This window comes from Cyprinus carpio, chromosome B10 (genome assembly GCF_018340385.1).
Source record: "Cyprinus carpio isolate SPL01 chromosome B10, ASM1834038v1, whole genome shotgun sequence".
In the NCBI taxonomy this organism is placed as follows: Eukaryota; Metazoa; Chordata; class Actinopteri; order Cypriniformes; family Cyprinidae; genus Cyprinus; species Cyprinus carpio.
This window is the reverse complement of record NC_056606.1, coordinates 2166265-2306535: the sequence shown is the minus strand read 5'-3', so window position 1 is coordinate 2306535 and position 140271 is coordinate 2166265. Positions and strand designations below refer to the sequence as shown.

The 140271-nt window shown below is 38.8% G+C and overlaps 1 protein-coding gene and 2 long non-coding RNA genes across 3 annotated transcripts in view; 2 read left to right on the top strand and 1 right to left on the bottom strand.

The window, feature by feature from the left end:
* Positions 1 to 19599: 19599 nt before the first annotated feature.
* On the bottom strand, positions 19600 to 71026 carry LOC109079132. Its single transcript, XM_042732084.1, has 10 exons — positions 70905 to 71026; positions 48169 to 48395; positions 37304 to 37375; positions 37028 to 37185; positions 36685 to 36939; positions 25658 to 25831; positions 23399 to 23435; positions 21851 to 22291; positions 20532 to 21209; positions 19600 to 20356 (listed from the first exon to the last, which is right to left on the bottom strand). Exons 2-10 carry the CDS (start codon positions 48233 to 48235, stop codon positions 20262 to 20264), a joined length of 1977 nt encoding a protein of 658 aa, XP_042588018.1. The 5' UTR covers positions 48236 to 48395; positions 70905 to 71026; the 3' UTR covers positions 19600 to 20261.
* A 65384-nt stretch (positions 71027 to 136410) lies between these two features.
* LOC109081663 lies at positions 136411 to 138890 on the top strand. Its single transcript, XR_002016266.2, has 3 exons — positions 136411 to 138022; positions 138126 to 138245; positions 138747 to 138890. It is a non-coding gene; the product is annotated as an uncharacterized LOC109081663 (long non-coding RNA).
* A 33-nt stretch (positions 138891 to 138923) lies between these two features.
* The window catches only part of LOC122138643, a 1996-nt gene continuing 648 nt past the window's right edge, over positions 138924 to 140271 (top strand). The window contains exons 1-2 of the long non-coding RNA XR_006155709.1: positions 138924 to 138970; positions 139066 to 139207. This is a non-coding gene — a long non-coding RNA (uncharacterized LOC122138643). The remainder of the gene's footprint in view (positions 138971 to 139065; positions 139208 to 140271) is intronic.

Here is a 140271-nt window from a genome sequence, read left to right as displayed (position 1 = left end):
TTGGAAGCCCGCGCTGCGGTTTCTTCCCCCTCTGAGGCAGAGCTTGCTGCTGCATGCTTTTCTCACTGCTCTCGCCGGGCACGCTCCGAGGAGTGTGTCCGTGCGTATGATCTCGCGGTTGCGGTCCTGCTGCTGCTGAGGCACGGCGGCGACCGAGATCACGGGAATCGCACATTATCTGGCGAACGGGTTGGAGACGGCTCGTCCTATCTCCACCCGTGTTCACTAGATCTAGAGCTCGTTCTCGAGGCTTGAAAGCCCGCACTGCGGTTTCTTCCCGCTCTGATGCGGAGCTCGCTGCAGCATTCATCTTTTTCGGAGGAGATTGATGTTGTTTGTGTGACTGAGTGCCAAAAAAACAAAAAACAAAAAAAACAAGAGGAGCGCGCTGCCGAGGCAACATGTATATTTCTTGGGTTCGTTTGATGTGAATCTTTCTACACCAGACCGTGTTTACTCGTCTGGTTATTGACTACATTTAATTCTGAGGAATAAATTGAAATATTTATCTGACTATGACAGTTAGATGTACAGGGGCTCCTGGGTTGTAATTTCTCAAGTGAGAACACGTGTTTACCTCTCTTCCTCTGAGTAGGTTGAGGCGGTCAGGGGCTGCTGGGCGGAGCAGTCCCAACCCTACCGTGTTCCAGCCCCTCGCGCCGGGAGTGTCACTTCTTGTACTCCGCTGACGCTTGAGTCAGAGTGGCGCTCTCAGGCTGAAGGCTTCTAGTGGAAAGAGGTTCTGCAGACCGTCATTTTCACTGGAGAGCCTTCGTCATAACGTCCTGACGCATAAGGCTTAGGACTTTTTGAGGGCCAGCTCCCTCTGGGGAAGACGGTGCCCGTCTCTCCTCAGGAGATCAATCTGCCAACCCTGCTGGTGTTCCAGGGCGCAGCGATCTCCGGCGAGCGCTTCTCTCAGTTACCGCCCGGAAACGTAGCGGTGCTAAGAGGCTCGCGATCTCTACGGAGGTCCCTAGAGCAGCTAGTACGGTCGTCCCCTGCCGGTCCGCCGCATCAGGGCACCGAGCTAACTGCTCTGATGACACCAGAGATCAGTCTCGAGAGGCTGATTCCCTTAGTAGACTATTTGGCAGCATGAAAACTACTGCCAAATGTGTCTCAGTGGGTCCTGCACACTGTAGTGAGAGGCCACAGAATCCAGTTCGGTTCTCTTCCCCCTCAATTCAATGGGGACCTTTCCACCCTGGTGGGCCCCGGGCAGGCTCTGGTAATGGAACAGAAGTAGACACTCTCCGAGGACGGAGGCCATTGAGGTGGTCCCTCCTCCCGTTGCAGAGTCCGGGTCCTACAGCCGGTACTTCACTGTTCCGAGGAAGGATGAGGTGTTGCGTCCTATTTAAGAGCTGCATTTTTTTAACCGCTCATTCAGGGGACTGAAGTTCAGCACGCTTGCACAGACCAAGTCCGAGGACTGGTGTGTCACGATCTATCATAAGATGCACTTATCTCCATCTGTGGAGTGGTCGCCATGTGACATGGCATATAAACTGCCTGGAGATGCTGGCCGTGCTTCAAGTTCCCGGACCTGTGAGATCACCATGTGTTGGTGCGCACCGACAACACAGCGGTGGTCTCTTACATCAACCACCAAGGAGGTCTGCGCTCACGCCGTTTGTACAAACTAGCGTACCAGATCCTTGTGTGGTCCCAGGATGAACTCCTCTTGCTGGTAGCAGTCCACAGTCGTGGGCATATCTAATATGGGAACAGACATCCTGTTGAGGCAGGGGCCGAGGCCCGGGGAATGGTGGCTTCACACCGAGGTGATGAAGCACAGTTGGAGAGGTTGCCCAGACTCGGGTGGATCTGTTTGCGACTCGAGAGACATTGCACTGTCCCCTCTGGCTTCCTCTGACTCATCCAGCTCCACTGGGGCTGGACGTCATGGTACAGATGTGGCCGAGGCTTTATCTGTACGTTTTTCCCCCGATTGCTCTGCTCCCGGGAGTTCTGGAGAGAGTCCGCTGGGACGTAGTCCGGCTGCTGTTAGTAGCCCCGTTCTGGCCAGACCGGGTATGGTTCTTGGGCCTGATTTCTCTTTTTGACGGCACTCCATAGGAGGTTCCCGTCAGGAGAGATCTCTTCTCGCAGGCGGAGGGTGCGCCCCCGCATGGAGCTTAGAGGCTGGAGGTGTGTTCTCTGAGAAGGCACAACTCTTAGCTTCCGGTCTCTCAACCGAGGTCCAGAGCTCCAATCCAGAGCTCCCTCAATGAGGAAACTGTATGTCTTGAAGTGGAAGCTTTTCACTTCTTGGTGTGGAGACCGCCAGCTCGACCCAGTTAACTGCCCGGTTGGTACAGTGCTGGAGTTCCTTCAGACCCTTCTCTCCGCAGGGTTGACCCACTCCACCCTGAAGTTCTACGTGGCGGCCATTGCGGCCTACCGCGCCCCTCGGTGGCCAGTCTCTGGTTACATGTTTCCTCTGCGGTGCGCTGAGGCTAAGGCCTCCGGCCAGAAGAAGCTTATGCTAAGCAGTGGATCAGGATGCTATCCTAAAGCCTCGAGTCCTCTGATCTCCCCTCTCTTGGGGGTCAAGACTCACTCCTCTAAAGTTTGGCCATTGGACGGGTTGTCCCCGATTACTGTCAGGGTCCTGACTCCTTCTTTTGCTTTAGCTGTGCAGTTTCCCACACTATGCAGAGATTTGTAAGTCTGGCGGCGTGGGCATTCTCGTTCCCCAAAGCGTCTCCGACGCAGCTCGAGTTCCTGAAGAGGAACGTCTCAACAAACGTAACCTGAGACGTTTTTTAGTAATTGGGAGACGCTGCATCGCAGTGCCACACTTCCGGCATCTCTGCCAGCGCTTGCTTCATCCACTTGAGGCTAATGCCAGCTTCGCCGCACTTGCTTTTAAGCTTCCTGGTCTCTGACGTCACCCACCTATGACGTCTCGCCCATCCATTGGACTGATTACACACGTGATTCAGAGTGGTTCACACTGAGGGCGTTTCCCAAAGGGAATTGGTTTGAGAAAAATATTTTGATAAGGAACCATGGTTACAAGCGTAACCTGAGACGTTTTTTAGTAATTGGTTTGAGAAAAATATTTTGATTGTTTCTCAGTTATTTAACTCAGAAGGTCTTCTTTTAAGTTACGATGAATTCTTATGTAAATTTAATTTTCCAGTAACTCCCAAAGAATTCTCCATTGTCATGGACGCTATTCCCAAAGGAGCTTTTATGCAAGGGAATCTGTTAGATCATCCAGCACTTTATTTATTTCAAGATGGCTTTTTCATTTTGTCATGTTTGTCTCATTGTCAAAACACAGATAGTTTGGATTTTATCCATAATATTGTTTTTCCCAAAAGGTTTATCATAAAATCTCTCAGTAGTTACAACAGAATTGTGGAAATTAAGCCACTTGACACCCTAGAGGGCAATCAAAGAAACACTGTTATGCCATGGTGGACCTTTAAATGCCTTTGGTGGAATTTTCTCCATTTAAGCACTTTTCAGAAATATCTACTGCATGTTGGTGTCTTTGCTCTCGCTAACAAAGTGGATCCACATCCATAATATATACCCCAAAAGCATCATTAAAATGGTAGTTTACAACAGAATTAGAATTCAAAGCCACTTGACACCCTAGAGGGCAATCAAAGAAACACTGTTATGCCATGGTGGACCTTTAAAAGCCTTTGGTGGAATTTGGAAATTTGCACTTTTTTAAAATAGCTACTGCATGTTGGTGTCTTTGCTCTCTCTTACAAAGTGGATCCACATCCATAATAATTTCGCCTAAAAAAAAAAAAAAAAAGACAACAGTAGTTACAACAGAATTAGAATTCAAGCCACTTGACACCCTAGAGGGCAATCAAAGAAACACTATCATGCCTTGGTGGACCTTAAAATGCCTTTGATTGAATTTGTCCAATGAAAATAGCTAGTGCATGTTGGTGTCATTGCTCTCGCTTACAAAGTGGATCCACATCCATAATATTTACCCCCAAAAGCATCATAAAATGTCAGTAGTTACAAGAGACTTAGAATTCAAGCAACTTGACACCCTAGAGGGCAATCAAAGAAACACTGTTATGACATGGTGGACCTTAAAATGCCTTTGGTTCAATTTGTCCATTTAAAATAGCTACTGCATGTTGGTGTCTTTGCTCTCTCTTACAAACTTAATCCAAGAAACAGCATTGTGCCATGGAGGACCTTAAAATGCCTTTGATTGGATTTGTCCAATTAAAATAGCTACTCCATGGTGGTGTCTTTGCTCTCTCTTACAAACTGGATCCACATACATAATATTTCCCCCTAAAAAATAAAAAAAACGGCAGTAGTTACAACAGAATTAGAAATCAAGCCACTTGACACCCTAAAGGGCACTCAATGAAACACTATTATGCCTTGGTTGAACTTTAAAAGCCTTTGGTGGAATTCATCAATTTAAGCTCATTTCAGAATATCTACTGCATGTTGGTGTATCTGCTGTCGTTTACAAAGTGGATCCACATCCATAATCTTTAGAAATAAAAAACATTACAAAATGGCAGTAGTTACAAAAAACTTAGAATTCAAGCCACTTGACACGCTAGAGGGCAATCAAAGAAAAACCGTTGTGCCATGGTGGACCTTAAAATGCCTTTAGTTGAATTTGTCTAAATTAAAATAGCTACTGCATGTTGGTGTCATTGCTCTCGCATACAAACTTAATCCACATCCATAATATTTCCCCATAACAACATCACAAAACGCCAGTAGTTACAGCAGATTTAGAATTCATGCCACTTGACAACCTAGAGGGCACTCAAAGAAACACTATTATACCATGGAGGACCTTAAAATGCCTTTGATTGAATTTGTCCATTTAAAATAGCTACTGCATGTTGGTGTCATTGCTCTCGCTTACAAAGTGGATCCACATCCATAATATTAACCCCAAAAAGCATCATAAAAATGTCAGTAGTTACAACAGAATTAGAATTTAAGCAACTTGACACCCTAGAGGGCAATCAATGAAACACGGTCATGCATGGTGGACCTTTAAATGCCTTTGGTGGAATTTATCAATTTAAGCACTTTTCAGAATTAGCTACTGCATGTTGGTGTCTTTGCTCTCTCTTACAAAACCTGGATCCACATCCATAATATTTACCCCCACAAACAATCATAAAATGTCAGTAGTTACAACAGAATTAGAATTTAAAGCCACTTGACACCCTAGAGGGCAATCAAAGAAACACTGTTATGCCATGGTGGACCTTTAAAAGGCTTTGGTGGAATTGATAAATTTAAGCACTTTTCAGAATATCTACTGCATGATGGTGTCTTTGCTCTCGCTGACAAAGTGGATCCACATCCATAATATTTACCCCCAAAAACATCATAAAATATCAGTAGTTTCAACAGACTTAGAATTCAAGCCACTTGACACCCTAGAGGGCATTCAAAGAAACACTGTTACGCCATGGTGGACCTTTAAAAGCCTTTGGTGGAATTTATCAATTTAAGCACTTTTCAGAATAGCTACTGCATGTTAGTGTATCTGCTGTCATTTACAAAGTGGATCCACGTCCATAATCTTTAGCCCTAAAAACATTACAGAATGGCAGTAGTTACAAAAAACTTAGAATTCTAGCCACTTGACACGCTAGAGGGCAATCAATGAAACACTGTTATGCCATGGTGGACCTTAAAATGCCTGTAGTTGAATTTGTCCATTTAAAATAGCTACTGCATGTTGGTGTCTTTGCTCTCTCTTACAAACTGAATCCACATCCATAACATTTCCCTGTAACAACATCACAAAACGCCAGTAGTTACAGCAGACTTAGAATTCATGCCACTTGACAACCTAGAGGGCACTCAAAGAAACACTATTATACCATGGTGGACCTTTAAATGCCTTTGATTGAATTTGTCCATTTAAAATAGCTACTGCATGTTGGTGTCTTTGCTCTCTCTTACAAACTTAATCCACATCCATAATATTTACCCCCAAAAGAATCATAAAATGTCAGTAGTTACAACAGAATTAGAATTTAAGCCACTTGACACCCTAGAGGGCAATCAATGAAACACGGTCATGGATGGTAGACCTTTAAATGCCTCTGCTGGAATTTATCAATTTAAGCACTTTTCAGAATATCTACTCCATGTTGGTGTCTTTGCTCTCTCTTACAAACTGGATTCACATACATAATATTTCCCCCTAAAAAAGAAAAAAAACGACAGTAGTTACAACAGAATTAGAATTTAAGCCACTTGACACCCTAGAGGGCACTCAATGAAACACTATTATGCCATGGTGGACCTTTAAAAGCCTTTGGTTCAATTTGTCAATTTAAGCAATTTTTAAAATAGCTACTGCATGTTGGTGTCTTGGCTCTCGCTTAAAAAGTGGATCCACATCCATAATATTTACCCCCATAAACATCATAAAATGTCAGTAGTTTCAACAGAATTTGAATTCAAGCCACTTGACACGCTAGAGGGCAATCAAAGAAACACTGTTATGCCATGGTGGACCTTAAAATGCCTTTGGTTCAATTTGTCCATTTAAAATAGCTAGTGCATGTTGGTGTCTTTGAATCCACATCCATATCCACTCCATAATATTTATCCAAAAACATCCATAAGTATTTACCCCCAAAAACATCATTGTGCCAGTAGTTGCACAACAGAATTAGAATGGACCTTAAAACCCTAGAATGCCTTAAAATGCCATGATTGGAATTTGTCCAATTTTCAAATTATCGACTCCATGTTGGTGTCTTTGCTCTCTCTTACAAACTGGATCCACATACATAATATTTCCCCCTAAAAAAATAAAAAAAACGGCAGTAGTTACAACAGAATTAGAAATCAAGCCACTTGACACCCTAAAGGGCACTCAATGAAACACTATTATGCCTTGGTGGACCTTTAAAAGCCTTTGGTGAAATTTATCAATTTAAGCACATTTCAGAATAGCTACTGCATGTTAGTGTATCTGCTGTCGTTTACAAAGTGGATCCACATCCATAATCTTTAGCCCTAAAAACATTACAAAATGGCAGTAGTTACAAAAAACTTAGAATTCAAGCCACTTGACACTCTAGAGGGCAATCAAAGAAACACTGTTATGCCATGGTGGACCTTAAAATGTTTTTAGTTGAATTTGTCCATTTATAGCTACTGTATGTTGGTGTCTTTGCTCTCTCTTACAAACTTAATCCACATCCATAATATTTCCCCATAACAACATCACAAAACGCCAGTAGTTACATCAGATTTAGAATTCATGCCACTTGACAACCTAGAGGGAACTCAAAGAAACACTATTATGCCATGGTGGACCTTAAAATGCCTTTGGTTCAATTTGTCCATTTAAAATAGCTAGTGCATGTTGGTGTCATTGCTCTCGCTTACAAAGTGGATCCACATCCATAATATTAACCCCCAAAAGCATCATAAAATGTCAGTAGTTACAACAGAATTAGAATTTAAGCCACTTGACACCCTAGAGGGCAATCAAAGAAACACTGTTATGCCATGGTGGACCTTAAAATGCCTTTGGTGGAATTGATCAATTTAAGAACTTTTCAGAATAGCTACTGCATGTTGGTGTCTTTGCTCTCTCTTACAAACTGGATCCACATACATAATATTTTACCCCCAAAAGCATCATAAAAAAACGTCAGTAGTTACAAACAGAATTAGAATTTAAGCCACTTGACACCCTAGAGGGCAATCAAAGAAACACTGTTATGCCATGGTGGACCTTTAAAAGCCTTTGGTGGAATTGATGAATTTAAGCACTTTTCAGAATAGCTACTGCATGTTGGTGTCTTTGCTCTCGCTGACAAAGTGGAACCACATCCACATCAAAATACCCCAAAAGCATCATAAAATGTCAGTAGTTACAACAGAATTAGAATTTAAGCCACTTGACACCCTAGAGGGCAATCAAAGAAATACTGTTATGGACCTTTAAAAGCCTTTGGTGGAATTGATCAATTTAAGCACTTTTCAGAATAGCTACTGAATGTTGGTTTCTTTGCTCTCGATGACAAAGTGGATCCACATGTATAATCTTTAGCCCTAAAAACATTACAAAATGGCAGTAGTTACAAAAAACTTAGAATTCAAGCCACTTGACACCCTAGAGGGCAATCAAAGAAACACTGTTATGCCATGGTGGACCTTTAAAAAGCCTTTGGTGGAATTTGTTTTAAGCCATTTAAAATAGCTACTGCATGTTTGTGTCTTTGCTCTCTCTTACAAACTGGATCCACATACATAATATTTTTTCCCCAAAACATCACAAAAACGCCAGTAGTTACAGCAGACTTAGAATTCATGCCACTTGACACCATAGAGGGCACTCAAAGAAACACTATTATGCCATGGAGGACATTTAAATGCCTTTGATTGAATTTGTCCATTTAAAATAGCTACTGCATGTTGGTGTCTTTGCTCTCGCTTACAAACTGGATCCACATCCATAATATTTACCCCAAAAAGCATCATAAAATGTCAGTAGTTACAAGAGAATTAGAATTTAAGCCACTTGACACCCTAGAGGCCAATCAAAGAAACACTGTTATGCCATGGTGGACTTTTAAATGCCTTTGGTGGAATTTATCAATTTAAAATATCAGAATATCTAGTGCATGTTGGTGTCTTTGCTCTCTCTTACAAACTGGCTCCACATAACAACATCACAAACCCTAAAAAAAAGAAAAAAAACGACAGTAGTTACAACAGAATTAGGAATGAAGCCACTTGACACCCTAGAGGGCACTCAAAGAAACACTATTATGCCATGGTGGACCTAAAAATGCCTTTGATTGAATTTGTCTATTTAAAATAGCTACTGCATGTTGGTGTCTTTGCTCTCGCTTACAAAGTGGATCCACATCCATAATATTTACCCCCAAAAACATCATAAAATGTCAGTAGTTTCAACAGACTTAGAATTCAAGCAACTTGACAACCTAGAGGGCAATCAAAGAAACACTGCTATGCCATGGTGGACCTTAAAATGCCTTTGGTTCAATTTGTCCATTTAAAATAAATACTGCATGTTGGTGTCTTTGCTCTCGCTTACAAACTTAATCCAAGAAACACCATTGTGCCATGGAGGACCTTAAAATGCCTTTGATTGGATTTGTCCAATTAAAATAGCTACTGCATATTGGTGTCTTTGCTCTCTCTTACAAACTGGATGCACATATATAATATTTCCCCCTAAAAAATAAAAAAAACGGCAGTAGTTACAACAGAATTAGAAATCAAGCCACTTGACACCCTAAAGGGCACTCAATGAAACACTATTATGCCTTGGTTGACCTTTAAAAGCCTTTGGTGGAATTTATCAATTTAAGCACATTTCAGAATAGCTACTGCATGTTGGTGTATCTGCTGTCGTTTACAAATTGGATCCACATCCATAATCTTTAGCCCTTAAAACATTACAAAATGGCAGTAGTTACAAAAAACTTAGAATTCAAGCCACTTGACACGCTAGAGGGCAATCAAAGAAAAACCGTTGTGCCATGGTGGACCTTAAAATGCCTTTAGTTGAATTTGTCCATTTAAAATAGCTACTGCATGTTGGTGTCTTTGGTCTCTCTTACAAACTTAATCCACATCCATAATATTTCCCCATAACATCATCACAAAACGCCAGTAGTTACAGCAGATTTAGAATTCATGCCACTTGACAACCTAGAGGGCACTCAAAGAAACACTATTATACCATGGAGGACCTTAAAATGCCTTTGATTGAATTTGTCCAATTAAAATAGCTAGTGCATGTTGGTGTCATTGCTCTCGCTTACAAAGTGGGTCCATATCCATAATATTTACCCCCAAAAGCATCATAAAATGTCAGTAGTTACAAGAGAATTAGAATTCAAGCAACTTGACACCCTAGAGGGCCATCAATGAAACACGGTCATGCATGGTAGACCTTTAAATGCCTTTGGTGGAATTTATCAATTTAAGCACTTTTCAGATTATCTACTCCATGTTGGTGTCTTTGCTCTCTCTTACAAACTGGATCCACATCCATAATATTTACCCCCACAAGAATCATAAAATGTCAGTAGTTACAACAGAATTAGAATTTAAGCCACTTGACACCCTAGAGGGCAATCAAAGAAACACTGTTATGCCATGGTGGACCTTTAAAAGCCTTTGGTGGAATTGATCAATTTAAGCACTTTTCAGAATAGCTACTGCATGTTGGTGTCATTGCTCTCGCTTACAAAGTGGATCCACATCCATAATATTTACCCCCAAAAGCATCATAAAATGTCAGTAGTTACAACAGAATTAGAATTTAAGCCACTTGACACCCTAGAGGGCAATCAAAGAAATACTGTTATGCCATGGTGGACCTTTAAAAGCCTTTGGTGGAATTTATCAATTTAAGCACTTTTCAGAATAGCTACTGCATGTTAGTGTATCTGCTGTCGTTTACAAAGTGGATCCACATCCATAATCTTTAGCCCTAAAAACATTACAAAATGGCAGTAGTTACAAAAAAACTTAGAATTCAAGCAACTTGACACTCTAGAGGGCAATCAATGAAACACTGTTATGCCATGGTGGACTTTAAAATGCCTTTAGTTGAATTTGTCCATTTAAAATAGCTACTGCATGTTGGTGTCTTTGCTCTCTCTTACAAACTTTATCCACATCCATAATATTTTTTCCATAACAACATCACAAAACGCCAGTAGTTACAGCAGACTTAGAATTCATGCCACTTGAATACCTAGAGGGCACTCAAAGAAACACTATTATACCATGGTGGACCTTAAAATGCCTTTAGTTGAATTTGTCCATTTAAAATAGCTACTGCATGTTGGTGTCATTTCTCTCGCTTACAAAGTGAATCCACATCCATAATATTTACCCCCAAAAGCATCATAAAATGTCAGTAGTTACAACAGAATTAGAATTTAAGCCACTTGACACCCTAGAGGGCCATCAATGAAACACGGTCATGCATGGTAGACCTTTAAATGCCTTTGGTGGAATTTATCAATTTAAGCACTTTTCAGATTATCTACTCCATGGTGGTGTCTTTGCTCTCTTACAAACTGGATCCACATACATAATATTTCCCCCTAAAAAGAATCATCAAAACAATCAAAGTAGTTACAACAGAATTAGAATTCAAGCCACTTGACACCCTAGAGGGCAATCAAAGAAACACTGTTATGCCTTGGTGGACCTTTAAAAGCCTTTGGTGGAATTTATCAATTTAAGCACATTTCAGAATAGCTACTGCATGTTGGTGTCTTTGCTCTCGCTGACAAAGTGGATCCACATCCAAAATCTTTAGCCCTAAAAACATTACAGTGATTACAACAGAATTAGAATTCAAGCCACTTGACACCCTAGAGGGCAATCAATGAAACACGGTCATGCATGGTGGACCTTTAAATGCCTTTGGTGGAATTTATCAATTTAAAATAGCTACTGCATGTTGGTGTCTCTGCATGTTGGTGTCATTGCTCTCGCATACAAACTTAATCCACATCCATAATATTTCCACATAACAACATCACAAAACGCCAGTAGTTACAAGCAGCCTTAGAATTCAAGCCACTTGACACCCTAGAGGGCACTCAAGAAACACACTTTAGCCCATGGTGGACCTTTAAATGCCTTTGATTGAATTTGTCCATTTAAAATAGCTACTGCATGTTGGTGTCTTTGCTCTCTCTTACAAACTGAATCCACATCCATAACATTTACCCCCAAAAGCATCACTGACTGAGAATTCTTTCCACAGAATTAGAATTTAAGCCACTTGACACCCTAGAGGGCAATCAGAGAAACACTATCATGCCTTGGTGGACCTTTAAAATGCTTTGGTGGAATTTATCAATTTAAGCACTTTTCAGAATAAAATAGCTACTGCATGTTGGTGTCTTTGCTCTCGCTAATAAAGTGGATCCACATCCATAACATTTAACCATTAAAACATCATAAAATATCAGTAGTTACAACCGAATTAGAAGAAAATCTTACGCAATGGTGGACTTTTAAATGCCTTTAACACTATTATGCCATGGTGGACCTTTAAAATGCCTTTGGTGGAATTTGTCAATTTAAGCACTTTTCAAAATAGCTACTGCATGTTGGTGTCTTTGCTCTCTCTTACAAAGTGGATCCATATCCATAATATTTCCCCCCAAAAAACATCAAAAAACGCCAGTAGTTACAGCAGATTTAGAATTCATGCCACTTGACACCCTAGAGGGCAATCAAAGAAACACTGTTATGCCATGGTGGACCTTTAAAAGCCTTTGGTGGAATTTCTCCATTTAAAACTTTTCAGAATAGCTACTGCATGTTGGTGTCTTTGCTCTCGCTTACAAAGTGGATCCACATCCATAATATTAACCCCAAAAAGCATCATAAAATGTCAGTAGTTACAACAGAATTAGAATTTAAGCCACTTGACACCCTAGAGGGCAATCAAAAAAAACTGTTATGCCATGGTGGACCTTTAAAAGCCTTTGGTGGAATTTTATCAATTTAAGATAGAATAGCTACTGCATGTTGGTGTCTTTTGCTCTCGTTAGAAAGTGGATCCACATCCATAATATTTACCCCCAAAAGCATCATAAAATGTCAGTATTTACAACAGAATTAGAAATCAAGCCACTTGACACCCTAAACGGCACTCAATGAAACACTATTATGCCTTGGTTGACCTTTAAAAGCCTTTGGTGGAATTTATCAATTTAAAATAGCTACTCCATGTTGGTGTCTTTGCTCTCGCTAATAAAGTGGATCCACATCCATAATATTAACCCACAAAGAAAACAAAAAAACACCAGTAGTTACAACAGAATTAGAATTTAAGCCACTTGACACCCTAGAGGGCAATCAAAGAAACACTGTTATGCCATGGTGGACCTTAAAATGCCTTTGGCTGAATTTCTCCATTTAAAATAGCTACTGTATGTTGGTGTCATTGCTCTCGCTTACAAAGTGGATCCACATCCATAATATTTACCCCCAAAAGCATCATAAAATGTCAGTAGTTACAAGAAATTAGAATTCACCATTGACACCTAGAGGAGGAAACCTTAAATGCCATGGTGCCTTTGAATTTTGGAATTTGTCCAATTAAAATAGCTAGTGCATGTTGGTGTCTTTGCTCTCTCTTACAAACTGGATCCACATATATAATATTTCCCCCTAAAAAAGAATTAAAAAAAAACGGCAGTAGTTACAACAGAATTAGAATTCAAGCCACTTGACACCCTAGAGGGCACTCAATGAAACACTATTATGCCTTGGTTGACCTTTAAAAGCCTTTGGTGGAATTTATCAATTTAAGCACATTTCAGAATATCTACTGCATGTTGGTGTATCTGCTGTCGTTTACAAAGTGGATCCACATCCATAATCTTTAGGCCTAAAAACATTACAAAATGGCAGTAGTTACAAAAAACTTAGAATTCAAGCCACTTGACACGCTAGAGGGCAATCAAAGAAACACTGTTATGCCATGGTGGACCTTAAAATGCCTTTAGTTGAATTTGTCCAATTAAAATAGCTACTGCATGTTGGTGTCTTTGCTCTCTCTTACAAACTGAATCCACATCCATAACATTTACCCGTAACAACATCACAAAACGCCAGTAGTTACAGCAGACTTCGAATTCCTGCCACTTCACACCCTAGAGGGCACTCAAAGAAACACCATTATGCCATGGAGGACCTTAAAATGCCTTTGATTGAACTTGTCCAATTAAAATAGCTATACTGCATGTTGGTGTCTTTGCTCTCGCTTACAAAGTGGATCCACATCCATAATATTTACCCCGCAAAAACATCATAAAATGTCAGTAGTTACAACAGAATCAGAATTTAAGCCACTTGACACCCTAGAGAGCAATCAAAGAAACACTGTTATGCCACGGTGGTCCTTAAAATGCCTTTGGTGGAATTTATCAATTTAAGCACTTTTCAGAATATCTACTTCATGTTGTTGTCTTTGCTCTCTCTTACAAACTTAATCCACATCCATAATATTTACCCCCACAAAAAAAAACATTACAAAATGAAGAAAAACTGTTATGCATGGTGGACCCCAAAAAACACCCTAGAGGGTACTCAAAGAAAAACTGTTATGCATGGTGGACCTTTAAATGCCTTTAGTGGAATTTATCAATTTAAGCACATTTCAGAATAGCTACTGCACATTGGTGACTTTGCCCTCGCTGACAAAATGGATCCACATCCATAATCTTTAGCCCCAAAAAACATCATAAAATATCAGTAGTTTCAACAAACTTAGAATTCAAGCCACTTAACACCCTAGAGGGCACTCAAAGAAAAACTGTTATGCATGGTGGACCTTTAAATGCCTTTAGTGGAATTTATCAATTTAAGCACATTTCAGAATAGCTACTGCACATTGGTGTCTTTGCTGTCGTTTATAAAGTGGATCCACATCCATAATCTTTAGCCCTAAAAACATCACAAAAAAAAACAGTAGTAGTTACAACAGAATTAGAATTCAAGCCACTTGACACGCTAGAGGGCAATCAAAGAAACACTGTTATGCCATGGTGGACCTTAAAATGCCTTTAGTTGAATTTGTCCATTTAAAATAGCTACTGCATGTTGGTGTCTTTGCTCTCGCTTACAAAGTGGATCCATATTTACCCCCAAAAGCATCATAAAATGTCAGTAAACAGTAGTAGTTACAACAGAAATTAGAATTTAAGCCACTTGACACCCTAGAGGGCAATCAAAAAAAACTGTTATGCCATGGTGGACCTTTAAAAGCCTTTGGATTGAATTTGCACATTTAAAATAGCTACTGCATGTTGGTGTCTTTGCTCTCTCTCTTACAAACTGGATCCACATCCATAATATTTACCCCTGAAACACCATCATAAAATGTCAGTAGTTACAACAGAATTAGAAATCAAGCCACTTGACACCCTAAAGGGCACTCAATGAAACAATATTATGCCTGGTGGACCTTTAAATGCCTTTGGTGGAATTTGTCACTTTTCAAAGTAGCTACTGCATGTTGGTGTCTTTGCTCTCGCTTATAAAGTGGATCCACATTCATAATATTTACCCCTAAAAAACATCAAAAAAACAGAAACACTTACAACAGAATTAGAATTCAAGCCACTTGACACCCTAGAGGGCAATCAATGAAACACGGTTATGCCATGGTGGACCTTTAAAAGCCTTTCGTGGAATTGGTCAATTTAAACATTTCAGAATATCTACTGCATGTTTGTGTCTTTGCTCTCACTTTACAAAGTGGATCCACATCCATAATATTTAACCCCAAAAGCATCATAAAATGACAGTAGTTACAACAGAATTAGAATTTAAGCCACTTGACACCCTAGAGGGCAATCAAAGAAACACTGTTATGCCATGGTGGACCTTAAAATTTCTTTGGCTGAATTTCTCCATTTAAAATAGCTACTGTATGTTGGTGTCATTGCTCTCGCTTACAAAGTGGATCCACATCCATAATATATACCCCAAAAGCATCATAAAATGTCAGTAGTTACAACAGAATTAGAATTTAAGCCACTATACACCACAGAGGGCAATCAAAGAAACACTATCATGCCATGGTGGACCTTTAAAATGCCTTGGTGGAATGAATTTGTCACTTTTCAAATAGCTACTGCATGTTGGTCTCTTGCTCTCGCTTACAAACTGTGGGTCCACATCCATAATATTTACCCCCAAAAGCATCATAAAATGTCAGTAGTTACAAGAGAATTAGAATTCAAGCAACTTGACACCCTAGAGGGCAATCAAAGAAACACTGTTATGCCATGGTGGATCTTAAAATGCCTTTGGTTGAATTTGTCCATTTAAAATAGCTACTGCATGTTGGTGTCTTTGCTCTCGCTTACAAAGTGGATCCACATCCATAATATTTACCCCAAAAAAATATCAATCAACGTCAGTAGTTACAACAGAATTAGAATTTAAGCCACTTGACACCCTAGAGGGCAATCAAAGAAACACTGTTATGCCATGGTGGACCTTTAAAAGCCTTTGGTGGAATTGATCAATTTAAGCACTTTTCAGAAGAGCTACTGCATGTTGGTGACTTTGCCCTCGCTGACAAAATGGATCCACATCCATAATCTTTAGCCCTAAAAACATTACAGTAGTTACAACAGAATTAGAATTCAAGCCACTTGACACCCTAGAGGGCAATCAAAGAAACACTATCATGCCTTGGTGGACCTTAAAATGCCTTTGGTTGTATTTATCAATGTCCATTTTCAAATAGCTACTGCATGTTGGTGTCTTTGCTCTCGCTTACAAAGTGGATCCACATCCATTTTTTTTTTAGCAGCCAGACTGTTCCTCAAGTTTTTTTTTTTATTTTACTGTTTGCTTTGCAATGAGAGGAATAAGACATAATTCACCCCAAGAAGATGCGCTGAGGGTTACCTCAGGATTTGGGTTTTGGATTTCCTCAGAAAAAAGACTGAAGCGCTTTATCCAGCAGAGATCATAAACATGAGTAAGTCTTTTTTTTTATTATTATTTATATACTTGTATTAGTTTTCGCATAACGTGTACACATTTTACTAGTTAGACTTTTTACACACTATAATTCCTGACTAAATGTATAATCAAATTATGAAGTTTCATTTACATCATCTAAATGTTATACTGTACTACTAGTATCAGTGACATCACAATAAATTCAATAAATCATTTAATCAATTAGATAACACAAAAAAACATAAAAAATATACACTTTGGAAATGCTAGTTATGTGATGTTCATTTATATATTTCAACATTACACAATACCAGTCAATACCAGTTTGCTAAAGCAGTAATTTATTTTTAATTTGAAGCAATAGTTTTTTTTTAAGTATTTTTTACTATTTAAAATAACTGATTTCTATTTGAATATATTTTACAATTTAATTTATTCCTGTGATCAAAGCTAAATTTTCAGCATCATTACTCCAGTCTTACTCCAAGTGTAACAATATACACTATACCATTTAAAAGCTTGGAGTCAGTATTTATAGAAATTAAAACTTTTATTAAGCACACACATGATGATAAATGAAAACAATTAGTACGATAAATGTTTCAATGCTGTTCTTTCAATTTATCAAAAAAAAAAAAAAACCTGAAAAAATATTCTCAGCTCTTTTCAGCATTAATAATAATAATAATAATAATAATAATAACTTTTTTTCTTTTTAGTAGAAAATCAGAAAATTAGAAGGATTTCTGAAGGATCGTGTGACTGGAGTAATGATGCTAAAAATTCAGCTTTGAAAGTCAGCTTTGATTGTTCCTAATAAAATGTTTAACTGCACTCGAAAGTGAATCTCAAATTATTTTGTGGGTTAATTAAACATATTCAAAATAAACTACAAACATAATAAAATATATAAAATATATCCATTTATTTTGTCCTCACATTCTTTCTTGTAACTCTTCCCTGTCGGTCACATACCTGACTGAAAGGCTCATATGCAGCTCATTATGTGGGTCTTTGTCTTCTCAGGTGTGAAAAAATCACAATGATATTCATGATAGTTGACGCCTACTCGCATATGACTTTTACAAACAAAAAGTGTCTTAGAAAATTTAAATCAATCTATTGTTTTCTGTGAGTGAGTAAACAAGATGATTTTCACATCATGAAGCAAAAATTCTAGGCTACAAGCTCCAGGTTTGACAGTCTTGTGAACAAATGTTCTCTAGGTGTTTTATGACCGTATTTCAGTGACTTCAAAATTTTAGTTTTTCACTAACCACGCATAAAAATTGTTTTCTCAAAAATACAATCATGTATACATGCTATTTATATATTATTGTAGCCCAGTTTGTACTGAATACAATGTTTCAGACTTTAGCCATGAATATATTTATAAGCAACTGAAAAAAGCACAAAAGTCAAGGCATGTCAAAATTTTTCCAGGCCCCCAAAACCCCCTAGACCTCAAGAGGGTTAAAGATTTCTCTATGTTTCTGTCTTCCAGTGTAACATTCCAATCGAACGGAGAGGGTGGACTCTTATTCTTCTGGAGAACTTTGGAGTTTTCTCTGAAAGACATTTGACATTTCCTCCAGCCCATAATTACATTGCACTTCCTTCTGACCAATTTTGAAATGAACCCAAGATACATGTATATTATGTGGCAGAAACCCTACAAGAGGCCCTTCCAGCAGATAACAGGCTACACTGTAAAACATTTCAAGCCGTTTATCTACTAATTATTATTTAGTAAACAAGTTCCACAGAAATTATACGTTTAGTCAATTTTTGTCTCCAAAGGTGTTTCCTGGAATTGTTATTTTTTTTAGTTGGTTCAACCTTTATTGAAATAGTTTTTAGTCCATTCACCTAAAATTATTGAATTGGTCAAACATTTAGAAAAAATTATTTGGTCATCCTATGAAATTGCTGTGGAACTAGTATAGTAATTTTATATTGAGTTTAAGAAAACCTGTTGTTAATAAACCTGTTATTACCTGTTGTCTATCAATCACTAAACACACACATTACAACACATAATAGCATTTAATTAATAACAATCTGCTTTTATAACATTTGTCATACAGACTAAACATGCAGGCTTAAAGGGATAGTTCACCCAAAAATTAAATTTTGCTGTTAATTGACTCACCCTCAAGCCATCCAAGATGTAGACAAAAAGGACTGGACTGCTGCTGAGTGGTCCAAAGTTATGTTCTCTGATGAAAGACAATTTTGCATTTCCTTTGGAAATCAGGGTCCCAGAGTCTGGAGGAAGAGATGAGAGGCACACAGTCCACGTTGTTTGAGGTCCAGTGTAAAGTTTCCACAGTCAGTGATGGTTTGGGGTGCCATGTCATCTGCTGGTGTTGGTCCACTGTGTTTTCTGAGGTCCAAGGTCAACGCAGCCGTATACCAGGAAGTTTTAGAGCACTTCATGCTTCCTGCTGCTGACCAACTTTATGGAGATGCAGATTTCATTTCCAACAGGGGCTTGGGCACCTGCACACAGTGCCAAAGCTACCAGTACCTGGTTTAAGGACCATGGTATCCCTGTTCTTAATTGGCCAGCAAACTCGCCTGACCTTAACCCCATAGAAAATCTATGGGGTATTGTGAAGCGGAAGATGCGATATGCCAGACCCAACAATGCAGAAGAGCTGAAGGCCATTATCAGAGCAACCTGGGCTCTCATAACACCTGAGCAGTGCCACAGACTGATCGACTCCATGCCATGCCGCATTGCTGCAGTAATTCAGGCAAAAGGAGCCCCAACTAAGTGTTGAGTGCTGTACATGCTCATACTTTTCATGTTCATACTTTTCAGTTGACCAAGATTTCTAAAAATCCTTTCTTTGTATTGGTCTTAAGTAATATTCTAATTTTCTGAGATACTGAATTTGGGATTTTCCTTAGTTGTCAGTTATAATCATCAAAATTAAAAGAAATAAACATTTGAAATATATCAGTCTCTGTGTAATGAATGAATATAATACGCAAGTTTCACTTTTCGAATGGAATTAGTGAAATAAATCAACTTTTTGATGATATTCTCATTATATGACCAGCACCTGTATCTACCGATTATCCAGTGACTATAAAAAATAATTTAACCTTAAAACTTTTTATTTAATTATCTTCCATTGACAGCTTTGTTTTGTAGATGACTGTTAATAACGGGTTTAATGTCACACGTTTGAGGTCTTGCTGTCCAGAGCAGAAATGACAAAAACAGTTTGGGCCGTCTTAAAATGTATATTTTACTTGCCTTGTTTGGATTTGTACATCATCTTCATGACACCAGTAAAATTAATCAAACAAAAATCTTGACAAAAATCGTTTAAATGAAAACTTTCAGGCAGGTCACATGTACACTACAGCATATAACACACTCTTGGGCTTAAGATTTCTGACCAATTAAGCCTGATTTTGCACCCCTGGCTTACTTTATTCTTTTAATAAAAAAAAAAAAAAAAAAGGAATATAGAAGAAAAGTGTCTAAACAAAGTTAACAGTTCAAAATTAGAAATTCTTTAAACATTTTCTTGAACTAAAAAAGTCTGAATATCTCAATGCCCCTTTACACTGAATTTAAGAGAAAAAACATCTGACAAGTGTACACAGGCAGTTTTCCCTAAGATAAAAGCAGCTAAAATTACACTGGAATTTTTTTTTTTTGAAAAAGGCATAATGAAATGTTCACACAAATGTCCTTTTTCGAGATTACACAGAATAGATAATTAAGACCACTCTGTAAAATCAATGCTTTACTTCCTCCTGGTGCATCTGACAGGAGCTGCCTCTGTGGGGACATCTACTTTCTCTACTTTTTTCACACTCCTTCCTTTTCGAGTGGTGGTTCCTGTGTGAACACAAAACGTTACCATTACACTCAACAGGTGAATAGTACAGCACAGCATGAACAGAAATGCAAAACAGAAAATCTAATCATAGTCCCAAGTTGCACAATCAGGTTAATTGAATACCCACTTCTTACTAAATCCCAATGTGCAGGACAGCATTTACATTATGCTTACCTGAAACAGATGCTTGAGCCTTAGTAGGTGCTGGATCTGGTTCTTGGGCTGTCATTTTCTGTCCTCTTGCAACTCTATTATAAGTTTTCTTGAGAGTAGGCTCAGCCTTTTTTGGTTCAGCTTCAGATGTTTTCTCTTTGGTGGAAACCTCTGCTACAACTTCAGAGCTGCTGGCTACTCTGCCTCTTCTCTTTGGCAAAGGTTCCTTATTTATGGACTCATCTGCTACCTCAATCACCACATTACTTTTCCTTTTAAGGTGAGTTGACGTCTTGCAGGCAGAGGGAGCCACTGCCTTTCCTCTTCTCAATAGCTTGACATTTTCATTAGCTGCAAGCAGTTCAGAATCTGCTTGTGCTATCGTATTTTCTTTCTTTGATCCAGGAGCTTTTGCTGTTCTCCTGGTATGTTTAACAGGCTTAACAGGCTTTTCTGATGAAGCCACATTCTCTGTAACCTCAGACTTTGCCTTGGTAACTGCATTACGTGCATGGCTAGACACGACAGCGACTGATGGTGCAGGGTCTGCAACAGCATGGACCTCAACTACAACGGTCATTTTTGACTGCTTTGTGTTCCTATTCCCCCTCACAGATTTTACCATTGTTTCGGTGTGTTCTTCAGTTACAGGTAAATGTGGGCTAGTATCTACAGCGGGTTGGTCAAAAACCTCTTCAGCTATTTGTGGCTTCTGATGTTCCGCCTTTCTTCCTCTGCCAGACTTGACCACATCTGTTTGATCAACATCTGCCTCTGACACAGCTTTGGAAACAACAGTGACTTCATAATCATTTAATGGTTGGTCCTTGACAATTTCTTTTTTACCTTTCCTTCTTCGCCCTGACTGTGCCTCAGGTGTCAGTAGCTTATCAATCACTACAACAGCATGAGTGCTTATAATTTCGCTGTTCAAAGCAGGGTCTGGCTCAGTACCTAGTGATGTTTGCAACTTGACATCCTCTGGTGCAACAGCATTTTCCTTTTTTTTCCCAGGTTTCACAACAGGGGCTTGGACCTGTTCTTCATTCATCATCATCACAACACTGATCAACAACATCATTATCAACAACAGTCACAACAACAGCATCATCATCAACCATCTTGTTTAGCTTTCCTTCCTTTCCTGGTTTTGGTAACGCCAGGCAGGCCGTCTGGCTTCACAGTATTCATCGACTCTGCAAGTACTTGGGAAGCCTCAACATTCTTTGCCTTTTTTTCCACAAAACTGTGCTTGGGAACTCTACCACGGGCTGATTTTCTGACTGGACTGGCAGCCAGTTCAGGAAGTTCCCTAGTAGGGCTAGCAGGAATTGGACTACTCAGATTTTCCTCTTCAATTAATGACAACACAGCAGGTGCTTTGGCCATTTCATTTTTGGATGTCTGTGCTGCTCTTCTTTGACTGCCACAAATTTTGTTGGCAGGTGGAGACTTAATTAGCTCCTCTTGCTCAGCAGTGGATGAAGTTGTGGTAGCTTCAACTGTTGTGTTGGCATTATCAGATACGAATACAGTTTCTTCAGTCGGCTCCTGGGTTCTCTCATCTGCCCCAGAAGAAAATACTTCAATAGCTTCAACTGAAACTGACTCTTCATTCTGGTGAGGGTGTCTTCCCTGGGGAATTACAGTCTCAGTCTCTTGATCACCCTGATTAGATTCAACTGCTTTAGCTGTACACTGGAGAGCCACAGATTTGACAACTTCAGTCTCCATGGTTTCAACTGGACAGACATTTCTTTCGTCACATTCCTCAACCAAACCTGCCAAGTCAAGAAAGTATGCAAGTAAACTTACAAGTTAACTGTGATGAACACCTAATTTCCCAAATTTGTATGACTAAGAACAACAAAATAGTCGAGAACAAATGTGAATTACATTAATTTATAAGGCTGTCCTCGACTAAGGATTTTTCCGTTCGGCTAGCAGTCATTCATTTTAAACATTAGTCGACTAAATGCATGTTCATTAATAAACCATTATTATGAGCCTTTATTTGCCTTCATCCTAATAAGTGCCCAAGCACACGCATTGCCAAAGCTTGCCACAGTGCATCGGCAAAAGTAATGATTATGAATGTCTCAGTGAAAAAAGGAGACTGCATTAAAATTTTAATATTTTGATCAACTAGTGTTTTCTTTGTTCACAGTTTAAGAGATAAAGTCAGCGACACTCATCTACGCAATAGTGATGTGCCTGTATGCATGTTTCATACGTAATACATAACCTGAGATTATATGTTTTAAATTTGAATTGGTTCCCTTGAAAGTAGATAATTCGCTTTCTATAGATATTTTTTTTATCTGTAAGGTAAAGATATACGCAGTGTTTCGCTCTCAAGTTTACAGACAGAGACGGCAGAGAGCGCACTGTTTGCTTTCATTATGTCACAAAATATTAATTTGAATCATCATGATATAAATAGTTATATGTTCTCCGTCAAATGAGAAAACATTAACTGGAACTGTGCTTCAAAGATGAACAAAAGGTTTATGGGTTTGGAAAAAAAAATAAGAGGGAATAATTAATCACCTTTATTTATATAGCGCTTTTAACAATACGGATTGTGTAAAAGCACTGAACAGTATCAAATAGTAGAATAGAGTGTCAGTAATGTATAATGGCAAGATTAAACTCTCAATTTAATCTAAATTTTCAGCTTAAGGCATTTCATTACTGAATGCAAAGACACCATTGTCTAGGTCAGCTCAGTTTAAATAGGATCTGTGTAATCAAACCAAGACAATCACTAGAAATTAAGTTAATTAGTGACAGAATTATCATTTTTGGGTAAATTAAACCTTTGAATCTACATAACGTCCCAAAATGTATTAATGAGAACAAAAGTGCATTATCCAGTTTTAACTCACCTTCATTTGACTTCAGTGAAGAACCAGACTCTACCATCTAAACATCAAATATAAAAAGATCAGTTATTTATATTAAAAAAGTTACTTATAATTAATTAATTAAAATCATATGATCATAATTTAATCACACATCAATTTGGGCAAAATTAACCCCAAAAGATCATTTTAAATCATTATTGTGTAAAACATCAAACAGACATTACAACAAAGTAGTTTCAGAAAGAATTATTTTATTTGATTCAACATAGAATATATTAGCCTACACAACTTGAATAAAATAGTACTTTCGGGATTTAGTAAAGACACGCAATGACAAATTAGCACTGAAAGGAGCTATTCATGCACCTGACCTTACTGAATATGCATCTGTCGGAGTTTCTCTTTCAGATGAAAAATTTATGTGATAAGAGTATTCAAATGCGTTTACACTCATCAAATTACTGGTATGTTTTAAACTATTTTGCACTTGAAGTGGGTGTAATTATTGTTGCAGGGATGAGGTGCGGCATAGAACAGAGAGCCTATGGTAGAAGGGAGAAGATTTTTTCCACAAGTATTAATTTATTTGGAATGCCAGAAAAACATGTTATCCGTACATATTGTTTGCCAAGCAATGTTATTTTGTGCTTCAGTTAATAAAAGATGACTTGGAACCCTCAACTAGGAGTCACGCAATATGAGGGGCCTTTATTTATAAAAGACGCATACGCAAAGATTTGATCATAGAGTGTGTGTATGCAAAACTCCACGGCAATGTTCATATTTATAAAAAACGGTCTTTGACATGGAAAAGAGCTTAGTACCACGTCAGGGTCTGAGCAGACATATGCACATACCCAGAACATTATTTTTTAAGGTTAGGTTTTGGTTAGCCAGGAAAGCTTTCTTTACAGAAATAGAACGTTAGTTTCTGGTTTGTAGAACGTTATTATAACGTTAGAATAACACAGAATGTGTGTGTGTGTGTGTTAGGGCTTACATAGACTAGTCGAGTAGTCAAGTGATCGACTACTTCAACCACTAGTCGGTGCTGTCAGAAACAATCGATTACTCGAGCATGCATTAACCATAATGCATGCACAGAGTTTGCAAGTATTACGTGATTTTTAGGACAACAATATTGTAGCTGTTACTTTCTATGACTTTATCTATGTTGCATGTAAAATTAAAATATGTAATGTAATAATTAGGGGAGTGCACCCCGCGCGAATACCTTATTTGGAATGGCATGGATAAGGGCTTCAAAAACGAATAACAGACAAGGAATAATTCTGCCTGCATATTCGGCTGAAGCTGGCACATTCTAGTGTTTGCTAGATAATAGTTGTGCCAGGGGATCAGTGCAATATTATACACAGACCTCTAAAGTGAATGAATGTAAACTTAATGAATGAAAAGTGCGCAAATGAAACACCGCATTGCTGTTGCCTCTCCGTGCAGCTCTCAGAAATCAAAGCTTGGCAAGAGTAATATCACCTATAATAATACATCATACACGTTCTATTATTTGTATATACTTAAAAGGCAATGATTTAAACCTTAGGCTACGATATGATATGAATGAATGGAATAAGCACAGCGTGCTCACCAATCAAACAGCTGCGTTGCGCGTCTCAGTCTCTCTAAAACCAAACCAGTTCTCTCTCAAGAGTAGGCTAATAATCAGCTTAGATACAGATACATTTTCTATTTGGCCTACATGTTTGCATCTTTATCTTTTGCTGGTTTGTAACACCACATTTTTTTGTGAAGTTCAAAAAAATTCTCGCTTAAAGAGTTCTGCATAATGAAAATGTGTGCATCGAATTAATTCATTAATTCATGACATCTCTCTGCTTGCATGGTAAATATATTTTTAGAAATTAATAATTATTTTAGATTAATAGTCATAACAGTCTTATAAAGTAACTGTACAAAATTCCACCTGGTTTTATCCGAATGCAGATACAATTTTTTTTGTTATTGTTACATACAGATACAAACTATTTAATGTCTTTTCATTTACAGCAGAATGAACCACGAGTAGTCGAGTAACTCAAATAAATTCAATGCACACAGATTGAAGTAGTTTAAGTCTGTGGTTCTTTTAATTGTGATGATTTTGGCTCAAATTTAACAAAAACCCATCAATTCACAATCTCAACAAATTAGAATACTTCATAACTTCATGTTTCTGTTTGACATGTAGACACAGAAATACATTTAAAGAAACAATGAGAGACATCAAAAATGTGCAGTGGTGGTGTGGTGTGCAATGACCTGTTTCCTGGAGAGTCCCTCGCCACATTTAATTGATTTAGTCATACTTTTTCTCAGCTCCAAAGCTTCTTCCACGGAGCAATAGGCTTTATAAAATTTAAGCGCAGTTTGTGGTCTGTGGCACATGAGCGCTGTGGCATTCTGTACCTCTTTCAGGCTAAGATGCTTCTGAACCTGTAAAAAGGAAAACAAAGGTAAAGGCTATGTGGGACTTTTCAAATGCATAAATGTCAAAAGAAATTCAAATAATAGTAAATAAAAATAACAATCACTGTATGAAATGTAAGGATGCCCTGATACCACTTTTTTCAAAACCTCTGCCAAAAATTCTAAGTATCGGCAGATACAGATCCAAATCCAGTAGATTTTAACTTTTTTTTTCTTTAATCAGTGTAGAATTTCTTCATCTATTTGTGTGGAAGTGATAACTACTTTATGTGTTAAACACAAATTATGAAATAGAGACCACTTCATTATAGATAAAGGCAACGAATTACCAAGGCTGTATATACAATCTATAGCAAGAATGGTATTATAAATTAGGTTTGTGGATAATTCAGCCCCATGTTATTCTTGAAAAATCTAGCATGCACAACAACTTGATAAAATCTGAACACTATTTAGTGGGTAACAAATAAAAGGTAAAATGGGTATGGTTGTAAACTTTGTTCCAGCAACACTAAATGTTTTGTGTGTGTGTGTGTGTGTGTGTGTGCGCGCACAAGTTTGATTTGAGTCAAAAATACAGTGGTGTGAAAAAATGCTGCCCCCTTCCTTTTTTTTTTTTTCTTTTGCATGTTTGTCACACTTTGGGGAAGCTGTGGCCTAATGGTTAGAGAGTTTGACTCCTAACCCTAAGGTTGTGAGTTCGAGTCTTGGGCCAGCAATACCACGAGTGAGGTACCCTTGAGCAAGGCACCGAACCCCCAACTGCTCCCCAGGCGCCACAGCATTTAATTTTTTTTACTTTTAATGTTTCAGATCATCAAACAAATTGACATATTAATCAAAGATAACACAAGTAAACACAACATGCAGTTTTGAATGAAGGTTTTTATTATGAAGGGAAAACCAAATCCAAATCCACATGGTCCTGTGTGAAAAGTCCATGTTGTGTTTACTTGTGTTATCATTGATTAATATTTACATTTGTTTGATGATCTGAAACAAAGTGTGACAAACATGCAAAAAAAAAAAATATCAGCAAGGGGGTGCCAACACTTTTCACACCACTGTATGTGTTGATTCTTTCTTAATTACTAGTGTGTTCCTTATATTTTCACTGTAGAATACCATTTTAGGTTCTAAGTAATTCCTGTGAAATTATCTAATAATTATTTATGAATTAATAATGGGTTCCCTGTATTAACATTTTTCCTCAGTCACTGCTTTGCATACAGGAATTTACTTAATTAATGTGATATATGCTGAGGAGGCACACATATAGTACTGTATATAAAATATTTAGAAAAATCTGAGATAAAAAAATCTCCCCTCTTATGCTGATTTCGCGCCATGGCAGATTTTTAGATTAGATTACATTCAACTTTATTGTCATTATGCAGAGTACAAGTACAGAGCTAATGAAATGCAGTTAGCATCTAACCAGAAGTGCAAGAATATAGTGTTTTATATACATAAAAGTGCAGAGTAAGTGAAGCTATGATTTACAGAATGTACAGTGGGGTTGCTATATACAGTATTGAGCAGAGTATATACAGAATATAAATAGGAATGCAGTGTAGGATTGTATGACATTATGAACAGAGCAATGTAGGATTATATATACACATTATGAACAGCAGCAATGTGAGAACAGTGGTAATAAATACAGTTGGATGAACGTGCAAAAGGTATTGTTAAAATGAATTCTATGTAAAATAACAGTAGTGCAATTATATTTTTATAGAATAGTTTACTGTGCTTTGTACAGTAACAACTTAGTATACAGTGTGATAACTAGAACAGTGTGCAGTCTGTGCAAAATATGAGTAGTGCAAATGCATGTATATAAAGTACTTTGACCAGTGCAGTAATAAAGTAGGTGCCGGTTAGATTGGTGGTGTGGCATTCAGAAGGGTCACGGCCTCGGGGAAGAAGCTCTTCCTGAGTCTACTAGTCCGAGAGCGTAGGCTCCTGTAACGTCTGCCGGATGGAAGGAGAGTGAAAAGTCCATGGTTAGGGTGAGAGGCATCCTTGATGATGTTCCTTGCCCTGCCCAGACTTGTGATAGATGTTCTCAATGGAAGTTAACTGGGTGCCGGTGATCCGTTGAGCAGTTTTCACCACTCGCTGGAGTGCTTTGCGGTCAGATGCGGAGAAATTGCTGTACCATACTGAGATGCAGTTTGTGAGTATGCTCTCAATGGTACAGCGGTAGAATTCCACAAGGATCCTGGGATTCAGGTGAATTTCCTTAAGGCTTCGTAAGAAGTAAAGGCGCTGCTGTGCCTTTTTGACCAGGGTGGAGGTGTTATGGGACCAGGTGAGGTCATCAGAGATGCGGATGCCAAGGACTTGAAACTTGACACACGCTCCACTACAGCTCCGTTGATGTAGATGGGTGTGTGTGCATGACTCCTAGTCCGCCTGAAGTCCACAATGATCTCCTTTGACAATTTTAATTTAATTTAAAAATACATGGTGGCACCCCACACAGCCAGGTGCTGCACCTCATCCCTGTAGGCTGACTCATCATCATCTTTGATCAGACCTACCACCATGGTGTCATCTGCAAATTTGATTATGGTGTTGGAGCCATAAACAGGAATGCAGTCATGGGTGAATAGGGAGCACAGGAGAGGGCTCAGTACGCAGCCCTGTGGCACGCCGGTGTTCAGGGTGATGATGGAGGAGGAGAGGTTATCTAATTTAACAGACTGAGGTCTGTTAGTCAAAAAATCTAGAATCCAATTGCAGATGGATGTGCTGATTCCAAGCTGGCTGAGCTTGGAGATCAGCTTGGAATACAGTACAGAATTAAATGCAGAACTGAAATCAATGAACAGCATTCTCACATGTGTGTTTTGACTGTCCAGGTGGGTGAGGGCAGAGTGAAGTGCCATTGAGATGGCGTCCTCTGTTGACCTATTGCGGCGATAGGCAAATTGAAATGGGTCTAGTGTAGCAGGGAGAAAGGATTTTAAGTGGGATGCAATCAGCCTTTCAAAGCACTTGGCAATGATGGGGGTGAGTGCAACAGGACGGAAGTCGTTAAAGACCGAGGCAGTGGAGTGTTTCGGTACTGGTACGATGGTGGAGGTTTTGAAGATAGTGGGGACAGTTGTCTGGGCCAGGGACAGATTGAAAATGTCCGTGAAGACCTCAGCCAGTTGCTCTGCACATGCTTTAAGCACACGACCAGGTATTCCGTCAGGTTCAGCTGCCTTCCGTGCATTCACCTTACGCAGAGTGGAGTAAACAGCTGAGGTGGAGAGTGTGAGAGGCAGTTCACTGGGTTGATGCTCAGCTTTGAGTGAGATCTCATTATTTTTATCAAAACGAGCATAAAAGTGATTGAGCTCGTCAGGGAGGGAGGCAGAGCTGGAGGGGGGCACAGTGTTAGGTGGTTTGTAATCTGTGATGGATTTGTATGCCTTGCCACATACACCGGGGGTCTGAAGAATTGAAGTGTTCTTCAATCCTCTGTTTATGTGCGAGTTTGGGCCTGGCAGATACCCTTCCTCAGGTTGGCTCTGGCTGAGCTGTAAGCCTCCCGGTCTCCAGACCTGAAGGCTGCATCTCTTGCTTTGAGCAGGATGCTTTGATGTGCTCCAAGACAGAGTTGGTGTAAGTGTCAATGTTAATTCGAGAGTCTGTGGTGGCCTGAGCAGCAAACTCACTCCAGTCTGTGTGCTGGAATTGATGTTGAAGAGTGGAGTCAGCACCTTCCAGCCAGATTTTAACAGTCCTTATTGTAGGTTTCACACATTTGATGACCGGGGTATACTTGGGGAGCAGGAACAAAGAGAGGTGGTCAGACTGACCCAGGTGGGGGAGGGGTGTGACTTTGTAAGCATCAGTCACATTAGTATAAACGTGGTCCAATGTTTTATGTCCTCTTGTAGTGCAGGAGACATTCTGATGAAATTTAGGGAGAACAGATCTTAAAGTGCAGTGATTGAAGTCCCCAGCAACAATAAAGGTTCCATCCGGGTGCAGGGTTTGTAATTTGCTAATAGCAGCACAAAGTTCTTTCATAGCCACTTTAGCATTAGCATCCGGAGGTACATAAACTGCAGCAGCAACAATGCAAGTAAACTCACGTGGTAGATAGAATGGCCTGCACTTGATAATCAGGAACTCCAGATCAGCAGAGCAGTAGGTATCAACAATGTCAGAGTCTGTGCACCATGATTTGTTTACATAAATGCATACTCCACCACCCTTGTTTTTACCAGAGGTTGCTGCTACTCTGTCAGCCCTGAAGAAAGAGCGTCCATCCATATGGACCACGCTGTTTGGGACATCGTTGCAGAGCCATGTTTCAGTGAAAAACATAACATTACAGTCCATAAGCCATTTCTGTGTGAGGGTCCAGATCTTTAGTTCGTCCATCTTGTTCATCAGAGACCGTACATTGGCAAGGAAGATGCTGGGCAGAGCTGGTCGATGTGGATTTAACCTTAGCTTAGCATGCAGCCCTCCACGCTTTCCCCGTCTTTGTTTACGGTCTCGACGCCGACGCCGAGCACTTCCGGTCGGTGCGAGTGATCCGCTTGTCCGCGGTGATCTCAGTAGCTCCGGCGGGAGTTCGCTGAAGTCGAAAGGATGGTCTAAAACTATGTTGGAACACCGTTTGTTGATGTCAAAAAGTGACTGTTTACTATAGCTGTAGTTTGCATAACTGAATCGCGCGAACACGAATGAAATAACCAGGTAAAGTAACACTATTATCCGAAATCTGGTAAGACGCTGAGCCTCGCGATGTGTTCGCGCCGCCATCTTGGTCATCAATCAATTTGCGTCTCTGGAGAGGAAAGGATCTCCTAATGCGCGAGCAAATAGTTAGCCAAATTCTTATACACACAATGACTATCAATCATTACATTGTTATATTTATGTAGACTACACAATAATATTATTTTACACTGTTATCCTTCAGTTTTTAATATTTGACATGTTTGTGTCCTGCTGCGCATACCTGTGTGTGCTGCTGCATGTCCATGTGTGTAATAAGCAAAGTGAACGCACGTTGCGGACCTGCCCAGAGGTGCATTTTCTACTAACATGCTCTTTAAATAGCAATATATATATATATATATATATATGTATATATTGTGCCATTGACTTTAGACCAGGTAAGAGTTGGTCTATGGTGCAGTCTATTGTCAGTTCCTCAAAATAGCAACTCGCCAACAGTGTGACTGAGCACACTCTTTTTTTTTTTAGACTAGCATGCCCATGGGCTCACAAATGGGCGCAAATGCATTTGCTATTTAAACAATGCGGTGCTGGACGGGAAAATGAGAACTGGGTCGGGCTGAAATTAGCAAAATCACTTGCGCCGCATTGCACCGGTTTGATTGTGCTAATGTGGAACTATTGCAACTACTTCAGAAACATATTAAATATATTGTATTTAAAAATTAACATTACACAAGTCTTATCAATACTGACATCACTCAAGTCTCAAGTGATGTTAGTATATGTTAATTTGAACTGCATTTTAAATATTACTTTTTTACTTGGGCCTCCATAAAATGTATTGTATTTATTAACATTTAATTTTCATACTACTACTACTACTACTACTACTACTACTACTACTACTACTACTACTACTACTAATGACTCTTATAAGAAAGGGCCACAACTCAGTGGAGTAGGCATGGGCCGGTATGAGATTTTGACGGTATGATAACCTTAAGCAAAAAATATCACGGTTTCAATGCATCACTGTATTGTTGTTAGTGCTCTGAAATGTTTTATTTTTAAATGACTGGGTAAAAATAAAATATGTTTTACCACTGGACACGATATATTTAGTTTTTGAGCAACATACAGAATATTATAATATATATTTTTTCTTTGATTTGTTTCCTAAAAATAAAAAAATAAAGACTGACATCTTTAGTTAACCTAAATCTGTAATTACAGTTATTTAATTTTAGTTATATAATTCATAAACATATAATTCATATATTTTCATATTATTTAGTTATATAATAACAATCATACACATGATTTGATTTAATAATAACCAAATCTGAAGGAAAAACAATGTTCTGACAAGCTTTGTGAAATTATACCATGTAAACATTTCAGAAGACAGTCAGCTCCCCTCAGAAACACATTCATATAAACCCCCAAATCAATACTGAGGATTTTCTTCAAAAAGTTTGTGCATAATGAACAATGAGTGATCTGCCTGCTACAATACTTTTCTCTGTGCGTCCATCTTCAGCGTTTCTGGCCTGTGTCAACGGGCGTTAACAGACTTCATATTTTCACTGAAATTACATTTTGGAAAATGATTGCATTGTAACGCAGTTTGTGCAAGTCCAGAGCAGAGAGTTGCAATAAGGCAAAAAAGGCTATTTTCGTCACCAAAAGGGCTCGCGGACAGCCGCGCACCCCATGGTACTGCGCATGTGTCGAGCTCATCTGTCTGTGCTCAAACCTGAGCGGACGCAGCTGTGCGCGAGATGGAAAGGAGCGCTGAATGTGAAGTGTACCCGGGTCTTAAATTCGGCCATCCTACATACACACCAACAGGAGGAGGAGGGGTCAGTGCTACTCACTACACTGCACTCAGCCTGTGATTCCTACTATTGCAGTCATTGAGGAGACATGGAAAACTGTGCATACCGCAACAATGGTATAATGGAAAATATTAGTGGTTTTGAAACCGTGAAATTTTCGGTATCTTGAAACTGGTAATCGGCCCATGCCTACAATGGAATTGTGTATACCTGCTCATTAGTAGTTACTTCATAGTTATTTTTCTTGAACCTTAACTAGTAGATAATTTATAGTAGTTCTTAAGCAGTTATGACAGAATTCATTAGTTATTGATTAGCTAACTGTTACTTATGGAGAAATACCTTTTAGTTCTTCAATAATTCCTTATTCTTTATTCAGTAAGTAAGAAACAGTATTCTAAAGTTTTACCCCAAAATTTTTACACTAAATGTTTGCTGGATGAACAGATTAGTTGACTGCAATTTAATTTTGCTACAGTTACTACTTGCAGCTGATAAATAATTGTGATGAATCTACTGCAATTATTTATATACATTTACCTTTTGAGCAATTTTTTCACTTTGTTACAAAAAGAAAATGTTCATAACTCATTTCATGTCATATTATTATTAGTAGTACTGCACTTGCTATGGCTGGAAGGGAAAGACCCTGGCTGAGACCCCAAGATTATAAAGGCTGTTTCCACCTGGTATTGAGATATGTTTTGGTCGATCTGATCACAATTGGACTAGGGCTGTGCAAATAAATGCTATGATCATGTGCTTCTAGTCAGTAAAGCCGGTTCTGTGATTAGTAAGTTAATAATTAGTGTGCTTTCAGATGGAGTGGCATTTACTACACAGAGTCGTAGTTCACTGACAAGCTACACAATATCACGTTCATAATCGCAGATGAATCGCATTCGATTATGAACTTGATATTGCGTAGCCTGTCAACAAACTAGAGCTCTGTGTATTAAATGCCGCTCCATCTGTAACCACGTGAAGGAGATTCACTACTAATCACAGAACCGGCTTTACTGTTTAGATGCGCATGATCATTGTATTGGATTAGTTGCATAGCTTTAAAGTGGACAACGCTAAAGGTGTAGACAGGGTGTAAAATGTTTTGAGCTTGTCCACTTTTGACCATTTCCAGACGTAGTGGAAATTAGCCTGACAGAATTTAAACTTTGCCGGCTGAAGACATAAGTTTGGTTTGAAGATGAAACACATACCAATTACAATGTTCTTTCAACATTCCTGATTTCTAACACTCACGCACAGTATTCAGTGTTGTCTTGTGGCTGTCAGAGCAAAAAGGAAAGCTATTGTTTTCTGTATTTTTCCCATTGTCTCATGTTTTGTAATTTATATTTAAATAGTGCGAAATTTTGTTAGATTGAAATGATCCAAAAAACAAAAGAAAAAACATACAGTTTATCAAATAAAGGCACAAGTGTTCAAAAGTGGACAAGCGAGATGGATTAAGACAGTAGGTGTAAATGAGTACATGCCTCCCTCATCTACTTGTGATCCGATCGACCAAAACCAAAGTTGGCATAAGTTTCAAGCCTTTAATAATTTGTGACATGTGTGTCATAATGTGAGTGCCAAAATATGTGTTAGAACCAGGCCTAGCCTATAACACTCAATAAGAAGCCACCTCCTTAAATGTAATCTAAACAATCAAAGTTAATATCCTTCTTTTTTTCTCAAAATGTATTTTGTTCAAGGTTTTTTTTTTTTTTTTAAATGGTGTGTGTCAGAGTAAATTGCTATGCGAATAGTCTCATGAACGTGCAGCCTTGTGCTGAGAGGACCAATGGCTGAGGTCAGGATTTTTCATTCAAAAACTTTCATTAGCCTGTAAAGCAAAATGAAAGCCCCTTAATACAACAAAAGGACAACATTTGAAATTAACTTTCTAAAAAATTTAATTGAAATTAATTTTCTAATGATTTTTTAGGATTTTATAATGTTATATTATAAAGTTATTCTTGTTTTATTTCGTTATTTAATCTCAGTTTACAAAACAAAATAGTGCATAAAGCCCCTTAATACAAAAGGAAATTTGTTGCTTTAATGGTTTTCATAATGACCTTTTAAAAACCATGACATGCAGTAAGAGCTTTTGTGTAAATTAAATTCTTTTTTCTTTTTCTTTTTGATGCAGCCTAAAACTCTCTCACGTTTTGAAATTAACTATCTAAAAACATTTTTTAAATTCATTTTCTAATGATTTTTAAGGATGTAATAATGTTATATTAATGCTATTGTTGTTTTATTTCCCTATTTGATCTCCATTTACAAAACAACATATAATTCCAGTCAGTTTGCAAACTGTCCCTTTGCGACACCTGGCGGTAGTTTCGTGAATGACTTTAACACGTGTCTGACTTGCAGTTAACGCCGTGGCCCTGAGGCAGCGGTACACGTGGCGATAGTAAGCATTTTGGTTGGCCACCTACTGTATCTGTACCATTAGGACATTGCTATCCACTGCATAATATTTATCTACTAGTGTGTTTCTAACATGTAACTATGTCATGTTTGGTCTCATCTGACAGCTTTTAAACTGGACTGAAAGATGGTGAAATTAACAGAGATATTAAAGTATCCTAAAGTACAATCTAGGTACTATTGCTTAGACATGCATTGAGGAGAATATGTTAATCTACTTCTTCCCCTCTTGATCACAACCCATTTGCCATATCTTTTGGTTTCCTGTCAGCTGGTTTTGGTACTGGTATTCCACTCATGTATAACAATGCTCTGCTCACGGTATAAGAAACAAATGTTGTACTAGGAGAAAGGCTTTGATCCTGCCACTCCCACACAAAGGTGCATAACCACGTACTACAATTTTTTTTTTTACATTCCTGCCCAGTGCTCCACTGCACTCACGCTGAGAATATAATAGACTAATTTTTCCTGACTACATTTAGTAAAGAGAAGTATCAATTTAGCAACTGAACAGTTAACTAAAATATTTTCTACATTGGTAAGAAAAGCCCTAAAATAAATAAAAAAATTCCAGATGTAAAAAATAAATTGCTAAAAATGCCCGGTTTAATAAAGAATGGAAGAATTATATTACCTTCATCACGGTAGCAAAGACACTTATCAACACTGTTTATATACCACAGAGTAAGATTAAATTAATTTACATTTAACTAGATTAATATGGAGAGGCAATCTAATATAGACCTTCGTTTATGTGTTTTTGACTTTCACTGCAAGGTAAACGACGTGATAACAGTTGCTATTTAAGTTTGTACATTAGCATGGACTCACTAACTTAACACTAACGTAAGCTAGTTTTAGCCAGAGATACCTTGTTGAAGCACAAGATGACGTTAACATTCATCATAATAAAATTAAAACTTATAACTTCTATGACAACCAATAAACAAAAAATTAACACTTTATTCTTAATTGTGATTGGATTTGACTGTTAGGGACATTTTTATATAAAATACTCACAAATTCTGGAACATTTTATCCTACATTTATACATTTACACCAGAGATTTCAGCCTCTGTCAAACAATGAGAAATTGCTACTGTTACTGGTGGAATGTGCAGCCTGCTGCATTCTAGCAGCAGAATATGTGTTCACCTGTCACAACATGAGGGACAATAAGTGACCTCTCCAGTCCATCTCCTGCACATTTTACTAATGCTTTTTTTTATTTTAGCTTATTACTTACTGTGTACTGTATTACTTTTATTTACTTCTACTTGTGTGCCTGTTATATTTTATACTTAAATTAATGTTCTTTTCTTTATATTATTTTGCACTGTTTTTGATTTTATGCAAATGTATGCGAATGTACAAATATTTGTCATGCCAAAAAAGCACCTAAACGTGTGTGTGTGAGTTGAGAGAGAGAGAGAGAGAGAAAGAGAAAGTGTAAGAGAGAGAGTGAGAGAGAGAGTGAGAGCGTGTGTTGCACACACTTGTTTATACTACATTAAGAGGAACAAAATGTCCCCTTAAGTATAGTAAAACCTGAAACTTTTGACATTGTGTGGGGTCCGGTCCGGCCTGTGGTCCCCATGAGGAAAAAAAAATACTATATGATGTTTATCTGAAAATGTAACAATGCAAACAGGTTTTCTGTAAGGGGTAGGATTGGGTTAGGGGATAAAAATGGTGTTTGGTCAGTATAAAAACAACAGAAGACTATGGAAAGTCCCCACAATTCACAGAAACATGCGTGAATGTGTGAGAGAGTGTGTTTGAGAAAGTGTCTGTGTGTGTGTATGTGTTTGAGAGAATGTATGACAGAGAGAGAAAGTGTGTGTGTGTGTGTGTGTGTGTATCATAATTTACACTTACCTGCGTGGACATTGATGTTCTGAGGCTCATAAAGGTTGGGGCAGGTTTTGGAAGGCCCATATCTTCCCATACATTCATGAAGGCCTTGAGGAGGCCCTTATACAGCCCACCCTTTTTATTAAAAAAGAAGTGGGCTGACTGGCTCCCTTCAAAGCTACCACGAATTTTAAGGAACTCTGCCATGCAATTGTACTCCCCATTTGTTATGGGGAGTATTGCATGGCCGAAAGTGTTGTTCGTTTTGTGGTTTTTGACCTGTAAAGTAAAATAATTATGAATAAGTGTACAACTATATATATAAACAAACAAATGTGAAAAAAACAATGACTACTACAACACTTACAAAAATGGCATGGCCATCCTTGCCCTCTTTGGCTGATAGGAATTCCTCTGTGGTGAGGTTCATGATAACACATGGCCTATGGCCAGAGGTGCCAATCATGACCCCACCCAGAAGACCAAAAAAATGGTCCAGTGAACTTTTGCCATTTTTTAGGTTTTCTAAAACATAATGAAAAGAAATCATTCAACACAATGAAAACCATTAACTATGAAATCAGACTCTTAATCCACTTTTGCATTTTGTTGTCTGGAATCTTCAAAAAGCCTTGTAACTTACGCAACGCTTTTGGCAGTGCCTCAGATGCAGCTTTTAGGAACTCTGCATGGAGAGCAGGATCCAAAAGGTTCTCTGATATAAAAAAAAAGGTAGTTCGATTAAGTACACCAAATCACCAGTGTTGGGGGTAACGCATTACAAGTAACGCGAGTTACGTAATCTGATTACTTTTTTCAAGTAACTAGTAAAGTAATGCATTACTTTTTAATTTACAAGAGTATATCTGAGTTACTTTTTAAAATAAGTTACGCAGGTTACTTTTGTTTTCCCATTTATTGATTGACAGCTCTCCTGTCCCCATGTTGAGAGAAATCTGTTACTGTAGTTCTAAAATAAATATGAATATGCATTAATTCATCTCACTCACTCAAAAATCATATTCGGTATTCCTCAAAATGAATAAAAAATAATGCAACTCGGAATATGACGCAAACGTGCAATAATTAAATGTTAAACAACACAAATGTCCTTTATGTACTGTATTTAATTCCATTCTATAAACCAATGTCTTTGACCTCTGACCTTCGATGATCCAGTTCAACCGTAATAAGCAAAAATTACTCTAGACAAAAATTTTGGTGTCTTTTTTATTTATTTTTTTGTTATAAGTGCGTTGAAATTTCTTCTTCTGCATTCTACTGTACGGACGTAAAGTTACTTTCCCTTCAGCCTGACGCATATTGATTTCACTTTTAGTGTGAAAAGGCTTTTATATTTGCCAAAAACAGCAGGCCCTGTTCATATTTAAAAAGTAACGCAAAAGTAACGTAACGCATTACTTTCCATAAAAAGTAACTAAGTAACGTAAGTAGTTACTTTGTTACGGAGTAACGCAGTATTGTAATGCATTACTTTTAAAAGTAACTTTCCCCAACACTGCAAATCACACATCAGGTCCAGTGTTTAATTAAAGGTCCTATATTGTACAACTTTCTGGAGTTCTAATTTAGGTGTTGATGTCCTTAAGAATATGTAATTGCAGAATAAGCACCAAAAACCATCTCAATATATTTTTACAGCTTCTCTCTCAGTAGTTCTACCAAAAACAGGTCGATTTTGGCCTGTCTAATTAATATTCATAAGCCTCTCTTCTGATTGGCCTGTTGTTTTCTGCGTGATGCATGTTACAATTACGTCACAGCACTAGCTGGATGCAAAACAAAGGAAAGACTGTCTAAACTTTTATTGCATCTCACGACTATGTCCTTTATGAAAATATCTGTGTGTAAAACAACAAACTGACAATTTAGATCTAATCATTTGTAATTGTTGTAGTGATATTCGCTTTCGCCAACCTAGGGAGGCAAAATAGTGTAGTGATGGGTACTCGCGTCACCAATGACGTTATGATATTTGGATCACGTGTCACTTAAGGTGTGGTTATGAGTACATCACATAAGAAAGATTGGTGGGAACTCTAACTTGTAGAACCTCTTCTGTTTCATCAACACAAGGAAGACACAAGCGTAATAAAATAAATTTTATTAACAAAAGATAGACAAGAGTAATCAACAACTACTAAATGAATACCATAAATGAAATGGGAATAAAGTGCATAAGATGTATAAAATGCAAGAGATTATGTTGAGTATTGCAATGTCAGAGCTACGTTATCTGGAAAGATAAACTGTTGCTACTCTTAAAGAGATCAGGTGAAGATGAAAGATACATGAAAGTTTTGTTATAAACTGCAATCAGCTATATCATATCTAATATAAATTAAAAAAATCATATACTGATAATGCCAACTAACAATGCCAAGGTCTCTTAGGTTTTAGATAAGTGATATTTACATTCTCTGTGATCGAGTGAGCAGTCCGGTAGTGGTGACTTCATCCACTGGTTGTGGTGGTAGCAATGCAGTGTGGAAAGGAGCAGGAATCTGTTTCGACAGCCTTGAACATGAAGAGCTGGAGGATGCTGATCTCCTAGAGCACCAAAGGGTCCTAAAATCTGGAACACACAGATGACCCTGGAGTAGGTGCAGAAGGTTCTTAACCTGGAACACGCAAGCAAAGGTACCTTGGAATGAAGGCTTGCTCGCCGGAGCTTAACCTTGTTGCAGATGTCTCTGTGTCTTCTGCCTCTCTAGGCTAGACTCACAACAGTGCTGCTCCACTTTGTCTCTCTAGGCTGGAGTGCTGCATCTGTTGTTGTCTCACTGGACGAAGACTCTGAATGACGTTTGAACATAGATTATATCTTTTCTCAAAGGCTGGAGGCTCAGAATGTGGTTGTATCTGTTGCTGCCTTGAAGCTTGAGACTTAGGACTTGGTATCTGTTATTGCCTCTTCCCTCATGGTCCTGAGGTTCAGAATGTTGATGATCCATTGCAGTCCTTTCCTTGGCAGGACTCAGACTCAGAACAGAGGTTGATCTGTTGCAGTCTCAACTTCACAAGCCGGAGACCCAGAATGTTTGTTGATCTGTTAGTGACTCCTGGATGTGTCAGAGACTCAGAACTTGCTCTGTTAGTGTCTCTCCCTGACAGGACTCAGACTCAGAACCGGTGTAGCTGTTATTGCCTCTTCCCTCACAGGACTCAGTACCAGGAGTGTCTTTTGTCAAGGTACATTTTTCTCTTTTCGATGAGGAGGAGACTGCAATCTGGCACTTCTCCATTTCCAGGCTGTGATAGACTGTTTCCATTAGTGGAACTTATTTGCATAGTCCAAACACACATTCAGAGAAGTGTCACTAAAGGTTTACCAGTGTATTTCTCACTTACCAAACCAAAACCATAATACCATTGGCAATATTACGAACACATTAAGTCTAAACATGATGGAAAAAGATTGAACTGTCATGCATGAATTCATTTGTCCATTAACAGCTGAGTTTGTGTAAGATGTTACACTACACGTCACTGAAAATACTTATTTCTATGAAAAAGTATAATAAGACGTGTGTGTTTTAGTTTGCATCAGTTTAAGGTTTGAGAACATAGTTATGAATGGATTTGGATGGAACTCTGTGATCCCTCTGTTTCACCCATTGCTGCTGTGTCCAAATGTCCTAAGGGATTTTTATGGCAGTCACAGGCCAAAACCTGAGGAATCAGTCTGTTTATGGGTGAAGGGCAAAACTGCATTTTGACCAATATGAAGTCCTCTTCTTTCCGGGCTTTGTGCCAAAGGTCTTCTTCTTGCCCTCTAAGAGGTGTCTAGCTGTTGTCCTGGCATCTTTATCCGATGGCGTTGGACAGTTTGCTTAGGTTAGTCCACCAAGATCCAATCAAAATGTAGCTAACCTTTGTCCACTATTGTTGTCAGAGAGGCGCCCCGCCATAAACTGGGCCCTGGAATGTGCTGTCCACTACATTGTATACACACTGCTGTGATTAATTGTAACTGATATAATAATGTAGCTGTAAAAATAGTTGCCTGCTGAAATTGAAATGTATACATCTTCATCATGACTAGACATGGTCAGTTTGTCTTTACTATACACATTAGATGTGATCCACCTCATAGTAACAATCATGTCAGATCGTCCATCCTTTGACTGAGAGTGTAACGTTAGGTTGAGCGATCTGGTTTGTCCATTAAAGTATACCTTTTTGACATGTTTCCATGTTGCTGTTGCTCAGCAATGTCATGGATGCAATATTGTCTGGGGGTCTGTCAAAAGGACAGAGGCCGGTGCTCGGGTTATGACTGAAGGCGGTGACTAGTAGACTGAGTAGATTTGACATCACGTTTTTACGCAAGTCTCAACGGCTCATAAAAAATCACAGCTACTTTATCCAGGCTGTGTGCAGTTTACAGTTTTGGAACTTATATGATAGTTGCCCCCAGACCCACTTATCGTAAAAAGACAGGAAATTTCAGATTTGGAAGTATGGGAACTTTAACACAAACATTTCAAGAAAGACAAAAAAGAGCAGCAGTAAAAGTGTGCATATGTTCATACTTCTTTATACTTATTGGTTCATTTCTCCTAAAGTCCTCAATAATGGTAACACATGCCTCAAACGAGTTATCTTTAAGAATCCCCCAACTTCTGACCCCGTTCACAGTGCAGTATAAAAAGTCTTACATTTAGTCATTTTGCAGATGCTTTTATCCAAAGCGACGTACAACTGGGGAATACATAAAGTGATTCTTCTTAAAAAGGCAGACACATTAAGTACTCGTAATACCAAGTTTCAGGCATTTTTCAAATAAGTAAAAGCTAGGAAGGAAAGGAATAAGTAAAAAGAAAAGATACACCACGAGGTGTTGCTCACTTGTGGATCACAGACTTTTGCAGGGGATGTAGATTCGTAATAGTGAGTGGAAGTAGGCAGGAGCTATGCCTGTGGATGTATGTAATCATCAATGTCCTATACTTGATGCGAGCCCCAACTAGTAGCCAGTGCAAAGAAATAAAGAGAGGTGTAACATGAGCTCTTTTGGGCTCGTTAAAGACTAATCATGCCGCTGCACTATGAATCATTTGTAGAGTTTTGATTGTGATTGATGGAAGTCCAGCCAGAAGAGCACTGCAGTAGTCCAGCCTATAAATGACAAGGGCCTGGACAAGAAGTTGTGCAGCATGCTTTGTTAGAAAGTGCCTATTCTTTCTGATGCTGTGAAATGCAAACCTGAAAGATCGAGCAGTCTTTGCAATGTGGTCTTTGAAGGTCAGCTGGTCACCAAAGATTACACCAAGATTTCTGAAATTGATTGGGTAACTGTAGAAGAACCTAGCTGGATGGTGAAATCATGCTGAAGAGTTGGAGTGGCAGGGAAGACAATAAGCTACCGTTGGATCATCTGGTTGAAATAAGAGATAGAGCTGTGTGTTATCAGCATAGCAATGGTAGGAGAAGCCATGCGCCTGCATGATGGGACCCAGTGATGCAGTGTAAATGGAGAAGAGGAGGGGCTTAAGAACTGATCCTTGAGGAACTCCAGTAAACAGTTGATGTGCTTTGGATACCTCCCCCTCCCTAGGCCACCCTGAAGGACCTACCAGTGAGATAGGATTCAAACCAGTGAAGTGGAACCCCTGTGAATCCCAGTCATGAGAAAGTGGACAGGAGGATCTGATGATTGACAGTGTCAAAAGCAGCAGATAGATCCAGCAGATTAAGAACTGATTATTTTGAATCAGCTTTTGCAATCTGCAAGACTTCCGTGACTGACAGTAATGCAGTCTCAGTTGAATGGCCATTCCTGAAACCTGACTGGTTAGTGTCAACTTTGTTGTTCTGTAAAGGAAACAATTATAGCTGGTTGAAAACAGCTCATTTGATAATTTTCGCTTTGAATGGAAGGAGAGAGATAGGTCTGTAGCCGTCTACAAGAGAAGTGTTTAATGTAGATTATTTTGAGCAGTGGTGTTATCTAAGCCTGTTTGAAAGCAGTGGAAAAGGTGCCTGTGAGGAGAGATGTTTTGATGATGTGTGTGAGTGCTGGTAAGAGTGTAGGAGAGATTGCTTGGAGAAGATTTGAGGGTGGAGGGGGACTTTAAAACAGGTCTATTAATTTATTACACAATGAATTATAGGCCTGAAATTATCATTATTAAGACTACAGTCATCGATAAAAATTAAGAGCAGTTTTATTTTGTGCACTGATTTTCAAAAACAACCTGTTTAACGTGAAATACGTCTCTACACTGGCCACAAGAGAAATATTAATGGAATAATTTTAGACAGTTATATACTGTTGTCACAGAACACCCAGACCTCCACACCAGCCAATCCCAGGGCATTACCTTACCTGAATACTAATCACACCCACCTGCCATCCATCTACACAATCATCAAGCTGACTAGAAATGCACATGTATCACCACGCTCCAATGTCCAGTCTTGTTTATACATTAAGGACTGCTAACGTAACTCCTCGAGTGCTGCTCCAGTACCTACCAGCGTGTCTTCATCCTCCCTCGTCTCTGTGGCTCCAATGCAAACCAGACATTCAGGCCCCCAAAAGTCCCCAGATAGTAAATAAAAAAAAAAATAATAATAATAAAAATAATAATAATCCTTACGAAAACAATAGTGCCCTCTGCCTAGAGGCTCGGCCCCTAATAAACGGAGCAATTCCAAGAGGGTCCTCGCACCGTGGTGCTTGGCCCCTAATTAGTGATAAGTAATTAAATACTTTTTGGAGAGAGTATTTACTTTTTTCGTAACTTCAGCAGTCAACCCACATCTCACATCCATCCTTAAGGGTAGCAAACAATGCCTGAATCAGACACCAGCCAGTGAACACTCCTTTCGACAACTGAAAGAACACTTTTCTACAGCTCCTATTCTTCACTATCCCAACTCAGATCTTGAATTCACCATAGAAGTAGATGCTTCAAACACTGGAAACGGTGCTGTACTATCTCAACACCACGGTAATCCACCCAAACTATTCCCATGTGCCATCTACTCCCCCAAACTCAGTTCCCCTGAAAGAAACTATGGTGTTGGAGATAGGGAATTATTAGCCATAAAGGCTGACTCAATCCAGCGGAAGCGGACGCCCTCTCTCAACAATTTGACCATTTCCCCATAAACACCACGACCGAGCCCGTCCTTACTTCCACGATCATCGTAGCTCCTGTACAATGGGATATTATGACTGAGATCACGGAGGCCCAGATCAACGAGCCAGTCCCTCCTGAATACCCTCCAAACCGGACATATGTACCTCTGAATTTCCACCATGGAGTGATACAGTGGGGTCATGACTCCCCCAATGCCGGTCATCCAGGTATCAATGCCACCATTCAACTTGTCATCAACTGTTTCTGGTGGGCCTCTCTACAGACATATGTGTCTAACTTCGTTTCAAGACTGCAACATCTGTAGCATTTCTAAAACCTCCCATCAACGACCAGTAGGTCTTCTGCAGCTCCTTGCCATTCCTCAACAGCCTTCGTCACATATCACCATAGACTCCATCACTGATCTTCCCGATTCTCACAATTATACCACCATACTCACTGTCATTGATCGCTTTTCCAAGGCCTGTTGCTTGATTCCCCTGACCAAGCTCCCCACCGCTTTTGAAACATTCGAGGCATTGCTGAACCAGGAATTCTGGTTTTATGGTCTGCCAGAGGACATTGTCATTGTCATCAACATCAGTCTCACCTCCAGATACCATCCTGAATCAATCGGCCAGGTTGAGAGACTGAATCAAAAACAGACAATTCCTCTGCTCATACTGCCACAACAAGCAATCGGATTGGAGTTGCTTCCTGTTATGGGCCGAATACGCCCAGAACTCGCTTCGCAAACCATCCATTGGACTTACCCCCTTTCAGTGTGTGCTCAGTTTTAACCCTTCTGACCTACCCGCAGTCAACGACTTGTTACATAGAAGTGAGGAGACTTGGAATTCAGCTCATGTGCATCTTCAATGAGGAGTCCGCAGAGTCAAGGAACAGGCTGATCACCGTCGAAGGGCAGGACCCATCTTCACTCCAGGACAGTGGGTTTGGCTATCTGCTAAAGATCTCTGCCTTCACCTTTCATGCAGGAAACTTAGTCCTAGGTACGTGGGTCCTTTCAAAATCGTTAGGCAAATTACTCCTGTATCATATTGTTGGGCTTTACCATCCAATTATCATATCTCACCCACTTTTCATGTACCCTGCTCAAGACCACATGTGGTCCGAGAAGAGCACCCCTCCCATCATCATTTACGGCGAGGAGGCCTATCAAGTGCGAGAGATCCTGGATTCACGACGCCGAGGCAGGGTGTTTCAAAATCTTATCGACTGGGAGGGGTATGGTCTTGAGGAGAGATCTTGGGTTAACTCCCAGGACATCCTAGATCCTACACTCACCACTGCATTTCACTGGGACCACCCCACAGACCAGCACTGAGACCCCGTGGAAGGCCTCAGCATCTTGATAGTTCTCGCTTCGGGAGCCACTCGCAGGGAGGGGGCTCTGACACCAGTCAGGGCTCTGTGGCCCTCTCTGAAGACCACCGTAGGGCACCCTTACCGGAGTATTAACTCTCATTCGGACTGCATTTCCCACACACTCCATGTCTAGGACTAATCACCTCCAGGTGTCTCTCATTTGCTCCCCTATATAAGCTGTGCTTGGACTCTCAGTATTCGCAAAGTTTTGTTTAGCCCTGTCTGGCATTTCTGAGCGTTATTCCTCGTTTGATTCTGCTGTGTATGATCTTAGACTGTGTTACCTCTTGTGATTCTCTGCCGCCTGGCCCTCTTGACTGCTTTTGCTGATATTGACCCTGTTTATGCTGATTGCTGCCAGCCCCGACCATTGCCCGGTAAACGTTTATGTCTCTGGATTCTCTGTGCCATACCTGACAATGTTAATTGACCCTGCTTGTATCTGACTTTGATTTAATTAAACTGCAAATGGATCCACTCGCTTTTGACCCCTCATTACAATTAGTAACTAGTAATTAATAACTTGTTTAGAGTAACTTACCCAACACTGTGTATATGTGACCCGTTACGGAAACCAGTGACACAAGTCGGCAGCACAATTTTCGAGCAAAATGAGAAAGAAGCGTTTTTTTTTTTTCAAAATTTGTGATTTTGTTTTTTTGCAGAATCTGTTAGTTGAGATCACGAAGAAGCCTCTCCGTGTTTGAGATAGCAGTATTGGTATATTTAAAAGCGAACATTTTGAGGTTGAAATCAGCTTGTTTTTCAGAGAGACTAGAGCACGCAGTAGGGGCGTGTCATTGTCTGTGTATTTCCATACTGGATAAGCCGGCTTTTGTTATTGCCCCCGCCCTCCAAGGGAAGCGTGGCTACTTATTATGCAGCGCTCTGGCCGGCTCTAGCTGATATCAAAATTCAATGAAGATGGACGCCGCAAAGATTATCGCAGACGAGAATGTATCGGACTGGCATCAGACGAGTTGGACTGTAAGATATCAGAGGCTATATCAATAGTAACATTTGATGGGGATAAAGACAGAGAAATGGGGAAAATCTGTAACTTTGACTGTAAATGCTACACGAGGAGAAAAGAGAACTCTCTGCATGGGAGACAGTGCTGTAGCCAGAAGCTTTCTCCAGACATTATGTACAACATACGGCTGGATTCTTTAGCTGCGGAAAAAGAGTGACAGGACATGCGAATTATTGGACATTTAGAGGCAAACAGACGCACAGTTAAAACTTCGGAGATGGTTACTTATTTCATTGGAGGCAACAAGATCTGCAAGAATACTTTTCTATTTCTTATGGGGTGAGTTTCCATAAACATCAAAGTTTGATGTTTTGTGTTCATTCTAAGAACACGTACACGTTATCTCATGTTTAATGCATGTTTAGACCTTACGTTAGTTACTTGCATTTACGCGTTACGTTAAGTGTTTCCCGCGTGAGGTCATTTTTTTGTTGTACGTTGCCATGATGTTCACGCACGCACAAAACTACTACGGTACCTCAGCGTTTCACAGACACACTGAAAATCTCATTTCATGATTATAGTGACCAAAATGATCACAGTTATCACAGAATCCTGTTCAAAAAGTCCTAATGCTACACAATGAAATCAATTCACCAAGTTTTATGTAGAAAACCAGCAGATAACAAATAAAATTAGCATCAATATGTACTTTTGTACATCAAGGAGTGTCTTGCAACGTTATCTACAATGCACAAGTTCAAATAGAGTTTTGACAATAAAGGTTTTATAAAAAGATAAAACTCACATATTTCAGCCTCTAAATCATTTTTATAAAAGTCAAAAAAGATAAATTACTGACATTACAATGCACATTATCCTTTATTATTAATAGTATGCAGTCCGATTTTTCCCGTTGCGTCAGTTGTTGCTATGCAACCATGCAGCTTTATGGGGGGAGCTTTACAGGGGGTATGGCTAATCTAAATGAGATGTAAATGAGCCATATTGTCACTCCCAGCAGGTGAGAACAGGTGAGAACTGCACAATCTTAGAGGCCATTTTCTTACTTTTGAGCTTTTTTGAGTGCCTACCTTCAAATGGCCACAACTTCTCTAAATATTATCAGATTTCCATGTGTTACACATCGTTGGAAACTTGGAGACTACACTTTCAGAATCTGTGAATAACTCAAAATGCCCCAGAACCGACTTGTGTCCCATTGGTCACATATGTGTGTGTGTGTGTGTGCGTGTGTGTGCGTGTGTGTGTGTGCGTGTGTATAACCGATAAGTCAATTTCAGCAAATCAGTACGCTATATTCAGGTCAGGTGACAAGGCTACTTTCATTTTGAAAAGAGGTGCTAGCTGAGAGGAGTTTCATCAAAGCTGACTAAAAGTGATTGAGGATGGATAATTTCAATGAACTTGATGAACCTGTGATATCTTCTTCTTCAGGGTGTAAAAGGAAAATTAAAGATGAAACATTTTTAAGTAAACTTGCAAAAGAATGGTGTCGGAAAAGCTAGGCATGGAATGCGAGATGCCTAGTAGGCTACTTTTAGTAAGCAGAACTGGCACTACAGTATTAACCAAATGCCTGGTTATTGCATTTAATCACGTCCATACAGTCTATGATCACAACAACAACCCTTGTCAGGCTTCTACATTGACATCTGAGGAGATTACAAAGATTACACAGATTAAACAGATGTTTTTTTTCATCTCTAAAACACGTAATGTGGAGTTATCAGCTTTGGTTAAAAAAAAACATCTTAAATGAACATTTTGTAATGTGCAATTTAAAAAAAAAAAAAAAAAAAAAAGAGTTATTGGTTTTTGCAAATAAACTCTTCATTCAAACACATAATATCATGTTTAAAATATAACAATATCATGAGTGCCACTCATGTGATATTGCTCTCGCTGCTTGTGTGATCGCTCACGGTATAAATGAAAACATATGAGAGATATGAGACATAAAGGGGCATTATATATATAGGTGTATGTGTTTGTGCATATTACAAAACTCACCAGATTTTGTCATTTGGACCTCCTGCTGCCAGGACTGCTTGTTTCTGGACTCCTCCTTGCAGCACATTTTTACAATAAGAATTGCCCGTTTAAGGGCTTTTCTTGATACACTGGCTCCTTCTGGGCTCGCCTCCTTTACCCATTTGAGAAAATGGGAAAGGTCATTTAATTTATGGAGAACTGTTGTTGCCCGATAATTTAGGGTTAACTTCTGTTGTTTTATATAGCTGAAAAAATAAGACAGACAAAATGGATCAGCCATCTTCAGTGTGAGTTGGATGAATATGTGTGTTTTCTTAATTTCTAGAGTACAGTTAGCAGAAATGATACTGTCAGAGTTAATCGATACTACGTTACTACTTTCATAATTTAGCCCCGGGACTGATTAAATACCAGGTTTTGGTACCCATTCCCGAAGTTTATTTAACCAGAAAAGTAACTCTGAGATCAAAGGTTTCTTTCACAGAAGTGTCCTGGCAAAAATGGGCAGCAATACAACCAGTTTCAACCCAAATCACACAACACAAATTTTAAAACAATTACATATCACAAAGTCATCTTCCATTTGTCAAGTAAGTGGTTTTAAAATGATCAAACAACAGCAAATTTTATAATCTATAATTTTGAGATACTGGATTTTTGACTTTCATGAGCTGTAAGCTCTAATTATCCAAATAAAAAAAAAAAAATGTTTAACTTTACATATATTAAATCTAGAATATATCATTAGAATATATGAAAAAAAAAAAAAATCATTATATCAAATTTTTTTAGCTGCACCTGTAATTAAATACCAATGCATTTGTCTCCTATTAGACAAAGAAGGCCAACCTACTCTGCTATACAAGGTACAATGATATGGCGATGGTTTACAATCTGATATAAACCTTAGAGCACCATGATAAACAGCATCTAAAGTAGAAAGAAGAAGTGAGGGTGCAAACTGACACACTAAATAAAAAAACTACAGAAATTACAATCTTTCTTGCATTAAATGAAAACAAAACTTTACAAAACCCAAGCTTAATTTTATTATTTTCATCCATTTTGTGATATAAGAGCCAAAAGATAAGACATCGTCAACAATGATGCCGAGATATTTGTACTCTTTTACTACAGGTGAATCTTAATAAATTAGAATGTCATGGAAAAGTTTTATTTCAGTAATTTAACTCAAATTGCGAAACTCATGTATTAAATAAATTCAACGTACACAGACTGAAGTAGTTTATGACTTTGGTTCTTTTAATTGTGACGATTTTGGCTCACATTTAATAAAAATCAACCAATTCACTATCTTAACAAATTAGAATACTTCATAAGACCAGTTAAAAAACTGTACTGTACATGTACTCAATACTTGGTAGGGGCTTTAATTACTGCCTCAATTTGGCGTGGCATGGAAGGGATCAGTTTCTGGCACTGCTGAGGTTGTATGGAAGTCCAGGTTTCTTTGACAGGGGCCTTCAGCTCATCTGCATTTTTTGGGCTCTTATTTCTCATTTTCCTCTTGACAATACCCCATAGATTCTCTATGGGGTTCAGGTCTGGTGAGTTTGCTGGCCAGTCAAGCTCACCAACACCATGGTCATTTAACCACCTTTTGGTGCTTTTGGCAGTGTGGGCAGTTGCCAAATCATGAAGTGCTCCAAAATTTCTTGGTAAACGGGTGCAGTAACTTTGGTTTTCAAAAAACACAATGGACCAACATCAGCAGATGACATTGCCCCAAATCATCACAGATTGTGGAAACTTAACAATGGACTTCAAGCAACTTGGGCAATGAGATTCTCCACCCTTCCTCCAGACTCTAGGACCTTGTTTTCCAAATGAAATACAGAACTTGCTCTCATCTGAAAAGAAGAATTTGGACCAATGGCAACAGTCAGGTTCTTCTTCTCCTTAGCCCAGGTAAGATGCCTCAGATGTTGTCAGTGGTTCAGCAAATTCTTTGACACGTCTATGTGTGGTGGCTCTTGATGCCTTGACCCCAGCCTCAGTCCATTCAAGTTCATTCAAATTCTTGAATCGATTTTGCTTGACAATCCTCATAAGGCTGTGATTCTCTTGGTTGGTTGTGCATCTTTTCCTTCCACTCAACTTTCTGTTAACGTGCTTGGATACAGCAATCTGTGAACAGCCAGCTTCTTTGGCAATTCATGTTTGTGGCTTATCCTCCTTGTGAAGGGTGTCAATGATTGTCTTCTGGACAACTGTCAGGTCAGCAGTTTTCCCCATAAATGTGTAGCCTAGTGAACCAAACTGAGAGACCATTTTGAAGGCTCAGGAAACCTTTGCAGATGTTTTGAGTTGATTGGCTGATTGGCATGTCCCCATATTCTAATTGGTTGAGAAATGGTGGGCTTTCGTTAAATGTGAGCCAAAATCATCAAAAATAAAAGAACCAAAGACTTAAACTACTTCAGCCTGAGTGAATAACATTTATTTAATACATGAGTTTCGCAATTTGAGTTGAATTACTGAAATAAATGAACTTTTCCACAACATTCTAATTTATTGAGATGCACCTCAATTCAATCCCATTACCTTGTAGTGTCTGAAGAAAGATTCAATTATTTTTCTTTTTTTTTTTTTTTTTTTTACCTGAAAATAACATATACTTGGTTTTATCAACATTCAGAATAATTTTATCAGCTAAAGTGATCAGCTAGAGACAAAAAAGAAGGAAAATATCTCATGAATTATCAGGGACTAACATGAGTTCAAAGTCTTTCATTCATGACATGACTTCATGGATGAACACCTTAATTAAGACATCAAGTAAGGTGAGCACATCATAATTTATGATTTAGTATGCATGACTGTGATATTTTCTTTGTTCACAAAAAAAAAAAAAAAAAAAAAAAAACCTTTACTTTCAGGATCCAAAAAAGCATTATTCCATGCATGTAAGACTAACTGAATTATTAAAGGAATATATAAAAATCCACATTACCTCATGCATGCATACAGGCTAGAACAGTACCGGTATATCAATTAATGTGAGAACTAAGGTTTTTCATATGAGTTATCAAGAATGTTCATGTCTTCTTCATAGTAGCCAGCAGGTAAATGGACAGACCCCAAAATTGGCCAATTACAGCACATAGTAAGTGATTTCTGTTAACATCCAACTACAGTAGTCATCATTAACTGAGCATTAGCTTCTCATGACTTCATGTATGTGGCCCCTCAAATAAAGTGGTGAATTCATATACAATAAACTGTAAGTGCCTGTATGTCCTCCTGACTACCAGGTGATAATTTTTTTTGTGAATTTTGTATTTTGTCATGTCATTACATTATTTAGAGCAGTGGTCCTCAAATCTGGCTCTCAAGATCCACTTTCCTGCAGAGTTTAGCTCCAACCCTGATCCTGAAGACATTGAATTGCATGCTCAGATGTGTTTGATTAGGGTTAGAGCTAAAAAGACATGAAAAGGCAAAAAAGTGTGATTTGTTTTAATCACAAATTACTTTTTTCAATTTTATAACAAACTTTATATAAAGATGATTCTCAATTATGAAATATATTAAAAAATATGCAAAATATGTGTAAAAAAAAGTTTTTTTTTTTTATTATATAAAATGTATCTATAAACTGTATCTAACTTGCATAAGTGTTTTTGGGGCTACATGAACAAATAAGTGAAATAATGGGTGTAATAATTATCAAGATTTTCCTAATAATATTTAATAGGAATATTAATAAATAAATATTTTTTCTCTATTTTTTTCTTGTGTCTCACAAAATAATAAATAAACATGCTTTAGGTCCTGGTGTCCTCTACAGTGGACATTTATGAAATCCATATTTTGATTTGAAACCCCATAACAATTTCCTGAGATTTATGAAAACAATTTGAAAATTAGTCAGAATTACAGTAAATGTTAATTATAAAATATCATATTTTCATAAGGGTGTTACACTTGATCCCTAAATTAATGTCAGCCATTTTTAAAGACCAAGGAGAGGGAGTGTTTATGGTGAAACCCTGAATGTGGTCTGTACAGGACATACAGACTTACTGTGATATTTAATGTCTTAGATAATTTGATAAACATAATGTCCTCTACAGAGGACAAAAATCTAGTAAAACTGGAAGTAAAATGTAAACCCTTTTTTCTTTAAGATAGCTGAAGCTTTAGCCTTCTGCTCACAAAAACTAACTTATAATTCCATTTCCTGCACTCTAAACCATACAAAGGACAAGTATGTATTTGTACTGCCATGCTTGTGCCATTTATTTGTTCAGTTTAATTTTGTTCAACATTACATATTTAATGAGGGTCCCATATCAGTAGCTTTTTACATGAAATGGTGTCTCCTTATTTTAAAAAGACCAAACTGTTTGTGAAACCTGTGAAAACTTTTGAAAGTCACATTATGTAATTACAATTATTATACAATTAATTTATGCAAGTACATATATTAGGCACACATCTTTGGAATCTTGACGGAAACTTGAGTGGAGAATTACAACTAAAAAAGAATACATGGCTACAGAGAACCTGCAGTATAAAAGAAGTCAACTTTATCAACAACTTCAATCTTTTCTGGGGCCATAGACAACTGTTTAAATTGGATGGCTTCCACCAACAACAAACTTAGTGCAAGAGTGCTAAAGGATATTATCTACTTCTCCCGCCATCATCCTTCAGCAGAATGTGCCAATCCGCTCAATCTGAATGGCATACACACACCTGGACAGTCTTGAGTGACCACAGGACTTCATATCAGCTCCTGAGTCACCATGTGGTTGACACATCCCACAAGGATGCTGACAACACCACGCAATCACAACAAGCACTGCTCATGGACACTGTTATCGCTCAGCCATGCTCACAGAGCTCATCACAGACAGACTGTGAAGTATCAGAACAGCTCCAAGACTCAGCACCCAAGGAAAACTTTATGGAAAACAGCCAGGGAGCCAGGACAACATATCACAGTCACCGGAAACACCAGAGTAGGGATGCACGATCATGATTTTTCATGGCCGATTCCGATTTTTTACAAGCAAACTGGCCGATTCCGATACCGATTTCCGATTTTTTTTTTCTTTAAAGCAACAAACAAGAAAGAAGGAAAGTATGCATAAACAAGATGTTTATTTGGTATTTAATAGGCCAAACTGGCTTTTGGCTATTGAAAACAATAACCATAACCATCTGAAATTAACGGCAGTAACTGCACAGTAAGTAGACTACATTTAATACAAACATAGATGGTACAGACATCAGTATTTAGCTTTTGTTTCTGAATTGGGTTGAAACTACACAGAACTGGCCTTAAATGAAAAGATTAACTGTAACCATGTGAAATTAAAGGCAACAACTGCATAGTTCTACAATCCAAACAACACAATAAACACACATTCAATAAGATGTTTCTTAATCAGCATTCAGTATTTGTTTTAGTTTTTAAATTTGGTTTTAAATTAAAAAAAGGTCTTTACCAGTGAGACTAAATAAAAGAATGCTATATGAATAAATTATTCCAAAATGTTAAAATCAAATAATGTTGGTGCGAATTAAACAAAGATGCAAAGTATTTCATTCGTCCAATTAAAAAAAAAAATAGGGTAATGATTCACATCTATATTTTTTTTACTTGAGCCAATGAAAAATAAATAACTATTGGCTCAAGTTAAAAAAAAAAAAAAAATACAGATGTGAATCATTACCCTAATTTTTTTTAATTGGATGAATGAAACACTTCAGTGTGTAGCTACAGCAGGTGATTTTTAAATCAAATTAAGTCGATGTAATTTTAAGGTAAAATAAAAATAATCATCCTATACAGAACTGACGTTTACTTCCGGCTTTTCAAACATGTATGCAAGTTCTACTTTACAAAAAAAAGAAAAAGGATTTCAGTTTTGTCCCTGCATTGTCTACGCTCGCGCAGCTTCAGTGAGCACAGGAAAGGGACTCTTATTTTGTGCAGTCGGCTGTTCGCTTCCTGCTATCTGTGCCTCAGACGTGTAGCTCTGCACTTCCAGCACTGAATGGCTGCCCGTGTCCTGCGCTCAGATTTCGAAATACTTCCACACAACTGACATGATAGAGAATGATTACAATGTAGCCTGTGCATGCGGGCACACTTCCGGAAAAATCGGCCGAAAAAAGACCAAAAACCGGCCGATTGCCGATCGAGTATTTTAAGCAAAAACCATCCGGTTCTGATTTATGGCCGGTCAACCAGTGCATCCCTACACCAGAGACACAGCCCATCTCAACAGATATATTATCGCTCTCTCCAGCATCTCAACTTCTAAGCTTCTCACAGAAAATGGAGGGACTGGTGTATGCTGGGACAAAACTCTCTCACTCTTTTGCTGCAAGCCCCCAGATGCCAACTAAAAAACGGCTGGCCCCACAACCACCAAAGCTGGTGGGCCCAGCTCACCCTTCTCCTCCTCCTGTGAGAGCTCTCTGGCCGCTGCCACAAAGCCAGTGCCCAATCCCTCCTCTATCTGCTGTAGATGAACCAAAAACAACTGATAGCAGCTCTCAGTGATATGTGTTGGGTCCCCACTATGACAGCAGCAACATTCATACATCTTTACAGAACAAGTGGGAACCCAGTGTGCCTGTAGCTTGATATATTCCTGTTTTGTCACATGATAGAAAGTCTAAGGCCTTTTCAAGCCGCATGGCTGACCCATCTAATCTGCGGCCTATTATGCAGAAAAAATATAACTGCTGTTGAGACAAAAAGTAATGCCATCAAGTTAGCATTTTTAAACATTTGCTCACTAAAAAATAAATAATTTCTAATTTATGATTTAATAACCACAGACAGTCCAGATTTTATGTTTCTAAATGAAACATGGCTAAATATAGAGTTAACTGGGAATTCATCTAAAAAATCAACTTCCGCATCTAACTAAAAAAAAAATTAGCCAACTACAGGGGACACAGGGAACAAATCCTGAATCACTTTTCAACTCTTGCATTAGGCAGTATGTTAGATTAGACAGTAACTGTGCAGTTTGGTTCAAGAAGGTAAGTAGATTTGAATAGGTTGATAACCTTAAATGAAATAATAAACAAAGAGAATGATACATCATTTCTGAATAAATGTAAACAAATGTGAACAAAATACAATCTAAATAAACTTTACACTATTGTTTCAATATTAATTTTTTTTCCTACTTTCTCTTCTTATTCAGGCATAACATTCATAACGTCTCACACGCAAACACGTGATATACTGTATGACATTTTTCTGCATTTCTTATGAATACTTGAACGTTGTATATCATGCACTTAAATAATTATAGCATAACACAAGTAACTGTTCTTCTTTGTATTGTGCACTATTGTAATCAAATAACAAAGATTCATGTGATAATCAGTCCTTTATATAATTAAAGAGTGACATTATCATACCATCAGTGTCCCTAATAGGACCGACAGATGATGTGCTTCCTGTCTCGTTTATTACTAACTGAAGTCTTTTAACATTTCCGCACACAGTTGGAGGTGTAGCTGCTCTATTTAAAGATGTCTATCAATGCAAGCAAGTGTCATTTGGTCAGTATTTGTCTTCTGAATATCTGGGGATTGTGCTGAAAGGTGCTCCACGCAGTCTGCATATCATTATTTACAGGCCTCCAAAATACTCTCCAGGCTGTTTTGAAAAGTTCATAGAACTGTTATAAATTTAACCGTTTTGTTATTGCAGGGGATTTTAATATTCACATAGATAATGCAGATATCAAAACTACAAAAGAAATTATATCTGTTTTAAACAGATTATAGCTAACCAAAGGACAAAATGCAAATTTTTTTTGATAATTATTGATCTAGAGAGTCCAGAGAATTGTTCTGTAGTGGATTGATTGAGATTAAGCGAAAAACCTAGGACTAGTTCGCAAAAGTATGTTTTTAACTTATTTGTGAATATTTAATGAACGATTTGATTGACAGCAGTAGGCCCAGAGGCAAAGTTGTTCAGAATGAGGAGATCTATTTTATGATATGAAGAGCTAGTGTTTGTGTGAATATATGAACATGTTCTACAATTATGAGGTCATTTTCTATAGAAATCTTGTGTTTTTTGATGCCCTTTTAACTGTTATAGGGCCACCTATGGTCCGATCTCCATGAATCTTTGCATGCTTGTTAAGAGTCATCTGCTACATGTTTTCACCAAGTGTCGTAAATTTTTGAGTTTTCGTTTAGGTTTTATAGGCTTTTGGCTATTCTGGCCATGCCCCTTTTCTAAATGAACCTGTTATAGCTAACCAAAGGAGAAAATTATTTTTTTTTTTGATAATTATTGATCTAGAGAGTCCAGGGAATTGCACTGCAGTGGTTTGATTGAGATTAAATGAAAAACCTAGGACTAGTTCACAAAAGTAGGTTTTTAACATATTTGTGAATATTTAATGAACAATTTGATTGACAGCATTACTCCCAGAGGCAAAGTTGTTCAGAATGAGGAGTTCTATCATATGATATGAAGATCTTGTGTTTCTGTGAATATAAGTACATGTTCTACAATTTGAGGTCATTTTATGTAGAAATTTTGTATATTTGAGGCCTTTTCAACTGTTATAGCGCCACCTATGTTCCGATCTCCACGAAACTTTGAATGCTTGTTCAGAGTTATCTGATACTTGTTTTCAAAAAGTTTCGTAAAGTTTTGAGTTTTCGTTTAGGTTTTATAGGCTTTTGGGTATATTTGATCACACTGCTTTTCTAAATTACCCCGTTTGCTGCATGTTTAATTCTATCAAAAATAATTTTGATAAATATTAAAGATCTAGACAGTTCAGAGAATATTACTGCAGTGGTTTGATCGAGATTGAGCAAAAAACCTAGGACTAGTTGGCAAAAGTAGGTTTTTAACATATTTGTGAATATTTAATGAACGATTTGATTGACAGCAATGATTCTTGAGACAAAGTTTCTCATTATGAGGAGATCTATCAAATTATATGCTTATTGTGTGGATCTGTGAAACATGACTTGATTACTGAACCATAAAACTCGTTAGCGCCAACTAGTGGCCGATTTCTTTCAAAATTCTTACAGACCTTTAGGGCCATGATTTGAACAAGCCCACTGAGTTTCGTTTCGTTTAACCTCCGTTAACCTTGTCAAATAGGTGCTTACAATTATTTGGCCAATGGCGGCCATGTTTTTTGAGATAAGCGAATGTCCTCATAGACACTTGTGCCACATTGGACAAAGACACTGTATACCAAATTTCAAGTCGATCAGTCAAACGGTTACCGAGTTACAGTTTCTTCAATCTTAAAGCGCCCCCAAGTGGCAGAGCTGCATAATTTTTTTTGATTTGACCAAAGTTTTACCTCATACATGTGTGTAGCGAGTTTGGTGAAGATATGTCATTTCGTTCACAAGTTATAGCCTTTTTCGTAAAATCGGTGCTCGACTTTCAAACATTTTGGCGCCCCATTGCGACAGTGAGTTGAAATTTCAACTTTTTTTTTGATAATTATTGATATTCACTATCCAGAGAACATTTCTGCAGTGGTTTGGTTCCAATTGGGCGAAAAACCTAGGACTAGTTCGCAAAAGTAGGTTTTGGACATACATCAAAATTGCGAAAAAAACGAGGCCTTCTAGACCCAAAATCAGAGTGACCGTTTTTAATTACGCTTGACCCAAGGATTCCAGAAATGTAAAATTTTTGAGTCTACGACAAACGCTTTAGGAGCTATGAGCAAATACGCATTTTTGATCGCTGTAGCGCCCCTTATTGGCCAATTGGGCTGAGACTTTGATAGGTTCTCCCCAAACTGAGAGAAGGGTCTGTCTGCAGACTGCAAGACAGGGGCGTAACTTGAAAGAGGCGTAACTTGACGCAAGAGGCGTAACTTGAAGTTGTCCAAATCACACAGAACCACGCGAGATGTCAAAACTAAATTTTGTCGGGGTGCGTTCGAAACCGCATACCATTTAAGTAGGCACTTAATTTCAATAAGTACTAACTTAACGAGCGCTAAAAGAGTACATACTCTACAGCCTGAATGCGTATGTATGAAGCATGAATGCGATTTGGATTTCATCATCTGCTATGTTGATCATGTGACCTACGAAGTTAAAACAAGCGCAAAAACTTAAAAGATATGAGTGACAGGTTTAATTAATGTAATTGTAAGTCTCTTGATAATGATAAAACTTGCCAATGTTGTGGTCTTGTTGAAGAAACGGCTGCCTTTTTATTTTGTGATTGTAGTATAGTCAATACTGTTAATTTAAGTTTTTATATCTTTAACTAATGTGATCAAGTTTTATCCTTCAATCATTTATTTACCGTATTTATTTACCGAGTCCTGGCCGGAACACATCTGAAGGCCAATATTCCATCGGGTGTGTCAAAATGCCTCGATAGCGCCACCTATACATGTTTAACGGAGTGAGCCTCGAGCTACGTTTCACGTACATGTACAAAAATTGGTACACACATGTAACACACCAAAACCTACAAAAAAGTCTCTTTGTACGAAATTCAAATCCCAACAGGAAGTCGGTTATTTTTAATTTTCTCTGCAAAATTTGTGTCGTTTTTGCCATTTTCAGGGATTGTACTTCAACAAACTCCTCCTAGAGATTTATTCAGATCAACACCAAAATTGGTCAGTGTAATCTAAAGCCCTTTGCGATATTAAATTGCGAAGATCTTGAGGTTTCGTTAAACGGCGTGTCCATGGCGGCCTTACAAATTTCGATGTTTCGCCATGAAAAAGGAAGTTGCTGTAACTCAGACATACAATGTCCAATCTGCTCCAAACTTCACATGTTAGATAAGACTTCTGACCTGAACAGATCTACGTGCCCATATTCAGTTATAGTCATAGCGCCACCTGCTGGCAACAGGAAGTGTCATGTTTTACGCTGTAACGAACTACTCCTAGAAATTTTATGACATCAACATTTTTTATTTGGTCAGTCTAGTCTAAAGGCCTTTGCAATAGTGAATTGTGGAGATTTTGAGTTTTTGTTAAAGGGCGTGTCCATGGCGCTGTGACACAATTTTATGTCTCACCAAAGGAAGAGAAGTTGGTGTAACTCAGGCATAAAATATTCGATCTTCCCCAAACTTCACATGTTCGATAAGAGTCCTGGCCTGAACACATCTGAAGGCCAATATTCCATTATAATGATAGCGCCACCTGCTGGCAACAGTAAAAAATTGGCACATATAAATGACTTTGACATATTCCACTTATATTTACGACTTTAAATGCATATTTCTCACCGTTCACCTTTTTACTAAAGCCACACGATGGCGGTGAGCCCGGTTGTGAGGGCCTGTTCATCGCTGCTTGCAGCTTTAATTAGGGCCCGAGCACCGATGGTGTGAGGACCCTCTTGTATCTGCTTTGTTTATTAGGGCCCGAGCACCGATGGTGTGAGGACCCTATTGGAATCTCATATTTATTATTATTATTATTATTATTATTATTATTATTCTTCTCCAAAATGAATCGCAATTTTGAGGGCCTAAACATGCTCGAAAAGTCACGGAACTTTGCACACGCATCAGAACTGGCGAAAATTTACATCTGATATGGGTTTTTCAGAAGTGGGGTGTGGCAAAATGGCTCGATAGCGCCACCTATACACTTTCAGCGTAGTGCGCCTCGAGCTGTGTTTCACGTACATGTACGAAAATTGGTACACACATGTAACCCATCAATACCTACAAAAAGTCTCCTGGTACAAAATCCAAAAAACCAACAGGAAGTCGGTTATTTTTAAATTTTCTCGACAAAATGAGTGTAGTTTTTTGCCATTTTCAGGCGTTTGTACTTTAACGAACTCCTCCTAGAGATTTATTTCAGATCAACACCAAATTTGGTATGCCTAATCTAAAGGCCTTTGCGATGTTAAATTGCGAAGATCTTGAGTTTTTCGTTGAAGGGCGTGTCCGTGGCGGCCTGACGAATTTCGATGATTCGCCATGAAAAAGGAAGTTGCTATAACTCAGACATACAATGTCGCAATCTGCCCCAAAACTTCACATGTTGGATAAAACTCCGGACCTGAACAGATCTACATGCCCATATTCAGTCATTGTCATAGAGCCACCTATTGGCAACAGGAAGTGACATATTTTACGCTGTGACGAACTACTCTAAGAAATTGAATGACAACAAATAGTTTTTTTCAGTCAGTCTAATCTAAAGGCCTGTGTGATGTTAAAATTGTGAAGATCTTGAGTTTTCGTTAAAGGGTGTGTCCGTGGCGGCCTGACAAATTTCGATGATTCGCCATGAAAAAGGAAGTTGCTATAACTCAGACATTCAGTGTCCAATCTGCCCCAAACTTCACATGTTGGATAAGACTCCGGACCTGAACAGATCTATATGCCCATATTCAGTCATTGTCATAGCGCCACCTGCTGGCAACAGGAAGTGTCATGTTTTACGCTGTAACAAACTACTCCTAGAAATTTAATGACAATCAACATTTTATTTCAGTCAATCTAATCTAAAGGCCTTTGAGATGGTAAATTGTGAAGATCTTGAGTTTTTTTCGTTAAAGGCGTGTCCATGGCGCCGTTAAAAGTTTTGATGTCTCGCCATGGGGAATAAAAGTTGTTGTAACTCAGTCAATAAATCTCTGATCTTACTTAAACTTCATATGTTTAATAAGAGTCCTGGTCTGAACACAGCCGAAGGCCAATATTCCATTGGTTGTGGGAAAATGGGCTCGACAGCGCCACCTATACACTTTCAACGGAGTGCGTTTCGAGCTAACGTTTCATGTACATGCACGAAAATTGGTACACATATGTAAAGCATCAATACCTACAAAAAAGACTCTTGGAGCAATATCCGAAACCCAACAGGAAGTCGGTTATTTTTAATTTTATGAGCAAATTTTGCATCATTTTTGTCATTTGCATGCCTTGTATTTTAACGAACTCCTCCTAGAGATTAATTCAGATCAACACCAAATTTGGTATGCCTAATCTAAAGGCCTTTGCAATGTTAAATTGCGAAGATCTTGAGTTTTCGTTTGAAGGGCAAACACATTTCATAATAACTAAACTCAAAAATAATCTACAATCTCACACAAACTTAAACTCAGACATATAATGTCCAATCTGCCCCAAACTTAACATGTTTGATAAGACTTCTACTCTGAACAGATCTACATGCCCATATTCAGTTATAGTCCATAGCGCCACCTGCTGGCAACAGGAAGTGTCTTGTTTTACGCTGTAACGAACTACTCCAAGAAATTTAATGACATAAACATTTTATTTTGGTCAGTCTAATCTACGGCCTTTGCGATGTTAAATTGTGGAGATTTTGAGTTTTTGTTAAAGGGCGTGTCCATAGCGTGGTGACAAAATCTGATGTCTCGCCATAGGAAGAGAAGTTGTTATAACTCAGGCATAAAATGTTCGATCTTCCCCAAACTTCACATGTTCGATAAGAGTTCTGGCCTGAACACATCTGAAGGCCAATATTCCATTATAATGATAGCGCCACCTGCTGGCAACAGGAAGATTGGCCACATATAAATGACTTTGACATATTCCACTTATATTTACAACTAATTAAAAAATGCATATTTCTCGCCGTTCGCTTTTTTTACTAAAGCCATTCGCTGGCGGTGAGTCCGGTGCGGAGGGCCCCGTTCATTGCTGCTTGCAGCTTTTAATTATTATTATTATCTTCTTCTTCTTCTTCTTCTTCTTCTTCTTCTCCAAAAATGAATCGCATTTTTGAGGGACTAAACATGCTCGAAAAAGTCCTGAAACTTTGCCACACGCGTCAGACATGGTGAAAATTTACGTCTGATATAGGTTTCAGAAGAGGGTGTGGGCAAAATGCCTCGACAGCGCCACCTACCGTAAAAAAATCAACAGCCCTCGAGCTGTGTTTCACGTACATGCACGAAAATTGGCACACATATGTAAAGCATCAGTACCTACAAAAAAGACTCTTTGAGCAATATCCGAAACCCAACAGGAAGTCGGTTATTTTTAATTTTATGAGCAAATTTTGCATCATTTTTGTCATTTGCATGCATTGTTTTTTAACGAACTCCTCCTAGAGATTTATTCAGATCAACACCAAATTTGGTATGCCTAATCTAAAGGCCTTTGCGATGTTAAATTGCGAAAATCTTGAGTTTTCGTTGAAGGGCGTGTCCGTGGCGGCCTGACGAATTTCGATGATTCGCCATGGAAAAATGAAGTTGCTATAACTCAGACATACAATGTCCCAATCTGCCCCAAACTTCTCACATGTTTGATAAGACTCCTGACCTGAACAGATTGATATGCCCATATTCCAGTTATAGTCATAGCGCCACCTACTGGCAACAGGAAGTGACATATTTTACACTGTAACAAAGTACCCCGAAAAATTTTATGACATAATTTTTTTTTTTCAGTCACTCTATTCTAAAGGCCTGTGCGATGTTAAATTGTGAAGATCTTGAGTTTTCGTCTAAAGGGCGTGTCCCATGGCGCCGTCACAAAATTCAATGTCTCGCCATGGGAATAAAGTTATTGTAAATCCGATCAGGCATAAAATGTCGATCTTGCCCAAACTCACATGTTCGATAAGAGTCCTGGCCTGACCACATCTGAAGGCCAATATTCCATTGGGTGTGGGAAAATTGCCTCGATACGCGCCACCTATACATTTTCAACGGAGTGCGCCTCGAGCTACGTTTCAAGTACCATGTATACAAAAAATCGGTACACACACATGTAACACACCAATACCTACAAAAAAGTCCTCTTGGTACGAAATTCAAAAAAAGTCAACAGGAAGTCTTGGTCAGTTATTTGAATATTTCTTCTTATCAAAAAACGCATTTTCTGTCGTTTTTGCGCATTTTCATGGGTTGTACTTTAACGAACCCTCCTAGCAGATTTATTCAGATCAACACCAAACTTTGTAAGTGTAATCTAAAGGCCTTTGCGATGTTAAATTGCGAAGATCTTGAGGTTTTCGTTTTAGGGCGTGTCTGTGGCGGCCTTACAAATTTCGATGTTTCGCCATGAGAAAGGAAGTTGCTATAACTCAGGACATACAAATCAACGAGGCCGCAGGGTGTCCAATACTGCCCCAAACTTCACATGTTTGAGAAGACTCTTGACCTGAATATCCGAAACCCAACCAATATCAGAATACGCTATATATAGCGCCACCTGCTGCATCACAGGAAGTTGCATGTTTTGTACGCCGTAAACAAACTCTCTCCTAGAAGTTTTATGACATTTTATAATTTTTTTTGGTCAGTCTAATCTAAAGGCCTTTGCGATGTTAAATTGCGAAGATCTTGAGTTTTCGTTGAAGGGCGTGTCCGTGGTGGCCTGACGAATTTCGATGATTCGCCATGAAAAATCAAGTTGCCTTAGCTCAGACATACAATGTCCAATCTGCCCCAAACTTCACATGTTTGATAAGACTCCTGACCTGAACAGATTGATTATGCCCATATTCAGTTATAGTCATAGCGCCACCTACTGGCAACAGGAAGTGACATAATTTTACGCTGTAAACAAACTACCCCGAGAAATTTTAGGACATACATTTTTTTTTTTCAGTCACCTCTATTCTAAAGGCCTGTGCGATGTTAAATTGTGAAGATCTTGAGTTTTCGTTAAAGGGCGTGTCCATGGCGCCGTCACAAAGTTCAATGTCTCACCGTCGGAATAAAAGTTATTGTAACTCAGGCATAAAATGTCCGATCTTGCCCAAACTTCACATGTTTGATAAGAGTCCTGGCCTGAACACATCTGAAGGCCAATATTCCATTGGGTGTGTGGCAAAATGCCTCGATAGCTCCACCTATACATTTTCAACGGAGTGCGCCTCGAGCTACGTTTTCACGTACATGTACAAAAATCGGTACACACATGTAACACACCACTACCTACAAAAAAAAGTCTCTTGGTACGAAATTCGAATTCCCAACAGGAAGTCAGTTATTTTTTAATTTTCTCTGCAAAATTTTGTGTCGTTTTTGCCATTTTCAGGGGTTGTACTTTAACGAACTCCTCCTAGAGATTTATTCAGATCAACACCAAACTTTGTCAGTGTATTCTAAAGGCCTTTACGATGTTAAATTGCGAAGATCTTGAGGTTTCGTTTAAGGGCGTGTCTGTGGCGGCCTTACAAATTTCGATGTTTCGCCATGAGAAAGGAAGTTGCTATAACTCAGACATACAATGTCCAATCTGCCCCAAACTTCACATGTTTGAGAAGACTCCTGACCTGAATATATCTACATGCCAATATTCAGATATCGCTATAGCGCCACCTGCTGGCAACAGGAAGTGACATGTTTTTACGCCGTAACAAACTACTCCTAGAAATTTTATGACATTTTATAATTTTTTTGGTCAGTCTAATCTAAAGGCCTTTGCGATGTTAAATTGTGAACATCTTGAGTTTTCATTAAAGGGTGTGGCCATGGCGCCGTGACAAAGTTTGATGTCTCGCCATGGGAATAGAAGTTGTTGTAACTCAGGCATAAGATGTCCGATCTTCCCCAAACTTCACATGTTCGAAAAGAGTCTTGGCCTGAACACATCTGAAGGCCATTATTCCACTATAATCATAGCGCCACCTACTGACAACAGAAAATGGCTTGTTTTACACTAACTTAAACATGCAATGTCCAATCTGCACCAAACTTCAAATATTTGATAAGAGTCATGATCTGAAGATATCTAAAGGCCAATGTTCAGTTATAATCATAGCGCCACCTGTTGGCAATAGGACACAACATGCTTTATACTAACTCAAACATTCCATGTTCAATCTGCACTAAATTTCATATGCTTGATAAAAGTGCTGGACTGAAGAAAATACATGACAAAATCCAGTTATAGTCATAGCGCCACCAGCTGGCAGCAGGAAGATTGGCACATATAAATGACTTTGACATATTCCTCTTATATTTACCACATTAAACGCATATTTCTCGCCGTTCGCTGTTTTTACAAAAGCCACCCCGGTGGTGGTGAGCCCGGTGCTTGCAGGGCCCGTTCATCGCTGCTTGCAGCTTTGTTTTTCTAAGGATTATTATTATTATTCTTCTTCTTCTTTTCCAAAATGAATCGCATTTTTTGAGGGCCTAACATGCTCGAAAAGTCCTGAAACTTTGCACACGCGTCAGACCTGGTGAAAATTTACGTCTGATATAGGTTTCAGAAGAGGGTGTGGCAAAATGGCTCGACAGCGCCACCTATCGTAAAAAAATCACAGCCCTCGAGCTGTGTTTCACGTACATGCACGAAAATTGGCACACACGTGTAAAGCATCAGTACCTACAAAAAAGACTCTTGGAGCAAAACCCGAAACCCAACAGGAAGTCGGTTATTTTGAATTTTATGAGCAAATTTTGCATCATTTTTTTCATTTGCATGCGGTTGTACTTTAACGAACTCCTCCTAGAGATTTATTCAGATCAAACACCAAACTTGGTATGCCTAATCTAAAGGCCTTTGCGATGTTAAATTGCGAAGATCTTGAGTTTTCGTTGAAGGGCGTGTCCATGGCGGCCTGACGAATTTCGATGATTCGCCATGAAAAAGAAAGTTGCTATAACTCAGACATACAATGTCCAATCTGCCCCAAACTTCACATGTTTGATAATACTCCTGACCTGAACAGATCGACATGCCCATATTCAGTTTATAGTCATAGCGCCACCTATTGGCAACAGGAAGTGACATATTTTTTTACGCTGTGACGAACTACTCCAAGAAATTTTATGACAACAAATAGTTTTTTCAGTCAGTCTAAGCTAAAGGCCTGTGTGATTTTAAATTGTGAAGATCTTGAGTTTTCGTTAAAGGGCGTGTCCATGGCGCCGTGACAAAGTTTGATGTCTCGCCATGGGAATAGAAGTTGTTGTAACTCAGGCATAAGATGTCCGATCTTGCCCAAACTTCTCATGTTTGATAAGAGTCCTGGCCTGAACACATCTGAATGGCCAATATTCCATCGGGTGTGGCAAAATGCCTCGATAACGCCACCTATACGTTTTCAACGGAGTGCGCCTCGAGCTACGTTTCACGTACATGTACAAAAACCGGTACACACATGTAACACACCAATACCTACAAAAAAGTCTCTTGGTACGAAATTCGAATCCCAACAGGAAGTCGGTTATTTTGAATTTTCTCTGCAAAAATTTGTGTCGTTTTTGCCATTTTCAGGGGTTGTACTTTAACGAACTCCTCCTAGAGATTTATTCAGATCAACACCAAACTTGGTCAGTGTAATCTAAAGGCCTTTGCGATCTTAAATTGCGAAGATCTTGAGGTTTCGTTGAAGGGCGTGTCTGTGGCGGCCCTACAAATTTCGATGTTTCGCCATGAGAAAGGAAGTTGCTATAACTCAGACATACAATGTCCAATCTGCCTCCAAAATTCACATGTTTGAGAAGACTCCTGACCTGAACATATCTACATGCCCATATTCAGTTATCGTCATAACGCCACCTGCTAGCAACAGGAAGTGACATGTTTTACGCTGTAACGAGCTACTCCTAGAAATTTTATGACACTTTATAATTTTTTTTGGTCAGTCTAATCTAAAGGCCTTTGTGATGTTAAATTGTGAACATCTTGAGTCTTCATTAAAGGGTGTGGCCATGGCGCCGTGACAAAGTTTGATGTCTCGCCATGGGAATAGAAGTTGTTGTAACTCAGGCATAAGATGTCCGATCTTCCCCAAACTTCACATGTTGGAAAAGAGTCTTGGCCTGAACACATCTGAAGGTCATTATTCCACTATAATCATAGCGCCCACCTGCTGACAACAGAAAATGACTTGTTTTACACTAACTTAAACATGCAATGTCCAATCTGCACCAAACTTCAAATATTTGGAAAGAGTCATGGCCTGAAGATATCTAAAGGCCAATATTCAGTTATAATCATAGCGCCACCTGTTGGCAATAGGACCCAACATGCTTTATACTAACTCAAACATTCCATGTTCAATCTGCACTAAATTTCATATGCTTGATAAAAGTGCTGGACTGAAGAAATCTACATGACAAAATCCAGTTATAGTCATAGCGCCACCAGCTGGCAGCAGGAAGATTGGCACATATAAATGACTTTGACATATTCCTCTTATATTTACCACATTAAACGCATATTTCTCGCCGTTCGCTGTTTTACAAAAGCCACCCGGTGGTGGTGAGCCCGGGTGCGAGGGCCCATTCATCGCTGCTTGCAGCTTTAATTAGGGCCCGAGCACCGATGGTGTGAGGACCCTCTTGGAATTGCTTCGTTCGTTTATTTATTATTATTCTCTTATTATTCTTCTCCAAAATGAATCGCATTTTTGAGGGCCTAAACATGCTCGAAAAGTCCTGAAACTTTGCACACACCTCGTCAGAACTGGTGAAAATTTACGTCTGATATGGGTTTCAGAAGAGGGTGTGGCAAAAATGGCTCGACAGCGCCACCTATACACGTTCAAAAATCAACAGCCCTCGAGCTGTGTTTCACGTACATGCACGAAAATTGGCACACATATGTAAAGCATCAATACCTACAAAAAAGACTCTTGGAGCAAAATCCGAAACCCAACAGGAAGTCGGTTATTTTCAATTTTATGAGCAAATTTTGTGTATCATTTTTGTCATTTTGCATGCCTTGTATTTTAACGAACTCCTCCTAGAGATTTATTCAGATCAACACCAAATTTGGTATGCCTAATCTAAAGGCCTTTGCGATGTTAAATTGCGAAGATCTTGAGTTTTCGTTAAAGGCGTGTCCGTGGCGGCCTGACGAATTTCGATGATTCGCCACGAAAAATGAAGTTGCTATAACTCAGACATACAATGTCCAATCTGCCCCAAACTTCACATGTTTGATAAGACTCCTAACCTGAACAGACTGACATGCCCATATTCAGTTATAGTCATAGCGCCACCTACTGGCAACAGGAAGTGACATATTTTACGCTGTAACAAACTACTCCAAGAAATTTAATGACATCAATTTTTTTTTTCAGTCACTCTATTCTAAAGGCCTGTGCGATGTTAAATTGTGAAGATCTTGAGTTTTCGTTAAAGGGTGTGTCCATGGCGCCGTCACAAAGTTCGATGTCTCGCCATGGGAATAAAAGTTATTGTAACTCAGGCATAAAATGTCCGATCTTGCCCAAACTTCACATGTTTGATAAGAGTCCTGGCCTGAACACATTTGAAGGCCAATATTCCATTGGATGTGGCAAAATGCCTCGATAGCGCCACCTATACATTTTCAACGGAGTGCGCCTCGAGCTACGTTTCACGTAAATGTACAAAAAACGGTACACACATGTAACACACCAATACCTACAAAAAAGTCTCTTGGTACGACATTCGAATCCCAACAGGAAGTCAGTTATTTTGAATTTTCTCTGCAAAATTTGGGTCGTTTTTGCCATTTTCAGGGGTTGTACTTTAACGAACTCCTCCTAGAGATTGAGTCAGATCAACACCAAACTTTGCCAGTGTAATCTAAAGGCCTTTGTGATGTTAAATTGCGAAGATCTTGAGGTTTCGTTGAAGGGCGTGTCTCTGGCGGCCTTACAAATTTCGATGTTTCGCCATGAGAAAGGAAGCTATGCTATAACTCAGACATACAATGTCCAATCTGCCCCAAACTTCACATGTTTGATAAGACTCCTGACCTGAAACCATCTACATGCCCATATTCAGTTATAACCATAGCGCCACCTGCTGGCAACAGGAAGTGACATGTTTACCGCTGTAACAAACTACTCCTAGAAATTTTATGACACTTTATAATTTTTTTTGATCAGTCTAATCTAAAGGCCTTTGCGATGTTTAAATTGTGAACATCTTGAGTTTTTCATTAAAGGGTGTGTCCATGGCCTGACATATTCCTCTTATATTTACCACATTAAATGCATATTCTCAACGGAGTTAGCTGTTTTACTAAAGAGCCCACCCAATGGCGTCTTAGCACCACCTGCTGCAACAGAGCCCGGGTGCGCGAGGGTGGCCCCAGTTCATCGCTGCTTGCAGCTTTAAATTATTTTTCTTCTTCTTCTTCTCCAAAATGAATCGCATTTTTGAGGGGCGTCAAACATGCTCAAAAAGTCATGAAACTTTGCACACGCGTCAAAACTGGGTGAAAATTTACGTCTGATATAGGTTTCAGAAGAGGGGTGTGGCAAAATGGCTCAACAGCGCCACCTATTCTAAAAAAATCAGCAGCCCTCGAGCTGTGTTTCATGTACATGCATGAAAATTGGCACACATATGTAAAGCATCAGTACCTACAAAAAAGACTCTTGGAGCAATATCCGAAACCCCAACTGGAAGTCGGTTATTTTTAATTTTATGAGCAAATTTTGTGTCATTTTTTGTCATTTGCACATTCTTGTATTTTAACGAACTCCTCCTAGAGATTTATTCAGATCAACACCAAATTTGGTATGCCTAATCTAAAGGCCTTTGCGATGTTAAATTGCGAAGATCTTGAGTTTTCGTTGAAGGGCGTGTCCGTGGCGGCCTGACGAATTTCGATATTTCGCCATGAAAAAATGAAGTTGCTATAACTCGGACATACAATTTCTAATCTGCCCCAAACTTCACATGTTTGATAAGACTCCTGACCTGATCAGATTGACATGCCCATATTCAGTTATAGTCATAGCGCCACCTAACTGGCAACAGGAAGTCACATACTTTACGCTGTAACAAACTACTCTGAGAAATTTTATGACATCAACTTTTTTTTTCAGTCAGTCTTATCTAAAGGCCTGGGCGATGTTAAATTGTGAAGATCTTGAGTTTTCGTTAAAGGGCGTGTCCATAACGCAGTGACAAAGTTCGATGTCTCGCCATGGGAATAAAAGTTATTGTAACTCAGGCATAAAATGTCCGATCTTGCCCAAACTTCAAATGTTTGATAATAGTCCTGGCCTGAACACATCTGAAGGCCAATATTCCATCGGGTGTGGCAAAATGCCTCGATAGCACCACCTATACACTTTTAACGGAGTGCGCCTCGAGCTACGTTTCACGTACATGTACAAAAATCGGTACACACATGTAACACACCAATGCCTACAAAAAAGTCTCTTGGTACGAAATTCGAATCACAACAGGAAGTCAGTTATTTTGAATTTTCTCTGCAAAATTTGTGTCGTTTTTGCCATTTTCAGGGGTTGTACTTTAACGAACTCCTCCTAGAGATTTATTCAGATCAACACCAAATTTTGTCAGTGTAATCTAAAGGCCTTTACAATGTTAAATTGCGAAGATCTTGAGGTTTCGTTGAAGGGCGTGTCTGTGGCGGCCTGACAAATTTCGATGTTTCGCCATGAGAAAGGAAGGTGCTATAACTCAGACATACAATGTCCAATCTGCCTCAAACTTCACATGTTTGATAAGACTCCTGACCTGAATAGCCAGGGCCTATGGTTAATATAATAATTTAATAGTGTAATGATTTCTATAATAATTAATATAATAATTCACTAATTAAAAATAATTATTAATAAATTAATCTATGATAATCATGGGCTACTTTGGTCATGCAGGTTTGTTAACTCAAACTCTTGGCCACGAGAAAAATGTCATTCCCTCAACATAGAATCTCCATGACAACATAGAAATCCCACGACAAAACTAACCAAGCATGTCACCATAGTATTGTATAAAATGCTATACAAGTAGAATTTGACTTGATGTGTGCAAACCAAAATTTAAACATGTGACAGTATTTTGACACTTACCCAAAGAAAACATCTTCTTTTAGAATGGAGTCCCATTTACTAATGGGACTCCCTTTAAAAGCGTGGGTAAAAAACTTCTTAACCGTCTCCACCCTCTGTCTCGCATTTTGTAATCTTTTTGTTGAGGGGACCTGGTCCACGTAGAAAAATTTTCATAAGAGTTCAAGAATGTGTCTAAAAGACAAAGGACATAAATGTGACCATCTTCAACAGAAAAACCAAGGATTGTATGATTTGATTGAGAGAAGTGTTTCTTTAGGCAAAGTTTTTCAGAGTGAGGAGACCTATCACATATGAATTTGATATATAAGTGAAACACTGTCATATATAGACATTTTCTTTACACTGGGTGGTACTTTAAAATTAAAAAAATATTGGCTTTCAAATCTTTTTAAAAATAGTTATAGCACAACCTGTTGTTCGATCATCATGTAAATTGGGCATGCTTCTCAGTTTAGAATCATGTGTTTATCACTTTACGGTTAGGGTTGTCATAATGTATTAGTTTCTATGATGAATCACGATTTGGATGTGGATGATTCTGAATCAAACGCAGTTATAGTCATCCATTATGAGAAGAAGTTGGCGAAGCCTAGGGAAGCGTTGGAGTGGGTGCTTGACTGTTTGGGGGGTAGTGGCCAATCTAGGATCACCTTGACCTTCCCCCTGGTCCATCTTGACTTTTGTCAATTCTGACCACATATTCCAGGACGTGGACAGAGGTACTGGTGAAAACACACACTTCTCTAACTTCAAGGCGCTGAGGGCTCAAAAATGAGTCAGCACGTGCCACAGGCTGATCGGGTTCCATGCTAATTACCTACTGATGCGGGAGTACCTGCTACCAGGAGCCTATTACGAAGCATATGATTGCATAAATGAGCAAACTTTTAAAGAACTGGAACTTAATTTCTGTTTTGCAAATCCTTTGCTTTTTCTTTTTTTTGATTTGATTGATGATCTTAGGAAAATATTTTAGAATATTTGAGATACTGGCTTATTTTTGACTTTCATGAGCAGTAAGTTCTAAACCATCAAACTTAAAACAAAAAAAAACCTTTGGAAATATTTTACTTTAAGTTTAATGAATTCTAGAGTATATGAAAAGTTTCACTTTTTTAATGATCTTCTAATTTTTGTGAGCTGCACTGTGTGTACACTCATGATGAAATGATGGAGGAACTTTCACACCCCCGTGAAACTCATTCATGAACTCTTTGGAAGATGGCGGAATGAGTTGGACCTGATACATGTGGCCTGGACCTGATATTCATAGTGGACAGTAGGATGAGATTGAACGTTCGTGTCTTCCATTTATCTACCCGCTCGCCCCCCGGATTCCGAATGAGCTTCTATGCGCTACGCAGGTCTCATGTTTAGGAAAATGCACGCTCTATGCCAACGTTCTATCCAAGGCTGTGACCAGGGGAAGCGAATAGGGCAGTTTCACTGCGTGCTGAGTGAGGGTACGGTAAGGTTTTTTTTTTTTTTTTCCATGCAGGGTCGTAAGCCACGTTCTTTTTACCACGAAGAAGAAGCTCAAATGCCACTGGGGAGGGGAAGATCGGATGAACTGTCCGTTTGAACGGCACTGGATGTACCTACTCCATGGCTTTGTGCACTCCGGGATGTACAGTGGATAGACACGACCCTTTGGGGAGATATAGCACCAGGCAGAAGGTCGATCGTGCTGTTACCATGGCCGATGGGGGAGGTAACCTGGTTGCTGCCTGCTTACTAAGATTTGGGTCTGGGAAACAACAGGTGTAGTCAGATGGGATATCGGGGTTCGATCTCTGGTTCAAGACTTTAGACGAGAGTTGGATTTACATTGGAATTGGGTTGTCAGGGTTCCAAGGAATAGGTAGGTTTGTTATTGCAAGGCTTGTGACAGGGTTCACTCCAGCGGAGAATCTTCCTGGTCTCCCACACTGACGATGTGTGGGTTAACCAGCGAGGGCATCCAGGCCAATCTAAGCAGAGTGGATCCCCCGAGCGATAGAGAACGAGCGGTTTCGGTGAGGGAGCAAGTGGGCAGTTGCTGGGATCTCCAGGGGTATTCAAGTTGGCCACATGCTGCCAAACTCGCGGGAGAGCGTCCCTGCTCGATAGATAGTGAGGAAGGGATGATCGTTCCAACCTGCTAGAGGCTGCCAGCATGTGCTAATTGAGCATGTAGTGCACTTGAAGACGTTTATTTGTATTCCGGCCCGGAACAACCTGGAAGAGAACACCACTAACTTTTGTTTGTTTGGGATGAAATAACTTCACTAATTTAAAGCTGCTTGTATAAAAATGGATTCGATAAAAGATTTTTTTCCACTTTTTTTTGCATGAAACTCGATTAATCCAACCTGGCCTGATCAGAAATAATAACTGTTTAAAAAAAATATCCAAGATTTTTACTCTTTCAATTGCCAAGTTCATAACCTGATTTCACTGGATTTGCAGGGGGGAACAAACCACCACACCCAATGACTGATTTTACAATATCTAAAGTGATTGTGGACTGTGATAAGTTTTGACCTGTTATCATAGTCCATGGGTACTATGTCAAAGATTTATGTAACGAACACTGGCTTGATCGATGCATTGTTAGGTTTTGTGGTTTTTTTTTTTTTTTTTTTTTTACAGCATCAGATTATGTTCTCTCCTCATTTCCTGTTCATGCTGGTATTTTTTGATTGCAAAGCCACAAAACCATCTTGATGGTTGGTGGTTCTTCAGGTTGGGAAGGTTTAATATTGTTAACTTTACCAGTGCTCATTTCTAAGGTGGGCACCATTTCCCCTTTATATAGGTCCGTGCAAACAAAAGTAGTTTTCTGGCTTGTATATGGAGTTATATGGAGTATAACTAGCCTAGAACAGAACAAGGGCCTGTGTGGTGCTTCTCATACAGGCTTGAGCTTAAGAGACCTTTGTTCATGCGTCTATTATGCACCTGCTGTCTTTAATGGTCGGTGAGAATAGTACGAAATAAACCAAAAACAAGTTCAGTGGATTTATACACTTGCATGCAATCCTGCTGGTCATTTGATGGTAAGAAGAGGAGCAAGCAACACGAGAGCTGCAGTGAAGTTTTTGCATTTTAGGTTCCTAATAAATTATAGAGTAGATTTTTTACAGAAAAAAAAATGGAAACGTGCATCACTGACGGGTTTTAAGGTTGTAAACTGGCGTTACCATCTAGAAGAAGACAAGTATTTCACACATAGTCCGTCCGTACTTCTCACCCATCAAAAGACAGCAGGTGCATGAATACACTTAATTTGTTTTTGTTTACTTTTTGTAGGTTCTGAGAGCTGAGTGTGCCATATATTTTGATTTCTCAGACGCATCAAGGTAAGCGTGCAAAGGTCTCTCCTACACTCACACTCACACACAAACACACACACACACACACACACACACACACACACACAAACAATAATATGCTGTTATACTCCATATAAGTCCATATACAAAGCCAGAGCTTCTTTTTTTTTTTTGCACGGCCTATCTAAAGGCCCCAAATGGTGCCACCTAGTGATAAACTAAAAATTAGAAATTTTACTTCCCAAAAGGGAAAACCACCAACAATCAAGAATGCATGATTATATGGTGTCATGGCTTTGCAATCAAAGAATGTCTATATAATGGAAGTCAATGGGGCAAAAACAGCAGCTACGAACAGTAAATGGAGGGAGAAAAAATTTAAAATCGGCTGATGCACACAAAAATAACAATGCATCAAAGCCAATGTTGTTGCTAATCTTTTACATGCCCAAGACTACTGTGATAAAAAGTAGTTAAAAAGATCCAGTCCACAATCACTTTTTATATATTGAAAACAAGTGTTTTTTCCCCCCAAATCAGTGACATCATTTATGAACTTGGCAATTAGAGAGTAACAAATCTGGTTTTCTTTTTATACATTTAGTTAGTTTTGATCAGGGACTGAGGATGATAATAATTTAAGCAGTTTTTTTTAATTAAATTAGTGATGAAATTTTTGGCGGCAGTAATTAGTAAAACCGGGAACCAGGAACACTTCCCATAACACCCCGAATGTGTACTTGCTACATCATTAGAAGAATGCATCTAGGCTAATATTAGTCTGTTTCTCTCTTTATTCGATGGTCACCATAGCCACATGATGCCAGTCTGTATCCAGATCGAGAGGGTCACTTCAGTCACCCGGATTCCGATGTATCCAGCACAGATGGTGGATACAGCACCACCTAGAAAGGACCTCTACAGCCCTGAAGGACAGGGAGACCAGGACAACTAGAGCCCCAGATACAGATCCCCAGTAAAAGACCACCGGGACAAGACAAACAGGAAACAGATGATTCTTCTGCACACATCTGACTTTGCTGCAGCTCGGAATTGAACTGCTTTCGTCTGTTTTTTTTTACCTTCTCCATTCTGTCACCGATGGAGTTTTGAAGCACCATCTTGGTTTGTAGGTAGTCTTCTGACAGTGGAAGACACAGGACACAAGGTTAGTAATTCTGTCAACAGATGGTTTATTGAGCAGATCGAGGGAAAGAGCAGAATGAGGAGCTGGAGAAACAGGTGAGTGCACGGTAAATAGCTGGGTTTGCAGGTTATGGCCGGTATAACAGAGTTCTTTGTCAAAACGGTGATGGGAAGCTGACAGTGACCACAGTAGACGAGGAATCTTGAACTCCCTGACACATCACTAGTATGTACGGTAATGTGTCTTATAGTTACCAATATATGGGTACTGTAACGGGACATGGGTGTTTGTAAATTACTTTTTGTCCCTACTGTAAGCACTATATATTTACCATTGTATCTACATTAGTCAGTACAGTAAAGTATCTAATTAGTTTACTATGTATGGGGACTAACTGTAAGTGAACATTCTTACACACACTTGGCTGTATGTTCAAAATAATTACCATTGATGTACAACTGTTAAGTACCGCAGTGTTTCTTATTTGTTAACATGTACATACACTTCAGGGTAAGTACCTTGAGTTACCACTCACTTGCCTGTAAGTACAGGATTATTTACCATTATACGTAAAAGGAAAGTAACATGTAGTGTAAAACAAAGTCCTACCAACGCATCTTTTTTATATGAGAATAATGACCCACACCCCCCATCTGAAATACTCACCAAATTGGTTTCTGTGAGGCTTTCTTTTTGTTTTTCTCAAATTTTTTGCGGACAACTTGACATGTCCCTTTGGGTTTCCAGAATCTTTATTCTGTGCCTCAAGACAGAAATCTGCTGATGCAGATCCTTATTTCTTGCTCTGCCCTTTGAAGTTTCTTTAACACACATCACGGGGAGCATTTTTTTCTCTCCTCACCCCCCTTTTGTGTCAATTGTGTCCTCCTCAGTTCCCTTTTCAGTGGCCTGCTCCCCCCCACTTGTGTCCACCTCTCTTCCAAGCTCTTCAAGCTTGGTCACAAGGGGGGGGTTTGCATTATTCTTTATTAATTTCTCAAGAAGTTTTGAGATATTTTTTCTCTTTGACCTGATTAATTCTTCTTGTAGATCAGATGCCTAAAAATAAAAAAGAAAGTATACAAATTTAGATAAAAGCAATTAAACGTGGTTGACAGTAAGTCTTGGCATCCACAACTCTGCACATTTTGTATGTATCTCAGTGTTTTCCCTAGGTTAACAGCGCTGGGGGGGAGCTGAGTGGTGAGGTGGATGTTTGGCGGTTGGGCGAGGCAGCAGGTGCAATACTTTTTGTCTGCTTTTGGTGGGAGTGTGCGCGCGGCATGTGTCTGTGCGCATTGGGCCGGAACTCAGAGAGCAGAGTAGAATTGTAAACGCACTAACATGTGGAAAAAGAATTTACATGCTGTAATATGAAAATAACATAAGACCATTTTAGTTTGTTTAATAAAAATCTAAGTAGAGACCTGTTCTGTAGGACACGTGATCTTGAATGACTTCTGTTGTGATCCCAACACTATACAGAAAAGTTAAAGGGGTCATATAATGCCCATTTTCCACAAGCTGATATGATTCTTTAGGGTCTTAATGAAAAGTCTGTAACACAGTTTGTTTAAAATTTCACAATGGTAGTGTAAAAAACAAATTTTTACCCTGTAAAAAACAGCTTTTTTCAAAACACTCTGGTTTGTGGAATTCTCCTTTAATGCTAATGAGCTCTGCTGACCCCGCCCCTCTCTTCTGATCTGCTCTCTCTGAGAGACTGTTTACTTTAGCCACAGTCATAGTGGAAACTTGCTAATTAGCAAATTATTATTTGCAATGATTCATTTAAATACATTATACTCACTGCTTCTGTAGGTGAGGCTGGATCATGAACGATTCGCGCGAACATAAATGCATTTTCAAATCCAAACGTAAGTTAATCCTCTGCGATTTCAGTCGCTCAGATGTCGGGACGCTGCTGTCAATCAAACAATCGTGGGAGGGGCCTCCGACTGTGTGACGTCACACGGTCAGACGGCTCGATTTGAGAAAAGGGAAAACATTTAACGAGATTACAAAAAAAACACTTGGTGGATTTTTATCATTATAGTTTGGTTGTGTACACACACTGCCAACACACATTTCAGTTCAAACAACATGTAAAAGTGCATGTAGCATTATATGACCCCTTTAAATTAGGGCTGCAACAAACGATTATTTTGATAATCGATTAATCTAACGATTATTAGAACGATTAATCGACTAATCGTCGATTATTTCACTGATAAATCAATAGAATTTGATTGATTATTCAGCTCTTGCAATTAGTTAAAATACTGTTATACATAAATAAATAAAAGACAGTCTAATCACTTCAGCTTTGGGAAATATTATTTAATTACAATTATTATACAGTTAATTTATACAAATAAATATATTTGACACACAAAATGAGATGACAGAAAAACCTTCTTATTTACCATTTAATTACTATATGAAAATTAAAGGTAAAATAAAGGTAAGTGATTAGATGTTTTATTTTTGGATAAACAATTTTATTCACAATATACACTACCAGTCAACCATTTTTGAACATTAACATTGTTTTTAAAGAAGTATCTTCTGCTCATCAAGCCTGCATGTATTTGATCCAAAGTACAGCAAAAACAGTAACATTTTGAAAATTTTTTACTATTTAAAATAACAGTTTTTTATTTGAATATATTTTAAAATGTAATTTATTTCCTGTGATTTCAAGGCTGAATTTTTTAGCATCATTACTCCAGTCACATGATCCTTCAGAAATCATTCTAATATACTGATTTGCTGCTCCAAAAAACATTATTATTATTATTATTATTATTATTATGTTGAAAACAGATGAATATAATTTTTTTTCAGGTTTCTTTGATGAATAGAAAGTTCAGAAGATCAGCATTTATCTGAAATATAAATCTTTTGTAACATTATTATGTTTTGTACATTTTGTAACATTGAATGATTTCTGAAGATCATGTGACACTAAAGACTGGAGAAAATTCAGCTTTGATCACAAGAATAAATTGCATTTTAAAATATATTCAAATAGAAAGCAGTTATTTTAAATCGTAAAAATATAAAAAAAAAACTTCAAAAACCTTTGACTGGTAGAGTAATCTCTCTTAAAATACCTTACTGGGTTATGATAATCAAAACAGTCCTGAGCTAGATTAAGCTTTGATCTCTGCAAACCAAACTATCACTTCATTCAAATATTTAATAATAATGTTTAAGAAGAGATACCGTAAAGCTGCTTGATTTAAGGTATTGCATAAAATACTATAGACGTGACGTGAATGCTTTACTGAGCTCGTGCAAACATCCACATCAGTGTAATAAGATGCATTTTTAACTGCTGCTTTCACACTGCTGTGATTTCTTTGTTGTCGTTGTTTATACGTTATTGAGAGGAAAGCGCGCGTCATATATTTTCATATCCAAACACCATTCGGTTTGGCTCGGGTTAGTGATGTGTCGTTCTTGGACGATTCGTTCATTTTGAACGAATCTTTAATGTGACTCGGGAAGAACGAGTAGTCTCGGGGAGTGATTCATTCAGTCACGCATGCGCAATATTCTATAGGTTCTGTACTGCTAGTAGTAGTTCACCTGTTTCAGTCAATGCAGTCTTGAGCCGGAAAGAGAATTGGTTAGTTCATCTCATGAGTCTTTCGGGTTTTTGAGTCGTTCCTTAGTGACCAAACCCCCATACGCTAAACCAATGCAGTCTGAGCCGGAAAGAGAATTGATTAGTTCACCTTTGTGTGACCCAAGCACATTATATTTTTCAAGTAAATAACTTTAACTCTCCAGTTTTATTTCAGTTTGGGTTGCAACTGTTGAAGCTGAAGTTATCATAACCTTAATGTTTTAAACTAACATTAATAATTAAAATTCAAAATGTTATTTGCTTTTAATTTATGTCATTATGTCCTTTTTGAGCAATCTTCTTATACATATATTAGACCAATATGTCAAGTCTGCCTATGAAAAGCAATTATTATACCAGCAAACTCAAAATTAGAGTAAAAATGAACAAACTAGGCTATAAATACTTTGTATTGTAGGCTTGGATTATTATATTATTATATAGCCTAGTGTTTATTTACAGATAGACAGTCAAAAAGACAAATTAATCAATATTTTATTTATAACAGGATTTTATTTATTTATAAAATAATAACAAACCACAGATCCTCAAGAAACAGTAACAAAAACATAGTGACAGAAATGTCAGAAATAGCGTATGGGTCTGTCACGTGATAAAGGAACGACTCAAAAACCCGAAAAACTCATGAGATGAACTAATCAATTCTCTTTCCGGCTCATACTGCATTGGTTTAGCGTATGGGGGTGTCACGTGATTAAGGAACGACTCAAAAACCTGAAAGACTCATTAGATTAACTAATCAATTCTCTTTCCGGCTCATACTGCTTTGGTTTAGCGTATGGGGGTGTCACGTGATTAAGGAACGACTCAAACCCGAAGACTTGTCAGAGAAGGGGTGAGGTGAGCTAATCATAGACTGAAGACCCAGGTAAAGAATGAATTAATCTTTTCTGTATCTTATAGTATTATATTTTTGTATTGTTTGTAGTGTGATCAACATTTGCGTAAGTACTAGATGTGTTGGGGAGGTAGCACTTAATATTTTAATAACATTTTGCTAAAATGAACGAAATGAACGAAATGACTCGAAAAAAGATTTGTTCATTTTGCTGAACGAGACTCAAAAGTCCGAGTCGGTAAAATGATCCGAACTTCCCATCACTAGCTCGGGTGCATTTCTCTGAAGCAGCTGAGCGCTGTATCTTTTCTTCTCTTGAATTGCATCGAGGAGGACTGAATTACAGTCTTGCGCTACAGCGCCACACTGGTCAAACCGCATTATTGCAAGCTCTAAATTAGGTCAAAATAAATCAAACGACTACTCGACAACATGCGGGGCGGGGCGCAACACTGTATATCTTATTACTTCAGGAGTTTTCCTATTTGATCATAAGCACCCTGTGAAGTGGACTTCACAGGATATTCCACCTTGATGTTCCATTCAATGGGCATTAGAATGTCATGAGACGTGAATTTACATTGTATTTATTTTAAGGCTGTCAACCGATTACAATATTTAATCACGATTAATTGCACGACTGTTATGAGTTAACTCGCGATTAATCACAATTTAATCGCTCATTTTTATTTGTTGTAAATGTACCTTAAATTAATACTTTTCAAGTTTTTAATACTCCAATTGGCATGGGCTTGGACAAATATGGATGCTTTATGCAATATATGTTTATTATTAGTGAAACCCTAGTTAACAGAGCACTGACAAGACTGGACATGTTTCAAAGGTCTTAGATGTTTTCAAATAGCTTGTTCATGTCTATTAAGCCCCTTTCACACTGATCCTGAAATGTTGCCCAAAAATTGCAGGATCTCCTTCTGTGTGAACGCAAACATGTCCAGGATTGATTCCGGGATCAATCCCGGGTTGGGGACCTAGTAACAATGCTGGGTTCAGTCCCAGAATGAGCTCTGAGTGAAAAAAAGCCAGAACCAATGCCGTACAAGATGTGTCGTAGTGATGACACACGTTATCGTGCAACTCTTTTAGCAGGTGTTTTGAAGGCAGATTAACGTTCGCGAAAAAAAAATTTTGTTCAAACTGTAATGCAGCAGAGAGTTAGCTCCTCACTATCCGCTCTGAAGCTGAGATCGTTTGCCAGCTTAAGTGAAAGTTAACGTGCCTACCATTTCTACTCGTACATTACACACTACATCCTGATGTGACGTGTCATTACAGACCTTTAAGGGTTGTGTGTGAACGCACGCACATATTCCAGGAAATCATTGGCAGTGTGAAAGGGGCTAAACCTAGCGACCCAGGAACAATTGCCGTGTCACATTACCCGTGTATTTTCCTGAATCGCAGTGCGAAAGGGGCTTTACACACATGAAAAAAGAACATAGAAATGTTTCCCGTTACTTCTGTCTTTGCACTGAGCAATTGACAAGGCTGTTTACATTTTCACACTACAGAGCACCTCAATTCTCCTGAACATGCAAATTGTATATTTATTATTTATTATTCCATTTGTTTGCTTCTCTGTGCCCACATACTGTATTTTGATGCAGCTAAATTCTCAACAAACCGTTTTTTAGTAATATATTTTTTTCATTGATTTATGTTTTGTTGTCAGACAACGGGGTGAATATGAAATAGTGACTAGAATAGAATATGAATAGAGCAGTTATTAAACAGAGCTGCACGCATCCCGCGAAACAACATTCTAACCAGAGCTACTTCTCTAAGTTTATGTCTATGAGTAGGGAGCAGTGAACACCATGTAGGGATAATAGGCCTTCTGTCAATAAGAAAATACTGTTCATTTAATACATGGAGCTCTCTTCTAAGAAGTTGATGATCTGAACCAGGTGTGTTAAATAAGAGAGACATCCAAAATGTGCAGAATGGGTGGGGGGGTGCGAGGACTGAGACTGAGCACCACTGCTGTATGCTATACTAAAAAACAAAACCAGAAAAAAAAATCACACAAACAAAATAAACAAATAAAATAACCAAAAACAATACAATTAAACAAAAAAATATTAAAAAAAATCAAAAACAAATACAAAAAACATTTTCAACATGCATTTTTTTTATTCATTTTTTATTTTGACTTTTTATTTCATAAGTTACGAAGTAACAATAGAAAAATGACAATGACATTAAGCCTATACAACAGGATATAAATGTAAGAGTGCATAAAAAATGCTACGACTCTAAGTATGTTTAGACAATGGTTATTAATACTCGCAAATATATTTTAAAAGTGTATTTCTATTGATATTTAACTTGTGAAACAATAATAATTTGTTTGTCGGATATAAAATGTCCTTTTTACGATAGAATGCGTGGGTCTACGTCAATAAAATAGCCGTACTATATATAAATATATAGGTACATATAGTGATTTAAACATGCTCACAGATGTTTTGTTTTTATTCTTTGTATTTTATTGTTCAAATAATTGCACCATAGATTAATCTGCTGGCTTTCACTTTCCTGCTGAGTCTATTTTAACTGTTTTCCTCTAGGAGCCCTTGTACCAACATCAGATGTTAAACTACACTGATATTCTATGGTAAAACAAGCTCCTTCAATACTGATGATGTTATTTTACTTGAATCCATGGAAAGAACCAGCAAACACCTAAATATCAGGTATGGTTTCCCTTGTTGAACAGAATCTGTTTTCAGGAATGACTCAAAGTCTCTGTTGTTAGATCAGTGTGCTCAATAATGTGTTTTAACTACATTATGTGTTTTAATGATTCTGTCTTGTGAATAAAATACAAATAATTAAAAAAAGAAATTAATTTTCAATCTCCTCACATTCTTGTTTACCTGCTTCAGTCACAGTCACACTTACTGATGGGCCATTAGAGGAGGAGGGGCCTTTTGTCTCTCAGGTGTGAATCACTGAATATTAATGGCCATTGTCACTCCCACGTATACAGGCTTTCGATCAGAAAACATATCTTAAAAATTTTAAATCAATATATTGTTTTCTGTGGATGAGTATTCAGAATTATTCTCACATAATAGTGAAGTAAATATTCTAGCCTACAAGACTGATTATTTAAAAGTCTAATTCAGACCTATTTACTATGGGTTTTTTGGCCTTATTTCAGCTATTTTTCCCCAAAATGTACTAATCATGCATAATACTTTTTTTTTCTAAACAAAATGCAAGCATGTACATCCATATTTCTAACATATTATTGTAGCACAGTTTGTGCTGAAAAAAAAAAAAAAATGCATGTTGGTCAATAGCATAAGTAGCTTGAAAAGCACAAATGTCAGGGCATGTCAAAACATCTCAAGGGCCCCAAAATCACCTTAGACCCCAGAGGCTTAAGGAGAGGAGGGAACCTTGGAATTGATGGAATTACATCACAGACTAGCTGCAATTAACGAAAATCCATTGTAGCGATGGTGAACTTTAATCCATGCAAACGTTAGGCATAAATGTGTGGTATTCATTCATTCAAACTGCTCTAAAACCATGGTCCTGTTGCATGCGCAATAACATTTGGAATTTGAAATGTGCAGAGCTCACATTTATTTATTTGAATCACAGTGTTTTGAAGTTCAGTAATCACAAATTCAATGTGGTGTATTAACCTTTTTTTTAGTTAGCCAAATGTAAGACCTCTTAAAATAATTAAGACTTTTGATATGCCATTTGAGACTTTTTATAGCCTTAAATTTGATCTAACTAAATTTTATACTTTTTAAAGACCTGCAGAAACCCTGAATAAGAACTTTGCTTCAGAATAAATCACTGAAATGATCGAAGAGTCTGTCTTCAGTTCAAAAACAGCATCATTAAATCACAAGTTAAAAACAAATTAGTAAATAAATGTTAAACAATATTGGATAAGCCATAATCAAAAAACTAAAAAAAATTTGAGAGAGAACTTACACTGAGTTTATGAACAATCGCCAGATGACGATCCAGCCTTTTGCAAGACAATCCGCAGATGAAACATACCAGGTCCTCATTACTCTTGAATCTGAAACAAAATATTTGCGGCTTTAAATTAACTAAGCAAGTCAAACAAATCTCATACATATATTATATCAAAATATAAATAACTGTCAAGTACAATGATTACATTTACATGGACATCAATAATCTAATTATTTACCTTATTCTGAATAAGGTAAATAGTTATTGAGGTGTTTACATGATTTGCTTTTAGAATAATCCTTTCATTTTCCCATTTTACATGTTACAGTACATAAATCGATTAATGGTATGTGTCATTACGTCACCATGTGACTCCATCTGACTTCCTCTCCAGAATTTCAAGTATAAACATATAGTTCATCTTCATGATGATGCCATATACAGCTTTGGGTGTTTTATTTTTAAATTTTATGAAAGCTTCAAGTGCAGTTAATCATTTGTACGTGACCTGTCTCCTCCCCGTCTTTCAGCACGCTCTTTAATCCACAGACCGTGGCGGAGCAGCACAAGTGGAGTCAAATAGAAACAGAAGACACAGGATGTGTTTATCAATAGATTGTTAGAATATATGCATCTGTGCAGTTCTTTGTCATAAATACAGTTTACAAAAGGTCACTAGGGAGCAATCGATTTCCCATCTACTGTAAAGTTTTCGCTGCGTTCACTGCTCATTACACCTGTAATGGGGTTGAGGCAGAAGCCGAAGTAGAATCCATATGCAGGGTTTATTAAACAGTTCCACAAATCCAAACTCAGTGTCAGCAAAGGCAAGCAGTGAAGTCATAAACAAGGAGACAGTCCGAACAGGCAAAAGTGCAATGCAAAAGAGTAGAACAGAAAACTGGTCATACACAGGAGAACTAGACAGTGAAACAGACGCTTGGTAAGGCAGGGTAAACTGGCAATACTTCAGAAAGATGCAATGTGGTGGCCAAGTTAATATGGCCACCAAAAAGGAAGTAGCTGCAGAAGAAGTGCTCACAGTCAAAACTCACGCGAGAGCTCACTCTGTGGCATGGTGTTACAACACCACAGCTGTTTCCTCTAGCGAAAATCTAGCCCTTAACACATATGAACGCATACTTTATACTTATTTAAATTTACTTAAATTTACTTAATTTAAATATACTTAATTTAATTACACTTACTTAATACATACACTACCGTGCAAAAGTCTTAGGCACGTTAGAATTTTCACTCAAAGAATGGCATTGTAAAGAGACGTCACTCAAAGTGGGATCCATAAGCAGGCTTTATTAGCAATAATCAGGGTCTTACAGGCAGTGGTCAGGATCAGCAAACACAACAGCGTGGAACAGGCAGAATCGTGGTTTTTAAACAGGCAGAGTATCAGGGTATCAAGCAGTGTATCAAAGTCCAATAATCAATAGCAATAGTCAGAAGGCAGGCAGCAACAATCAAAGACGGGGAACAGACAATATCAGCAACAGGTAATCAAACAGGATTTGAATGCTCAGAAATGCACACCATAGTAAATACAAGACCTTGTGATGAACACAAGGAAACTGGCAGCTTTATACTGAAGTCCAATAAGCTACAGCTGTAGCATAATCAGAGTCCAAGGACGGGGCTTGTGGGAAATGTAGTCTGAGTCAGTGTAAGTGAGTGAATGGATGTGTGTGCTATTCGGGTGATGGAGCCCATTGCTGGCCAGAGGAGGGAATCACGGGGTTTGTCTGACAGGCATTCTGCCAGCTATTTATATATTTCCCTGTAGTGTGTGAGTAGGAAATATCAGTTTACATTTCCAAACATTCATTTTGCCATTAATTTGAATAATAATCTAGTGAGATTTTTGAATACACAAGCAGTCTGAAAACAGCTGGTGCTCCACACAGAGATCTGATCTCACCATCATTGAATCTGTCTGTGATTACATGAAGAAACAGATGAAACTGAGACAAACTAAATTTTATGAATCTTAAAACACATATGAGTATTAATGATAGTTTTGCCTAAAATAACCTTAAAATGGTTTTAATTACTCATCCCTGCCATTGGTCTGAAGCTTTCTTCTGTAGTGCTTGGCCCAGTAATTGCTGCTTGCAGCTATATTTCTTCTTCTTCTTCAGTCTGAAGCAAGGAAACCAACAAACTCATTCACAGAACAGCTTTCAACATTAACACCATTAAAACAATTATTGACAATTTCAATTCGGAAAAGAGATTGCCAAATTTGGGGCAGGTAATCCAGATTGATGGTCAAAGAGATGCACAGCATGACCATCACATGTAAATCCATGATAGTAATCACGATCACAAGCTCTTTGGATTGACTTCCCCCACCTCGAAAGAAACCAGACTGAAATTCCTAAGGAGACCTGTTAACCTCTCGGGTCTTCACAGGACATATCCTTACTCCACAGAATGGCACAGAGAATGCCTTCCAATGCATATATGCACCAAAAAGAACTAAAAAAAAAAGACTTCTAAATGGATATCAGTCCATTGCTTAACTCCATATCATACATGTAACCCACACATTTGATTATAATGTTTCTAATCACTTATTGTGTATGTCTTTTTAAATAACTCTTGAATAGCTTAAGGGATCATATTCATGTTTAGTATGTGTGTTCGAATCTTCTTGCTTGAAACGTTTCTGACCATCAGTTTATTTGTCAAATGTATCATATTCTTGTTATAGGAATCATGTCCAAATTATACCCTGCAAGAGCGGGAAAATTCGGACCACGTGCTTGATAAGATAACATATGATTTATGAATGGGTGGGACAAACATTGCAAACACCCCCCCCTTGGGAGAAAAGACAATATCTAATTGGTCAAGACAACATTTGAGGTGTGGCCGAAAGGCCAGTTTAAATACTCAGGACACCATCAAATTTTTTTTTTGCTTTTAGCTTGCGTTTAGCTTTTGCTATCAGTCATGCCGGCTTTTTAGCCTTTGCTTTTAGCTTTTAGCGTTAGCTTTTAGTCATGCTTTGTCATCACTTTTAGCGTTCTTCGAGTGCCGTTCCAGCGTGCTTCGGCCTGCACGCCTGCTGCTACTTAGCCACGATGAGAAGAAACACCACCTAGTCTCGTCAAACTTTACTTCTATTCTTTTACTTTAGTTTCTTTTCTTTTCCGTTTGAGAGTTTCGTGTTCTGAGTTAAGTTTTGTAACGCCGTGTCTCCGAGTCTGACCTCACGTGCCCGTATGAAACTTCAACCAGCCCACAACTCCGCATCGTCAGCCAACGCCCAACCATTGGCTTCCCAAGACGTCACTTCAACGACTACTGAACTCCCAGCCAATCAGCAACCTCGGGAAACCCACTTTTCAGCGAAAACAAAGGGAACCCCGTTACACAGGCATCACAAGTAACGTACCTCCAGACTCTGATCTGTACTGGTGAATCTAATATAATTTTAACCTCATTGAGGAACTCAATGCGATGGTTAATTAAGTGATTAATGGTTGTACATGTCTATGCAATTTCATGTATTTATTGTAAACTTGGGATTTCACATTTTCATTCTCTTAAACTCATTCTTCCCTAACTTTCTATTTTCCTGCAACTTGTGTGAGTGCGTGTGCTTATATGTTAGATTAGATTATATGTCTTAGATTTATCTAATAAAGCCTTATTCATATTGAAAAAGAGAAGTAGCTTGTGTTTTGTGCTTACAAGTTTAATGTCTTAAACTGCCGATCTTGTTACTGTGCTAATTAATAGTGTTTTCACTATACTTTGGATATTAATATCCAGTGCAGATTTGATGTTAAACGGCTCGTTCAGTGAATTGCTGGCCGTCTCAGTGATCAGCCGTGAAACAGTGATTCTGTTCAAATTCCCTTTAAAATCTCAAATGATTCCCTTTAAGCTAAACTGACCTGTTTCCCTTACAGTGTCAATATGCCAAAGCATTGCAGAGATACAGCCTCGTGTCATTTTGGCATCATGCCTCAAATTCGTCACTGTGGTATGTGACAATGGTTTTGTCTATTGACACATTTACATTACATTTACATTTAATCATTTAGCAGACGCATTTATCCAAAGCGACTTACAAATGAGAAACAATAGAAGCAATCAAAGCAACAAGAGAACAACAGTATACAACTGCCATGACAAGTCTCAGTTATTCTAGTACAGAACACATAGCCAGGTTGTTGTTTTATGTTTTTTATTTAAGAATATGAAAGACGGTTTGACGAGCCAGGAGATGGCAACTTAGAGAACTTGCTCCAGACAATTTCCGACAAAGTTACCCACTACAACCCGAATATTTAGAATATTTAGAAATAAACTTAGTTTACAGTTTGATTTAAGACAGTGGTTCTTGAGAATGCCCAGAGGGAAAGATAAAAAGTCAATACAGATGGAGTTATTCGACGTCGAAGGAGCTAGACAAACTTCCTCGCCTAGCAACGTAATGGAGGACGATGATGACACGCAAACGCAACTCGGAGCGGGTAAAAAAAGAGACCGGGGACTTTGGCCTCATACTTAAAGAGCTGAGAGAGTTCGGAAAAGACAGCAGTCAGCAGCTGAATGCTATTCGGGAAGAAATTAATAAATCCAATACTAGGATTGAAGAGGCGGTGAGGAGGATTGACGTGACTGAAACACGGCTACAAGTGGCAGAAGATACCGTGCAGGAGCTGTTACACCTTCAGATACACCTAGACGCTAAACTGACTGATTTAGAGGGCTGCTCTAGACGAGAAAATATCAGAATTCACAGCGTTAAAGAGGGAACGGAGGAAAATTCCCATCGATGGTGATGTATGGTGATGTATGGTTATGGTGATCGATGGTCGCTGTTGGACAGTGTTATTCCTGCTTCCTGCTTGCCGTGCTGCTGTTTTGTGATCGTAGCTCCGTGTAGCTTTGTTTTTCTGTAGAATCTTTATATTACTATCACTCTCTGTTTGTTTAAAGTGATAAAATATAACTTAATTCCCACCATATTTCTGATATTATCTATCAATCTAATCTGATTAATTTGATCGTTCACTTTTATTTTTTAATCCGCGAGTGCAGTGCACCTGCATCGCGTTAGCACTCGTTAGCTTGTCATTAGCGTTTCCATTTGTGCCTATCGCTGTTTTCTTTCTCTCCTCCTCTCTCTCTCTCTCGTTACTCTCTCTCTCCGGTTTTCACAAGTTCATCAAACAACTGTGGTAAGAACCTTTCATCAAGCACGGTGAGTAATGGCTTCTCCTGCTATTGTTATTTGCACTGCTTGCCACATGTATAGTTTATCTATCTCTGTCGGTGATGAGGGATTCACATGTGATAAATGCAGGGAAATAGTTAGGCTGACAGAGAAGATTTCAGAATTAGAGACACGCATCCAAACTTTAATTGAGGACAGTAAGAATGTGAGGGCTCTAGATACGGCTTTGGATGCGTCTAGCTCAGGGAGTCCTGTACATTGTTCGGTTTTGGTAACAGGGCCTTTGCAGCAGGGCAACTGGGTGACTGTGAGGCGGCATAGTCGTGGGTCTAAACACCACTCTTCTGTTCCGATCAAAACATTAAACAGGTTCTCCCCACTCAGTGATGCACCCACTGAGAAACCTGATGAAAGTGCTCTAGTTTATGGCGATTCTATTGTACGGAATGTGAAAATAGAGACACCAGCCACCATAGTCCAATGTTTACCGGGAGCCAGAGCGCCTGACATCTTAGCAAATTTAAAAGTGCTGGCTAATGCTAAACGTAAAAACAGTAAGATTGTTATTCACGCCGGTGCTAATGATGTTCGACTTCGCCAGTCGGAGATCACTAAAAATAACATTAAAGAGGTGTGTGAACTTGCAAGCATGATTTCAGACACTGCAATATGCTCTGGTCCCCTCCCTGCTTACCGTGGTGATGAGATACATAGCAGATTGTCATCACTCAATGGCTGGATGTCTAAGTGGTGCCCGCAGAATAACATAGGTTTCATAGACAATTGGACAAGCTTTTGGGGCAGACCTGACCTGTTGAAAAGAGATGGTCTTCATCCCTCCTGGGGTGGTGCCGCTCTTCTTTCTAGAAATATGGCACATAGTCTTAGAGTTTGTACTTGACTAACTGGGGCCCAGGTCAGGAAGCAGACAAACTGGCTAAACCGACTGTCTGCTAGCCGCCTCCAGTCACAGAAGTCAGTTAATTCTCAGCACATAGAGACTCTTTCACCTAGATATCACACTATAGAGACTGTGTCTGTTCCCCGGGCTAGAAAATACAAAAAACGTCCAAATCAATTTAAGAGCAACAATTTAATTGAGGTTCAACAAATAAAAAACAGATGCAATACGGATAAACAAATGATAAAGCTTGGCTTATTGAATATCAGGTCCCGTTTCTACGAAAGCACTTTTTGTAAATAATATGATCACTGATCATAATCTAGATGCACTCTGTTTGACAGAAACACTGGCTAAAAACCTGATGATTACATTATTTTAAATGAGTCTACACCCCAAGATTACTGTTATAAACATGAGCCACGTCCAAAAGGTAAAGGGGGAGGTGTTGCTTCAATTTATAACAATGTTTTCAGGATTTTCTCAGAGGGCAGGCTTCAAGTATAACTCGTTTGAAGTATTGGTGCTTAATATAACATTATCCAGAGAAACAAAAGTTAATGATATTCCCCTGTGATGTTTGTACTGGCTACTGTATACAGGCCACCAGGGCAACATACAGACTTTATTAAAGAGTTTGCTGATTTTACATCCGAGTTAGTGCTGGCTGCAGATAAAGTTTTAATTATTGGTGATTTTAATATCCATGTTGATAATGAAAAAGATGCATTGGGATCAGCATTTATAGACATTCTGAACTCCATTGGGGTTAGACAACACATCCCAGGACCTACCCATTGTCGAAATCATACTCTAGATTTAATACTGTCACATGGAATTGATGTTGATGGTGTTGAAATTATGCAGCCAAGCGATGATATCTCAGATCATTATTTAGTTTTGTGCAAACTTCACATAGCTAAAACTGTAAATTCCACATCTTGTTACAAGTAAGGTAGAACCATCACTTCTACCACAAAAGACTGCTTTGTAAGTAATCTTCCTGATGTATCCCAATTCCTTAGCATATCCAAAACCTCAGAACAACTTGATGATGTAACAGAAACTATGGACTCTCTCTTTTCTAGCATTTTAAATACAGTTGCTCCTTTACGCTTAAGGAAGGTTAAGGAAAACAGTCTGACACCGTGGTGTAATGAGCACACTCGCACCCTAAAGAGAGCAGCCCGGAAAATGGAGCGCAGCTGGAGGAAAACAAAACTAGAAGTATTTCGTATTGCTTGGAGGGAAAGTAACCTATCTTACAGAAAAGCATTAAAAACTGCTAAATCTGATTACTTTTCGTCTCTTTTAGAAGAAAACAAACATAAACCACAGGTATTTATTCAATACAGTGGCTAAATTAACAAAAAATAAAGCATCAACAAGTGTTGACATTTCTCAACATCACAGCAGTAATGACTTTATGAACTACTTTGCTTCTAAAGTCGATACTATTAGAGATAAAATTGTAACCATGCAGCCATCAGCTACAATATCACATCAGACAGTGCACTATAGATCCCCTGAGGAACAGCTCCACTCATTCTCTACTATAGGAAAGGAAGAATTGTATAAACTTGTTAAATCATCTAAACCAACAACATGTATGTTAGACCCTATTCCATCTAAGCTCCTAAAAGAGGTGCTTCCAGAAGTCATAGATCCTCTTCTGACTATTATTAATTCCTCATTGTTATTAGGGTATGTCCCAAAATCCTTCAAACTGGTTGTTATTAAGCCTCTCATCAAAAAACCACAACTTGACCCCAAAGAACTAGTTAATTATAGACCGATCTCGAATCTCCCTTATTCTTTCAAAGATACTAGAAAAGGTAGTATCCTCACAATTATATTCCTTCTTAGAGAAAAATGGCATCTGTGAGGATTTCCAGTCAGGATTTAGACCGTATCATAGTACTGAGACTGCTCTCCTTAGAGTTACAAATGACCTGCTCTTATCATCTGATCGTGGTTGTATCTCTCTATTAGTGCTATTGGATCTTAGTGCTGCGTTCAACACTATTGACCACACTATTCTTTTGCATAGACTAGAACACTTTGTTGGCATTAATGGAAGTGCATTAGCATGGTTTAAATCGTACTTATATGACCGCCATCAATTCGTAGCAGTGAATGAAGAGGTATCATATCGTTCACAAGTGCAGTATGGAGTACCGCAAGGCTCAGTACTAGGGCCGTTACTCTTCACGCTTTTTACATGTTACCCTTGGGAGATATCATCAGGAAACACGGTATTAGCTTTCACTGTTATGCTGATGATACTCAGCTCTATATTTCATCGCGGCCTGGCGAAACATACCAATTTGAAAAACTAACGGAATGCATAGTCGATATAAAAAACTGGATGACAAGTAATTTCTTACTGCTAAATTCAGAAAAAAAACCAGAGGTGTTAATTATAGGGCCAAAAAGCTCTGCATGTAATGACCTAGAACGCTGTCTAAGCCTTGATGGCTGCTCTGTCAATTCTTCGTCATCAGTTAGGAACCTAGGTGTGCTATTTGATAGCAACCTTTCCTTAGAAAGCCACGTTTCTAGCATTTTGTAAAACTGCATTTTTCCATCTCAAAAATATATCTAAATTACGGCCGATGCTCTCAATGTCAAATGCAGAAATGTTAATCCATGCGTTTATGACCTCAAGGTTAGACTATTGTAATGCTCTACTGGGTGGTTGTTCTGCACGCTTAGTAAACAAACTCCAGTTAGTCCAAAAATGCAGCAGCTAGAGTTCTTACTAGAACCAGGAAGTATGATCATATTAGCCCGGTCCTGTCAACACTGCACTTGGCTCCCTATCAAACATTGTATAGATTTTAAAATCTTGCTTATTACTTATAAAGCCCTGAATGGTTTAGCACCTCAGTATTTGAACGAGCTCTTGTTACATTATAGTCCTCCACGTCCGCTCCGTTCTCAAAACTCTGGCAATTTGATAATACCTAGAATATCAAAGTCAACTGCGGGCGGCAGATCCTTCTCCTATTTAGCGCCCAAACTCTGGAATAACCTACCTAACATTGTTCGGGAGGCAGACACACTCTTGCAGTTTAAATCTAGATTAAGGACCCATCTCTTTAACCTGGCTTACACATAACATACTAATACACTTCTAATATCCAAATCCGTTAAAGGATTTTTTAGGCTGCATTAATTAGGTAAACCGGAACCGGGAACACTTCCCATAACACACCCGATGTACTTGCTACATCGTTAGAAGAATGGCATCTACGCTCATATTAGTCTGTTTCTCTCTCTTATTCCGAGGTCACCGTGGCCACCAGATCCAGTCTGCATCCAAGTCAGATGGTCACTGCAGTCACCCGGATCCAGTATGTATCCAGCCCAGATGGTGGATTAGCACCTAGAAAGGACCTCTACAGCCCAGAAAGACAGCGGAGACCAGGACTAGAGCCCCAGAGACAGATCCCCTATAAAAACCATCCCCCAAACTAACACCGGGACAAGACCACAGGAAACAGATGATTCTTCTGCACAATCTGACTTTGCTGCAGCCTGGAATTGAACTGCTGGTTTCGTCTGGTCAGAGGAGAACTAGCCCCCCAACTGAGCCTGGTTTCTCTCCCAAGGTTTTTTTCTCCATTCTCTCACTGATGGAGTTTTGGTTCCTTGCCGCTGTCGCCTCTGGCTTGCTTAGTTGGGGACACTTCATTTACAGCGATATCGTTGACTTGATTGCAAATTAACATACTAATACACTTCTAATATCCAAATCCGTTAAAGGATTTTTAGGCTGCATTAATTAGGTAAACCGGAACCGGGAACACTTAATGTCTTGTATAAACAGGCTAAATACACACTGGAAAAGGAGATCAAAGTGGCAAAGAGGAATTATTCTGATAAAATAAGGACTCAGTTCACTTCCAACGACTCAGCATCAGTGTGGAAAAGTCTGAAAGAGATCACCAATTACAAGACACCACCCCCCCCAGCACTGTGGTAGAATCAACGACTGGCAGACGATCTGAACGAGTGTTTACTGCAGGTTTGAAAGAAAAACACCCATCACCTGCCCTGAACGCCTCTCCACACAATCGTTCACACCATTCACAACTCCTGCAACCCACCTTGAATGCCTCTCCAAACAATCGTTCTCACCATTCACCAACTCTTGCAACCCGTCCTGAACACCTCTCCAAACAACCGCCCTCACCATTCACACCTCCTGCATCCCCCCTCTCCCCCACACCTGCAATACAGATAAGCGAGGATGCGGTGCGCCAGGTCTTCCGGAAGCAGAAAAAGGAAAAAAAGCACCAGGCCCAGACTGTGTTACACCAGTTTGTCTGAAATCCTGTGCTGACCAGCTGGCCCCCATCTTCACACAGATCTTCAACAGATCACTGGAGCTGTGTGAAGTCCCTTCTGCTTTCAAACGCTCCACCATCATCCCCCATCCCAAAGAAATCCAAAATTACAGGACTAAATGACTATAGGCCTGTGGCTTTAACGTCTGTGGTCATGAAGTCATTTGAAAAACTGGTGCTGGGCCCACCTGAAGGACATTACTGGACCCTTACTGGATCCTCTTCAGTTTGCCTACAGAGCAAACAGGTCTGTGGACGATGCAGTAAAACATTGGACTGCATTATGTTTCTGCAACACCTAGACAGACCAGGGACTTATGTGAGAATCCTGTTTGTGGACTTCAGCTCGGCCTTTAACACGATCATCCCAAACCTTCTCCTGCCCAAACTAACTCAGCTCTCTGTGCCCACCTCCGTCTGTCAGTGGATCAACAGCTTCCTGACAGACAGACAACAGCTAGTGAGTCTGGGAAAATACACATCCAGCACCCGTACAATCAGCACTGGAGCTCCCCAGGCTGCGTTCTCTCCCCACTGCTCTTCTCCCTGTACACTAATGATTGCACATCTAAGGACCCCTCTGTCAATCTCCTGAAGTTTTGCAGATGACACCACACTCATCGGCCTCATTCAGGACGGTGACGAGTCTGCTTACAGACAGGAGGTTAAAGAGCTGGCTGTCTGGTGCAGTCCTCAACAACCTGGAGCTTAACACCTCGCTCAAAACAGTGGAGATGATCGTGGACTTCAGGAGAAACCCCCCTGCTCTCCCCCCCCACTAACCATCATGAACAGCACTGTGACTGCAGTGGAGTCCATTCAGGTTCCTGGCACCACTATCTCTCAGGACCTGAAGTGGGACATTCACATTGACTCCATGGTCAAGAAGGCCCAGCAGAGTTTGTACTTCCTTCGCCAGCTGAGGAAGTTTAACCTGCCACAGGAGCTGCTGAAACACAGTACTACTCCGCCATCATTGAATCCGTCCTCCAACTGCACTTCAGTAACTGTCTGGTTCAGCTCAGCTTCTAAAATCTGACCTCAGAAGACTACAGAGGGTAGTCCGGACTGCTGAGAGAATCATCGGTACAACCCTCCCCGTCTATTCAAGAACTGTACTTATCCAGAGTGAGCAAAAGGGCTGGCAAAAATCACTCTGGACCCCTCACATCCAGCACACTCCCTGTTTGAAACTGTTGCCATCTGGTGGACGACGCTACAGAGCTCTGAGCACCAGAACGACCAGACACAGGAACAGTTTCTCCCCTCAGGCAATCCATCTAATGAACACTTGATAATAACTGTGGAACACATTACACTATTTATATTTACAGACACATACACTTATTATCTAACACACATACTTAGTGGTACACTTAAATTATTATTTTTTTGCACATAATATACCTGTACATACATAACTGCTCATTGTAATATATCTGCCATACAATTGTCAATTTGTATATTGTCATTCCTTACCTACTGATTTGTATTTTTTCTGTATTTTTTATTCTTTTATTGTGTGTTTTTTGTTCTGTCGCTGTCATTCTGTTGCACTGCGGAGCTTCTGTCACGAAAACAAATTCCTCGTATGTGTAAACATACCTGGCAATAAAGCTCATTCTGATTCTGATTCTGATTATTGCACAGATACCATTTAAACTGAACTGAGCTGCATGATGACATCACTGAATTCAATGATGAACTGCCTTTAACTGTCATTTTGTATTATTGACACACTGTTTTCCTAATTAATGTTGTTCAGTTGCTTTGACGCAATCTTTTTTGTTTAAAGCGCTATATAAATAAAGATGACTTGACATGTATGTGGAGCGCTTGCTGCGGGAGGGCTTGGAGCTTCCGGCTACATTTGAACTTCGAGTGGAAAGAGCTCACCGCGCCTTGATGCCGAGACCGCAGAGGTCCAAAGCGGTACTGAAGGATAAGAAAATTCGATTTCAGATGCCATTCCCTGCCAGATTCAGAGTTTTTTACCAGGAGAGAGTTGTGCTGTACGGATCGGCGGAGGAGGAAACAGAGGATATGGTGAAGAGGGGGTTCCCGGTGTCAGTAATTAAGCACCCCGACTCGCTTTTGGAGCGGATCCAGCGGTTCACGTGGCATACCGTTAAGAAACCAGGGAACCAGCACAGAGCTTGCAGAGCTTTGGATTGTAAGGAAAATTTACAGGCTTTTAGACACCAGGAATCAGGATGACTGTTAGTGATCTGAAAACTGCTGTGTGCGAGCTTACTGGGAATATAACGAATGAGTCCGCTGAGTCGTTATTTTCTTTTTCTTTTTTCGCTCGGGACTCCCAGTGGAGAGAGGAATTAAGACCTTTAACATGTCCAGCTTATCAAAGAAGCATTGAACGGGCTATATAACTAAGATTATAAGGTAAACGTCGGCAGGATTTTCTCTTATATGTTGCCAAGACAGAGACAATATCATGCATGAAGGCCCTCTTCCACCTGTTAGGCAGGAGGCTTGACCTCAGAGCCCTTTTAACATCAGGGCTTTATTAGGGTCAACATTAAGAGCCCACAGTTGGAATTCTTTTTATTTCTATCTTTATTGTTCTCATTGTGTTCTATGTGTTGCAGCAGTTCTTGCTGTTGTTCTTTGCAGTTTGTGGGGTATAACCTGTGAATCTCCTTGTTACTCATGGTCATTTATGGTGGTGTTTTTTTCTGTTTATCTCATTTCCCATTTTTCCCCTTACTATACATTGAATGCATTCAGTTAAAATAGCAACTTACAATGTGAATGGTCTTGTCAATCCCATCAAGAGAAGATATTAACTAAACTAAAAAGAGAGAGAGTTGAGGTGGCGTTTTTACAGGAAACACATCTATCGGATACAGAACATGCCAAATTAAAACGTTTGGGCTTTAGACACAAATACTCATCATCGTATAAGGCGGGACACAGGAGAGGGATGGCAATACTGATATCCAACAAGACTAGCTTCAAACCCACTTTTGAGAAAAAGGACACAGAGGGAAGATTTATTCTTGTGAGGGGAAATTTAAGGGGCTCATTGGTTACTTTATTAAACATCTACGCTCCTCCTAACTCTGACTGGAAGTTTTTCAAACAGATATTTGATTTGATAACAGCAGAGACCCATGGGGTCCTGATCTGCGGTGGAGATCTTAACATTAGACTAAATCCCAAACTGGATGCCTCAAATACACACACAGCCCAGTCCAAGTTGTTAAGCAAAAAGATCAATCTGGTTATGAAAGAAATCGGGTTAATTGATATCTGGAGAGAATTGAATCCTTCAAAGAGAGACAACACTTTCTTTTCAAATCCACACTTGCCGTATTCGAGGATTGACTATTTTCCTACTTTTGTTTAAGATCTAAATAGAGTAGTTGGTTGCAATATGGGGAGCATGGACCTTTCAGGCCATAGCCCCATTTATTTAAAATTAAATCTTAATCAGTACCGGAGAGACACCTTATGGAGGTTAAACACATTGGTACTGATTCTGATGAAAGAACAAATTAAAAAGGATATTGCTGAATACTTAGAACAGAATGACAATGGGAAAACACCCCCCCCCCCCCACCCCCAATATTATGGGATGCATGTAAAGCGGTGCTTCGAGGCAAGATAATTGGATACAGTGCTCACCTAAAGAGAGTAAGGCAAAAAGAGCTAATTCAGCTGGAAGCAGAATTAAAACAAATGGAACAACATCACAAAGACACGAAAATTCATTTTTACAAAACAGAAATATTATGAAGGGGGTGGAAAAGCCAGCAAATTATTATCTTATAGGCTGAAAAAACAACAAGCAGAGAATTCAATTCATAAAATAAAAAATCCTATGACAAATACTATGCATTACAAATTAAACGAAATACAAGATTGTTTTGAAAAATATTATAAAAAAAACTATACTCCCAACCTCAAATAGATGGAGAGAAAATGGAAGATTTGCTTAAACCAGTGGATTCAGTAAAAACCAGCTAAAACCCAGCTAAGACCAGCGTGACAGTGGCCAAAACCACTTAAAAACCAGCTTGGGAGACTAAGCCAAAGCAACTGATCAGGCTTAGGCCTGGTTTTTAGCTGTATTCTCAGTAGAGAGTTTTTAAGGTTTGCTATGGTAGTAGACAACTTAAATACATTATAAGTCTAACCTTTTAAAAGTTTGCACCCCCGCACTGAAAGTCTATGGGATTTTAGGTGGTTTTGGTAGTCTGGTTTACGAAAACCGTAAGCCGGATCAGTTAGAAAAGATATAGCAACCCAAGTCAGACCAGTCTGAAGGTCTGACCCGTTTGGTGGTTCTAGCTTTAAAGCTCTAGGAGGAGATACGTGTGTTTAAAATTTGGCTCAGAAGAATAATAATAATAACTAGAATGTAAAGTTAGTGAAATAACTTTGATGTTGGCTTGGCCTTGGGCCAAAAGGAGCCACTGTACTTGTGTGTCCCCACTTTCTTGAAGCTGCCTTGAGTGGAAAAAAAAAAAAAAACTTCCAACATATTTTTCTATGGACCCTTGCTGTTTTCTGTTTCCATAAAAAGCCTAGGGGCTATGACAACAGCTTCAACAGGTTTGGCTAGCTGTATTCGAAAGAAGTCATGCCTTTTTTCCCCTGTTTGCTATTTCCCAGTCCTCTAACTGAAGTGTTGTAGGCAACAACCACAGAAGGTAAAAGAAACAATGTGGTTTAAGTCAAGGTGAAAATACAATATGAAAATAGATAACTAATATAGTTTCCCTTCTTCACTTTATGTGTGATAACTTGAGAAATATGTTGTCAGTACTATTAAAATAAGAAAAAAACCTAATGGTACTTAGAGGATTACAGTTTTTGCATAAATACTATATTTGGCTTTATTAAAGTTTATGAAAATAGAATGCATGTATATGCATTTTATATTTATGCACATAAATGGAACATTTTCAAATCTTTGAACAGATATTGAAGTATTTGCTATCCTGTGGCGCCATCGTGTGGAAACATTAGCATTGTGGCCTTCATTTCTGAACAACATCATTATGAAAGGGGCCAATATTTTATGAATGATTACAAATATTTAATGATTAGTTCACTAATAATATACCCACATTAAAATCGAATTTACTGATTCTGTATCTATTTCATGCTTAAAAGAGGTTATTTTTTCAACTTACATTTTTAAGCAATGATGAATGATAACTATGTGAGTTGCTAAATTGAATTTTTTGCAATTATAGAATACATAAACTATATAATGATGACAAAATTACAACAGTTATTGTTTTCATATTATTTACTATTGACAAAACAAAATATAGACATACAAAAAAAGCAGCCAGCCACGACGAATTGATTTTCTGTTTTTTATAGATAGATTAAAATTGAAAACAGAAAGCAGCTGGTAAATGCAGTAACTTTAATATTCAAATCCAGTATCATGATCCATTTCCGATTTATTTTTCTACAGTTTATGTTCACGTGGCTGTTTTCGCACAATTATTATGTATTTTGAAATAATCTTTTATGTGATTTGTCCCTTCTTGCACCGAAAAGTCGAATCAACGTCCTCTGTAACTCAATAGATCGATGCAAGGTGTTTATTCTGCCCTAAGACAAAAAAAATATCTCACAAAGCACTCATTTTAATCTCTATAATATATTCTTCTAATTGTTTTGTACTGATTCGCTGGAGTGTTTTGATGTAAAAGGCTGTAGTTTCAGTATGTAGACCCCTTTTTTTTTTCCCCTTCCAGTGTTTAGAAAACGGGCCGCCGCCTCGCGCTGTCAAATAGTCTTTCATTTTCACACAGCTCAAAAAACACCTGTATTTAGCTCTTGTTTGTGTTCTAATGGATAGATTGCGTGCAATCGCTGTAATATATTATTTTTAAAAGCTCCTAAAAAACTATAAAAATGCTTTTATTGTGAGCACGAACGGACTGCACTCTCTCGGAGCGGGTGATTTTTTTTTTCTCGTCTTTCATACTGATCTCTGGCCAGACATCAATTATTAATGAGATCTGACCCGATAATAATGACATATGTTGTTTTTTCCAGCTTGTCAGTGTGAATGAAAAGTGTATTTATTTGTCCGCTCTCTCGCCGCCGAAAAGCCAGACATCACCGTGTAGAGCGCAGAGCAATCGATGTGATGTTCAGCCCTTAGACAATGAAAATCTCACAAGCACTCATAAACACTAATTTTCATCCGTATAATAAGGGGGGGTGTTCTTCTAAACTGTTTTTTGTGTTGATTCGCTGAAGTGTTTTCATGTAAAAGGCTGTAGTTTCAGTATGTAAGTTTAGACCTTTTTCCCCATGCCAGCGTTGAAGTCTCGAGCCGTAAGCGAGGGCTGCTGCAAAATGTTTAAGTTTCAACAATTTACCAGCTCACCAAAAATCTGAATTTAGGCCGTTGGTGTGTTCAAATGGGTGGATTGTGTGCAATCGCTGTGTAATATATTTTATTTTTAAAAGGTCTAAAACAGGAATAAATTCGTTTTGTTGTGAGCTCGCTGTGGAGATGAGCGACTGCACGAGAAGCCGTGCGGTCCTCGCGCTGTCAAAAATAGCTGACGCAAATCCTTCATTTTCAAACTTCAGCAGCCCCAAAACCACCCGCTTTTAGCTCTTGGTTTGTTCTAATGGGTGGATTGTGGTGCAATCGCTGTAATATTTTATTTTCAAAAGGTCTTAAACAAGAATAAATTCGTTTGTTGTGAGCTCGCCAGAGAAGTGTGCAACTGCACGAGAAGCCGTGCGGTCTCGCGCTGTGAAAATAGCGGACGGAAATCCTTCATTTTTCAAACTTCAGCAGCCCAAAACACCCGCTTTTAGCTCTTGGTATGTTTTCTAATGGTGGTGGATGGTGTGCTATCGCTGTAATATTTTATTTTTTTAAAGGTCCTGAACAAGAATAAATTAGTTTGTTGTGAGCCCATTGTGAGACCAAACGCTGATGGGAAGCGATGAATTCTCTCTGTTGTTTCTCTCTGTTCTGTGCCCAGATATCAATTATAAATAAGCCCTGACCCCTGTAATAATCAGATATGTTGGTTTTAGCTTGTCAGTTTGAGGGAAACTGTATTATTACTTGGTATTTTAAAGGCGTTTAAAAGTGTGAAACGTATTTTATTTTCCCGAACCTCGGGTTTAAAAGTGAAACGAAACCCGACTCCTCCCCTTAATCTCTAACGGGTAATGCAACGGGTGGTGTTATTGCAACTAGGGGCGCAATTTTTCTCAGATAATGTAAGTCTATGGGTAATGTATTTTTACATTTAAAAATTAATAAAAAAAAACTTTAAGTCTGATCACTCTGAAAAGATATAGCAACCAGCACAGCTATATCCCGCAGGTGTCTGCCGGAGTTTGGGGCTTGGGTGGCTTAAAAGCCCTAGGAGGAGATACGTTTTGGAATTCTGTCTCAGAAGAATAATAATAATAAAAATAAAAATAAAAATAAGTTTAAATAGCATAACAGTATGTTGGCTTGTTGCCAAGCCAACATAACTAGATAGTAAAGTTTGTGGTCAAACTTTAAGTTGGCTTGAAAAAGCCTGACCAGAAAGTTTGAAAAATTTAGAAAGTTTGAAAAGTTTAAAAAGTTTAAAAAGATTAAAAAATTTGAAAAGTTAAGAAGTTTAAAAAAGAAAGTGATTAACATATTGCTAGCATTAAAAGCAAGTGACTACCATGTCATTAGCATGATTAGCAAAGTTGCTAGCATGTTGCTAGCATGATTAGCAAGTGACTATCATGTACCTATCATAATTAGCAAGGTATCTAGCATGTCACTAGCATGTTTGTAGCATGATTAGCAGGTGACTAGCATGTCGCTAGCACATTATTAGCATGTTCCTAACATGTTCCTAGCATGATTAGCATGTTTGCTAACATGTTTCTAGCATGATTAACATGTCGTTAGCATGTTTCCAGCATGATTAGCATGCAGCTAGCATGTTTCTAGCATGATTAGCAAGTGACTAGAATGTCGCTAGCATGTTTGTAGCATGATTAGCAAGTGACTAGCATGTCGCTAGCATGTTACTAGCATGTTCCTATCATGATTAGCATGTTGCTATCATGTTTCTAGCGTGATTAGCATGTTGCTAGCATTTTACTAACATGTTCCTAGCATGATTAGCATGTTGCTAACATGTTCCTAGCATGATTAGCATGTTGCTAACATGTTTCTAGCATGATTAGCATTTCATTAGCATGTTTCTAGCATGATTAGCATGCGGCTAGCATGTCTCTAGCATGATTAGCAAGTTGCTAGCATGTTTCTAGTATGTTGCTAGCATGTTTCTAGCGTGATTAGCAAGTGACTAGAATTTCGCTAGCATGTTTGTAGCATGATTAGCAAGTGACTAGCATGTCGCTAACATGTTACTAGCATGTTCCTATCATGATTAGCATGTTGCTAGCATGTTTCTAGCATGATTAGCATGTTGCTAGCATGTTTCTAGCATGACTAGCATGTGGGTAGTATGTCACTACCATGTTGCTAGCTTGATTAGCATGTTGCTAGCATTTTACTAGCATGTTCCTAGCATGATTAGCATGTTGCTAACATGTTTCTAGCATGATTAGCATGTCGTTAACATGTTTCTAGCATGATTAGCATGTCGCTAACATGTTTCTAGCATGATTAGGATGCGGCTAGCATGTCTCTAGCATGATTAGCAAGTTGCTAGCATGTTTCTAGTATGTTGCTAGCATGTTTCTAGCATGATTAGCATGTTGTTAGCATGTCACTAGCATGTTGTTAGCATGATTAGCATGTTGCTAGCATGTTTATAGCATAATTAGCATGTGGCTAGCATGTCTCTAGCATTATTAGCATGTTGCTAGCATGTTTCTATCATGTTTCTAGCATTATTAGCAAGTGACTAGCATGTCGCTAGCATGTTTGTAGCATGATTAGCATGTTGCTAGTATGTCACTAACACGTTTCTAGCATTGATTATCATGCGACTAGCATGTTGCTTGCATGATTAGCATGTTGCTAGCATGTTTCTAACATGATTAGCATGTTGTTTGTATGTCGCTAGCATGTTTTTAACATGATTAGCATGCGACTAGCATGTCGCTAACATGACTAGCAAAGTTACTAGCATGTTGCTAGCATGTTTTTAGCATGATTAGCATTTTACTAGCATGTTCATAGCATGATTAGCAAGTGACTAGCATGTCACTAGCATGATTAGCAAGTGACTAGCATGTCACTAACATGTTTCTACCATGATTAGCATGTTACTAGCATGTCACTAGCATGTTGCTAGCACGATTAGCATGTTACTAGCATGGGTTCCTAGCATGATTAGCATGTTACTAGCATGTTTTTAGTATGATTAGCATGTCACTAGCATGTTTCTAGCATGATTAGCAAGGTGACTTAGCATATCACTAGCATGTTTCTAGCATTATTAGCATGTTACTAACAGTTTTTTAGCATGATTAGCATGTTACTAGCATGTTCGTAGCATGATTAGCAAGTGACTAGCATGTCACTAGCATGATTAGCAAGTGACTAGCATGTCACTAGCATGATTAGCAAGTGACTAGCATGTCACTAACATGTTTCTACCATGATTAGCATGTTACTAGCATATCACTAGCATGTTCCTAGCATGATTAGCATGTCACTAGCATGTTTCTAGCATGATTAGCAAATGACTAGCATGTCTCTAGCATGTTTCTAGCATTATAAGCATGTTCCTAGCATGTCACTAGCATGTTTCTAGCATGATTAGCATGTTACTAGCATGTTTTTAGCATGATTAGCATGTTACTAGCATGTTTGTAGCATGATTAGCAAGTGACTAGCAGGTCACTAACATGTTTCTACCATGATTAGCATGTTACTAGCATGTTTTAACATGATTAGCATGTTACTAACATATCACTAGCATGTTCCTAGCATGATTAGCATGTCACTAGCATGTTTCTAGCATGATTAGCAAATGACTAGCATGTTTCTAGCATGTCACTAGCATGTTTCTAGCATGATTAGCAAATGACTAGCATGTCTCTAGCATGATTAGCATGTTACTAGCATGTTTGTAGCATGATTAGCAAGTGACTAGCATGTCACTAGCATGTTTCTAGCATTATTAGCATGTCACTAGCATGTTTCTAGCATGATTAGCATGTTACTAACATGTTTTTAAGCATGATTAGCATGTCACTAGCATGTTTCTAGCATTATTAGCAAGTGACTAGCATGTCACTAGCATGTTTCTAGCATTATTAGCATGTTACTAGCATGTTTTTAGCATGATTAGCATTTTACTAGCATGTTCGTAGCATGATAAGCAAGTGACTAGCATGTCACTAGCATGTTTCTAGCATTATTAGCATGTTACTAGCATGTTTTTAGCATGATTAGCATTTTACTAGCATGTTCGTAGCATGATAAGCAAGTGACTAGCATGTTTCTAGCATGATTAGCAAGTGAGTAGCATGTCTCTAGCATGTTTCTAGCATGATTAGCATGTTACTAGCATGTCACTAGCATGATTAGCATGTTGCTAGGACAGACAGACAGACAGACAGATAGATAGATAGATAGATAGATAGATAGATAGACAGACAGACAGACAGACAGACAGACAGACAAATAGATAGATAGATAGATGAGTCTGAATGAGTTTGAATGGGTTAGTAATAGTACATAGAAGGTAAGTCTGATTGAGTCTAATGGGCTTCAGGCTTTTCAATACAAGTCTATGGGATTTTTATGATTTTTAATCTTCATTTTTATGAAAACTGTAAGTCCAATCAGTCTAAAAAGATATAGAAACTAACTTCAGATCAGTCTGAAGATCTGGGCTGAGTTTGGAGTCTGTAGAGTTAAAGCTCTAGGAGGAGTAGCAGTTGAAAATTTTGGGTCAGAAGAAGAAGAAGAAGAAGTTTAAATACAATTTCAGTAAGTTGGCTTTCTCAAGCCAACTTAATAATAATAAGTTTAAATAGTAGATCAGTAAGTTGGCTTTCTCAAGCCAACTTAATAATAATAAGTTTAAATAGTAGATCAGTAAGTTGGCTTTCTCAAGCCAACTTAATAAGTTTAAATAGTAGATCAGTAAGTTGGCTTTCTCTAGCCAACTTAATAATAATAATAATAAGTTTAAATAGTAGATCAGTAAGTTGGCTTTCTCAAGCCAACTTAAAGCTCCAATATGTAGGAATTTTGTAATAAAATTTCTGAAAATAACTTGCACAGTGTGATATATTTCCTCCAGTTGTGTACTTACAATATCTCAAAAGTCTCCAAAGATTTTTTATTTCAGAGAAATTCCGATTTTAAATAACTGGCCGTCCCGGAAAAAAAATATGTCGCCTCTCAGTGACGCAATGTCCGCTCTATACTTTTTTTCCAGTGTAGACCATGTGATGTTCCACCACACCGGAATATCACATGGTCAAATGCAGAAGTGGTGGTTATGTTATAGCCGCGCGTATGGTTTGGTTGTCGTTTTGTTATGGATCACGATAACTCTTTGGCGAGTATTGAAGTGCCAGTAAAACGTAAGTTATATTGCTCTTTGTACTAAGGGTAAGGATTTTTATCACGTGTGGTGACCGAGATTATGGCAGTACAATTAAATACAATCGGATATGTGTTGTTAAAAATATATTTAGTCATTACTTGCAAGTGTTCGTTCAAATTTACTTCTAGAACGATTGGTTTGAGGACGTTAAACAACACGGCATTAACCATAAACACGTAACACTGCACAACATTAACCCAACAAATCATTTAACAAATAGCTGTAAGTTGTAACGGGATAATATAGTATAACATTTCACGTTCCTTGCAGTTCATTAATTATGATGACATAAAATAATATGATCATATATACAGGTAATACAAAAACGAATAAATTACTTCATCCGTGATCATGATTCGTTTATCCAATTTAGATACATTGCTATGGTGAAAACGCATTAAAAACGACATCTCCCATCGTCACCTGCTTCATAGCGTCATCAAGCTTCGCCTTTGTTATTGTTGGAAATGCGCCCTCTTGTGGTCAATTACAAAAGTCACATACTGGAGCTTTAATAATAAGTTGAAATAGTAGATCAGTAAGTTGGCTTTCTCAAGCCAACTTAATAATAATAATAATAATAAGATTAAATAGTAGATCAGTAAGTTGGCTTTTTCAAGCCAACTTAATAAGATTGAATAGTAGATCAGTAAGTTGGCTTTTTCAAGCCAACTTAATAAGATTAAATAGTAGATCAGTAAGTTGGCTTTTTCAAGCCAACTTAATAAGGCACCAGGTCCGGACAGGTTCCCTTCCGAATGGTACAGCGCCATGGAGGGTTCTTTGACCCCTGTGCTGCAGTCTACCTTTAACTGGGTTCTGAAAAAGAACAGTATATCTTCCTCTTGGAGGGAGGCGGTAATATCTTTAGTCCCGACGGAGGGGGAGGATAAGTCTGAATGCGGTAATTTTAGACCAGTAGGCATGTTGAACCAGGATTATAAAATATATACCCATATACTAACCAAATGAATAGAGGGTTTGCAACCATTATTTATTAGCCTTGATCAGACGGGTTTTATTCGCAAAAGGCAAATTCAAGATAGTATCAGAAGGACCTTACATGTAATTAACCATATAACAGAATATAATATAGATGCAGTACTAGTGGGGCTGGACGCAGAAAAAGCTTTTGACTGTGTAAATTGGTTTTTTATAAATAAATTCACAAACAAATATTTAATACAAACTACATTAAAAAAAAAAAAACAAACTACCAACAATAGCCCAAGGGCAAGAATTAAAATACATTTATTTACATTAGAAAGAGGAACAAGACAGGGCTTCCCAATTAGCCCCCTCTTATTTGCAATCTTTATTGAGCCCCTGAGAGAATGGATCATTCAGGACAACAATATTAAAGGAATAGCTATGTATGGGGGAGAACAAATTATTTCATTGTTCGCTGATGATGTACTGGGGTAATGCACACTGGGTCTAGATACAATTCAGGGTAGTGAACGGTAGACCGGACAATGATAGATTGAGGTGAGAGTGTTTATGTAGCATACTTGATTGGTGAGTGCAGGTGTGGGTGATCAATAATCAGATGACAGGGATCTGTTAATTGTTATCTAAATTTTACAGTGTTGTAAATATAACAATTAAATCTGAACAGTCACATTCCTAGTAAATAAACATAAGCCGCGTTTCCACCGCAGGAACTTTACCCAGGAACTAGGGACTTTGGGCTGGTACTCGGTGTGTTTCCACCATAGGAACCAGGAACTAAATAAAGTTCTGGGTAAAAAAAATGCCCCTCAGAAAGTCTCTGCTGGCGAGGTGGTACTTTTTCAAAGTTCCGGAAATTTTGGGGGCGGGACTTTGGCGCTAAACATGCTGATTGGTTGAGTTCACGCAGCATTGTGATTTCAACCACCATTTATTCGGATCATTTTCTAAATATTACAATTACTGTGGCATGAAATGTAATTTTAAAAGTATTTCAGGCGAGAATGTAGTTGTTTAAAACTCAAATCTGTGGTTTATTTATAAAGACAGCGCCTATTTAAAAATGTGTTTCACCGATTTCGACGGTCAGCTCCACGCGATCAGCGGGAGCTCAGTGATCATGTATCCGTCTAGAGCAGCCTCACCTCGGCTAGTCCTTCACACACATTTTGATATGTGCCGCTGGCTCTGATGTCTCTTTAGTGGTTAAACAAAATATAATTCGTTTTGGGTAAATCTAACAGGTAATCTTTGGTCTTTATTCAATTTATCTATATGTTAAAATGAAAATAAAAAGAGGCAATTTATATAATATTTCGTTTCATTGTAATGGCTGTATATATACACATTTCCATGAACTAAGTACATTTCTGCGGCTATTATTATGTTTAAATGAAAAATGAAAGGAGGCAGTGGAATTTGATATCCTTTTTCGTTTTATTGTAAATATATAGTGAGGAAAATTGCAGTAGCCAAGGCGAGCTGACTGATGTTATCAAGTACGCTGCTGTTTGCAGAATTACCAGACTTGCGTCGTCGCGGACATCACACTCCCGAGTTGAATGCACAAAGTCTGAACTAACGAGGATGCAAGTCCAAAATGTGCGTACTTTGTATTGAGAAACGCGCGCAGACCTACGTCACCAGACTATTTGCCTAATCATCCCAGTACTTTAGACCGCGGTGGAAACGCAGAAAGCAATGGGTCTGGGGGGAAAATAGTTCCTGGGGAAAAAAGTTCCTGGTACAATTGTTCCGGGTAATTTCGGTGGAAACGCGGCAATACAGGCAGACTGATTAGAGTGATTACCGTCCAGAGCTGTAGCACAAAAGGAGCCTCAACTCCTCTTTATTGAGGACCTGATGTGTGCGTCTGAGGTGTTGGCTCAGGTTTATATAATGTATGTTGCACAATGGGCAACGTGATGACATCCTGCAAAAACAAACACAAAAAATCCATAGAAATGTTAATTTTAAAAGACAATAACAAAATTATATTTCACTCTTTTCTGGGCATTTTGAAATTAAACATGCTTAAGTAGTAAGTAAAAATTGGTACTGAAACCAGATATTAAACAAGCCCTGGGGCTTAATTATGAAAGACCGCTGTATTGATTAGCTTGGACATTACCAGTATCTGTATACTGCTATCGGCACTGTAGAAATGAACAAAAAACACATACTTTTTAAATTATGGAGGACCAAATTACTCAAAATTAAATACATAAATAAATGAATTCAATAAAACTAAAATTAAATGTACCAGTTTATTCTGAAATAATTATTAGTTAAATAAATCAATAAATAAATGTATCTGTTTATTTTGTAAATAGCAGACACTTGGATGGTATAATTAAAGAAATGTTTATGTACTGAAATCAACTGAGAAATAAAACATGATTTTGTTTTTATCAAAAACGCAGCTCTCTAGTACTTCTCTGTCTAATGTGGCAGACAGGCCAATGCCATTGCAATACATCTTGAAATAGTAGATGATTTACATTAGTGTTGTCACGGTACCAAAATTTCAGTATTCGGTACCAATACCAGTGAAAATCCACGGTTCTCTGTACCAATTTCGGTACCAAAAGCAAAAATATGCTAATAAAAAAAAAAAAAAAAAAAATTTATCACTAAAAATAAAACCAATGCCATTCTTTATACTTATTAACAATTGTTTAAAGTTTTACAATATAATTATGAAAAACAGTAAACAAGTTTCACCCAAATTTAATTTGTCGTTTAATTAATGAAATTTAAACACATTTTATTTTTTGCTATTAAAATTAAAACATGGAAGAAATATTGTGTGATTTATTTCTTTAAAATATAAAGTTGTATTAATTGTTTCAACAGTAGTAGCAGTATCACATACATTCTACTAAATAATAGTAATATTTCTAGCACAATGCCTTTATGTAAAAATCAACTTTTATTTTGACGGGCTATCATGAATACCTTTAAACTGACACTGGTTTTACTCAAATGAAACAGTAAAATGCTTGTGAAGTGACTCAGAACAGTTCTGGTGATGTTGTTGATGTATTTATGTCCTCACTGAGACGGCAGATGCTGAAATTACTGCAAGCATCACGCGCTTCAGTCTATGTAGTAGGGCTGAACGATATATCGTTATCGTATCTATATCTAGATATGAACTTTCAAGATATTACTATCGAAAAAAGCAACGATATAGACAATATAGATTTCCCCTCTCCGCGCTCGCCCTGCATTCGTGCCCTGCATACAAACTCTGGCAGTCACAACAAACATCAGTTTTACGAGTGCCCTTGAATGCACCGCTAAAGCCAGCACGCACACACTACCAGGGACGTGGGAACTATATTGTGAGAGGGGGGGCGGCGTTTCCATGGTGACGCGTCATTGCTTGTCACATGACACACCGCAGCAGCAACAGCACTGGATGAATGATGATCTGCTTTTATGTCATTTTTCCTTTTTTATTCAGAATATTCACAAATGTGTTAGCTATGGCATGAAATATCTAATATTCCGATTGTCAAATACATGCAAGTGGAAGTATATTGTTGTTGTTTAACACCTTTTATAACGATCGCGTTAGTTGAGCTGTATGCGCGATGGGCGCCGCCGTGTTAGTTTGTGCCGCAGACGCAGTTCAGAGAATCGGATCTGTTGGATTTACAACCTCTATGTTTACAACACGTGAATTCATCCACTTCTCCCGAAATACTTAAAAGTAAGTGGCTGGTGAACTGGGAATAGAATAGAGTAAACATTGAAGTTAATTACACAATGTGTATCTGATATGAATAAAAACGTGTCGAATTATAATGGAAAGGATTATTATTACCTCTTCCATAGACATCCTGTCTGAAGTCAGACATGGTTAACAAGCTAGTGTTCCTGGCAAAGAATCTGTAGAAGTTGTGCTGCCTGTAACTACCTCTGTTCTGTTAGTAGCAAATGCATTTTCTGCATACAGTTATGTGATCTTTTGAAGAATATAAATGTTGTTGCACTTCAATGCACTTTCAATGTTCCACCAGCTGCTGCATTTGTTATTTATTGTTAAAGCAGAGCTGCAGTAAAGTTTGATTTGTAATTTTTTTTTTGGTAATTTATGTTAATGTTGATGACTTGTTCTTAAAAATAAAACTATACTTTCCACATTTTTTTGTATTATGATCTTTTTATTTTTCTGAGAAATGCTTGGTTTTCACCGAACACGTAGTCATATCGTATTGTATCGATATCGAGATATCTAGCATGAAAATCGAGATATGAAATTTTGTCCATATCGTTCAGCCCTACTATGTAGTAAACAAAACCGCACGTCTCTGCCATTCATTCATTCACACAGAATTCATTCATTCACCTGCAGAACATGCAGGATTCATATTTCAACCAACTTTTGCGGCTCAAAATTTACAGATACTGCTCCATATGGAGATTTGATTTGATTAATTTATGCTAACTTTGACAAATTCCTTGACTGTCCATATTAAAATGAAATTCACATTCACAACACTATATTTAGATTCCCCCCCCGCTTTCTCCTCCTCGCAAAAAATAACACCGCATTAATCAACAACAACCTTGACTACTTACTACTCGGTACCACCGGTACTTAAAGAAACCTGGTACCATGACATTTTCATTTTTTTAGTACAGACTTGGTACCGAAGTACCAGGTCTTTTGACAACACTAAATTTACATCTATGGCGTGAAATCCACTTCACAAAAAGGACTACTTTTCCCAGAGCACCCCCTGAGATGAGAAGAAGCGCACACCCCGCCTACAAGAGAGCCTGGAAGTGGCATAGCAGTCAGCTAGCCACTCACATTTACCAACAAAGTCTGGCATTGAAATTCCAACTGCTATTCAAACTTTTGTGATCATGCTATACATTGTTTTTGTCTTTTGGAACTAAAATGACACACTTCCTGCTGCCAGTTGGTGGCGCTATAACTTTGACTCCTAATAGTTACATATATGCGATCGGCATCATACAACAAACAAACCGATGAAGTTTCATCAAACTCAGGCAATGTATGTGGATGTTATTAGACATTTCCTGTTTCTTATTTCTCGCCATAAATTCAACACCTTGCCACGGCCAAACCGTTCGAGATATCAAAAATATCTTCGCAATTTACCATCCCCAATGTCTTGAGATCATGTTCACCGAGTTTTGTGGCAAACGGGTGGAGTTCCTCAGAGGAGTATATCAAATTCCAGAGCATGTGTTTTTCACAAAACCCTAAATAGCAAACTTCCTGTTGGGGCAGAGCCTATGACATGCAGGACGAAAGTTGTTTGGCTTGATGAGATCTATATGTGTACCGAGTTTCATATGTATACGTGCAAGTATGTATGATATATGGCCCTCAGTATTCCAGGGGGCCCTGTAGAGCCCCTGTGCCATGCCCATGTATCAGTCTCTGCCCGGCCCTAATGGTGTTCAAGCTCTTGACAAATTTGGGTTTGGAGATTATTTCTGTAAAGCCATCAGGACATTATACAGAAATAATAATAATAGTGTTATTAAATTAAAATTTGGAACCTCACGAAGATACAATTTGTCACATGGAGTAAGACAAGGCTGTCCCATATCTCCATATTTATTCTTACTTGCCTCTCAGTTTTTAGCTCTGCATATTTACACTAATAATTTGCAAGGTATCACAATTGACAATAGACAAATTATTATTAGCCAGCTGGCTGACGACACTACTTTATTTCTGAATGACGCGTCCCAGATCCCTTTAGCTTTAAGACTGATTGAGTCCTTTTCCAGAACTTAAGGTCTGTGCCTAAATATCAACAAGTGTGAGTTAATGTCAATCAAACGCTGTGATCTTCCCTCTGTTTGTAACATTGCTGTGAAAGATCAAGTTACATACTTAGGAATTTTAAATAATAAAGACCAAAAAACAAGATGTAAAATAAATTGAACCTTTAATAGTGAAAACCCAAAGAAAACTCAACTCGTGGCTGCAGAGAGATGTGTCAATAAGAGGAAGAATTTTACTTTCTAAAGCCGAAGGATTGTCTCAACTGACTTATGCTGCTCTTTCCTTGGAGGTTGATAAAGGAACATTAAAATAAAATTTACTATGTAAGGAAATACGTAATAATGAACCCAACAAAAGAAGGGGACTGGATTTTGGAGATTTTACCAGGTTAAACAATACTTTTAAAATTAATTGGCTGAAGAATTTCCTTAAAGAAACCATGACATGAAAATTTCACTTTATGAGGTTTTTTAACATCAATATGAGTTCCCCTAGCCTGTCTATGGTCCCCCAGTGGCTAGAAATTTCGATAGGTGTAAACCAAGCCCTGGGTGTTACGTATGACAGAAACAGGATGTAATTGCAAGGCGTCTTTATTGTACACGGCAAGCCAGACCAGGAAACAGAGTCACAGGGAAACACAGGCGGCCGGACACAAGGCTGGTGGTCTGGTGACGCAGGGACCTCGGTGGGCAACAGAAGGTGGTGCTCAATCCCGTGATGATCCCTCGAATCCCGGTGCGTGCAATCCTCGTGACAGTGCTATAATCCAGTGCAGCGTGAAGATCCCGGAACAACCAACGACGACGACAAGAAGACTCAGGCAGGGACTAACGGACACAGGAACAGGTACGGGAGCACACCAGGGAGAACAACGATCTGACAACATGAAACAACGGTTACTGAACTTATAAAGGGGAACAAACAATCGAGCCCAGCTGGCGCTGCTGATCATCGCTGATCAGTGACCACGCCCACAGACACACACACAACAGCACGCTAGACGAGAGAGAGAGAGAATGAATCCATGAACCGTGACAGCACCCCCTCCCCTAAGAACGCCTCCTGGCGTTCCCAGGTGGACCTACCTGACGATTGTAATCATCGATCAGAGAGTGATCCAGAATGTCTCTAGCAGGCACCCAACTTCTCTCCTCCGGACCGTAACCTTCCCAGTCCACCAAGTACTGAAATCCGCGTCCCCTCCTTCTCGAGTCCAGAATACGACTAACCAAATAAGTAGGTTCCCCATCTACGAGACGCGGCGGGGGAGGAACCGGGACCGGCGGATTAATGGGTGCCCAAAACACGGGTTTAATCTTAGACACATGGAAGGCGGGGTGAATTCTCCTGTACGCTGGAGGTAGTTTGAGGCGGACTGCCACCGGACTAATGATCTTGGTGACAGGAAACGGGCCAATAAATTTGGGAGCAAGTTTATTAGAGACGGAGCGGAGAGGAATGTTCTTAGAAAAAAACAACACTTTACCAAACCACGACGTATACGGGAGGCTTTGACCGGTGGCGATCGGCCTTGGCCTTGGTGCGCGCCCCCACTTGGAGAAGAGTCTCACGGGCTCTAGTCCAAGTGTTGTGACACCTCTGGACGAAGGCGTAAGCGGAGGGGACCGCGACCTCGGATTCTGTACTGGCAAAAACTGGTGGCTGGTAACCTAAACTACATTCAAACGGAGTAAGACCCGTGGCTGATACTGGTAACGAGTTGTGGGCGTACTCCACCATAGAAAGTTGTTGGCTCCACGAGGAAGGATTCTTGGAAACCAAACATCGCAATACTCTCTCCAGATCTTGGTTGGCCCTCTCTGATTGACCATTGCTTTGGGGATGAAACCCCGAAGAGAGACTAACCGTTGCCCCCAACAATCTACAAAACTCTTGCCAAAATTTGGACACAAATTGGAGTCCCCTGTCGGACCACGTCCATCGGGAGGCCATGTAACCGAAAGACATGATCTACGACAGCTACCGCTGTCTCCTTGGCTGACGGTAATTTGGGCAAGGCGATAAAATGAGCCGCCTTCGAGAACCGGTCCACGACCGTCAAAACGTCAGTCTTACCCTGGGAGGGCGGGAGGGCGGTAACAAAATCTAGCGCGATGTGGGACCAGGGTCTCGAAGGGACTGACAGCGGTTGTAGTAACCCATCTGGGGGTCGGTTAGACATCTTACCAGTGGCACAAACAGAGCACGCCAAAACAAAACTACGGATATCACGAGCCATTAACGGCCACCAGAATCGTTGCTTAACCAAAAAACTGGTACGATTAACTCCTGGATGACAAGCTATACTGGAGCAATGACCCCACTGAATGACTTCAGACCGATACTCCTCAGGCACAAATAACCGGTTCGGTGGGCATTCGGGCGGAGGCGTTACCCCTTCTAAGGCCTTCATGACCTTCGATTCGACCTCCCATCTGAGAGTGGAGACCACTAATGTCTCGGGTAAAATACACTCGGGAGTGGACGGGCGTTCGGAATGGTCAAAAATACAAGAAAAGGAATCGGGTTTGATGTTCTTGGACCCAGGGCGGTACGAAAGAGAAAAGTCAAAACGACCGAAAAAAAGTGCCCACCGAGCCTGCCTAGAGTTGAGTCTTTTAGCAGTTCTAATGTATTCTAGGTTCTTGTGATCAGTCCAAACGATAAAAGGTACCCCTGACCCTTCTAACCAGTGCCGCCATTCCTCCAGTGCTAACTTGACTGCCAACAACTCTCTGTTACCAATGTCATAATTACGTTCGGCAGGTAATAAACGATGAGAAAAAAATGCGCAAGGGTGAATCTTATCGTCTGTGGCAGAACGTTGGGAAAGAACTGCTCCTACTCCCACCTCTGACGTGTCGACCTCCATCACGAACTGACGTGCTGGATCAGGGGCAACGAGGATGGGAGCCGAAACGAAGCGGCTCTTCAGTTTGGCAAATACAGCTTCCGCTGTATCGGACCACCTGAACGTCGTTCTGGGGGAGGTCAAGGCGGTCAGAGGAGCGACTAGTTGGCTGAAGTTACGAATAAAACGGCGATAAAAATTGGCGAATCCCAGAAACCTCTGTAGGGCCTTACGGGAATCTGGACTTGGCCAATCTATCACAGCCTTAACCTTGTCAGGATCCATACGCACTCCTTCAGACGAGACGATGTACCCTAAAAAAAAGGGACGGACTGTGCATGAAAAACGCATTTCTCCGCCTTGACAAAAAGCCCATTCTCTAGCAACCTCTGAAGCACTCGTCTGACGTGCTGAACGTGTTCCTGGAAAGACGAGGAAAAGATCAATATGTCATCCAGGTAAACATACATGAATTGATCAACCATATCTCTCAGCACGTCATTGACGAGTGCTTGGAAGACCGCGGGCGAGTTGGATAGCCCGAAGGGCATAACCAAGTATTCAAAGTGCCCTCTGGGGGTATTAAATGCGGTCTTCCATTCATCTCCCTTCCTTATGCAAACCAAATGATAAGCGTTACGTAAATCCAATTTTGTGAAGATGGATGCTCCCTGCAATCGTTCGAAAGCTGAAGACATCAACGGCAAAGGATAAGTATTCTTTACCGTGATGTTGTTCAACCCTCGATAGTCAATGCACGGTCGCAGAGACCCATCCTTCTTCCCCACAAAAAAGAACCCCGCCCCCGCTGGAGATGAGGAAGGTCTAATGAACTTGGATGCTAGAGAATCAGAGAAGCAGCACGAGACTTACTGAACACTTCTCTCAGGTCTTGGTACTCTTCGGGCACGTTAGACAAATTCACTCCCTCCTCCTGAAAAACGGACACAGGTACAGACGAACACGCAGATACTAAACATGACTCATGACAAGTATTACTCCACATAGATACAGAATTATGCCCCCAATCGACTCTAGAGCCCCTTTCACACTGCGTTTCCGGCAAATACACGGGTAATGTGTCCCGGCATTTGTACCCGGGTCGCTAGATTTTGCTGTTTCACACTGCCAGTGATTACCCGGAATATGTGCGTGCGTTCACACACAACCCGTAAAGGTCCCGTAAAGACACGTGATATCAGGGTGTGACGTGTAATGTACGAGTCGAAAACAGTAGGCACGTTAACTCTCACTTAAGCTGGCGAATGATCTCAGCTTCAGCGCGGAAAGTAAGGAACTAACTGATCTCTGCTTCGTTACAGTTTGCGCATATTTTTTTGTCGCGAACGTTGATCTGCCTTCAAAACACGCTAAAAGAGTCGCACGATAACGCGCGTCATCACTACGACACGGCATTAGTTCTGGCTTTTGTTAACACAGCGCTCGTTCCGGGACTGAACTCGGCAATGTTACTAGGTCCCCGACCCGGGTTCAATCCCGGAATCAATCCCGGGACGTGTTTGCTTTCACACAGAAGTCGACCCGGCAATGTTCCGGCAATTTTCCGGGTCCGACGTGCAGTGTGAAAGTGGCTTAGGATTGTGCTGCGTGAACCAAGGATGACCCAGAACGACAGGTGCCAGAGGAGAGTTCATGAGGAGGAATGTTATAGTCTCAGTGTGGTTGCCAGACGTGATGAGGGTAATGGGTTCAGTGGCATGAGAAATACTGGGAAGCTGTTGTCCATTGAGAGCATTGACAGTTATCTTGTATCTGAGGGGGGTGGTAGGAATGTGGAGGTGGTGAGCCAGTTCTAAATCCATAAAATTACCTTCCGCCCCCGAATCCAATAAGGCCTGGGTGTCATGAGTGTAGGTTGCCCACCTTAGTCTTACCGGAAGGAGAGTCGATGATGATGGTGAGGATGAGGTCTTCTCGGTGGAGATCCCACCCGACAGTAGCCTCATAGTTACTGTCGGGCTTGGTCTTTTACCGGGCATGAGTGAATGAAGTGGCCTTGCCTCCCGCAGTAAAGGCACAGTCCTTGGGATCTCCACCGTTCCCTCTCCTCCCGGGAAAGCCGAGCTCTACCCACCTGCATGGGCTCCGGATCGTGTGGGGGACTGACCGTATCCCGGTACTCAGCACTTCTGGTCTCCATGCCGCGAACTGGAGGGTCATGTTGGAAGCGGCCCATTCTGCTCAACCGAGCATCCACTCGAAGTGCTAATTCGATCAGTCCATTGAGACTAGTAGGAAGGTCCAGCATATAAATTTCCCTCTGAATACGGTCAGCCAACCCATGCAGGAATCTGTCCCACTGCGCCTCCTCGTTCCATCGGCACTCGGCAAGCCAGGGTGCGGAACTGGATGGAATATTCCGAAACCGAACCGTAACCTTGGCGGAGATCGGCGAGTAGTCTGGCCGCCTCCCTACCCGCCGCCGCCCGATCGAAAACCCTCCTCATCTCCTCGGAGAGTGCCTGGAACGAGGCGCAGCATGGGTCTTGATTCTCCCTCACCGCCGTTCCCCAGAGAGCCGCCCTGCCGGAAAGCAGCGTCAACACGAACGCCACCTTGGATCGTTCCTGGTTAAACGTCTGAGGCTGTAATGCGAAATGCATAGAACATCGGTTCAAAAAAGCTCTGCAAAACTCTGGTTCACCTGAATAACCTTCTGGTGTCGGCAGTCTCGGTTCTCGCCGCGGCTGCGGCTCTGGAGGAGGGGCCGGAGCTGGCGATGTGGGTGGCGCAGTGGGAACTCGTAATTGTCTCATCTTCCGAGTGAGCTCGGACACCTGCGTCACCAGCGCTTGGACCGCCCTCCCTGTGAGAGCGATGTTCTCCTCTTGGGTGTCCATTCTAGCGATGCTTCGAGCCGCAAACTCGTCCCAGGTGGTAGCGCCTGCTACATCCATGACACGACAGATCGTTCTGTTACGTATGACAGAAACAGTATGTAATTGCAAGGCGTCTTTATTGTACACGGCAAGCAAGACAAGGAAACAGAGTCACAGGGAAACACAGGCGGCCGGACACAAGGCTGGTGGTCTGGTGACGCAGGGACCTCGGTGGGCAACAGATGGTGGTGCTCAATCCCGTGATGATCCCTCGAATCCCGGTGCGTGCAATCCTCGTGACAGTGCTATAATCCAGTGCAGCGTGAAGATTCCGGAACAACCGACGACGACGACAAGAAGACTCAGGCAGGGACTAACGGACACAGGAACAGGTACGGGAGCACACCAGGGAGAACAACGATCTGACAACATGAAACAACGGTTACTGAACTTATAAAGGGGAACAAACAATTGAGCCCAGCTGGCGCTGCTGATCATCGCTGATCAGTGACCACGCCCACAGACACACACACAACAGCACGCTAGATGAGAGAGAGAGAATGAATCCATGAACCGTGACACTGGGTGTCCTGATCTGCCTTTGAGAAAATGAGAGGTCAGACGGGCCGATCTGGAATCTTCCCCTTATGTCGTCATAAGGGTAAAGGTTACCTCCCCTTTCTCTGCTTTGCCCGTCCAAACATTTACATATAATTTAGTCGCAATGTCAGCACAGAGCACAGCACAGGCGTTACAAACAGACTTTTACGATATGGATTCGACATCCCCGCCACAAACAGTGAGTAACAGTGTTCATTAATGCCTGATCTGTGATCAGTGATTTCTGATGTGTGGCCTAGCTAATTATTCAAGTTCACACAGACTTTCTTTCTAAATCGTTCAATACTGTTTATGCATCAGTCAATCAAGCCAGTCACTAAACGATCAACTTCATGTTGTTTTTCTTAGTAGCCTAGCATGAAACAAATCTGTTATTTAAATTGTGATTAAACTACAGAGCGTGATTAAGGAGCTGTCAATCACACATCCTGAGTATATCTGCACACTTGCCCAAACTGCCATTATAATGAATGACACTGTTATGCTGCACAACGAAGCTCTTACTTTATTACTTTTATGTCGATATTGTGTTTGCTGTTAGTTGTGGTGAAAGCATTTTGTGAGAGAAAACACGTTGCAATGATGAGATCACTGCATTCACATGATAAACAAGCTCTGTCTACTCAATGCTCATCACTGCAGCCTTTCATGTGTTGGGAAAAGATCTAAAAAATAATGCTATAATCAATACTTCCACGATTTGTTAATCTCGACAGCTGTAATGGTAAAAGATGTCAGCCAATAACAACAGCTGGTGTTTACTCGGAGTCTCACAGCAGACACGTCCCTTCAGAGAATTCAAGCCAGAGGACTAAAATCAGGATATAAAAATCCCTTTTATTTCTAAATTTTAGATGTAAAAATCATACTAACAATATAAGTACACCTCAGGAAACATTAAAAAAGCATTTAAAAAAAGAAAATAATCCACGTCATGGGACCTTTAAAAATCCCTCCTCACTTTGGAATATTATCCCTTATTTATTTTCTCTAAAGTTGGTGGTCTGAATTTCCTATTACTTTGTGTAATTATAATGTTTTAAAAATCCCTATCAAACTTTCTAATTTTCATAAGCAGATGCTCTTGGCCTGGTCCTTAATATACAAACAACTTTTCTCTGCACAGATATTATTTATGGAACATAGAATGGATATTCTTTACAAAAATAAGTCACTTTTCTTTGACAACCGGTTTGAAAATCTTCTTTTAGTTGGACAGCTTTTTAATTCACAAGGCAGACTTTACAACTACTCAGATTTCTTACAGAAATATAATAATCCTGTATCTGCTGATTAATATGTTGTTGTTTTCAATGCCATTCCCTCTGGTGTGTCTTTTCTGTTGCAAGGTACTACATTTCCATGGCCATGTACTTACACTCTGAATTTAACTGACACAATAGTGTTGGGCGATATGGTCATCTTTCAAATCGTCAGCCCGTGAGATCGACGATATACAATATTATCGTGCATGGGTGGAGTAAGAGAGAGACACGTTGTTCTTGTCATAGCATAACTATTTGGTGTTTTAAACCACACAGGTGCGTGAGAGAGAGCATATGGAATCACCAATAATCGAAAAAATATACTTTCAAACATACTAATAAACTAACGTTAAATATAAAAATACTGTATGTAAAACAGCTAGTTCATTTCGCGTGTCCTGTGACAAATTTGCCGCATCTGTGCACCGAAGTTATCTGTCTAAATGTTCTGCAAAATCAGTCAACGGTGAAAATCAATAGTAGCTTTCATTTAAAGTCCAACAGTTTAACACCAATACTGGACATAAACGAACATGTTAAATATAAAGCATTCAAAACAGGTAAGTTCATATATTTGGAGTAAAGTTGATTTGAACTGATGCATCAGTCATACAACGCTCCGCACCGTGCGCCCCATGACGAACCCGACGCACCGCCACAGAAACAAGAATGAGATGCATTCTAACGTAACTGTGGCATTAAACTCAGTTAGTGAGGGCTCGTTTAAAATATTGCACATATATAGGTCGTTCAGATTACTTGTTAAAGTGCAATGAAATACCTTAACTGCAGACGATGTACGTTTGTTTGTGGATGGAGACTTCTTCACCGGCTACAGGCTCTAATCCTCATTTGCGCGCACGTGTGTGTGTGTGTGAAATGCAGTGCAGTGCTGAAGTGAAATAGCTTGGCAATTTGATAGCCGAATTATAATAGGCCACCCAATAAAAATTATAATTATTGTTATAATTTAATAAATTAATAGGAGAATGAGCCTAATATCGTCTTGACTATGGACAGAGACATCTGCCATTGTCGATATCTCTGACAAGCATCGATACACAATGCTATCGGATTCGGATACTTTGGATTGTTTGACTATTCAAAAGAGAATACTGGAAAATATTACATAATTTATGTTCCCTTTTAGCTAAATTTCACATTCATAAAAGTTTACGGGCACTAAACCTTTTTTTTTTTATTATTCAAAGTGGACTTAGACAAGTATGTGGAAACTATCCAAAGTTCTGTTAATTTGAAAGCTATGAAAACAGTCTCTTTATATTCATTGACTTGTTCAGTGACGCGTCATAGCTGTGTGGGCGGAGTCAGCGTGGGGGATAACAGTCCTTTCCCCCTCATTGGAAAAGCATGGTGTTGACTCAGAATGGCCTACATGAAATCATTTCTGCTGCTCGACAGAGCAACATACATATATAAAACTGAGCCGTATTGGGTCAGACTGTCCGTACGATATCTGTGACTGGACAAATGACCCAACGGAATGGACAAAGGTGTAGTTTCCCGACATTTTCTGTTACCTAATGGAGCAAGAGTCTGCTTACTACAAAGTATAGACTGTATAAAAACATGGACATAGTGTCCGTGACATCACCCGTAGACTCCAGAAGAGCGTTTTTGAAGCACATAGTGGGCGGAGCGGGCCATCGCCATCTTGGCAGCGCGTCACCGCGCTACTCTACCGGGCAATCGAAAATGGGCAAAAAGGCTGGAGCTGGTTGCTAAAGCTACGCCCACATGCTCGACGGCAGTGTCAGCAGCAGCAATCCACCTGTCACTCAAGTGGCCATGCCCTTAATTATGCAGAATTTTAAGGCTTAATATAATTTAAACGGATGAGTTATAAAAAAAAATTCACCCCGCTCACAGTTGTCATGAAGGGCAAAATTAGCTTAGACCAAAATAATTTTTTGAACCAGGCTGTAAATGTTTTTTTTCTGCTGTAAAGTGTCTTTTAACATGGGGAGTCTATGGGACTGACTCCCTTTTGCAGCCAGCCTCAAGCGACTAGTCGATGAATTACAGTTTTAGTCACATTTCTTTGTTGGCTTCACGAGAGAGAGCAGGAGGTCGCCACTCGTTACAAACCTATACGAAAACGATACGGCTTGTGAAAAGAAAACATTTGATGTTTTGTTTTGCCTAATTTTAATAAAGTGATAAAGACTTAAGTAAAAGCCTGTCGTACGTTATTATTGATATATTAAAAATATTTGTAATATTGACAAACAGGTCCACTGAAGTGCCTTGAAATGCGCAGCTGTCAGGACTCTGGTTTGATCATCAGCCTTTCTGTTGTGTTTATGTCTTAGGTTGTCAGTTCCACTCACTCTGCCATCAACGCTGCACCTTATTCTTATTAGTGCTCCAGCTCTCCACACACACACATCTGTCTCTCATTTTTGCATAGATTTTCTCCACTACTTATGCTTCTATCTTTCTTTGCTTCTCTGTCTGTGTGTCTTGGTTATCGCTCGTTTCACTACTGCCCTTAAGATATTCTTGCTCTAGTCATGCCTAGATTACATTCCCTGTTTGTTTATTTAATCTTGCTTTTTCTTCTTTGATTTACCCAGTATCTGTACGCAGTTCTGTTTTGGATCCCTTACCTGGTTTCTGATTTTCTGTGTTTGTTTTGGACTATTGCTTTTGCTCTTGGTCAATAAATTTAGCAAACTGCTAATCTGCTCTTGGGTCCCTTTTTCATCCCAGCAACCCAGCAGCGTTATTCTATGTGGTGTGTGCTGCGGCTGCCTAATCATTTTCACAAATACATGCCGTAAATAAAATATATAACATGAAAATTTTTATAGAAAATACGAAAAAAAAAAACATGGTTATTGGTTACTAGTTAAACCATGATAAAAACGTTTTGCTACACTAACCATAGTTTAAACATTGTATTTGTAGTAAAACTGAGGTTATAGGCTATAACTGGTAATAAAAACGCCAAAAAAAAAAAAACCTGGCTAGCCTACTACACATTTACTATAGTAATACCATGGCTAATTTTCTTAAGGGATTGTGTATAATAATACGAAAAAAATGTTTTAATAGATTATGACATCACAAAATATCAGGGAGTGCGATTTATTTGATTGTTATGCGAAGGAGAGTTACTGTAAGCCATGCAGGGGGACAGGACTAATGACAGATCATTGCAGAGTAAGTAGTGTAGCCAGGGGCGGATTTAGTGAATTGGAGGCGCCAGGCAAATATAGGAATGGGGCCCTATACATTTGCACACATTTACTTAGATCAACCTTGAGGTTCCTTTTTTGTTGCGATGCTTGCTGCTGCACAATGGTGCCACATTATTGTGTCCAATGTTTTTACATTTTTTATGTACATGTTATAATGGGATTCTTTCATTTACATTTATTCATTTATCAGACACTTTTATTATTTCATGATGTAGACCACAAAATAAATGATAAAATGATAAACAACTGAACCTTTAAACCCTTTTTTTAAGAAAAGGGATGAATCGGAAGAATAAATTATTATATCATTTAAAACGGATTTATGTTTGTGAATTTTCGCATTGGTCTGAACAAAAACTGCAGAGTGGATTATTGAAAAAGCTCATTCATTCTCTTCTGGTAGGAGGTGCTTTTGGAATGTCAGAAATATAGTGGTTTCCCCGTTAAGGGCTGTAAACAAAGCAGCTCAGCTCATAAATGACACTTAATCAGGAAAATGAAAATGTGATTGAAACTTTTTTGAAGACGATCAGTTCCCTTCAGAGGTTCATTCATATAAAAACTTGAATTAGTAAGAACGAGAAAAGTGTAAAAAATTTAGTCTATATTGACGAGGAAAGTCCACTGGTGATTTACAAGAATAAATCATTTAATTTGAATTATTTTAACTTAGGGCTGTCAATCAATTAAAATATATAATGGCGATTTATTGCATGATTATCATGAGTTAACTCATGAATAATCTCAATTTAAATCACACATTTTTATCTGTTCTAAATGTACCTTAAATTAATACTTTTTTTCCCCAGTTTCACAGATGAAGTTTAAGCTAGTCCCAGACTAAAATACATGTTTGAGCTGTCTAAACTGAAAATATCTTGCTCTGAAATATATTAAAATATGTCAGTGTCATTGTTCTGTGTCAAGATGCACACTGTGTCAGATGGACAAATATGGATGCTTTATGTAATATATATTTTATTATTAGTTAAACCATAGTTAACAGAGCATGAAGAGTAGACATGTTTCATAGGTCACAGATGTTTTTCAAAGAACTTGTTTATGTCTATTATTGTACACATAAAAACTTCTCTTTCTTTGAACTGAGCAATTTACTTACAGTACACAACCTGTTTGTATTTCCACAAGCCAGGTCAGCTCACTTCTTCTGAACATGCAAAATGTACATTTATTATTTATTATTACATTTGTTTGCCTCTCTGTGCCACATTCTGTATTTTGATGCAGCTAAATTCTGCTAAAAACTGTTTCCATTGATGTATTGACTGTGTGTTGTCAGACAAAGGGATGAATATGAAATAGTGACTGAAACCCAACCCATTAAGACTAACCAGCTCTCCGTTCCGAGATGTTAATCTGCACAAAAATGTCGTCGTCTGATAAAATCAAATAGGCTACTACAGACAAGATAAAGACAATAGCTGTGCTGTGATTTCGGCTATTCTGCATGTAAAATTAGAGAAGCAACATATCTGTGTTTTAACTGAAAGCGCAGCTCCTTTCAGCCGCTCGCTGAACAGAGCAGACCCAGAGACAGAAGTGTGAAAATGAAAATATTATGAATCTGAAGCTGACTGCTGCATGAGTGCTCATGCAGCAGTCAGCTTCAGATTCATAATATTTCCATTTGCTTCAAGCAGGATACACAAGAAGTACGTTCAACTCGGACACGCAGACTCGTGGTAATAAAAACCGTAAACAGCAATCGTTCGTGTGTCCACGCTTTCCAACAAACATGAGACGTCTATCCGACGTGCAGATCAAGTCTAAATTGCGTCGGTCGGTCTGGACCATATCTGGACGTCGAACTACGACGTCCCTTGGACGTAGATACGAGGTTCAAAATTTGAACATCGGGCTAAGGATTTTCTTGGACGTCTGTACAACATGCAGAACAGGTTCAGGAAATGGACAAAACTTTTTTTATACTCATAAACACGACAAAGTAATCCTTTGATTTCTGATTTAAATATCACATGTAACTTACTCTTCTGAAAAATTTTGGTGTTAAAATAATGTAATATTTAAATGTTTAAAACCATAGGCCTAATTAAAGTACCATAATGTGACCATATAAAATCTTGCATGGCTTTATTTATTTGAGTGGTATTTTTCACTGGAGCATTGACAGAAACAGTAGTTTACATCTGTATTAGATCTATAAATTAAATATAGATCATCTCCGAAGTCAAGGAAGAGATGTAAGCTCACAAACAGAAGGCAGTTGAATTGGAGTTGAAACTTTCTAATCTCAAAAAAGAGAATAAAGAGCTGAGATCTAGGGTAGGAGAATTGGATCGCTACAAAAGACGGTGGAATTTATGTATAAAACGACTGCCAGAGAAACAGAATGAGAACATTAGAGAGGAGGTGATCGCCTTGCTTTCCAAGATTGCTCCTGGTGTGCCCTGGGAAATGGAAGAAGCGGTTGACACGGTCCATCGAATTGGAAGAAAAGAAGAAAATCGCACACGTCAGATCATCATGCAGTTTTCAAAGAGAATTATGGGGAAGTCGTGGCCTAATGGTTAGAGAGTCGGACTCCCAATCGAAGGGTTGTGAGTTCGAGTCTCGGGCCGGCAGGAATTGTGGGTGGGGGGAGTGCATGTACAGTTCTCTCTCCACCTTCAATACCATGACTTAGGTGCCCTTGAGCAAGGCATCGAACCCCCAACTGCTCCCCGGGCGCCGCAGCATAAAAATGGCTGCCCACTGCTCCGGGTGTGTGTTCACAGTGTGTGTGTGTGTTCACTGCTCTGTGTGTGTGCACTTCGGATGGGTTAAATGCAGAGCACGAATTCTGAGTATGGGTCACCATACTTGGCTGAATGTCACGTCACTTTCACTTTGTCACTTTCACTTTCACTTTCATATAGTTAATAAAAATTAAATAGATTAAAATATATTAAAGTTTTATAAATTTAAATCGATAATTAGATTAAAATGTAATATATTAGATTTAACAAATATTTAATATATATTATAATATTTATAATATTATTTTCATTTAGGTAATAATAATATTATATCATATTCAATAATAAATTTTTAACACATAGATTTAAATTGAATGAATTGATTGCTTTTAACTTAACTTAGTTATTAAAAAAAACACGTAACTAATTTTTCTTGATCCAATAAAGAAAACTTTTTTTTTTCTACTTTTCAGGACGGGAACAGCAAAAAAAGTTTAACTTCTGATTCGTGGGGGGGCGTGCCAAGATGGCGTACTAGATAGCAGCATAGTGTTACAGCCAGCGGAGTCTCAAAGGTTATTTTGGTGTTATTAGAATTTTCCCTAATTGTTGTTTAACGAATTTGATTTTCATCATCTAAAGATGGCAGGTAGAGGAAGAAAAGCTGAAGATAAGGTCATGATCAGTAACAGAATTGATCATGATTACGCTGATATGATGGAAGTGTGTGTTGAAGCTAATAAGCGTCTCTTGGAGGATTGTAGTGCTGAGAATCTACCTGTTACTCCCAGCATAGTGCATATTATGAAGAAAGTGCATCCTGATTTTAAGGAAGACTTCTCTAATGCGGATATCCTCGAGGCTATTTACTCCCTCGGTAAAAGATTTGACAAGCAGGAAGAGAAGTTGGAGGAGTTGACAAGAAAAATGAAAGAGAACTGTAGCATCATCTCCGAAGTCAAGGAAGAGATGTAAGCTCACAAACAGAAGGCAGTTGAATTGGAGTTGAAACTTTCTAATCTCAAAAAAGAGAATAAAGAGCTGAGATCTAGGGTAGGAGAATTGGATCGCTACAAAAGACGGTGGAATTTACGTATAAAACGACTGCCAGAGAAACAGAATGAGAACATTAGAGAGGAGGTGATCGCCTTGCTTTAGATTGCTCCTGGTGTGCCCTGGGAAATGGAAGAAGCGGTTGACACGGTCCATCGAATTGGAAGAAAAGAAGAAAATCGCACACGTCAGATCATCATGCAGTTTTCAAAGAGAATATACAGAGTAGGGATGCACCGGTTGACCGGCCTTAAATCGGAACCGGCTCATCTCGCGTGTTGGATGAGAAACGAAAAGGATTAAAATGCTTTTTTTTTTTTTGTAAAGTACAACTTGCATACACGTTTGAGAAGCCAGAAGTAAATGTCAGTTCTGTACAGGATGATTATTTTTATTTTACCTTAAAAATACATTGACTTAATTTGATTTAAAAATCACCTGAAAAAAAGTGTTTCATTCATCCAATTAAAACATTTTAGGGTAATGAATCACATCTATATTTTTTTAACTTGAGACAATAGTTATTTATTTTTCATTGGCTCAAGTAAAAAAAATATAGATGTGAATCTAAATCTTTTTTTTTTTTTTTTATTGGACGAATGAAACACTTTGCATCTTTGTTTTATTCGCACCAACATTATTTGATTTTAACATTTTGGAATAATTTATTTATATAGCATACTTTATTTAGTCTCACTGGTAAAAACCTTTTTTTATTTAAAACCAAATTTAAAAACTAAAACAAATAAAGAATGCTGATTAAGAAACATCTTATTGAATGTGTGTTTATTTTTTTATTTTAAAATAAGAACTATTCACCTTTAACCTCAAATTTCAAAAGTTAACACTTAACACTTAAGACCAGTTCTATTTGATGTTTTCAACCCAATTAAAAAACAAAAGCCAAATGCTGATGTCTGTACCATCTATGTTTGTATTGAATGTGTTTACTGCGCAGTTACCACCATTAATTTCAGATGGTTACAATTATTGTTTTCAATAGCCAAAAGCCAGCTTGGCCTATTAAATACCAAATAAACATCTTGTTTATGCATACTTTCCTTCTTTCTTGTTTGTTGCTTAAAGAAAAAAAATAAAAATAAAAATAATTCGGAAATCGGTATCGGAATCGGCCAGTTTGCTTGTAAAAAAATCGGTATCGGAATCGGCCATGAAAAATCCTGATTGGTGCATCCCTAATACAGAGACCAAATCTGGGCTCTGTCCAAGGGATCAACCGTGTGCAAGGAGGCAGGCTGTCATTTTGCTGAGGACTTAAACAAAGAGGACAGAGAGGCGAGGCAAGTGCTTTGGCCACGCATTAAACAAGCTCAAGCAGAAGGGTAAGCAGCGTACTTTCAGGGTCCTTTTGCTTTCATTGAGGGAAAGCAAGTTTTTCAATGATGATGATGAAAATGAAAGAAAGGGAAATGTTTATTTCTGAGACTCTTTTTGTGTTGCAAGTTTATTCTTCAGATCTATTTTCTGACTGTTCAGTGACATTTTCTGTTAGTTCACTGTGAGTTCCAGTGGAGTATGTTCTCACTAAAATCTCGATTATCTTTTTGTTCATTGAATGCAAGGGGACTAAAGGACAAAGTAAAACGCAAAGGTATATTTTTATTTTGTAAGGGGCAGAAGACACATTTAGTTTTTCTACAAGAGACTCATTCTACTGAAGAAGATGCAGCTTTTTGGAAAATGCAGTGGGGAGACACAATTTTGTTCAGTCATGGCTCCAATCGATCAGCAGGTGTCGCCATATGCCTTAACAATTGCCCTGGGAAGGTTGTGACTTTTCAGTGTGATGCTCATGGACACTGGCTTACTGCTGTGGTTAACTGTGAAGGTATTTTTGTTATTTTAGTTAATATTTATGGCTATAACAGTAGTGGGCAAAACAAGATTTTTGTTGTCTAATATTACAGATGCCCTTACACAGTTTAAATCAAAATTTCATATAAATTTGGTTCTAATTGGAGGTGATTTTAATATTGCACCTGATGAGTGGCTGGACAGATCTCCTTCTTGTTATACAAGCCACCATTTTAATATTATTATTCAGGAGTTTTGCCATTTAAATTCTCTTACAGATATATGGAGGGTCAAGCATCCTAATGCTAGTCAGTTCTCTTGGGTCAAACCTAATGGATCCTCTAAGTCACGGATAGACTTTTGGCTCATTACTGAGGAATATTCTGAGCTTGCGAATAATGTTTAAATTTCTGTGGCACCATTGATAGATCATTGACACCAGCAATAAAACATACCAAAAGGAAAGACTATTGGAAGTTTAATGCAGAACTTTTAAAGGAAAAATATTATTGTAGTCAAATAAGAAATGTGATTAATGAGATTACAAATTACTTTTCTTTCAACTTCAAATGGGATTAAATGGGAGTATTTTAAATTTTAAACTAGGTAAGTCTCAATTTGGGTTGGTAAACAAAAAAGCAGAGATCTGAAGCAAAAGAAATTAATGCCTGTTGTAATACACATGACATGATTCAAGATGTTGAAAAGTTACTCTCTCTTCAAGTTAAATTAGACAGTATGTATCTAAGAAAAGCTCAGGGAGCTTTTGTAAGGTCTCATGCAAAATGGATGGAAGAGGGTGATGAGCTCTGTACTAATACAATTGTATGTCTAGCTAAATTCTTCATTCACAAATGTAGAATTGAGAAATCATCTCCAAATGTGTTGTTTTTTAAAGTGAATTTAAACTGTATATGAAATCTTAAAAAAATTTGAAAGGCCCTAAAGCACAAAAAATATATGATACCCTAAAACACTTCCCAACTGAGGTTAATAGCTGAACAATGACTGAATTCTCCCCTTATGTCATGTTATAATCTCTTTTTTTTCTCTTTATATAAATCATCTTTATTTTTTGTTACTAAGACTACATATTTCCTGTTTGTATTAAGAGCTGCTCCCTCAGGCTATATCTTTTCTGTTTCCTATTCTGAAGAAACGTTGTTCTTGTTATCGAGGATGCATCGAGTGCAGACTTGAGAAAATCGAGCCGTTAGAGAAATCCCAGAAGACACTGCGGGCGGCCGGTGTATGGAAGCCTGCAAGCTTTAAAGTGTAACTAAACCCCTGGTCAGAGCCTGACTCCACCCACTGGCAATATTTAAAAAATGCTGAAAAGTGGGCAGAGCACAGCGGCGATAGAGGGGACGAACCGAGGACGGGGCTCAGCGGGTGGGGCGTGAACCTGAGACCCGCAGTGACGGATTAATTGACAGCTGCTGTCAGAGTCCCTTCAGAGCATTCATTTGAAGTAGAGGACTTTTCTCCCCCACCTTCACCTGAAGTGGAGGATGTCGAGGTGTCTGTGGACACAGGGCCAGGGCCTGAGCCATATCAATTCGAGCCGCTGGCTCAAACTGCTGTCTTAACTCCCTCATGCCGATCGGCACTGCATCGCCTTTCAGCGAAAAGATTCCTGAGGCTTTTAAAAACTCCCAGCCTGGTTCATTACTCAAAACCGCAATCATGGGTAAGAGGTTAACCCAGAAAGCCATCATTGACACCCTCAAGCGAGAGGGTAAGACACAGAAAGAAATTTCTTCTGAACGAATAGGCTGTTCCCCAGAGTGCTGTATCAAGGCACCTCAGTGGGAAGTCTGTGGGAAGGAAAAAAGTGGTGGCAAAAAACGCTGCACAACGAGAAGAGGGTGACCGGACCCTGAGGAAGATTGTGGAGAAGGACCGATTCCAGACCTTGGGGGACCTGTGGAAGCAGTGGACTGAGTCTGGAGTAGAAACATCCAGAGCCACCGTGCACAGGCGTGTGCTTTTGAACCAGAAACAGCGGCAGAAGCGCCTGACCTGGGCTACAGAGAAGCATCACTGGACTGTTGCTCAGTGGTCCAAAGTACTTTTTTCGGATGAAAGCAAATTGTTGCATGTCATTCGGAAATCAAGGTGCCAGAGTCTGGAGGAAGACTGGGGAGAAGGAAATGCCAAAATGCCTGAAAGTCCAGTGTCAAGTACCCACAAGTCAGTGATGGTCTGGGGTGCCATGTCAGCTGCTGGTGTTTGGTCCACTGTGTTTTATCAAGGGCAGGGTCAATGCAGCCAGCTATCAGGGGATTTTTGGAGCACTTCATGCTTCCATCTGCTGAAAAGCTTTATGGAGATGAAGATTTCGCGTTTTTCAGCACGACCTGGCACCTGCTCACAGTGCAAAAACCACTGGTAAATGGTTTTACTGACCATGGTATTACTGTGCTTAATTGGCCTGGCAACTCTCCTGACCTGAACCCCATAGAGAATCTGTGGGATATTGTGAAGAGAAAGGTTGAGAGACCCAAGACCCACACACTCTGGATGAGCTTAAGGCCGCTATCGAAGCATCCTGGGCCTCCATAACACCTCAGCAGTGCCACAGGCTGATTGCCTCCATGCCACGCCGCATTGAAGCAGTCATTTCTGCAAAAGGATTCCCGACCAAGTATTGAGTGCATAACTGAACATAATTATTTGAAGGTTGACTTTTTTTTGTATTAAAAACACTTTTCTTTTATTGGTCGGATGAAATATGCTAATTTTTTGAGATAGGAATTTTGGGTTTTCATGAGCTGTATGCCAAAGTCATCAGTATTATAAAACAATAAAAGACCTGAAATATTTCAGTTGGTGTGCAATGAATCTAAAATATATGAAAGTTTAATTTTTATCATTAAATTATGGAAAATAATGAACTTTTTCACAATATGCTAATTTTTTGAGAAGGACCTGTATTGTAGAATTAAAACACGTTACATTCAAATGTCAAAAAAGTTACTCAAATCAATGAACAGGACTAATAAAGCCCCATTCTTACAGATCATTAACTAAAAAAAGTTGGTTTAGGGTTTAGTTACCCTTTAAACTCGCTCTAGCAAATGCTTGATGGCTCTTGAAAGTAAACATTTAGGTTTCGTTTTTGCTTAATTTTAATAAAGATATGAGACCTGGAGAAAGTCTAAAGTATTTTTAATTGGCATATTAAAATTAATCTTAACATGGTCATAGTTAAACATATAACACTGTAAAATAAAACGTTATACAATTATACGTAAATAATATCTATAATAGTATAAAATGTTTTAATAAGTTATAACATTTGTTTGTAATGTTATGTCATATTTATGGTTCATTGGCCGCTGCTTATGCTGTGATTATGCGGTCAGTTAAGCAAGAACGCAGCGCATCTCAATACTAGTATATATATATATATATATATATATTATAATATATATATATATATATATATATATATATATATATATATATATATATATATATATATATATATATATATATATGTATTCTGTGTTCTCGTGTCCTTCCGAGTTCGTTCTTCTAAGGAAGCTTGGCAAGACCGTCTCCACGTGAACACAAGACCGTTCTTTGCGTTTTTGGAATTGAGAAACAGCCACTGTGCGCAGCAGGCCATCGCCATCTTGGCAGCACCTCACCGCGCTACTCTACCGGGCAATCAAAAAATGGACAAAAAGGCTGGAGCTGGTTGCTAAAGCCACGCCCACACGCTCGACGGCAGTGTCAGCAGCGGCAATCCACCTGTCACTCAAGTGGCCACGCCCTTAATTATGCAGAATTTTAAGGTTTAATATAATTTAAATGGATAACTTATAAAAAAATTTCACCCCCCTCACAGTTGTCAGGAAGGGCAAAATTAGCTTAGACCAAAATAATTTTTTGAACCAGGCTCAAGCGGCCAGTCGATGAATTACAGTTTTAGTCACTTCCGTGTTGGCTTCACGAGAGAGAGCGGGAGGTTGCTGCTCGGTTGGTACCATAGGTCGGTACATTTGACAACACACAGGGTATATACAGAACTTCTTAAGTTGAATTTAATACCTTTTACTACCTTTTTTAATACCTTCAAAATATTTTTTAATACCAGCGCGACTTCAAGCTGCAACTGTAGTGGCCTAAATTAAATATCTTACCAAATGGAATAACATATTGCATCACAATGTAACAAGGTCATTATAACTTAACATCAACACTGGACTCAAAAACTGCCCACAGAGATAAGAATAGAAATAAAGACAGAAGAGGAAGGAGACATCTTCTTCATAGATCATTAGTCAGTAAGTCTGATGTGTGAGCAATCTAAAAAAGAGGTCGCCGTGGAGTAAGCACAGGTGTTATTAAAATAAATTAAGCTGATACATTTAAGTAAAGCAGAGGGATTATTCAAGATGTCACAATGGGCCTTTGTCCATAGTTTTTGACAAAGCTTAGAAGAAAACACGGCTTCGCAGAGCTTATTGCTTTATTAGACAACCTTAGCCTATAATTATAGCATTATTAATCCAAAGTAAAACATGAGCCAAGTGTTGGACTACATATGACAGATATAGATATGTCAGGACTGTTTTGTCAAAGTTAGATCATTGGTTCTCCAGCTACGGCTCACTATTGCTGGTACTCAGGATACGATTAAACATACAATAAAATAATTTAAACAAAATCCCTATAATTTATGTTTGGCTTTATTAGAGCCATGCTAAACCTTCAGATTAAGGCGAGACACTGCAGGTGAAAAGGGTAAAAAAAAAAAAACTAATAGTTATCACCTTCACAACCAAATCGAATGATCACAAATATAAATAAAAACATTTTTAAAAATACAAATTATCCAAAAATCTAAGCTAAAACACACAAATTAGCAAATATTTCATTAAATATGCACTAATTTGCATAAATTTATAGTACAAAAATCTGAACACTATATGAAGTAAATTTCAAAATTCTTGTTGAAAATTCTTGAGTCAAATGTTTTTACAGATGGAATTCTTTGTATCTCTTTTTGTCACTCCATAATTCAGAAAATACTTTGAACAGCAGGAAAACAATATATTTTCACAATTTTGGGGGGAATAAAATGTTGTATTTAATAAAGAAAATTATATATGAACATCCCTCTGTAAAAACATTCGGAATATAGACAGGAATAAATATGTAAACTTTGGTGTGTGTATGTGCTACTGAAGTGGAGATTTATGTCTCAGTGTTGGAGAAAAAACTCATTTTGAGAAAACGGCCTTTACAAATATGTATTGTAATTGAAATCTAGAAAGTGAAAGTGAAAGTGACGTGACATGCAGCCAAGTATGGTGACCCATACTCAGAATTCGTGCCCATTTATGCTGCGGCGCCCGGGGAGCAGCTGGGGGTTCGGTGCCTTGCTCAAGGGCACCTCAGGCGTGGCGTTGCCGGCCTGAGACTTGAACCCACAACCTTAGGGTTAGGAGTTAACCTCTCTAACCACTAGGCCACGACTTCCCCATAAGAATATTTGCGTTGGCCGGGAAACCTAAAATCTATTGACACAAATAGATAAAGTGCTATAAAATAAATACTTTAGTGTCTTTTGGATGTTTCCTTTCCATTAGTCTGGAAAAAACACTTGACAGGTGCATGAAAAAACTGTGTTTTTGCCTGCATTGTCCACCCTTAAGCATTACAGTAAGTCTATAACACTATGCCCATCACAAGCCATGTCAATGTTAGTCACAATGGTGGTACTTGGAAAGACTAATATTTTCCGAGAGGGTATTCTGTGAAAACCACTGACCTAGATATTTAGTCAATTTGAGAGGTGGCGCAGGACCCCATGGCCTGCCTGCTTGTGGCCTAGACTGGAGCTATTAATCCTGAATTTGCATATTTAACAGGTAAATTAATCTACTCCAACCTCCATTTAATTAAAGCAATTTTCAAATATTATAGCTACTATTACTGAAAATTAACAGTAGGCTAAATAATAAAATGATCACAAATGCGTGAAAATGTTCGAATGCAAACAACTAAGCATATAGGTCTACCAAACATTAGGCAGTCCCTCCAGGATTTCACAATTTTTTTTTTTTGTGATTTTTGCGATCAAAATTACTGATTTTGCTGCGGCTTTTCTCAAAATTTGACTTTTCTGACTTCGAGAACCACTGTAGGGCTCCAGACTAACGTTTGAGGACACCAGCACTAGTGCCATTAAGTTCTACAGAAAGGGGATCCAGCACCTGACAGTAAAGCACCTTAATCGCACATGTACATCTCAGAGATGTCTATTTAATGTCTTAATTTACATATGCAAGATGTATTTTTAAGAGTGCTTGTTCATCTGCAGTACGTCTCTAAGATGTTTCCTGTCAGATGTCAAATAGACATTTATTAGAATGTATGTAAAACTGCTTCTGAGACGTTTATCAGAGTACACAGCAGATGATTCCCAGATCTTTAGCAGATGTCTTACACATGTAATAAATATATTACATATGATAAAATGTACTTTTATTACTGTCATTCATAATGTCTAAATATAATTTAATGAATACAAAAATATATAGACTATTAGGGAGTGGAAATGGCCTATAAATACTTCTCTGCAGCCATCTACTAGTGGTCATTTAATATATTTTTTATTATTATTTTTAAATAAGTGTTTGCTTTCCTACATTATGAAACTTTTAGTTTTATACATGGGGAAACCCATTAAAGATTAACAAATATTGTCACATTAAAAATAACTTTCAAATTTGGTAATAGGCTACTTTCGGTTTGTTTATCCAATGTAGCTCTTGTAAATCGGTCCTGATGAGAACGCAAGGCCTTTCTTTGACTGAATGCGATGACGTCACGGGACGCTTCTAAGCCAAAATTCTGCGAAAATTTTGTGGCAATTACGAAAATTTTCTTTTTTTCGAAAATCTTTTCACCTTTCACTATTCAACAACATTTTAATGTTGTTTAGACGTCGGGCAGTGTCGTCTTTTCAACAAGGTTTGTTATCTTCTAACAGCAGTTAGGGATCTGGCTAAAGACCCAGATTTTTAATAAAGATTGGCAATACACGTACTCGTGCATTTAAGGGTTAATTACATTCATTTCCAATTAAAACACAGTTTGCATTGAAATGGCTGACAAAAATTTACTCAACTAACGTCTATAGGACGAACACTGAAGCAGGCCTGATGCTTGTTTTACATCAGTTACAAGCGAATGTGCAACACTTTTCCTTTTTACTTTATTTAAAAATTACTACAACAAGTAATAAATCGCTGATTACTTACCTCTCGAGACAAGTATAGATTTTAATTTTTCAAACGACCTCACTACTACTCTTCTTCCAATTCTTCTTCTTCTTCTTCTACTACTACTACTTCTTCTTCTCTTTTATTGGCGGTTCGCGCGAATTTACTCGGCATGGACAACCGCGCGAGTAGGCTACAGGACGGGAGGGGAAAAAAGCTGGAAATTTTTTTTTATTTTTATTTTTTATCACTAAACTACTGTCATAAAAAGTTATAGTTTTGTATATACATAACTCCTGAATAAAAATTAACATGGGTTTTGACTGATTAAAAAAAACCAAATTTGATTGGTTTGTCGATAGTGAGCGCAAATGATAAGCGGTTTTATTAAGCGAGTCATTGAGTCGTTCATTCAAACGATTCGTTCAAACGGCCGATTCATCAAGAATGAGACAGATGTTTGTGAATGGGTCATTGAATCTTTGACTCAAACAATTTGTTCAAAACACTGAATCATTCAAAACACGATTGAGTGTTGCTGTGAGATGCGCTATGTTGTGATCTTTGTTTGGATTCATCGGATCTATTTTTGCTGCTAAAATAGACCAAAACAGTCATTATTTCATCTAAAATGTAAGTGACTTAATATTATTAACTTGTTTGTTGAACTGTCATATCAGTGTCACATTTTCAATCGCGAGGTGATGGTAAATTAAGTGATGGTCAATTGTCAGCTCTCTTGGTCGTCAGGTCGTGTGATATAAACTCTTAGAAGAGAATGGACCTTTAGAGTTAAAAAAATAACCTTTAAGTGCAAAAATGAACTTCTAGCTATCAAAAAGGTTCAAAGTTGAACTTAAAGGTTCTATAATGATCCACTCGTTATTTGGCAGTTATTTTAAGAACCTCTGTTGTGGTAAAGGGTTCATATTAGAACCTAGCATATTTGAACCATGAACCATGAACCATGAACCTTTTCTAAGATATAACGTACTGTAAAGACTAGACAGAGTACAGTTAGAACACGATTTGCTTAACTGTTACATTAGTAAATTATTAATTTACACACTCAGTATTAATTAATTTTCTCTTATTTAGTTACTAATTGTGATGTCAGATGCAGTTGTGGCAACATTGTTGATACAATGTGTTTCGTCTGTACACATGACCACCTCACATATCTCTAAATTGCACAATAATCTTTAGTGCACCATATTGTTGTCAATTTTTAGAACACAAATTAAATATCACAAAAAAAAAACAAAGTTCAGTTTTATGTTCATAAATGAACCAGAAGCTATTCTGTGTTAAATGGAGAGGGTGAAGTGAAATTCTTACTCCTAAAAATAAACTTTATGTTCAATAGGCTATCTTCATATTTTACAGCCGTACATCCTTTAAATTTTCCCCATACCACATTCAGCCTTGAAATCTCAGATAGCCTATTCAGCTCAGAACATGACAAGTGACAAAAGCGGATTATTTTAAATGAATGTGGTTGCAAAACACCTTTTAGACATGATCAGGTTGGGCACATGTTTATATTATTGAGGAACACCATTATGTCATTCTGTAACACTCCTTCGTATCTGAAGCATATTTAAGGTTTCGTCAGCAAGATTATTTTTCTTTCTTTCTACCTATCTTTCTTTCTTATTAGTAATTGTTTAATTATTATTATTATCATCATCATTATTATTATTTTTACTATTATTATTATTATATTGTTTCGATTTTGAGAATAAAAACAATGAAGAACTGAACCTGGACGACAACAGGACGCTATTATCATCAATCCTCAAAAGAGACACCGTTGTCCCTATCAAGGTAGTATGTTGAATTAAAATAATACTGTTTGTATGTACTTTATAACTGCCTTTATAACTCTAACTTTATAAATATAATTTTATGACTCCTGTTGTTTTAACAGATACTGAAATTGATGGAGACACTTTAATGAAACTAACCAAAAATGAAGGATTCAGTTAAATTTATAAGATTACAAGAAAACCTAAAGACTGAGATGCCAGCAAGACCACAGACACCACGAGTAAGTTAATATTCTACACGTGTTTAAAAATACGTTGACACCTTTACTAATTATTATTTACTATTGTAATTATTTAATGGGATGTACGGAAGAACTTAGTGACTTTTTCTTATATTTATGCATTTGGTTGTTATTACAAAGCAACTTTATTGCATTCCCATTTTTAATGGGATGCTCAATCAGGAGTGATGGTCAGGTCAGGTGTCCACATATGTTAAGCCGAACTATATTGTTATCTTGTTGATGTTATATTGTTGACTTCCTGTTGATATTCCACCTGGATCAATCTCAAGACAACATATTGCTTGTTTTTAGCAAAAAAAAAAAAAAAAAAAAAAGATTCAAGGTCTAGAGATTTTTTCTTTGACAGGACAAAGCAAACAAGATCAAAAACAATTCAAGGTCTGTTTGATTAAATGCGCATATACATGGTAATTTCCATGCAGTAAGTTTATAATTTTAGAGAATGATGAGGGTACAGATGTTTTTCTCTATTTTCAGGTATGCAGATGGTGAACACAACAAGTTGTCTTCAGCCCTTATTACCAAATACCAGTTCTTGAGAGAAAAGACTGGCAGAGGATGTGCTTAAAAACAAATTCAAAAAAGAAAGATCACCTTTGATTAATGTTGAAGAAAAAATGACATTTGCAGCATCATCAAAAAAATAAAAAAAAAAATAATACCACAAGTCCATCAAAAAAAATATCGCAACCATTGTAAAGGTAGGTTTGCTAAAAATAAAGTGACACTTCAATACTTACATTTCTATTATCCTGTGAGAATGTTTCATGTATATGTTTATTTATTTATTTTGCAGATGGAGGATCTATCTGGTCAAGATTTGTATCAAAAGAGGCCAAGGTCAGTTGGGGTAAGAGTCACAGACAGAGTCTGGTGGCACAAACAGTGACCAGCGAGTGTCAAAGAAGAGCAGCTGGGGGAGATATTAGCTGGTTCAGGTGTGTTTAAATGGCTAGATCACCCCAAAATAAAAATTCTGTCATTACTCACACTCATGTCGTTTCAAACCCGTAAGACCATCATTCATCTTCAGAACACAAATTAAGATATTTTTTTCGGCATTCTGAGCAGGGTTTCCGCGGGGTCTTAAAAAGTCTTAAAGTTTTAATTATGATTTCAAGAGGTCTTACATTTGGGCACGGAAAGACCAGAATTGCGATTATGGCTGAATTTTATTTGTGCAGTTCTTAAAAAAGGTCTTAAAACATCTTACATTTGAGCTTAAAAAACCTGCAGAAACCCTGTCTGAGCCTCCATAGGCTGCAATCCAACTGAAATGTTCCCAGACCCAGAATTGTAGTAAGGACATTGATTAAATAGTCCATGTGACATCAGTGGTTCAACTGCACTTTTACGAAGCTATGAGAATACTTTTTTGTGTGCAAAGAAAACAAAAATAATGACTTTATTCAACATTTCTTCTCCACCAGATCACATTCCACCATTATGGAGAGTATCAAGAGGCATGGACATTGCTTCCCTCTGCATGTAAACAAGGCTCAGCGCATGCGTGTTGTATGTCAGCAGCATGACGCGCATGCATTTTTTACGTGCAGAGGTACTCTTGATAATGGTGGAATACATGATTTAGTGGAGAAGAATTGTTAAATAAAGTCACTATTTTTGTTTTCTTTGCACACAAAAAGTATTCTTGTAGCTTTGTAAAATTACAGTGTAAACACTGATGTCACATGGACTGTTTTACTGATGTCCTTACAACGTTTCTGGGTCTGGTAACATTCCAGTTGTGTTGCTCACTAAGCAGGGTTAGAAAGCTCTCAGATTTCATCAAAAATATCTTAATTTGTGTTCTAAAGATGAACAAAGATCTTGCGGGTTTGGAATGACATAAAGGTGAGCAGTTAATGATAGAATTTTCATTTTTGGGTGAACTATCCCTTTAATTGGGAATTTTGCAGGACAGTGGCTTTCTGTGCTGATCTGGCCCAGTTTCCACTGTAATGTTTGTTAGAATTCCATCTTGACTGCTTGCCTGGATTTC

Bases quoted from the DNA above. Each gene is read 5' to 3' on its own strand.
- LOC109079132 (XM_042732084.1), bottom strand. From the start codon at position 48,235: ATGTGCTGCAAGGAGGAGTCCAGAAACAAGCAGTCCTGGCAGCAGGAG. The intron at 36,940-37,027 runs GTAAGTGTTGTA...TTTACTTTACAG, and splicing joins AGGATGGCCATGCCATTTTT to GTCAAAAACCACAAAACGAA. The intron at 20,357-20,531 runs GTAAGCATAATG...GTGTTCACACAG, and splicing joins GGCTCAAGCATCTGTTTCAG to GAACCACCACTCGAAAAGGA.